This window comes from Oncorhynchus masou, chromosome 10 (genome assembly GCF_036934945.1).
Source record: "Oncorhynchus masou masou isolate Uvic2021 chromosome 10, UVic_Omas_1.1, whole genome shotgun sequence".
Lineage (NCBI taxonomy): Eukaryota > Metazoa > Chordata > Actinopteri > Salmoniformes > Salmonidae > Oncorhynchus > Oncorhynchus masou.
This window is the reverse complement of record NC_088221.1, coordinates 24,641,616-24,755,824: the sequence shown is the minus strand read 5'-3', so window position 1 is coordinate 24,755,824 and position 114,209 is coordinate 24,641,616. Positions and strand designations below refer to the sequence as shown.

General features: G+C 42.1%; 4 protein-coding genes across 10 annotated transcripts; 2 read left to right on the top strand and 2 right to left on the bottom strand.

The window, feature by feature from the left end:
* Positions 1–5,002: 5,002 nt before the first annotated feature.
* LOC135547393 (CD276 antigen-like) lies at positions 5,003–28,470 on the bottom strand. 3 transcript variants are annotated; one of them, XM_064976397.1, is made up of 6 exons: positions 28,215–28,470; positions 27,267–27,325; positions 9,011–9,319; positions 8,559–8,876; positions 7,804–7,937; positions 5,003–7,557 (listed from the first exon to the last, which is right to left on the bottom strand). In XM_064976397.1, exons 1-6 carry the CDS (start codon positions 28,226–28,228, stop codon positions 7,507–7,509), a joined length of 885 nt encoding a protein of 294 aa, XP_064832469.1. In that variant the 5' UTR covers positions 28,229–28,470; the 3' UTR covers positions 5,003–7,506. The 3 variants fall into 3 exon arrangements, with proteins under 3 accessions (XP_064832469.1, XP_064832468.1, XP_064832467.1); XM_064976396.1 differs by having other exon boundaries at positions 5,003–7,550; XM_064976395.1 differs by having other exon boundaries at positions 5,003–7,553; positions 28,215–28,469.
* Positions 28,471–32,115: 3,645 nt separating this feature from the next.
* On the top strand, positions 32,116–65,863 carry LOC135547382 (amyloid-beta A4 protein-like). Of its 2 annotated transcripts, none has more exons than XM_064976367.1 (17): positions 32,116–32,351; positions 43,926–44,093; positions 44,335–44,464; positions 44,530–44,642; positions 53,434–53,618; positions 53,795–53,973; positions 55,759–55,892; positions 56,188–56,262; positions 58,370–58,528; positions 61,915–62,043; positions 62,202–62,301; positions 62,490–62,557; positions 62,787–62,931; positions 63,075–63,128; positions 63,274–63,365; positions 63,599–63,745; positions 63,839–65,863. In XM_064976367.1, exons 1-17 carry the CDS (start codon positions 32,292–32,294, stop codon positions 63,926–63,928), a joined length of 2,028 nt encoding a protein of 675 aa, XP_064832439.1. In that variant the 5' UTR covers positions 32,116–32,291; the 3' UTR covers positions 63,929–65,863. The 2 variants fall into 2 exon arrangements, with proteins under 2 accessions (XP_064832439.1, XP_064832438.1); XM_064976366.1 differs by having other exon boundaries at positions 63,072–63,128.
* Positions 65,864–66,917: 1,054 nt separating this feature from the next.
* On the bottom strand, positions 66,918–76,162 carry LOC135547387 (GA-binding protein alpha chain-like). 2 transcript variants are annotated; one of them, XM_064976379.1, is made up of 10 exons: positions 75,841–76,162; positions 74,156–74,253; positions 73,880–74,024; positions 73,571–73,655; positions 73,190–73,417; positions 72,795–72,989; positions 70,566–70,622; positions 70,023–70,151; positions 69,699–69,891; positions 66,918–67,825 (listed from the first exon to the last, which is right to left on the bottom strand). In XM_064976379.1, exons 2-10 carry the CDS (start codon positions 74,230–74,232, stop codon positions 67,615–67,617), a joined length of 1,320 nt encoding a protein of 439 aa, XP_064832451.1. In that variant the 5' UTR covers positions 74,233–74,253; positions 75,841–76,162; the 3' UTR covers positions 66,918–67,614. The 2 variants fall into 2 exon arrangements, with proteins under 2 accessions (XP_064832451.1, XP_064832450.1); XM_064976378.1 differs by having other exon boundaries at positions 74,156–74,258; positions 75,841–76,160.
* Positions 76,163–81,396: 5,234 nt separating this feature from the next.
* Positions 81,397–94,714, top strand: LOC135547396 (splicing factor U2AF 35 kDa subunit). 3 transcript variants are annotated; one of them, XM_064976400.1, is made up of 8 exons: positions 81,397–81,504; positions 84,353–84,440; positions 91,862–91,928; positions 92,874–92,923; positions 93,174–93,272; positions 93,423–93,556; positions 94,080–94,175; positions 94,337–94,714. In XM_064976400.1, the coding sequence occupies exons 1-8, from the start codon at positions 81,461–81,463 to the stop codon at positions 94,473–94,475; spliced, it is 717 nt and encodes a 238-aa protein (XP_064832472.1). In that variant the 5' UTR covers positions 81,397–81,460; the 3' UTR covers positions 94,476–94,714. The 3 variants fall into 3 exon arrangements, with proteins under 3 accessions (XP_064832472.1, XP_064832473.1, XP_064832474.1); XM_064976401.1 differs by lacking the exon at positions 91,862–91,928 and adding an exon at positions 89,892–89,958; XM_064976402.1 differs by lacking the exons at positions 81,397–81,504; positions 84,353–84,440 and adding an exon at positions 89,922–89,958.
* Positions 94,715–114,209: the final 19,495 nt, after the last annotated feature.

Below are 114,209 nucleotides of genomic sequence, written 5' to 3'. Positions count from 1 at the left end.
CCATCGCTGCAACTCCCATACGGATTCGGGAGAGACGAATGTTGAGAGCCATGCTTCCTCCGAAACGCGACCCGCCAAGCCGCGCTGCTTCTTGACACACTGCTCACTTAACCCGGAAGCCAGCCACACCAATCTTTCAGAGGAAACATAGTCTAACTGGGGAACGTGTCAGCGTGCATGCACCCGGCCCACCACAGAAGTCGCTAGAGCGTGATGGGACAAGGACATATCAAGACCAAACTCGCCCTTAAACCGGACGACGCTGGGCCAATTGTGCGCCGCCTCACGGGTCTCCCAGTCACGGCCGGCTGCAATACAGCCCGGGATCGAACCCAGATATGTAGCCTTAGACCGCTGCGCCACTCAGGAGGCCCAAATGGCTTCTTAACAGCTTCTACCCCCCAAGCCATAAGTTGCTGAACAGCTAATCAAATTCCTACCTGGACTATTTGCATTGCCCCCCCCCCCCCTTTTTTACCCTGCTGCTACTTGATGTTTTATCTATGCATAGTCACTTTACCCCTACCTACATGGACATTTTACCTCAAATACCTCGATTAACCTCTACCCCTGCACATTGACTCGGTACCAGTACCCCCTGTATATAACCTCATTATTGTTATTTTATTATTGCTCTTTTATTTTTTACTTTAGTTTATTTGTAAATATTTTTCTTAAAACTGCATTGTTGGTTAAGGGCCTGTAAGTAAGTATTTCACGGTACAACACCTGTTGTATTCGGCGCAAAATTTGATTTGATCCCTACTGGAGATAAGAGGCACCTTGTGGTCAACTCCTGGTGCTTCATCGTTTTGGTCATCAGCAGCAGGGATGTAATTTCTGTCTTTTCAGATCTTCTTTTAGGCCCTGTGTCACACTAAAGAGGAGGAATGCCTCTTCATTTTCAGAACCTTCAACCTTCATACATTGTTGTTATGCTACTTTACTTTGCCATTGCATTAGCGTTACTTGCCAATGTGGGTATTGAGTGTCTGTAGGCCTATGCAACAGCCCTAATCCATCATTGGTGGTGTCAATGAAAATCACCCACCGGGCAAAAACTGGTTGAATCAACGCTGTATCCACCGTCATTTCAACAAAGAAATTCTATGAGATGACGTTGAATCATGGAAAATGGATTGGATTTGAAAAAAGTCATCAACGTTAAGGAATGTAGTATTTTTTGCACCCAACTTTGAACCTAAATGACGTGGTGACATGCTATGTTCATTTCACATTGAATTCACGTTGGTTGACAACTCAACCAAATGAAAATCAAAACTCGATGTTGAACTGACGTCTGTGCCCAGTAGGCAGTGATTCCCAACTTGTTCTGGGAAGATGGACTTAAAACAGATTTCTTCATGTGAATTAAATGCATAAGTCAAATAACTTTCACTTTGTTACATACTTTTATTATGCCTCTGTAGAGACATTTTCTCTATTATCTTTTTTTATGGCCCTTGTATATCGAACTCCTCAAAGTTGCTGAAGTTGTCCCCAGGACTGCACAAACAGGCTTGTCTGGGCAGAGAGAGGGAATTTTATGTTCTAATGACAGTTCCCTCAACAATACTGGACAAGCAGGGATTTTTCCCATGTCCCACGTCACTGTTCCAACAGATGATCAAACTATACAAACCAGGAAGTGGCTAACACTCTCACATCCACCTTTTCAAATTCGAATCTTGGATAGTATCTTAAACATAGATCATAGTTTCTCAAGAGATGCATTTGATCATGAAACTGCCAGGACATAAACAAATACATCTGCCAAGGATGTATAGATTTTAAGCTATTATTAGTGGAATATTTAGATTTAAAGCACATAGTAGATGTACAGTATGATGATCCAGTTAATACAATCTATGGCCTTTAGCCCATAGAAACGCTTTGAATAACGCATTTATAAATGGCAAAAAAGACAGTCAAAAATTAAATCACAAGGAATAATGTTTTGAAGTGTCTGACTTATATCTAGGAGATAAAATAAATATTTTTGTTTTTTTGGACATATATTTAACTCCTTATTTTTGTTAGCACAAAACTACCGCCACACTTACATTAATTTGTATGGGTTACATTCAGATGAGTCCCGTGACACTTGTGGAATTCATAGAGCAAAACAGATTATTTATTATGTTACTTAGATTGGGTGCGTCAATAGACTTAAGGGCACGCCTTTGATTACTGTAACACGCAGATAACCTATTATCAGTATGGGTGTGCCTGGCGCTCTGTGTACAATATATAGCTACATTGATAGATTAAACAATCAGACACACATGCCCATTAAAATAATAGTAGGCTATAGATACAACTATATCTATAAAAACGTGTGACTAAAATGTATAGAGAGCTCCTTCTTTTGCAGCTTTTAGTCCATAGTATTGCTTAACTTGAAACCTTTACCTTTGTGAACAAGAATACAATATACCCATTTACTCGAGTTGAAACCATGCCCAAAAAAGCTCAGCAAGGTTGATTTGGGACGATGATTAGGCTGAGCAACCCACGGCATGACTGCATACGGATGGAATGCCACAAGTATGTCAATCATTTAATGACATTTTTAATGGTCTCAAAAAAAGTATATATCTAGTGGAAAATATGTATTAACTGAATCGACTCTTGCAAAGAGTAAATCGTTAAGGCCGTCATTGTAAATAAGAATGTTCTGAACGGACTTGCCTAGTTAACCTTTATTTTACTAAGATAAAAAATAACAATATAATCATTGTGACAGAGGTCATCTTAGACAGAGGGATGATTAGAATGTATCATTGAACAAGCATTTGTCATTTAATATAATTTATTATGGCATTTAATATAGTGTTCACTTCCTTAGAGTCTAAGACAATGGGGGGGGGGGGGCTCTGCACGCCTATGTAGATATTCCACCCCAAAATGTTAAAAAAATCTGCCGTTTCCAGCTACATGTCATTTACAACATTAACAATGTCTACACTGTATTTCTGATCAATTTGATGTTGTTTTAAATTGACAAAATATTGCTTTTCTTTCAAAAACAAGGACATTTCTGAATGACCTCAAACCTTTGAACGGTAGTGTCTGTGTGTATATATATATATATATATATATATATATATATACATATATATATACACAGTATATACACTGCTCAAAACAATAAAGGTGCAAATGGAATAGACAACAGGTGGAAATTATAGGCAATTAGCAAGACACTCCCAATAAAGGAGTGGTTCTGCAGGTGGTGACCACAGACCACTTCTCAGTTCCTATGCTTCCTGGCTGATGTTTTGGTCACTTTTGAATGCTACCGGTGCTTTCACTCTAGTGGTAGCATGAGACGGAGTCTACAACCCACCAAGTGGCTCAGGTAGTGCAGCTCATCCAGGATGATACATCAATGTGAGCTGTGGAGGCCACACACACTACTGAGCCTCATTTTGACTTGTTTTAAGGACATTACATAAAGTTGGATCAGCCTCTAATGTGGTTTTCCACTTTCATTTTGAGTGTGACTCCAAATCCAGACCTCCATGGGTTGATAAATTTGATTTCCATTGATAATTTTTTTTTTAATTCAACTATGTAAAGAAAAAAGCATTTAATAAGAATATTTCATTCATTCAGATCTAGGATGTGTTATTTTAGTGTTCCCCTTACTTTTTTGAGCAGTGTGTATATATATATATATATATATATATATATATATATTTATTAAATAAATAAATAAAACACAATACCAGTCAAAAGTTTGGACACTTTGGACTTACTCATTCAAGGATTTTTCTTTATTTGTGCTATTTTCTACATTGTAGAATAACAGCGAATACATCAAAACTATAAAATAACACGTATGGAATCATGTAGTAACCAAAAAAGTGTTAAACAAATCTAAATATATTTGAGATTCTTCAAAGTAGCCACCCTTTGCCTTGATGACAGCTTTGCACGCTCTTGGCATTCAGGAGGTAGTCACCTGGAATGCATTTCAATTAACAGGTGTGCCTTGTTAAACGTTATTTTGTGGAATTTCTTTCCTTCTTAATTTGTTTGAGCCAATCAGTTGTGTTGTGACAAGGAAGGGGTGGTATACAGAAGATTGCCCTATTTGGTAAAAGACCAAGTCCATATTATGACAAGAACAGCTCAAATAAGCAAAGAGAAACATCAGTCCATTATTACTTTAAGACATGAAGTTCAGTCAATCTGGAAAAGTTCAATAACTTTGAGTTTCTTCAAGTGTAGTCGCAAAAACAATCCAGCTCTATGATGAAACTAGCTCTCATGAGGACAGCCACAGGAATGGAAAACCCAGAGTTATCTCTGCTGCAGAGGATACATTCATTAGAGTTACCAGCCTCAGAAATCACAGCCCAAGAGTTCAAGTAACAGACACATTTCAACATCAATTGTTCAGAGGAGACTGGGTGATTCAGGCCTTCATGGTCAAATTGCTGCAAAGAAAACACCACTAAATGACACCAACAAGAAGAAGAGACTTTCTTGGCCCAAGAAACATGAGCAATGAACATTAGACCAGTGGAAATTTGTCCTTTGGTCTGGAGTCCAAATTTCTGGGGTCCAACCGCCATGTCTTTGTGAGACGCGGTGCGAGTGAACAGATGATCTCTGCAGGTGTATTTCCCACTGTAAAGCATGGAGGTGGTGTGGGGTGATTTGCTGGTGACACTGTGATTTATTTAGAATTCAATGCACACTTAACCAGCATGGCTACCACAGCATTCTGCAGCGATACACCATCCCATCTGGTTTGGGCTTAGTGGGACTATCATTAGTTTTTCAACAGGACAATGAACCAACACACCTCCAGGCTGTGTAAGGGCTATTTGACCAAGGAGAGTGATGGAGTGCTGCATCAGATGACCTGGCCTCCATAATCCCCCAACCTCAACCTGCTGGCTTGCCTCCCCACCACAGAAAGCACTGAGCTGGGCTGAAACACCTGCATTTGGGAGCTGCCTTACTCAAGAAAACAAAAAAAGAGACCATGTTTGTATGCAGCTTTATTAACTCAATGATACATATATTTTTTTTTACATTGTTTGCAAACTGATATGTGACCCGTATTAATGCAAGCCCCCCCAAAAATGTTTTTCTAAAAATGTGGGTCTCAAAAGCCCCACCTGCCCTGAATGACGGGTCGGCACTGGCCACTGTTATCATGCAGTTTGGTGTAGTCACTTGGCTGTTGTTGTCAGAACAGAATAATTTATGCCGTGGTCTTCCAACATGACCGCCAGGAGGCATCGTTTACATGAAAACTAATAATTTGGTCTAACATAAAACCAAATGGTTTGAATCCTCAGCATGATTCAAATGGTTCAGCAAAGTAGTCACTTCCTACTGCAGCTTCCTTTGAATGTGACCAGTGACATTATAATGGGTTTTAATAGCACAGTAGGGGCTCCCCCATACCAGCTTGGCATTTACAGAGGGAAATCTTGTTTAGACCAGACAGATCTACATTAGACCAACACCAGGAACATGCAGTATACAGCGACAGATCATGGGCATTTTTACACTATTCTCTTTGTGCATCAAGTCAGAACCGTAGAATAAATAACGGGGCCAAATAAGCAGACAATGAAAGCTCTTATAATATTCTATGATTACATTTCTCTAAAACAGGCTATAGACTACATGTGCATGTAAAAGGGACCAAATTATTAACGTGAGGCACATGGGCTAATAACAGCTTACTACACACCACACACATAGTATTACTTTCTTAGCTACAGTATACATAACTCCCTGGCATATTACATAATTTATGCATCAGTATAAAGTATCACCTGGTTGTGCTCACTTCCTTACAAACCACTCATTGTTGAATTTGCAATTTCCAACTTGTTGTGTAATGTTTATGTCCAATGGCCGACGAGCACCGATACGTTTGATCTATATTGCAACACAGGAGTGATGGTTGCTGATAATGGGCCTCTGTACACCTATGTAGATATTCCATTAAAAATCAGCCTTTTCCAGCTACAATAGTCATTTACAACATTAACAATGTATATACTGTATTTCTTTAAAAACAAGGATATTTATAAGTGACCCCAAACGTTTGAACGGAAGTGTTTTTTTTTTATTATTATTTTTACATTGTTTGCAAACTGATATGTGACACATATTAATGCCAAAATAACATGCAAAACAGGCAAGCCCCGCCAAAAATATTTTTTCTAAAAATGTGGGTCTCAAAAGCCCCACCTGCCCTGAATGACGGGTCGACACTGGCCACTGTTATCATGCAGTTTGGTGTAGTCACTTGGCTGTTGTCAGAACTGAATAATTAATGCCGTGGTCTTCCAACATGACCGCCAGGAGGCAGCGTACGTAAAGCCCTCTATAGGCTATGCAAAGCCTTGGTCGGGTCCATTCGAGTCCACTCAGGTCTATCATCTGTGCTTACTGTACATAGACCTGACACCTGATGACAATCAAACCGGACACGACCCAGACCAGAACGAAAAGATTTCATTTCGGACCCGGTCCCAAGTCAGGTCTGGAGTATTCAGGTGGACCTGTGAAGACCTTTAAACTGGAGTAACCAGATAATTTGCTTGACATTTGTAAATTGAATAATCCTTGACATTCGTCATCCCATGACATGGTCTCTTAGTTCACAGCAAGCTACATAACAATAAGCAATTAACATGTCCAATTCTTCACACATTCAGAGAATTAAATTCACAATTCTAAGTAAAATAACATCATTGACTATTTACATGAAAACTAATAATTTGGTCTAACATAAAACCAAATTGTTTGAATCCTCAGCATGATTCAAATGGTTCAGCAAAGTAGTCACTTCCTACTGCAGCTTCCTTTGAATGTGACCAGTGACATTATAAGGGGTTTTAAAAGCACAGTAGGGACTCCCCCATACCAATTTGACATTTACATAGGGATATCTTGTTTAGAGCAGAGAGATCTACATTAGACCAACACCAGGAACATGCAGTATACAAAATGCATAAAGACAACGATGGCTGTTCAGTCATGTATCAGCTGTTACTCTTCTCAGAAATATGAAAGCACCTGTACTTTAAGAAGTGAGTAAACTCTTCATTCACTGAGTCTAGCTCACATTCGGTCCATTGACCACAGTAATTTCTCCCATCATGCTGTTCTTCTCTTCTCTTTTAGTTCCTAAACCTTGTCTCCATGGCCACATTTTGTACTCTGCTCACGTCATCATATTCGTAACTCAGGGTTCAGTTCAGTGTCACCGAACTAGGGAAAACCATGATTAACCACTTTCAGGCACCGTTTGCCTCTTTGATCAACACCCAAAGAATAGTTCAGACATGACGGCACAACACATTGCTCAATGTTGCTCCAAGTTCTACATTGAACACAGGCCTTATTTTAAGTTTCAGTTCCTCTTATCATCGTCCCTCCATTTTGTTGTCTGCCAGTTGAAGAGAGATTGTTGCATCAGAGGGGGGAGACGCTTCACACATTCAGGCAGAGTCATCTTCATACACATTAAACGACTGGGTCACGCCTCTTTCCTGCCTCTCTGTGTCTCTCTGCTTTCTCAAGGGAAAAACAACAAAACATTTCTCACACACAAAGTCTGAAATGCTTGTTCAATTCACAACTCTATTCAATCACTATTTAAGAACTATTTTATTAGTATGTTTTATTTCTAACTCAAACCCAATGGATTAACTTTCGAACTTTGCTCTCTGGTTTGTTACCAGACACTGCTTTTTTTCTAGATCCAAACAGCATTAAACACTTGGCCAGAAATCCTGGCAAATAATGAGGGGAAAGGCTCACCGTTGACCTTTCATGTCGGCGACATCTAGTTAGTAAGAACACCAGCAGGACTCCCACAATAAAAATCACAATCAGGCTGACAGCCACAACTGCTGCAACCTCTACTTTATAATGACCGCTACCTTCCATGGACACTGGAAAGGAGAGAGGAAACAGAAAACATATGAATAGGGAATATAAACTATGACAAGCTCCAAAAACATGTTTTAGATAAGAGAAGGTGAAGCCAAAAAGCTGTCAGAGGAAGAATTTGAAGTCAGACCTCTTGGTGTAACTTGACCTGTGGTGAAAAGGCTTTCCAACAAAAACACACACTTCCTCCCAACATTCCACAGCAGTGTAACTTTCTTTGTTGACTTACTCGTCAACACATCACTGTGGATTCCAGCTCCTTCATTTTTTATCCAAACATTGGGTTCAGTCAGAGGAAACACTGTTCTCTACTCATTGGTAATGCTAATAGAGATAATACTGTTGTTTCTCTGTAGTTTCACTCTAGCAGAGTTAAGATTTTTCCCTGTTGTGTTTTTATGCCTGGGCTTTCCCTAGCTTTCCCCCACCCTCAAGCACCCACTCCTAGATTTTCATTCTCATGTATTCCCATGCAGATGTTTTAGGACTTTATGTACAAGCCGAGACCCAAGTCAAAATGATTCAATGTATTCACCCTGGTGGTGAAAATCCAGACCCTGAGTACCATGATACACTGCTACTGGTTAGTATATCTACTGGTATAACTCGTCTCCTGTACTCACAAGTCTTTTCATTGCAGATGGAGTTGGAGGTGAGGTTGGAGGCCAAGGCTGTGTTCTCCACCACACATTGCAGTGTTTCACCCTTACTCAGCTTGATGGTCAGGTTGCTGGTCAGGCTGTAGAGTCCTGTAAAGTTGTCCAGGTGGGTCACATCCCTCCTGGAGGGGTTCACCAGAGGATGTCCTTCCAGCTCCCAGTGAATCTGGCCCTCTGGATAGCCCCCAGAGGCTTTACACTGGTACACCCCCGACCCCTCTCCCCCTCCGGAACTCACCGAAGCCTGGTCTGAGACGAGGTCCATACAGACACTGTAGCTTGCTGAAGAGGAGAGAGGAGATAATCAACTACAGCGTGCCTGAAATTGAGTCATTTTTTAAGTAGAAAAGGAAGGGAAGTAAATAATGAAATCATCCGATGACTGAATGACTGAATGAACAAACCAAATGACTTACCAGCCACATGTAGAATTACTTTTTCGTAGACAAAAGCGTTGGCTGTAAAGGAGCATTTGTATGTCCCGTTGTCTGCCACAGTGATGCCTGAGAGGAGCAGCGAACAGTTGTCCTTGTCTTCATTTAGAAAGAGACTGACCCTGTTTTCATATCTCTCCCCTATGGTTGTGTGGTTATTACTTCCATCATGACGGAGCACGATGGTATGCTCTTCTAGCTGCCAGATAATGGTCTTTCTCACATTTCTATTTACGCAGGGGCAATGCAGGAGGACCTTCTGTTTCACAATTCCTTTCACACCTGAGAGGGCTAGAAGACAAAAAAAGGCATTTTTGAATAGTTTCACTTTCCCAAGGTTCATTTCCAATAGTTTTTGCCAAGTTGTACTTGTCTGTAACAAGATATGAAAAAGTTGGAAAATGGCAACAGTGATTAGAAAAACTCCCCTTGGTACCAAGGAATATAGGAAACGAGAAGAGCCAGACTCTTAAACAGCAATGGGCAAGTTTGATGGGGGTGGGGGCCACAAAAAAATCTGAACTCATCATAAGGGGCTAACAGGTCTGCATACCCACATCTATACCAACACATGCAGTCAGAGATGGCCCTAGCCTTTCGGGGCCTGTCATGCCCCCCCCCCATCACAATGGCATTTGATGAGTTCTAGCTTATTTTTCTAGAACTTCTGACTGGATTACGTAATGAACCAAAGCATCTGTTGCTGGATGCTTGGCTCTATTTTACCTCGTAGCGGTCACGAAGGAAGTAGGACGCAGCCTGTATCTCAGAATTGCTTTCCAAGAACGGTGTTTTTAATGATGACAACCTGCTGCTTCAGAAGACCGAAAAGGCTGGAAAGACAACACTCTTTCTTTACCATATATTTGTCTTTATATAAAGAAAATATGAAGAAATAATTTAAGCCGTTTTTAGATTGACGTTGCTAGCTACTGTATTACTTACCTCAGCCTGCCTAGTCAGCTAGCCAGCTACAGTAGCTAGCTAGCCAGACAGTTTTATTTAGTTAACTGTAACTGTTATTGTAGCTTTTCGTTTGTATGTAGCTTGCACTTCAATGGCATCCCTTGAGGAGATTTTCTTTTATCTTTCCAACCAGGTGAAGTACTATGAAGGCACCACTGATCGACAAGAAGCAACACATTCAGAGAAATTCACAATTCAGGGTAACGTTAATCTTCGGGCTAGGCCCCTTTTTTCTCCACTTCCTGTCTGAATGACGTGCCCAAAGTAAACTGCCTGTAGCTCAGGCCCCGAAGCCAGGATATGCATACAATTGGTACCATTGGAAATAAAACACTTTGGAGTTTGTAGAATTCAAAAAAAAATATGTAGGAGAATATAACACAATAGATATGGTAGGAGAAAATCCAAAGAAAAACCCACTGGAATTTTTTTTTGAGAGAGAGAGAAGAGACCATCCTCTTAGATACGCAAGAGAAATATCATATTGAAAATTAGCTCCCTGGATGCTAATCAAATGGCTTCCACAGGGTGTCAGCAGTCTATGTACAAAGGTTTGTAACTTCAAAAACGAATAAGAAATATCAGTTTTAGTAGAGGGACACAATCTTGGAAATTAGTGTTTGAGTGCTCCATGAAGACATTACCACCTGCTAAAATCGGTTTCCTATTGAACATACTTCTTTCCAAAAGAAATATTATAGTTCGATTAATTTTAGGGTATCTGAGGAGTAAATAGAAATGTATTTAAACTTGTTGAAACAAAGGGGAAGATTTTCGGATTCCTTTCTCTGCATGTTGAACGAGTGGATTACTCAAATCGATGGCACCAACTAAACAGACTTTTTGGGATATAAAGAACGATTTTATCTAACAAAACGACACTACATGTTATAGCTGGGACCCTTGGATGACAAATCAGAGGAAGATTTTCAAAAAGTGAATATTTTATCTTTATTTATGAATGTATGAAACCTGTGCCGGTGAAAAAATAGTTTGTGGGGCGCCGTCCTCAAAAAAAAAAAATTGCATGGCATGTTTTCGCTTTAATAGCTACTGCAAATCGGACAGATTAACAAGACTAAGCTTTGAGCCGATATAAGACACATGTACATAAATGTTTAAAATCCATCATTTTTATGATTATTTATTTGAATTGCACACCCTCTAGTTTCCCTGGAAGTTGTCCCGCTAGAGGGACACCGATCATTAAGAAGTTTTAATTAACTGGACCGATTTAACTATGTACAACCATTTTTCAACAACCATTTTCCATCTAGCTAGTTGGTCATCTACATTTGACTAGATATACATATAGTAGTTCAAGTCTGTCATGTTGAGGTATCTAGCGATAAGTGAAACCTAATCAAATGGCTAGGTGTAATGTTACGGTTTTCTTGTGTCGAAGGAGAGGCGGACCAAAATGCAGCGTGGTTATTACGATACATGTTTAATAAAAGATAAACATGAACAATACAAAACAAGAAACGTGAAAACCTAAACAGCCTTATCTGGTACAAACAGAGACAGGAACAATCACCCACGAAACACTCAAAGAATATGGCTGCCTAAATATGGTTCCCAATCAGAGACAACGATAAACACCTGCCTCTGATTGAGAACCACTTCAGGCAACCATAGACTTTTCTAGACAACCCCACTATACCACAATCCCAATACCTACAAAAACCCCAAGACAAAACGCACCACATAATTAACCCATGTCACACCCTGGCCTGACCAAAATAATACAGAAAACACAAAATACTAAGACCAGGGCGTGACATGTAAGCAATTAACGGTAATTCCAAATGCCCTTAACTCATCGCTAAAAAGACAGAGCAAGAGGGAGAGAGGAAGAAAGTGAGAAAGGATGAAAGCGAGAGAGAGGTTGGAAGAGAGTGGAAAACAGACAGAGAGAGAGATGTAGAGAGAAAGACAGCAGTGCAAATGTAATTAGACTTTAGTATTTCAACAACTCTTCCAACTTGTTAGGCAATCATATGTACCTACAGGGAAGAATGGCCAGCCACACTGAGGGTGATTTTTACTAAGGAGAAGGAGGCCGTGCTGACCGAGATGCATGCTGGCCATTTTAAATCAAATCGTATTAGTCACATGCGCCGAATACAACAGGTCACCTTACAGTGAAATGCTTACTTTCCGAGTGAAGTGCAGGATTGCCAAAATCAACCTACGCTTCTTCTGACAGGGAATTGTCAAGGAGGTGCACAGTTGGACAAGTGAAATAACCTTTTGTTTATCAATCACATTCTATTATATCTGAAATTATGATTTCAATGAATGTCATATCAGAGAGCACACAATGTTTCAATTTGTCACTTTTTGCTTAAAAAGGTCAGTACCTGTCTAGTCTGCCAGAGGTTTGAGAGGGTGAAGACTGTGGCGCTGGAGTTGCAGCCCATCAAAGTTGTTTCACCATGTCATATGATCGGTAAGTGTCCCAATTCAAATCTTGCCCTGATAAATTGTTTTGTAATGGTTGCTTTATTTGACCAAAGCAGAGTTCACTATTATAGAACGTGTGTGTGTGTCAGTATCCTTACAAATATGAACATCTGCATACTGTATGACACAGATACGGATAAGATAAAAGCAACCTTCTCCAACACTTTAAATGTTAGGGGTGGACCTCATCGGACTCTTCACCAAAACCAGGAATGGCAACAGCTGGTGTCTGACGTCAACCGATCACTTTACCAAGAGGGTGGAGGCAATACCCATTAAGGTCGGTAAAGGAAGAGACATCCGGGCTAATTACTTGGTTTGGAAGAAGGATGAAAGGAAGGCGAGACCAAGGAAACCTTGCTGCTCTTTCGCTCCTAGCTGGGGTCAACATCTGCTAAGGTGAATATAAAACAATCTCATAACTATTTGCATTTGCACACAAAATAACCTGAAGCTAGTTTTAGTTTCCTTAACACTGATATTTTTATCTGTCTTCCTAGGGTTACCTGGACGGTCGACCACTGAAAGTACTGACGCCCTACACTTCTGTGAAGCCCAATAGACAAAGTATGTTATGCTTTGGTTGACGTTTCAAAAAGCAAGAAGTGGTAGTTATACTGAGCTTATAACAATTTACCTCTCCAAATTACTTTAAAACCATCGATTGTCCGAGCCCCCCAGGAGGTACCCCATCTACCAGAATCAGCGAGTTCGGATCAGTCTGATTCTCTGTGCTCCGAGTTGGGGGACCAGTATGATGTAGTCTTTACCTTCCAAAAGTGTTTGAAAAGTATATACCCTGAAGAAGGCACAGTGATGCCAAAACGTTGGTAAATACCCAATAAATTACTTGAAGTTTATATATGGAGTGTGTGACGCTCTTTATTTTGATAGTGAAAAGTACATACCTCCCATTTATAACACTGGACTAATCCCATAAAATGTTCTTCCAGTAAAGTGTAACCTGTGTGTTTGCTTGTTTACGTCTCTGTCCACTCCCCTGTTCCCTTTAACTCAGCTCCTGTTCTCTAGGACCTAGTGTCCCAAAGAACAGTTTTCTTGCTCTATCAATGTGTGAGATACACAGATTAACTGAAAAACACTAGCACTGCAAACACTCAGAACAAAGGGAGCAGCAGTGCCTGGACTTTGCAGTCTCCCTCTTCAAGTCCCCCTTCTGAGACTGGCTGCCTGTTGAGAACAAGTGACAGGCTGAACCTCTCACCTGCACAGCAACCACCTCCTCTATATTCCACACACCAGAATTCAGTATTTTAGTCTATGATGGCCATGTGAGTGTACTAAAAATCTGTGAAAATACACAACTGTACCAAAAAATATCAAAGTTTATGTATTAAAATCTTAAATATTGCCAGGTTGGTTTTCACAGCTGTTTCACAGGGTGTTCATTATTATAAGTTGCAAGGTTTCCTTTGATGGTATTTATTTGTTCCACATTATTCATTGTTGTATCCTAGGACCTACAATAGATACATATATATTCAACCACAAGGGTGTACTAACAAAAATTAATCATAAGAGGACTACTGCAGTCTTTTTCTTTATGCGGATGACTCTACACTTCTGGTGTCTCACAAAAGTAAAACTGTTGGAGAGCATACCTAGCACAGAGCTTACTAACATTAGCAAACGGTTTAGAGATAAGCTATCTCTGCACTTAGGGAAAACTGAAGCAATTATTTTTGGATCCAGACCTAAATTGTGTAGGTCGTCTGAAATCAGAGTGGAGTTAGGGGGTGAGGTGCTGACTACTAAAACCTCTGTTAGCTACTTGGGATGTATCCTTGATGGAAGCTTGGGAGGTGTGAGCATGGCCAATATGGTGCTAGGACTAATGCCAGGACTACGTTTTTGTCTAGAAAGTCCAAGCTGCTTGATAAGGACTCCATGAAAGTGCTAGCTACTGCCCTCATTCAATGCCATTTTGACTATGCTAGTACTTCCTAGTTTGGGGGCTTATCTAAACTTAATAAGGGGAAGCTCCAGATAGCCCAGAATAACCTGATCAGGGTAGTATTGAAGGTGAGTCCACGTACTCACATAGGCAGGAGCTGCTTTCAGGAACTAAACTGTGTCCCAGATTAGACTAGGTTTGGTTTACCGGAGTATTTATGGTCCTGCGCCCAGATATCTAAGTGATTACTTCCCTGTGTTAGGGATGCACACAATCACAGCACCAGATCAGGTGTTTCTGATGTGTGCTTATACAGGTTCAGGAGTAATGGTGAGAAAGGTACTTTCTTGTATACTGGAGCCTCAGAATGGAAGGAGTTGCCTCTGCCTATAAATACAACGTCCTCTTTGGACAGCTTTAAAAAATAAAGTAAAAATATGTTTGGTGTCCTCTGTGCCCATATGAATAACCCCTATGATGTAACTGGAATGATGAGATAGATGTTCTTTGATGTTTTTGTTTTATTATTTCACTGCCATACTGTGTTCTATCTTGTCTAGCCATCTTGTCTCAAGAGGACCACAATGGAAATAAGTCCCAGACTTTATTGTGTGTTATCCTCCATGATTTTATTCATGTGCATGTATGGCTTTTAAGTTTTATGTGTGCTTTTTTTTAAATGGTCGAATTAATAAACAAAACTGAAATGATATTATTTCAGTGTAGACAAGGGAAGGGCAGGTTGAAATAAAAACATGACAGCCAGACAAGTCAGTGTATGAATCAAACGGATTTTAATGGAGTGGATATTGCTGACTTTGTGATCTGTAAGGTAAGTAAATTTATATATTTTACATGGCACATATTATTCTCTTCTCCAACACTTTGTTTTTGCATTATTTAAACCAAATTGAACATGTTTCATTATTTATTTGAGGCTAAATTGATTTTATTGATGTTTAATATTAAGTTAATTCAGTATTGTTGTAATTGTCATTATTACAAAAAAAATAAATAAATAAAAAATAAAATCGGCAGATTAATCGGTATCGGCTTTTTTGGTCCTCCAATAATCGGTATCAGTGTTGAAAAATCATAATCGGTCGACCTCTAATACGCACACACATACACACATGTCCTGCTACGCACACACTGTCTGTCTCACTACCCAGCCGACAGAGATAGTGACCTTGTCCTTGAGACGTACTCCCCGTTCTCTCCCAAATCTCTAGTCAGGTCGGCACCAAGCTCACACAGTCTGTGTTTAAAATACCATAAATACATATTGTTTAACCCTAATTCTGACCTGGACTACACATTTATTGATTATGATTTAATACATTCTAATCAATTCCATACAATTATATGTTTCAGGTCAGAATATTCTAATCATTCAATTAACAGACAATTCTCACCTATCAACTGTCAGTGGAAGTGTTATAGCAGTTTACAGTAAGTGTTATGACAACGCAAGTAGAGCACCTCGTTTGACACCTCCCAAGTCCATGGCCCACCCCAGACCCGCCTCAGCATCCAGAACCAGCACCGGACTAGCTGCCTGAGGAGGAGATGACGGAATGCAGGCCTTGAGGCGAGTAGAGTACTGCAAAGGCGAGCCTTACTCCCACTACCCTTGACCTGTAGACCTCTTCCCCTGCCTTTATTTATTTATTTTTGACCTCCTCAGGCCACCACCGAGCAGACCAGGACCAGCCAATTGCCAACCACCTGGAGCAGATCAGGCTGCATTGCCACCAGAACCGGAGACACCAACCTACGCCTGGAGCGAGCAGACCACAGGGGAGTGCCTCCATTGACCTATGGGCTTCCAGGTGTCCGCTTGCTCTGAGGTTTGTCCTTCCTCCTCCTGCAGGACAATAGCAGACCAACGTCCAGACCAGACAACACCCAGACCAGAACCAACTGCCCAGCCATTATCTGCAGAATCTGTAAAGGGGACCATCCCACCTCAGACTGCACTTCCACACGACCCTGCAACCTGTGCGGGAATCTAGTGGAATCTAGTATATCCAAGCCTTCTAATTCATTTTTGGTTGGAGAAAGGGTTTTGGCTCGATGTTGTTATCTGGGAGATCCATTTGAAGACTGAAAATTGAAACTACGGAAATTGTGGATGAGTTGGATAAGGTGGCTTCGGTGAGAGTAACGAGAGGTGGGTTTATTTCGTTTTTTTGTGTATCTATGAAACAGAAGTAGGGTGCTCTGCGCCTCATGAAGATATCGGATTGGAATGTGTTGGATGTTTGAAGCAGGGTGCCTATCAAGGGTGTTATTGTGCACACAGACTGACCCACATGGTGGATGTAGTGAAGAAGTCCATTCCATCAATTGCATAGTTCTTTGATGAAGAGTCTCTCCCTTCTCACGTGTATACCAAATTTGCATACAATATTTCATTTATAGCTAGTCACCATGTAATTGTAATACTCCATTTCCTACCAGACCATCGTGTCAGTGAGTGTGATGGATTAGCTACAGTAAGTTACTGTGAATTGTATTATAACCCACTTGTAACTAGTTGCAAGTAAAAAATAGAAAATGAAAGATGCACTATGCAGACACCGCGCCGCCATTTTATGGTTTCTAAAATTCTAATAGTTCACCTAATTTCAATTTGTGACAAAAAAAAGCAAGTATAGCGTAGATAATCATTGTACCATCTATTATGGGAAGAACAGCTCAAATAATCAAAAAGATTAATCATATCAAATTTATTTGTCACATACACATGGTTAGCAGATGTTAATGCGAGCGTAGCGAAATGCTTGTGCTTCTAGTTCCGACAATGCAGTAATAACCAACGAGTAATCTAACCTAACAATTCCAAAACAACTACCTTATACACACAAGTGTAAAGGGATAAAGAATATGTACATAAAGATATATGAATGAGTGATGGTACAGAATGGCATAGGCAAGATGCAGTAGATGGTATCGAGCACAGTATATACATATGAGATGAGTAATGTAGGGTATGTAAACAAAGTGGCATAGTTTAAAGTGGTTAGTGATACATGTATTACATAAAGATGCAGTAGATGATATAGAGTACAGTATATACATATACATATGAGATGACTAATGTAGGGTATGTAAACATTATATTAAGTAGCATTGTTTAAAGTGGCAAGTGATATATTTTACATCAATTTCCATCAATTCCCATTATTAAAGTGGCTGGAGTTGAGTCAGTGTGTTGGCAGCAGCCACTCAATGTTAGTGGTGGCCGTTTAACAGTCGGATGGCCTTGAGATAGAAGCTGTTTTTCAGTTTCTCGGTCCCTGCCTTGATGCGCCTGTACTGACCTCGCCTTCTGGATGATAGCGGGGTGAACAGGCAGTGGCTCGGGTGGTTGTTCTGCATGATGATCTTTATGGCCTTCCTGTGACATCGGGTGGTGTAGGTGTCCTGGAAGGCAGGTAGTTTGCCCGCGGTGATGCGTTGTGCAGACCTCACTACCCTCTGGAGAGCCTTACGGTTGTGGGCGGAGCAGTCGCCGTACCAGGCGGTGATACAGCCTGACAGGATGCTCTCGATTGTGCATCTATGGAAGATTGTGAGTGCTTTTGGTGACAAGCCAAATTTCTTCAGCCTCCTGAGGTTGAAGAGGCACTGCTTTGCCTTCTTCACGACGCTGTCTGTGTAGGTGGACCAATTCAGTTTGTCCGTGATGTGTATGCCGAGAAACTTAAAACTTACTACCATCTCCACTACTGTCCCATCGATGTGGATAGGGGGGTGCTCCCTCTGCTGTTTCCTGAAGTCCACAATCATCTCCTTTGTTTTGTTGACGTTGAGTGTGAGGTTATTTTCCTGACACCACACTCCGAGGGCCCTCACCTCCTCCCTGTAGGCCGTCTCATCGTTGTTGGTAATCAAGCCTACCACTGTAGCGTCGTCCGCAAACTTGATGATTGAGTTGGAGGCGTGCATGGCCACGCAGTCGTGGGTGAACAGAGAGTACAGGAGAGGGCTCAGAACGCACCCTTAAGGGGCCCCAGTGTTGAGAATCAGCGGGGTGGAGATGTTGTTACCTACCCTCACCACCTGGTGGTGGCCCGTCAGGAAGTCCAGTACCCAGTTGCACAGGGCGGGGTCGAGACCCAGGTTCTCGACCTTGATGACGAGTTTGAAGGGTACTATGGTGTTAAATGCAGAGCTGTAGTCGATGACCAGCATTCTCACATAGGTATTCCTCTTGTCCAGATGTTTTAGGGCAGTGTGCAGTGTGGTTGCGATTGCGTCGTCTGTGGACATATTTGGGCGGTAAGCAAATTGGAGTGGGTCTATGGTGTCAGGTAGGGTGGAGGTGATATGGTCCTTGACTAGTCTCTCAAAGCACTTCATGATGACGGAAGTGAGTGCTAAGGGGCGGTAGTTGTTTAGCTCAGTTACCTTAGCTTTCTTGGGAACAGGGACAATGGTGGCCCTCTTGAAGCATGTGGGAACAGCAGACTGGGATAAGGATTGATTGAATATGTCCGTAAACACACCAGCCAGCTGGTCTGCGCATGCTCTGAGGACGCGGCTGGGAATGCCGTCTGGAACTGCAGCCTTGCGAGGGTTAGCACGTTTAAATGTTTTACTCACGTCGGCTGCAGTGAAGGAGAGTCCGCAGGTTTTGGTTGCGGGCCGTGTCAATGGCACTGTATTGTCCTCAAAGCGGGCAAAAAAAGTTATTTAGTTTGTCTGGGAGCAAGACATCCTGGTCCGTGACGGGGCTGGTTTTCTTTTTGTAATCCGTGATTGACTGTAGACCCTGCCACATACCTTGTGTCCGAGCCGTTGAATTGCGACTCTACTTTGTCTCTATACTGACGCTTAGCTTGTTTGATTGCCTTGCGGAGAGAATAGCTACACTGTTTGTATTCGGTCATGTTTCCGGTCACCTTGCCCTGGTTAAAAGCAGTGGTTTCAGTTTCACGCGAATGCTGCCATCAATCTACGGTTTCTGGTTTGGGAATGTTTTAATCGTTGCTATGGGAAAGACATCGTCAATGCACTTTCTAATGAACTCGCTCACCGAATCAGCGTACTTGTCAATGTTGTTGTTGGAAGCAATGTGGAACATATACCAATCCATGTGATCGAAGCAGTCTTGAAGCGTGGAATCAGATTGGTTGGACCAGCGTTGAACAGACCTGAGCTTCTTGTTTTATTTTCTGTCTGTAGGCAGGGAGCAAAAAAATAGAGTCGTGGTCAGCTTTTCCGAAAGGAGGGTGGGGGAGGGCCTTATATGCATCGCGGAAGTTAGTATAGCAATGATCCAGGGTTTTACCAGCCCTGGTTGCGCAATCGATATGCTGATACAATTTAGGGAGTCTTGTTTTCAGATTAGCCGTGTTAAAATCCCCAGCTACAATGAATGCAGCCTCAGGATATGTGGTTTCCAGTTTGAGTCAAATAAAGTTTGTTCAGGGCCATCGATGTGTCTCCTTGGGGGGGAATATATACGACTGTAATTATAATCGAAGAGAATTCCCTTGGTAGATAATGCGGTCGACATTTGATTGTGAGGAATTCTAAGTCAGGTGAACAGAAAGACTTGAGTTCCTGTATGTTGTTATGATCACACCACGTCTCGTTAATCATAAGGCATACCCCCGCCCCTCTTCTTACCAGAAAGATGGTTGTTTCTGTCGGTGCGATGCGTGAAGAAACCAGCTGGCTGCACCGACTCCGTTAGCGTCTCTCGAGTGAGCCATGTTTCCGTGAAGCAAATAACTTCACAGTCTCTGATGTCTCTCTGGAATGCTACTCTTACTTGGATTTCAGTCAACGACAGTCCATCATTACTTTAAGACATGAAGGTCAGTCAATCTGGAAAATTTCAAGAACTTTGAGAGTTTCTTCAAGTGTAGTCGCAAAAAAACATCAAGCGCTATGATGAAACTGTTTCTCATGAGGACCGCCACAAGAAAGGAAGACCCAGAGTTACCTCTGCTGCAGAGGATAAGTTCATTAGAGTTAACTGCACCTCAGATTGCAGCCCAAATAAATGCTTCAGAGTTCAAGTAACATATCTCAACATCAACTGTTCAGAGGAGACTGTGTGAATCAGGCCTTCCTGGTCGATTTGCTGCTAAATAAAAAGACGACGAAAGAAAACCAATAAGAAGAAGAGACTTGCTTGGGCCAAGAAAAGCACAAGCAATATACATTAGACCAGTGGAAATCTGTCCTTTGGTCTGATGAGTCCAAGCATGAGATTTTTGATTCGAAACGCTGTGTCTTTGTGAGACGCAGAGTAGGTGAACGGATGATCTCCACATGTGGTTCCCACAGTGAAGCATGGAGGAGGAGGTGTGATGGTGCTTTGCTGGTGACACGGTCAGTGATTTATTTAGAATTCAAGGCACAGCTAACCAGCATGGCTACCACAGTATTCTGCAGCGAAACGCCATCCATCTGGTTTGCGTTTAGTGGGACCATCATTTGTTATTCAACAGGACAATGACCCAACTCACCTTCAGGCTCTGTAAGGGCTATTTGACCAAGGGGGAGAGTGATGGTGTGCTGCATCAGATGACCTGGCCTCCACAATCACTCAACCTCAACCCAATTGAGATGGTTTGGGATGAGTTAGACCACAGAGTGAAGGAAAAGCAGCCAACAAGTTCTCAGCATATGTGGGAACTTCTTCAAGACTGTTGGAAAAGCATTCCAGGTGAAGCTGGTTGAGAGAATGCCAAGTGTGAGCAAAACTGTCATCAAGGCAAAGGGTGGCTACTTTGAAGAATCTGAAATATTCAAAAGGCACTCGCACGCCTGAGCACTCTTTTTCGCAGGTGCATGGTAACAGTTGAACAAGATGAAGGAAAAAGGAAACCACACACTGCTCTTGATATTATCACTGATCTTTAATAAGCTTACGTGTCGGCCTCACGACCTTCGTCAAAAGCTCTGACGAAGGCTGTGAGGTCGACACGTAAGCTTATTTAAGATCAGTGATACTTTCAAGAGCAGTGCGCGGTTTCCTTTTTCCTTCAAGAATCTAAAATCTAAGATATGTTTTGATTTGTTTTACACTTTTTTGGATCTTTTATAGTTTTGACGTCTTCACAATTATTCTACAGTGTAGAATACAAATAAATAAAAACCCTTGAATGAGTAGGTGTCCAAACTTTTGACTGGTACTGTATATACAGTTGAAGTCCTGAGTTAACATACACCTTAGCCAAATACATTTAAACTCAGTTTTTCACAATTCCTGACATTTAATCCTAGTCAAAATTCCCGGTCTTAGGTCAGTTAGGATCACCACTTTATTTTAAGAATGTGAAATGTCAGAATAATAGTGGAGAGAATTATTTATTTCAGCTTTTATTTCTTTCATCACATTCCCAGTGGGTCAGAGGTTTACATACACTCATTTAGTATTTGGTAGCATTGCCTTTAAATTGTTTAACTTGGGTCAAAAGTTTTGGGTAGTCTTTCACAAGCTTCCCACAATAGGTTGCGTGAATTTTAGCCCATTCCTACTGACAGAGCTGGTGTAATTGAGTCAGGTGTCTATGTCTCCTTGCTTGCACATGCATTTTCAGTTCTGCCCACAAATTTTCTATAGGATTGAGGTCAGGGCTTTGTGGTGGCCACTCCAATACCTTGACTTTGTTGTCCTTAAGCCATTTTGCCACAACTTTGGAAGCAAGCTTGGAGTCATTGTCCATTTGGAAGACCCATTTGCGACCAAGCTTTAACTTCCTGACTCATGTCTTGAGATGTTGCTTCACTATATCCACATAATTTTCCTTCATGATGCCATTTATTTTGTGAAGTGCACCAGTCCCTCCTGCAGCAAAGCACCCCCACAACATTATACTGCCAACCCTGTGCCTCAAGGTTGGGATGGTGTTCTTTGGCTTGCAAGCCTCCCCGTTTCCTCCAAACATAATGATGGTCATTATTGCCAAACAGTTCTATTTTTGTTTCATCAGACCAGAGTAAATTTCTCCAAAAAGTATGATCTTTGTCCCCATGTGCAGTAGCAAACCGAAGTCTGGCTTTTCTATGGCGGTTGTGGAGCAGTGGCTTCTTCCTTACTGAGCAGCCTTTCAGGTTATGTTGATATAGGACTCGTTTTACTGTAGAAATAGATACTTTTGTACCCGTTTCCTCCAGCATCTTCACAATGTCCTTTGCTGTTGTTCTGGGATTGATTTGCACTTTTCGCACCGAGGTACGTTCATCTCTAGCAGACAGAACGCGTCTCCTTCCTGAGAGGTATGACGGCTGCATGATGCCATTGTGTTTATACTTGCGTACTATTGTTTTTACAGATGAACGCGGTATCTTCAGGCGTTTGGAAATTTCTCCCAAGGATGAACCAGACTTGTGGAGGTCTACAATTATTTTTGTAGACTTGTGGAGGTCTACAATTATTTTTGTAGACTTGTGGAGGTCTTGGCTGATTTGTTTTGAATTTCCGATGATGTCAAGCAAAGAGCCACTGAGTTTGAAGGTGGGCCTTGAAATACATCCACAGGTACACCTCCAATTGACTCAAATGATGTCAATTAGCCTATAAGAAGCTTCTAAAGCCATGACAAAATTTTCTGGAATTGTCCAAGCTGTTTAAAGGCACAGTCAACTTAGTGTATGTAAACTTCTGACTCACTGGAATTGCGACACAGTGAATTATAAGTGAAATAATATGTCTGTAAACAATTGTTGGAAAAATTACTTATGTCATGCACAAAGTAGATGTCCTTACCGACTTGCCAAAACTATAGTTTGTTAACAAGAAATTTGTGGAGTGGTTGAAAAACGAGTTAATGACTCCAACCTAAGTATGTCAACTTCTGACTTCAACTGTATATATTGGGTAGAAAATGTTCAATTATACTAGATTATCTGCACATGTATCTTAACAGGTACCAACCAGTACCATGCAAGTTCCTATGTGTACCTCTGAAGGTCAGTACTTCACACTATAGGACCACAAGGTTATAGTCTGAGTAAAGCTACTATAAAAATTAACTAAATTCATTCATGAAATTATTTGTCATAACTATAGGGCCCAGATAACTTAATTTTAGGTCAGGGCCACAGAACAGAAGAGGGTATATATTTCAGTTAATCACAATTGATTGAAGTGTAATAAAGTATAATGCGTGCATGCGGAAAGAAATGGCCAAAGGACCTTGACAACAAGGACAAATTGAAACCAAAAACAATGACCGTCACCTCATACGCACGCACTTCTTTTATATCTCAACAAAGACTGTTAATCAAGCAGAATCTTAACTATAGTTGTTGCCTCTGTCACACCCAGACATATTCAGTTTGCCTTTCTATTCCTCCTCCTGTATGTGTCACACACAGTGTCTATACATTAACATCCCAGTTGTCCATCCAGGAGACTATTTCTGCCCCTTTCACCAAAACAACCCAACAGTCCCATCTATGCAAACACAGCCTCTAACCTCACGTGAACCCCCCTTGTTAAGTCATAAAAAAAACAATATATAGCCATTGATTTCTGCCCAGGATAAGTTTATCCCAAGTGGATGTAGAAAGTGGGACTAAGGTTAAGTAAACGATAGAGGTCGATCGATTATGATTTTTCAACACCGATACCGATTATTGGAGGACCAAAAAAAGCCGATACCAATTGATCAGACTATTTTTTTAAATGTATTTATTTGTAATAATGACAATTACAACAATAGGTTATTATAAGAATTATAGGACTATTTCTCTCTATACCATTTGTATTTCATATACCTTTGACTATTGGATGTTCTTGTAGGCACTTTAGTATTGCCAGTGTAACAGTATAGCTTCCATCCCTCTCCTCGCCCCTACCTGGGCTCGAACCAGGAACACATCGACAACAGCCACCCTTGAAGCATCGTTACCCATCGCTCCACAAAAGCCGCGGAGCAAGGGCAACAACTACTCCCAAGTCTCAGAGCGAGTGACGTTTGAAATGCTATTAGCGCGCACCCCGCTAACTAGCTAGGCATTTCACATCGGTTACACCAGCCTAATCTCGGGAGTTGATAGGCTTGAAGTCATAAACGGCTCAATGCTTGAAGCACAGCGAAGAGCTGCTGGCAAACGCACAAAAGTTCTGTTTGAATGAATGCTTACAAGACTGTTGCTTCCTACCACCGCTCAGTCAGACTGCTCTATCAAATATCAAATCTTAGACTTAATAATAACATAATAACACACAGAAATACGAGCCTTTAGGTCATTAATATGGTCAAATTCAGAAACTATCATTTCAAAAATAAAGCGTTTATTCTTTCAGTGAAATACGGAACCGTTCCGTTTTTATCTAACGGGTGGCATCCATAAGTCTAAATATTGCTGTTACATTGCACAACCTTCAATGTTATGTCATAATTACGTAAAATTCTGGCAAATTAGTTTGCAACGAACCAGGCAGCCCAAACTGTTGCATATACCCTGACTCTGTGTGCAATGAACGCAAGAGAAGTGACAGAATTTCCCTATTTTAATATTGCCTGCTAACATGAATTTCTTTTAACTAAATATGCAGGTTTAAAAATATATACTTCTGTGTATTGATTTTAAGAAAGGCATTGATGTTTATGGTTAGGTACATTCGTGCAACGATTATGCTTTTTTCGCAAATGCGCTTTTGTTAAATCATCCCCCGTTTGGCGAAGTTGGCTGTCTTTGTTAGGAAGAAATAGTCTTCATAGTTCGCAATGAGCCAGGCGGCCCAAATTGCTGCACATACCCTGACTCTGTTGCACAGAACGCAAGAGAAGTGACACAATTCCCCTAGTTAAAATAAATTCATGTTGGCAGGCAATATTAACTAAATATGCAGGTTAAAAAATATATACTTGTATTGATTTTAATAAAGGCGTTGATGTTTATGGTTAGGTACTCATTGGCGCAACGGCAGTGCTTTTTTTGCGAATGAGCTTGTTAAATCACCCGTTTGGTGAAGTAGGCTATGATTCAATGATAAATTAACAGGCACCACATCGATTATATGCAACGCAGGACAAACTAGATAAACTAGTAATATCATCAAACATGTGTAGTTAACTAGTGATTATGTTAAGATTGTTTTTTTTATAAGATACGTTTAATGCTAGCTAGCACCTTATCTTGGCTCCTTGCTGCACTCGCATAACAGGTAGTCAGCCTGCCATGCAGTCTCCTCGTGAAGTGCAATGTCATCGGCCATGATCGGTGTCCAAAAATGGCAATTACCGATTGTTATGAAAACGTGAAATCGGCCCTAATTAATCGGCCATTCTGATTAATCGGTCGACCTCTTGTAAACAATGTGAGGAATGTTGTGTCAGTGGAATAACACACTCAGCCTTGGCTGTTGTTCAATGCCACAGACAGATTGTAAGTGCCATTTGTTATATCTAGCAGTGTCTGGCTCGCATTTAGCCGTCTCCTTAGACTGAAAAATGATGGTCATCATGGCAGCATGTGCACATTTTTTGCATTCATTTGGGACATACAATAGTTAGTGGTATATGTGGTGTTGGGATAATCTTTGACATCTCATGTTGAGAGATTAGATATGATGATAGATTATTACTTTCAACACATACAAAGTAACAAACAGTTCTTCAAATTCAATAGCCCATAAGAGATTGTATTAAGTAAACAGAGTAATTTGAAAGTGGAGCAACACTCCCAGGTGAGCTATTTGAAGCGGAAGTAAATTCAATTGTTGCCAGATCTGTTGTGGATTTAAAATGTAGAGCCAGTTATTAACGCTTATTGTCTTTATGTAGGTCACAAAGGAACGGCTTCTAACAATGAACAACAATATGTTCTGAAAAGGTAGAATTACTTAATCAAAGAACTTTAGAAGGTCTAGTATTAGTGTATTTGATTTCATTACATAAAAATTATGCCAAAGCAACAAAAGACCATATTACAATAGCTCTATCAATCTACAAAACAGACCAGCCTGGATAGGAATTCAAATTTGACTTCATGAACATCATAGCTGTCCAAGAACACTAAGCACAGTATATCCTATATCACTGATAGTTATGCAACTATAGATAAGAGACAGCCAGACAGTTAGAAGTCAACCTATCATCTCCGGATCATAAATCGTCTACAGATATCTAAGGAATAGTTGTGTTTTCCATGGGTTTGCCCAAATGCTACTGGCTTGCTGATTCCCCCATAGCCCTTCAACAGGGACAGTTTAGCACATTTTAGAGTTGATCTTGGACTCAACTCAAGTCTCTTACTGCCCTGAAACTGACAATGCAGCTATAATGAGACATTTTGACCTGAATAGAATTCATGGAATAATACATATTTGTTGGCTCAGATGAGGAGGATATGTAGTGACACATTAAAATCAGAATATTCCAAGTTGATATGGCAAGTTACTTCATCCCCATGCCAAATTATACTGACACTAACTGTCTCGCTCTCATAAAATGCTGGACATTGCACTCATCACGGTCACACATCCTATTCATCTGCCAAATTCTTACCTCCTAATAATGTGTTTCCTATCTCTCTCCACACACACGCACACATACGAGGAGTAGATAAACAGTCTTCATTGAGATATAAAGTGTGTGTGTGTACATGTACATGCGCACACGCGCGTGTGCGTGTACATGCGCACACGCGCGTGTGTGTGCGCGTGTGCATGTGTGTGGGGGAAAAAGGTCTAAAGGACTCAGAAAAAGGACACATAAATGAGGATGTGAAAACAGAAATAACAACCTTCACCTCAGAGCCATGTCACACTTGAAATTCCAGAGGACGAAGATGTTACAACATGAAACAGTTTGTCCATAACTCTACAAGCAATTGTGATTTATTGCTGTCCACCAACCCTCCTACACTTTGACTACGTCTATGCCGTCTACTGAGGCTATGAGAAATATTTACCCGAGGCAGAGATGAAGACTGCTGCTAATCCCAGGACAGTCCACATGACAAAGTATGTTCTGCAGGAGAAAATGTATAAATATGTCAGGGGGCTTGCTGATCAGAATGTGAAGGACCATAACTAATTAAATCCCAGATTGCATTACAGGACAGGTGGTGGGTTGATATTATTGACTGATAATGGATAATGCTTAATTTTCACAATATTGATTGGAACATAAATGTATAAAGAAGACATTGTCCAATCCAAGCAACGCAACCCCATTTGTTCAGTGGTCTGTCTAATCACATTCTTGACTGATGTGTCAGTTCACCGCCCACCAGTCTACAATCCATACACTGTAGTTAATAATGGTGCTTGCTACCTATTGCAACTTCTAATCCATTTGACATTTGCAATATATTTCAATAAATGTATTAACATTTATTTTATGGACTTCAAATTGTTTTATTTATGGGTAAATCTATTTGAAAATCAATCACTTTTTAACAGCAACCCTGCTTGATTTAAACAAAACTTTCCAGACACGTTTTCCCATGGAAGAAGTTGTCAGAAAATGCCTTTTTGGAGAATGGTGGTCAAAAGGTATCCAGCACACCATGAGACGTCCATGTCTTCATCAATGGGAAATATACATAGTTGGAGTTTGATATAATTTAAAAGCTTATCAAATTGATTGACAACCATGTTTGTAATTTCTTGAAAAATATGTTATTTTTTATTTAACGTTTACGCGTTTTTCGATAATTAACGTTAAACTCCGATGTGTTTTTCTTAAAATGTCGATGTCGTTTTTACTTCATCTGAAGTTGTGTTGTGCCCGCTATCGGTTGAGACACAATCAGCGTAATTGAATTTCTTCCCACACAGACGAAATTACATTCACTTTCATTTTCTGACTACGGATCATAAAGTATGTTTTATACAATTATCATTATTAAATTTACCTGTATGTTTCCATTTTCTCCAGGCGAGATCAAAGGTGTGTGTATCCCAGTTGAACGACACACGTGGAATGCATAAAAGTCACGAGTGTCGGTTGTCGGTTATTTTTTATATATTTATATATAGATTGACGTCAAGCTTCCGCAAAGAAAGATTGCGACAACAGCATTAAAGTAGCCTACACAATATTGACTTGCAAGGTCACTGGTGGGAAAGCCAAATGTGTGTTCACAGGACAGTTAACGCTCGTGCGAGCCTGAGTTCAAGGCAATGGGATTATTGGGATTTCAAATCAAATCAATTGTATTGGTCACATGCATGCGGATGTTGCAAAATGTTTGTTTGAATGAATTTGCTCGGGAAATGTAACGTTATGAACCCTAGGCATAGACCCTATCGACTGGTAAAACGGTGTAATAGCCTACATCAGCTTCAACGACCACACCAACACCATTGTCTTCTTCTCATAATGAGCCTAATAACTTAGTACAGTAATTACTTGCACAGGCATACATTAACTGTGGCATTACAGCACCTGCCACCAGAGAGGAGTAGATCTGCATTTTACCCAGAGAGGTATTTAAAGTTAAAATAATTGACAAACACAATGTAATTAGACCTAATGAAATTGATATGATTGTGGTGCGTTCTCAGCCCCCTCCTGTACTCCCTGTTCACCCATGACTGCTTGGCCATGCACGCCTCCAACTCAATCATCAAGTTTGCAGATGACACAACAGTGGTAGGCTTGATTACCAAAAATGATGAGACAGCCTACAGAGAGAAGTTTATTTATTTATTTAACCAGGTAGACCAGTTGAGAACAAGATCTCATTTACAACTGCGACCTGGCCAAGGCAAAGCAGTGCGACAAAAACAACCTCACAGAGTTACATATGGGATAAACAAAACAAATCAAAGTTTATTTGTCACATGCGCTGAATAAAACAGATGTAGACCATACAGTTGAAATGCTTACTTACAGGCTCTAACCAATAGTGCAAAAAAGGTATTAGGTGAACAATAGGTAAGTAAAGTCAAGAAATAAAAACAACAGTAAAAAGACAGTGAAAAATACCAGTTGCGAGGCAATATACAGTAGCGTGGATATATACAGTAGCGAGGCTATATACAGTAGCGAGGCTACATACAGACACCGGTTAGTCGGGCTGATTGAGGTAGTATGTACATCTAGATATGGTTAAAGTGACTATGCATATAAGATGAACAGAGAGTAGTAGTAGCGTAAAAGAGGGGTTGGCGGGTGGTGGATGGCGGGACACAATGCAGACAGCCCGGTTAGCCAATGTGCGGGAGCACTGGTTGGTCAGACCAATTGAGGTAGTATGTACATGAATGTATAGTTAAAGTGACTATGCATATATGATAAACAGAGAGTAGCAGCAGCGTAAAATAGGGGTTGGGACACACACACAATGCAAATAGTCCAGGTAGCCACAAACATACAGTCAATAACACAATAGAAAAAATCTATGTACAGTGTTTGCAAATGTAGTAAGATCAGGGAGGTAAGGCAATAAATAGAGACAAAATAATTACAATTTAGCATTAACATTGGAGTGATAGATGTGCAGATGATGATGTGCCAGTATAGATACTGGGGTGCAAAAGGGCAAAAAAAATGAATAACAATATGGGGATGAGGTAGTTGGGTCTACTATTTACAGATGGGCTGTGTACATGTACAGTGATTGGTAAGCTGCTCTGACAGCTGATGCTTAAAGTTAGAGAGGGAGATATAAGTCTCCAGCTTCAGTGATTTTTGCAATTCGTTCCAGTCATTGGCACCAGAGAACTGGAAGGAAAGGCGGCCAAATAAGGTGTTGGCGTTGGGGATGACCCGTGAAATAAACCTGCTGGAGCGCAAGCTACGGGTGGGTGTTGCTACGGTGACCAGTGAACTGCGATAAGGTGTGGCTTTACATAGCAAAGACTTATAAATGACCTGGAGCCAGTGGGTTTGGTGATGAATATGTAGCGAGGGCCAGCCAAGGAGAGCATACAGGTCGCAGTGGTGGGTAGTATATGGGGCTTTGGTGACAAAGGGCGAGGGAAGGCAGGTGTGCGAAATTGATGATGGCAGGAGTGCGTGATGCAGGGCAGCCAGGCGCCGTCGAGCGCCAGGGGGAAGAGCAGGAGCAGACATTACTTTTCTCTACAAAACAAAAGAGATGATCGTGGACTTCAGGAAACAGCAAAGTGAGCACTGGGTTGTGCGGTCTGCACGACACATCACCGGGGCAAACTATCTACCCTCCAGGACACCTACAACACCCGATGTCACAGGAAGGCAAAAAGATTGTCAAGGACAATAACCACCGAGCCACTGCCTGTTCACCTTGCTTCCATCCAGAAGGCGAGGTCAGTACAGGTGCATCAAGCTGGGACCGAGAGATTGAAAAACAGCTTCTATCTCAAGGCCATCAGATTGTTAAACAGCCATTACTAGCACAGAGAGGCTGCTGCCTACTTACAGACATTGGCCACTATAATAAATGGAACACTAGTCACTTTAATAACGCCACTTTAGGAATGTTACATAGCTCGCATTACTCATCTCATATGTATATACTGTATACTGTATCCTGCCCTGCTAGAGCTGCCCTGGTCAACTGTAAATGCTGTTATTGTGAAGTGGAAACCTCTCGGAGCAACAACGGCTCAGCCGCGAAGTGGTAGGCCACACAAGCTCACAGAAAAGGACCGCTGAGTGCTAATAAGTTCCAAATAGCCTTTGGAAGCACGGTCAGCACAATAACTGTTCGTCTGGAGCACACAAGCCTAAGATCACCATGCGCAATGCCAAGTGTTGGCTGCATTGGTGTAAAGCTCTGGAGCAGGGGAAACGCATTCTCTGGAGTGATGAATCACGCGTTACCATCTGGCAGTCTGACAGACGAATCTGGGTTTGGCGGATGCCAGGAGAAACGCTACCAACCTCAATGTATAGTACCAACTGTAAAGTTTGATGGAGGAAGAATAACAGTCTGGGGCTGAATTTCATGGTTCGGGCTAGGCTCCTTAGTTCCAGCGAAGGGAAATCTTAATGCTACTGCATACAATGACATTATAGGCGATTCTGTGCTTCCAACATCGTGGCAACAGTTTCCTGTTTCAGCATGACAAATCCCCCGTGCACAAAAGCGAGGTCTATACAGAAATGGTATGTTGAGATCTTGTGGAAGAATTTGACTAGCCTGCATATTGGCCATATACCACACCCCCTAGAGCCTTATTGCTTAATTATACATCTCAACCCTCACCTATTACCCTACATTACTTCCAAATAGGAGATGCCATATACCACACCCCTCGGGCCTTACTGCTTAATTACACATCTCAATCAAAGCTCACAGATTACTGCACCTGTACATAGCCCACCTATAATTTAGCCCAAACAACTACCTCTTTCCCTACTGTATTTATTTTATTTATTTATTTATTTTGCTCCTTTGCACCCCATTATTTTTATTTCTACTTTGCACATTCTTCCACTGCAAATCTACCATTCCAGTGTTTAACTTGCTATATTTTATTTACTTTGCCACCATGGCCTTTTTTTTTTGCCTTTACCTCCCTTATCTCACCTCATTTGCTCACATCATATATAGACTTGTTTATACTGTATTATTGACTGTGTGTTTGTTTTACTCCATGTGTAACTCTGTGTCGTTGTATGTGTCGAACTGTTTTGCTTTATCTTGGCCAGGTCGCAATTGTAAATGAGAACTTGTTCTCAACTTGCCTACCTGGGTAAATAAAGGTGAAATAAAAAAAATAAAAAATCCTCACCTATTACCCTACAGTACTTCCCAATAGGAGCTGCCACCCTCCCACCTCTTCCCCCACACTAGTTTCTTCACATAGTGCTTTCTCGCGGCCCGGTCAGGTGACAGGCTTTGGAGCAGCTGGCCAGCCTCGTCGCTCTCCATCATCCTATGCTCGTAACAGGCACCGTCGCCAAGCGGGAGTGCACGGGAACGGGATAGAGGCTCATACTAACGGATTGATCTGAATATTTTCAAGATATTGGACGGAACTGATTTAGGGTCAACGGCATGGTTGAGCGAACAGCATGTCTGTTGTTATGGGTGGCGACCTTGACGCTGACATCGGAGGTAAGTAAAAGGGAGAAAACTGGTGCCTTTTGGATGATGCACGAGCTTTCATAAGGTATTTCCCCTCACTGTAGGAGCGGAGGATACGGGTGAGGCTAAAATCAGGAGTGAAAATAACGGAATTCAGACCAAGGGTGAATCAAGATTGCATTTGTTTGGATACATACAAAAATGTTAGAAATTACGTTGATAGCCGACAATGTTTTTAAGACACCATATGTGTCAACGTCATAGATGTTATTGCGATTAGGCTACATTCCTTTTCCAATTTCGTAGTGGCGAGAAGAAGCTTTTTTAAATTTATTTTTATCTCTATCAGCCTAATTGTGGAGTAGAATATCATAATGCGTAAAGCAAAAGACCTGACTAAGCCTATTACTTTTTAGGCCTACCCTTATAGTTGTCAACGACACTGGATTGACAGTTTGGCACTGTTAACAGAATTACACAAGCATGTTTGTTCAGTTTTTCTTCTGACAGACCACTATATTTTATCCTTCCAAATATCTAAACGAAGGTGATAGGGCCTTTCTTGTGCGATTGCTTTTGTTTCACTGGTGTAACCTACGTGCATGCTGATCTGGTATTTTACAAGGGTGTGTGAGCATTCTGTAGAATATTGAGCAGATTTTCGTTTAGACCTGATAAACAAACCAGATAATTAGGTTTACCCCCCTTCAGATCATTGTCTAATTGAACACACAAAAAACCATAGGTTTTCACAGAAGTGTCCCTTCTTTTTCTTTTTTTTACCTCATCTGCACATCATTATCTGTCTTCTTTGATCTTTTCCTTACACTCCATTATGTACAGTTAAACTAAACTCATTATTATTTGAATAAAGCAATATTTTAAATCCCAGCAACCTTTAAAATAAAGTTCAAGAGCAAACGGTTTTCAATAGTTTGTAATGATTAAAAAAATAAATAATTCATTGGACTTTAAGAAATGACAATCATTTAACACAATGGCATTTTCTCAAAAATGTTTATTGACACAGAGGTTTCAAATGAATCCCACCCCATTTAAATTTGAGCATAGCTCATGAGCCCACCTCTGATACTGTTCACGCCGTATCCAGACCCCACCTGTTATGAACTTGAGTGAAGACCCAAAAGCGGTTTTAACAGAAAACAGAGTTCTTTAATGAAAATACAGGAATGGCATAAATCCTCTTCCAACGTTGTCAGCGGAACAAAAAGAACGTTAGTATAGTGCAGGATGCTCCTGCCAGGCAGACTCCGACAGGACAGGACAAGGTGGAAGCAAACGAGACGACAGCTTGCTTCTGGCATCAAAAAACACAAACAAGAATCAGACACTGAAAGTAGCAGGAACAGAGAAAGAAATAGAGACCTAATCAGAGGGGGAAGAGAGAACAGGTGTGAAAGAGTGAATGAGCTAGTTAGAGGAGATGTAGAACAGCTGAAGAATGAGAGACAGAGAAGGTAACCTAAAAAGACCAGCAGAGAGAGAGAATGAAGAGAAAGGACAGGAACAGACATAACAAGACATGACAGTACCCCCCCCCCCCACTCACCGAGCGCCTCCTGGCGCACTCGAGGAGGAAACCTGGCGGCAACGGAGGAAATCATCGATCAGCGAACGGTCCAGCACGTCCCGAGAGGGAACCCAACTCCTCTCCTCAGGACCGTACCCCTCCCAATCCACTAGGTACTGATGACCACGGCCCCGAGGGCGCATGTCCAAAATCTTACGAACCCTGTAGATGGGTGCGCCCTCGACAAGGATGGGGGGAGGGACGAGCGGGGGCGCGAAGAACGGGCTTAACACAGGAGACATGGAAGACCGGGTGAACGCGACGAAGATAGCGCGGGAGAAGAAGTCGCACTGCGACAGGATTAATGACCTGGGAAATACGGAACGGACCAATGAACCGCGGGGCCAACTTGCGAGAAGCTGTCTTAAGGGGAAGGTTCTGAGTGGAGAGCCATACTCTCTGACCGCAACAATATCTAGGACTCTTGGTCCTACGCTATTAGCGGCCCTCACAGTCTGCGCCCTATTACGGCAAAGTGCCGACCTGACCCCTTCCAGGTGCGCTCGCAACGCTGGACAAAAGCCTGAGCGGAGGGGACGCAGGACTCGGCGAGCTGAGATGAGAACAGCGGAGGCTGGTACCCGAGGCTACACTGAAAAGGGGATAGACCGGTAGCAGACGAGGGAAGCGAGTTGTGGGCGTACTCTGCCCAGGGAGCTGTTCTGACCAAGACGCAGGGTTACGAAAAGAAAGACTGCGTAAAATGCGACCAACAGTCTGATTGGCCCGTTCGGCTTGACCGTTAGACTGGGGATGAAAGCCGGACGAGAGACTGACGGAAGCCCCAATCAAACGGCAAAACTCCCTCCAAAATTGAGACGTGAACTGCGGGCCTCTGTCGGAAACGACGTCAGACGGAAGGCCATGAATTCGGAAAACATTCTCGATAATGATCTGAGCCGTCTCCTTAGCAGAAGGGAGCTTATCGAGAGGAATGAAATGAGCCGCCTTAGAGAATCTATCGACAACCGTAAGAATAACTGTCTTCCCCGCTGATGAAGGCAGTCCGGTGATAAAATCTAAAGCGATGTGAGACCACGGTCGAGAGGGAATGGGAAGCGGTCTGAGACGGCCGGCAGGAGGAGAGTTCCCAGATTTAGTCTGCGCGCAGACCGAACAAGCGGCGACAAATCGACGCGCGTCACGTTCCCGAGTGGGCCACCAGAAACGCTGGCGAATGGAAGCGAGCGTACCCCGAACGCCGGGGTGGCCGGCTAACTTGGCAGAGTGGGCCCACTGAAGAACGGCCGGACGAGTAGGAACGGGAACGAACAGAAGGTTCCTAGGACAAGCTCGCGGCGACGGAGTGTGAGCGAGTGCTTGCTTTACCTGCCTCTCAATTCCCCAGACAGTCAACCCGACAACGCGCCCCTCAGGGAGAATCCCATCGGGGTCGGTGGAGACCTCAGAAGAACTGAAGAGACGAGATAAAGCATCAGGTTTGGTGTTTTTTGAGCCCGGACGATAAGAAATAACAAACTCGAAACGAGCGAAAAACAGAGCCCAACGAGCCTGACGCGCATTAAGTCGTTTGGCTGAACGGATGTACTCAAGGTTCCTATGGTCAGTCCAAACGACAAAGGAACGGTCGCCCCTCCAACCACTGTCGCCATTCGCCTAGGGCTAAGCGGATGGCGAGCAGTTCGCGATTACCAACATCATAGTTACGTTCTGACGGCGATAAGCGATGAGAGAAAAACGCGCAAGGATGGACCTTGCCGTCAGAGAGAGAGCGCTGAGAAAGAATGGCTCCCACGCCCACCTCTGACGCGTCAACCTCAACAACAAACTGTCTAGAGATGTCAGGTGTAACAAGAATAGGTGCGGATGTAAAACGATTCTTAAGAAGATCAAAAGCTCCCTGGGCGGAAACGGACCACTTAAAGCACGTCTTAACAGAAGTAAGGGCTGTGAGAGGAGCTGCCACCTGACCGAAATTACGGATGAAACGACGGTAGAAATTAGCGAAGCCCAGAAAGCGCTGCAGCTCGACGCGTGACTTAGGAACGGGCCAATCAATGACAGCCTGGACCTTAGCGGGATCCATCTTAATGCCCTCAGCGGAAATAACGGAACCGAGAAAAGGGACAGAGGCGGCATGAAAAATGCACTTCTCAGCCTTCACATAAAGACAGTTCTCCAAAAGGCGCTGGAGGACGCGTCGCACGTGCTGAACATGAATCGAGAGAGACGGAGAAAAAATCAGGATATCATCCATGTAAACGAAAACAAAAATGTTCAGCATGTCTCTCAGGACGTCGTTAACTAGTGCCTGAAAGACAGCTGGAGCGTTAACGAGGCCGAAAGGAAGAACCCGGTATTCAAAGTGCCCTAACGGAGTGTTAAACGCCGTCTTCCACTCGTCCCCCTCCCTGATGCGCACGAGATGGTAGGCGTTACGAAGGTCCAATTTGGTGAAAAACCTGGCCCCTGCAGGATCTCGAAGGCTGAAGACATAAGAGGAAGCGGATAACGATTCTTAACAGTTATGTCATTCAGCCCTCGATAATCCACGCATGGGCGCAGGGACCCGTCCTTCTTCTGAACAAAAAAAAACCCCGCTCCGGCGGGAGAGGAGGAGGAGACAATGGTACCGGCGTTGAGCGAAACCGACAAATAATCCTCGAGAGCCTTACGTTCGGGAGCCGACAGAGAGTATAATCTACCCCGGGGGAGTAGTTCCCGGAAGGAGATCAATACTACAGTCATACGACCGGTGTGGAGGGAGAGAAGTGGCCTTGGAACGACTGAACACCGTGCGCAGATCGTGATACTCCTCCGGCACCCCTGTCAAATCGCCAGGCTCCTCCTGTGAAGTAGAGACAGAGGAAACAGGAGGGATAGCAGACATTAAACAGGTTACATGACAAGAAACATTCCAGGATAGGATAGTATTACTAGACCAATTAATAGAAGGGTTATGGCGCACTAGCCAGGGATGACCCAAAACAACAGGTGTAAAAGGTGAACGAAAAATTAAAAAAGAAATGGTTTCGCTATGATTACCAGAGACAGTGAGGGTTAAAGGCAGCGTCTCACGCTGAATCTTGGGGAGAGAACTACCATCTAAAGCGAACAAGGCCCTGGGCTCCCATAACTGTCTGAGAGGAATGTCATGTTCCCGAGCCCAGGTCTCGTCCATAAAACAGCCCTCCGCCGCAGAGTCTATCAAGGCACTGCAGGAAGCAGATGAACCGGGCCAGCGGAGATGGACCGGAAAGGTAGTGCGTGATCCAGAAGGAGAGGCCTGAGTAGTTGCGCTCACCAGTAGCCCTCCTCTTACTGATGAGCTCTGGCTTTTACTGGACATGAGGTGACAAAATGACCAGCGGAGCCGCAGTAGAGACAGAGGCGATTGGTGATTCTCCGTTCCCTCTCCTTGGCCGAGATGCGAATACCCCCAGCTGCATAGGCTCAGCATCCGAGCCGGCGGAGGAGGGTGGCAGTGATGCGGCAGGTGGCAGTGATGTGGAGAGGGGAGCAACGGAGAACGTGAGCTCCTTTCCACGAGCTCGGCGACGAAGATCAAACCGTCGCTCTATGCGAATAGCGAGAGCTATTAAGGAGTCCAGACTGGAAGGAACCTCCCGGGAGAGGATCTCATCCTTAACCTCGACGTGGAGACCCTCCAGAAAACGAGCGAGCAAAGCCGGCTCGTTCCAGTCACTAGAGGCAGCGAGAGTGCGAAACTCAATAGAATAATCCGTTATGGATCTATTCCCTGACATAGGGAAGACAGGGCCCTGGAAGCCTCCTCGCCAAAAACAGAACGGTCAAAACCCGTATCATCTCCTCCTTAAAGTCCTGATACTGGTTAATACACTCAGCCCTCGCCTCCCAGACTGCCGTGCCCCACTCACGCGCCCGTCCGGTAAGGAGAGAAATGACGTAGGCGATGCGGGCTGCGCTCCTGGAGTAAGTGTTGGGCTGGAGAGAGAACACCACATCACACTGAGTGAGGAATGAGCGGCACTCAGTGGGCTCCCCAGAGTAACACGGCGGGTTGTTGATCCTGGGCTCCGGAGACTCGGAAACCCTGGAAGTGGGCGGTGGATCGAGGTGGAGTTGGTGAACCTGTCTTGTGAGGTCGGAGACTTGGACGGCCAGGGTCTCAACGGCATGTTGAGCAGCAGACAATTCCTCCTCGTGTCTGCCTAGCATCGCTCCCTGGATCTCGACGGCGGAGTGAAAAGGGTCCGGAGCCGCTGGGTCCATTCTTGGTCTGATTCTTCTGTTATGAACTTGAGTGAAGACCCAAAAGCGGTTTTAACAGAAAACAGAGTTCTTTAATGAAAATACAGGAATGGCATAAATCCTCTTCCAACGTTGTCAGCGGAACAAAAAGAACGTTAGTATAGTGCAGGATGCTCCTGCCAGGCAGACTCCGACAGGACAGGACAAGGTGGAAGCAAACGAGACGACAGCTTGCTTCTGGCATCAAAAAACACAAACAAGAATCAGACACTGAAAGTAGCAGGAACAGAGAAAGAAATAGAGACCTAATCAGAGGGGGAAGAGAGAACAGGTGTGAAAGAGTGAATGAGCTAGTTAGAGGAGATGTAGAACAGCTGAAGAATGAGAGACAGAGAAGGTAACCTAAAAGACCAGCAGAGAGAGAATGAAGAGAAAGGACAGGAACAGACATAACAAGACATGACACCACCGGTAACAGAGAAGAGCTTGTTACAGAACAAGCCTTCGGCATCCCCTTCTTTTAGAGTGTTTGTTGTGGTTGTGGAACCTGGAACAACCTTTTTCAGTGGTGCCACAGCTTTCTTCAGTGTCACTGGTTTCTTTCTCCCTTTGCTTTCTTCCTTCTCTCTTAGTTTTTATTGCCTTGTCCTCTTGGAAACTTGTGAATTGAGTCTGTCAGGACTGTAGCCGACTCAGCCTTTCTTTTCCCAGACCTTGCATCCTGTATCCTTGGCATGAATATTCCAATATGACCTCTGCTGCTGTTTGTTGTACAACTGGTACTTTTAATAAAAACAAACAAACAAATTAACAACAAGAACTCATGAGTATTGGTTCAAAAAACAATTATTTCCTATCACTCTATATGCTACTATATATTTCCTTAAATTAGTGCTGATGTTTTTTCTGACCAACATTCGGAGCAAGGTCACTGGAGGCATGTGGGTGCTGGGGGTGGAGGATGTGGCGGCATTTGATGTTGTGGCAAGGTTAGAGGTCATAATTGGGGTGAAGCCAACAGTTTGAGCCAGACTGGTTGCTTGTGGGATATGGATGGAGAATTCTGGGTGTTGCTTAATAAAACCGTAAAACTAGCCTATGCCTGCCAACCCCCTTTCTTTATTGAATCTGTTTTGCATTACCATGCTGGCCTTCTAGGCAGAGCTGCAAAGAAAAAGCCATATCTCAGACTGGCCAATAAAAAGAAAAGATTAAGATGGGCAAAAGAACACAGACACTGGACAGAGGAACTCTGCCTAGAAGGCCAGCATCCTGGAGTCGCCTCTTCACTGTTGACGTTGAGACGGGTGTTTTTGCGGATACTATTTAATGAAGCTGCCAGTTGAGGACTTGTGAGGCCTTGAGGAGTCTGTTTCTCAAACTAGACACTCTAATGTATTTGTCCTCTTGCTCACTTGTGCACCGGGGCCTCCCACTCCTCTTTCTATTCTGGTTAGAGCCAGTTTGAGCTGTTCTGTGAAGGGAGTAGTACACAGCGTTGTACGAGATCTTCAGTTTCTTGGCAATTTCTCGCATGGAATAGCCCTAATTTCTCAGAACAATAATAGACTGACGAGTTTCAGAAGAAAGGTCTTTGTTTCTCACCATTTTGAGCCTGTAATCGAACCCATAAATGCTGATGCTTCAGATACTCAACTAGTCTAAAGAAGGCCAGTTGTATTGCTTCTTTAATGAGAACAACAGTTTTCAGAACTGCTAACATAATTGCAAAAGGGTTTTCTAATGATCAAATAGCCTTTTAAAATGATAAACTTGGATTAGCTAACACAACGTGCCATTGGAACACAGGAGTGATGGTTGCTGATAATGGGCCTCTGTACGCCTATGTAGATATTCCATAAAACATCTGCTGTTTCCAGCTTGAATAGTAATTTACAACATTAACAATGTCTACACTGTATTTCTGATCAATTTGATATTATTTTTATGGACAAACAAAATGTGCTTTTCTTTCGAAAACAAGGACATTTCTAAATGACCCCAAACTTTTGAACGGCAGTGTGTGTATGTATGTACAGTGCCGTGCGAAAGTATTCGGCCTCCTTGAACTTTGCGACCTTTTGCCACATTTCAGGCTTCAAACATAAAGATATAAAACTGTATTTTTTGTGAAGAATCAACAACAAGTGGGACACAATCATGAAGTGGAACGACATTTATTGGATATTTCAAACTTTTTTAACAAATCAAAAACTGAAATTGGGCGTGCAAAATTATTCAGCCCCCTTAAGTTAATACTTTGTAGCGCCACCTTTTGCTGCGATTACAGCTGTAAGTCGCTTGGGGTATGTCTCTATCAGTTTTGCACATCGAGAGACTGACATTTTTTCCCATTCCTCCTTGCAAAACAGCTCAAGCTCAGTGAGGTTGGATGGAGAGCATTTGTGAACAGCAGTTTTCAGTTCTTTCCACAGATTCTCGATTGGATTCAGGTCTGGACTTTGACTTGGCCATTCTAACACCTGGATATGTTTATTTTTGAACCATTCCATTGTAGATTTTGCTTTATGTTTTGGATCATTGTCTTGTTGGAAGACAAATCTCCGTCCCAGTCTCAGGTCTTTTGCAGACTCCATCAGGTTTTCTTCCAGAATGGTCCTGTATTTGGCTCCATCCATCTTCCCATCAATTTTAACCATCTTCCCTGTCCCTGCGGAAGAAAAGCAGGCCCAAACCATGATGCTGCCACCACCATGTTTGACAGTGGGTATGGTGTGTTCAGGGTGATGAGCTGTGTTGCTTTTACGCCAAACATAACGTTTTGCATTGTTGCCAAAAAGTTCAGTTTTGGTTTCATCTGACCAGAGCACCTTCTTCCACATGTTTGGTGTGTCTCCCAGGTGGCTTGTGGCAAACTTTAAACTACACTTTTTATGGATATCTTTAAGAAATGGCTTTCTTCTTGCCACTCTTCCATAAAGGCTGTAGATCTCTGCAGTTCATCCAGAGTGATCATGGGCCTCTTGGCTGCATCTCTGATCAGTCTTCTCCTTGTATGAGCTGAAAGTTTAGAGGGACGGCCAGGTCTTGGTAGATTTGCAGTGGTCTGATACTCCTTCCATTTCAATATTATCGCTTGCACAGTTCAATTACTAACAATTGAATACCACGAAATTGGAGAGAGAAAAAAGAGGTAAAATAAAAAAATTCATAGACTTAATAATAACATAATAACACAGAGAAATACGAGCCACAGGTCATTAATATGGTCGTATCCGGAAACGATCATATTCTTTCAGTGAAATACGGAACTGTTCCGTATTTTATCTAACGGTGACATCCATAAGTCTAAATATTCCTGTTACATTACACAACCTTCAATGTTATGTCATAATTACGTAAAATTCTGGCAAATTAGTTCGCAACGAGCCAGGCAGCCCAAACTGTTGCATATGCGTGCAATGAACGCAAGAGAAGTGACACAAGTTACCTAGTTTAATATTGCCTGCTAACCTGGATTTTTTAAAGCTAAATATGCAGGTTAAAAAATATATACTTCTGTGTATTGATTTTAAGAAAGGCATTGATGTTTATGGTTAGGTACAGTCGTGCAACGATTATGCTTTTTTTCCTCAAATGCGCTTTTGTTAAATCATCCCCCATTTGGCAAAGTTGGCTGTCTTTGTTAGGAGAAATAGTCTTCACACAGTTCGCAACGAGCCAGGTGGCCCAAACTGCTGCATATACCCTGACTCTGTTGCAAGAAAAGTGACACCATTTTCCTAGTTAAAAGAAATTCATGTTAGCAGGCAATATTAACTAAATATATAGGTTTAAAAATATATACTTGTGTATTGATTTTAAGAAAGGCATTGATGTTTATGTTTAGGTACACGTTGGAGCAACAACAGTCCTTTTTCGCGAATGCGCACCACATCGATTATATGCAACGCAGGACACGCTAGATAAACTAGTAATATCATCAACCATGAGTAGTTAACTAGTGATTATGATTGATTGATTGATTATTTTTTTAGAAGATAAGTTTAATGCTAGCTAGCAACTTCCCTTGGCTTCTTACATCATTTGCGTAACAGGCAGGATCCTCGTGGAGTGCAATGTAAAGCAGGTGGTTGGAGCGTTGGACTAGTTAACTGGAAGGTTGCAAGATTGAATCCCCGAGCTGACAAGGTAAAAATCTGTCGTTTTGCCCCTGTACAAGGCAGTTAACCCACCGTTCCTAGGCCGTTATTGAAAATAAGAATGTGTTCTTAATTGACTTGCCTATCGCATCAGTTGTTTCTGGCATCCCACCACCTCCTCATAATATCAACTTCCATTCAGGCTCATTGGAAGATGATAGCTATGATTTATGATTGTGTTCCTCGTGTCGGCCATGTTCCACCAGGGTCCCTTACAATTAAACGCACACACTCACGGACACACCCAAGACATTAAAAAAAGAGGAAAAGACGCAATTAACCAGCAGTGTGAAAGAGCTTCCCTGCAGGTAACATGCAACAAGCACAGAGTGAGAGAAAAGCACACTCCCTGAACTCCACAGGGTGTTAGCTCATAAATAAAGGTAAAAATAAAAAAATACACCAACAACAGCATCTACTGAGAACTGTTTGTTAACTGCTGCATAAAAGGACAACGTGTGCTTCTATAACACATGTATTGCATACAAAATGGCAACAATGAATATGGGGAGAAAAGCTGTAGCAGATTTTCTCAAGTTTATGTGGTTAATATTAATCATAATCTGCTACACTACAGGCTGCTGAAATAACTAAGGCAAACACAGCACCATCTTTGCTTTGGTAATTTACCAGCAGAATGGCAGCAGGATCCTGTTTGGTAGTTTGCAGCATCTGTATATTCGGATGTGCGCAAGACGAAAAGGAGAGCTAGACAGCCAGCTACAATGAAACTTCCTCCGATTGCATCACGGAATGAAAAACGATCCCAGAATGCTTTGTGTTTAGCTCAGGGGGAGGTAAAAATGTACAAACTAAACAATAAGTGATAGACAAAGTGGATCTATTTTTATACAGTTCTCTGTTTCCACCTCCCTCTCTGACACACACACACATTTTCTAGCGCTATCTGTCTGTGTCTGACGTTCCCTCTTGCACACATTCTATATTTCTTTATTTCTCTCTTTCTCTCTTTCTCACCTAATGCTTCTGAGCTCGTCCTTTCCTATATGAACAACACTCCCAATTCCCTCAAGACACCAACACAAGAGCTCATACAAGCACAGTCACATACACACACACACACACACACACACACTGTATGCACAGTTCTCAGCGCTGTTGCCTGTTTGCCTGTGTGTGTGTGTGTGTGTGTGTGTGTGTGTGTGTGTGTGTGTGTGTGTGTGTGTGTGTGTGTGTGTGTGTGTGTGTGTGTGTGTGTGTGTGTGTGTGTGTGTGTGTGTGTGTGTCTGTGTGTGTGTCTGTGTGAGAGAGAGAGAGAGAGAGAGAGAGAGAGGGTAACATTAACTCAAGTAGTGTGTGACCTCTGTCATGGTGGTGTCTGTTCTAAGAGCAAATTATGAAAGCTACAGCCAGATTGACCTGATCTCGGCTGCAATGTGGGAATGAATACATTTGTGTTTTGAGTCACTTTAGCTTTTGAGTGCACTTCAACTGCAACTAAAGTTTTTAAACCGTAATTACAGTAATTTCACTCTCCAACCTCCCTCTCCTCCCCGGTCATTCCTATGTCCTCCCTCTATTCCTTCATCTACCATCCTTCTCTCCCTCTCCTTACTCCCTCTGTCCCCTCTAACTTCGCTCGCTCCTCCCACCATCTACCACCTCTCTTGGCCCCTCTCTCCTACATCCCTCCAGGTGCCATCTGATGACTCAGTGGCTCTGCTAGCGGAGCCCCAGGTAGCCATGTTCTGTGGGAAGCTCAACATGCACGTCAACATCCTGAGTGGCAAGTGGGAGCCAGACCCCTCCGGCACCAAGAGCTGCATCGGAACCAAGGAGGGCATCCTGCAGTACTGCCAGGAGGTTGGAGGAGAGGGAGGGAGGGGGGAGGGAAAGATGGCAGAGAGAGGAAAGGGTGAGCAGTAGTAAAAAGAGAAATAAAGAAAGGTATAAGGAGAGTGGAAGATATAGGGGTGGAACCGGAATGAAATTAGGGCAATAAAGATAAACAAGGGAGATCTGAGGTAAATGTTGTGAATATTACACCAATACAAAACAACTGTGTGAAGTCTTGGACATTCATAGAACCCTGCTCCTTCCGCAGGTGTACCCTGAGCTCCAGAGCACAAACGTGGTGGAGGCCAATCAGCCAGTCAGCATCCAGAACTGGTGCAAGAAGGGACTCAAGCAGTGTCGCAGTCACACACACATCGTGGTGCCCTACCGCTGCCTGGGTAAGCGGTGTATGTGTGTGTACTTGAGTGTGTGTGAGAGACTGTAATCTGTGCGTGTTTTGCAGTTGGGGAGTTTGTGAGTGATGCGTTGCTGGTTCCTGATAAGTGCAAGTTCCTGCACCAGGAGAGAATGGACATGTGTGAGAGGTACCTGCACTGGCACACCATGGCTAAAGAGGTGAGGACATGCTTTTCACTTAATTTTCATGCCATTCTGTTGTGTTCAGGTATGTTCTTCCCCAGTCTCCCCTCTCTTGCTATCTCTCCTATATCTATCTACTATTATCTCCTCCTATCTTTCTCGTTCTCTATCTAGCTATCTCTCTCTCAATTCAAAGAGCTTTATTGGCATGGAAAACATGTTTACATTGCCAAAGCAAGTGAAATAGATAATAAACAAAAGTGGAATAAACAACATAAAATGAACAGTAAACATTACACTCACAAAAGTTCCAAAGGAATAGAGACATTTCAAATGTCATGTTATGGCTATACTGTATACAGTGTTGTATCGATGTGCAAATAGTTCAAGTACAAAGCGAAAATAAATCAACATCAATGTGTTGTATTTACAATGGTGTTTGTTCTTCACTGGTTGGCTTTTTCTTGTGGCAACAAGTCTGTGTAATCTGGGGGAAATATGTCTCTAATAGGGTCATACATTTGGTAGGAGGTTAGGAAGTGCAGCTCAGTTTCTCATTTTGTGGGCAGTGTGCACATAGCCTGTCTTCTCTTGAGAGCCAGATCTGCCTACGATAGCCTTTCTCAATGGCAAGGCTGTGCTCACTGAGTCTGTACATAGTTAACGCTTTCATTCATTTTGGGTCAGTCACAGGGGTCAGGTTTTCTGCCACTGTGTACCCTCTTTAGGGCCAAATACCATTCTAGTTTGCTCAGATTTTTTGGTTAATTCTTTCCAATGTGTCAAGTAATTATCTTTTTGTTTTCTCATGATTTGGTTGGGTCTAATTGTGTTGCTTTCCTGGGTCTCTGTGGGGTCTGTTTGTGTTTGTTGACAGAGCCCCAAGACCAGCTTGCTTAGGGGACTCTTCTCCAGGTTCATCTCTCTATAGGTGGTGGCTTTGTTATGGAAGGTTTGGGAATCGCTTCCTTAAGGTGGTTGTAGAATTTAGATAATTAGTGGGTATCGGCCTAATTCTGCTCTGCATGCATTATTTGGTGTTTTGCGTTGTACATGAGGATATTTTTGCAGAATTCTGAATGCAGTCTCAATTTGGTGTTTGTCCCATTTGTTTTATAGTTTTTTTACATTTTTGGTTGGTGAGTGGACCCCAGACCTCACAATCATAACTGATTCAAGTATTTTTTAGCTAGATCATAATTGGTATGTCGAATTTGATGTTCATTTTGATGACGTAGAAGGCCCCTCTTGCCTTCTCTCTGATTGTTCACAGCTTTGTGGAAGTTACCGGTCACGCTGATGTTTAGGCCAAGGTATTTATAGTTTTTTTTGTGCTCTGGGGCAACGGTGTCTAGATGGAATTTGTATTTGTGGTCCTGGCAACTGGACTTTTTTTTTGGAACACCACTATTTTTGTCTTAAGATTTACTGTCTGGGCCCAGGTCTGACAGAATCTGTGCAGAAGATGTAGGTGCTGCTATAGGCCCTCCTTGGTTGGGGACAAAAGCACCAGATTATCAGCAAACAGTAGACATTTGACTTCAGATTCTAGTAGGGTGAGGCTGGTGCTGCAGACTGTTCTAGTGCCCTTGCCAATTCGTTGATATGTATGTTGAAGAGGGTGGGGCTTAAGCTTCATCCCTGTCTCAGCCCATGGCTGTGTGGAAAGGAATGTGTGTTTTTTTGCTAATTTTAACCACACACTTGTTGTTTGTGTACATGGATTTCATAACACGTTTCCATCCATTTGTATAACAGACCCTCATGCCAAATTGAGTCTCAAGCTTTTTTGAAATCAACAAAGCATGAGAAGACTGTTTGACTGTCAGTTAGAGTTTACAGGGCGAATATGACCGACCGGCAGAAATCGGTTTTATATAGTAGAGACTCAGAGCTACAAAATTGTATATCATATACTACAGTTGAGGAACAATAGGAAAGTTATTTTTCTTTCAAAGTAGATCAAGTTGTAAACTCACTTTTGAGAAAATGGTCTTTGAATGTTTTGGTACTACTATTGGAGAGCCCTTCATTGTCTACACCCTTTCAGCACTGTCCACACCCTCTTAAGCTTTAGCCCCACCCATTTCTTTAAGGGTTGATCCAAGCATTCTGTACAAACAGCAGGCAAGCACCCAAGCTAACTTGCTAGCCACTTCCAGACATCTAAGTGAGCGGTAACAGCTCACTGCACATTACTCGCCCAAGCAGAGCTGGTTCGACCACAACAGCAGTCAAACACCCAAGCTAACTGGCTAACATTGGCCAGCTTGCTAGCTACTTCCAGACGCGTAATGAGAGAACACCCCACTCTGACCATTTTCTCACCCTACTAGAGCTGGTTAGACTGTTTTCATGTTATCCAGAGCGTTGATGACTGTAACTGTGCTGCTGGCTACAATTTAATTACGCTTTTTTGACACTGACACTTTACTGACACTGGCCATATTCAATGGGTGTTGAGCGTTCGTAAATGCTGGCACACTAAGATAAGTATTTTGTTAAGACAAAACAATGAATGTAAACAATGAACCATAAACCCAACTCATGACATTACTACCCTGCATGAATCTGTAGGTAGCTAACCAACCAGGTTCAATGTTAGCTAGCCAACATTAGGCTATAACTAGTCAAGCAAATATGTCTGAGATATGAAGACTAAGAGCATACACATAACATTAGCTAGTGGGCCAGCCAGCTAACGCTAGCAAACAAAACATTAAATTGTAATGAAACCACTTTTTCAAAATTAGAATCATGTCATATCTGAAAATGTAGCTAGCTAGACTATCTTACCTGTATACATCATGGTTGGACACGTCTCCTGTCAGATGCCATGTTTGCCCTTAGTTTGAAGATGTAATCCAGAGACAGGTGTTTTCTCCTTAGCTATCATACTGAAATTCCACTGATTTCAAAACTCTGTCCTCCAGAAAGTGGAGAGCATACACATAACGTTAGCTAGTGAGCCTGCCAGCTAACGTTAGCTAGTTAACAGTATACTTTAACTTGATATTAAGTTTATGCAGTTTTACTACGCCATTTAAAAAATAAACTGTGTTAGACAGGATTACCTAGACATACTGACCAGCTCAAATAGACAGAAGTGTGCTATATGGCAGACCAATCCAAACTAATCTCTCGGCATGTCCAGCCCACTCATTATCTTAGCCAATCATGGTTAGTGGGAAGGTTGCTGACTTTTTCTGTGGCTAAACCAACTAGGCTTGTAATTTAACAATTGCATTTGTATTTACAGATGGCTTACAATTTTGTTATTAAGGCACATGAAGTTCACATGATCGAGAAGGTATTTCTGCCAAAAAAAAACACATTTTGTTAAAAAAACAAAAGGCTCTGCTGTGAAGTAGTGACCTGCAACATGCGCCTAGTTTCCTTAAACGGGTCACATGCGTGGTCTGTCGTATGGTAATTTAGTAAAAAGCCAATTTAACATTTGCTCAGTACATTGTTTTCACTGAGGAAATGTATGGGTCTGCTGTTAATGATAATGTAGAGGATTTTCCCAATATTGCTGTTGACGAATATCCAACGGTAGTTATTGAGGTCAAATTTGTCTCTACTTTTGTGGATTGGGGTGATCAGTCCCTGGTTCCAAGTATTGTCAATTATTGGATGCAGTCTATCACAATGCCATCCGTTTTGTCACCAAAGCCCCATATACTACCCACCACTGCGACCTGTACGCTCTCGTTGGCTGGCCCTCGCTTCATACTCATCGCCAAACCCACTGGCTCCAGGTCAACTACAAGACCCTGCTAGGTAAAGTCCCCCCTTGTCTCAGCTCGCAGGTGATCATAGCAGCACCCACCTGTAGCACGTGCTCCAGCAGGTACATCTCTCTGGTCACCCCCAAAACCAATTCTTCCTTTGGTCGCCTCTCCTTCCAGGTCTCTGCTGCCAATAACTGGAACGAACTACAAAAATCTCTGAAACTGCAAACACTTATCTCCCTCACTAGCTTTAAGCACCAGCTGTCAGAGCAGCTCAGATTATTGCACCTGTACATAGCCCACCTATATTTTAGCCCAAACAACTACCTCTCCCCCTATTGTATTTATTTATTCAGCTCCTTTGCACCCCATTATTTCTATCTCTACTTTGCACATTCTTCCATTGCAAATCTACCATTCCAGTGTTTTACTTGCTATGTTGTATTTACTTCGCCACCATGGCCTTTTTTATTTTTTTCCTTTACCTCCCTTCTCACCTCATTTGCTCACATTGTATATAGACTTATTTTTCTACTGTATTATTGACTGTATGTTTGTTTTACTCCATGTGTAACTCTGTGTTGTTGTATGTGTCGAACTGCTTTGCTTTATCTTGGCCAGGTCGCATTTGTAAATGAGAACATGTTCTCAACTTGCCTACCTGGTTAAATAAAGGTGATAGATAGATAGATTTTTTTAAATCATTTAGGATACCATCAACACTACAGGCCTTTTTGGGTTGGAGTGTTTGAATGAACTACTGGACAAAATACAATGTAATTGGAGAATCCAGTGGGTTCTGGTAGTCTTTAATAGTTGATTCTTTGATTTGAATTTGATCATGTATGTTTTTGCTGTTTGTTCTTTGTTATAGAGGCAAAAAGATTGGAGAAGTGGTTTATCCATCTCCGTTTTGAATAGGTTGTTCATTGTTTAGTGTGTTCCTTTTTTCCCAGAAGTGGATGGATTCTTCAATTACAGATTTCTGACGTGCTGTCTACTTTTTCCGCTGTGTATTTCTATATTGTTTTAGTGATTCACCATAGTGAAGGCGTAGGCTCAGGTTTTCTGGGTATCCATGTTTGTGGTTGATAGGTTTCTCAATTTCTTTTTTAGGTTTTTGCATTCTTCAACAAACCATGTCATTGTTGTTCATTTTCTTAGGTTGTCTGATTGATATGTTTTGATTTCATAGGAGAGCGGAGACATCAAATATACTGTTTAGGTTTTTTACTGCCAAGTTTACACCTTCACGTTTTTTCCAGAAAGTTGTCTGACGGGGATTTAATATGTTGTTGCCTAATTGCTTTTTGGTAGGTTTCTACACTACATTCCTTCCATCTATAGCATTTCTTAATATTTTTCTGTTTCTTTGGCTTTGATGCCAAATGATTGAATATTGCTCTGTTCAAGTAGAATGTGATTTTGCTGTGATCTGGGCTGACTGAATGCTCTGAGAGACTGTGTTGAGGTCAGTGATAAAGTAATCAACAGTATTACTGCCAAGGGATGACTTGAAGGTGTACCTACCATAAGAGTCCCCTCGAAACCTACCATTGACTATGTATAGACCCAGTGTTCGACATAGCTGCAGGAGTTGTGACCTGTTTTTGTTGGTTGTTTTGTCATAGTTGTGTCTAGGGGGGCATATTTGGGAGGGAATGCTGTCAGCTCCAGGTAGGTGTCTGCTCCCCTGTGTACTAAGAGTGTCAGGTTCTTGTCCTGTTCTGATATTTAGGTTGCCACAGACTAATACATGTCCCTGGGGCTGGAAATGGTTGATCTCCCCCACTGGGAGGGTTATGGGTTAGAGGTCGACCGATTAATCGGAATGGACGATTTAATTAGGGCCGATTTCAAGTTTTCATAACAATCGGAAATCGGTATTTTTGGACGCCGATTATGCCGGTTTTTCCCCACAACTTTATTTAACTAGGAAAGTCAGTTAGGAACACATTCTTACTTTCAATGATGGCCTAGGAACGGTGGGTTAACTGCCTTGTTCAGGGGCAGAACGACAGATTTTTACCGTGTCAGCTCAGGGAATCAATCTTGCAACCTTCCAGTTAACTAGTCCAACGCTCTAACCACCTGCCTCACGAGGAGCCCTGCTGTTACGCGAATGCAGTAAGAAGCCAAGGTAAGTTGCTTGCTAGCATTAAACTTATCTTATAAGAAACAATCAATCAATCATAATCACTAGTTATAACTACACATGGTTGATGATATTACTAGTTTATTTATCTAGCGTGTCCTGCGTTGCATATAATCGATGCGGTGCGCTTTCGCGAAAAAGGACTGTCGTTGCTCCAATGTGTACCTAACCATAAACATCAATGCCTTTCTTAAAATCAATACACAAGTATATATTTTTAAACCTGCATATTTAGCTAAAAGAAAGTTTGCAGGCAATATTAACCAGGTGAAATTGTGTCACTTCTCTTGCGACCATTGCACGCAGAGTCAGGGTATATGCAACAGTTTGGGCCGCCTGGCTAATTGCGAACTAATTTGACAAAATTTTATGGAATTATGACATAACATTGAAGGTTGGGCAATGTAACAGGAATATTTAGATTTATGGATGCCAGCCGTTAGATAAAATACAGAACCGTTCCGTATTTCACTGAAAGAATAAACGTTTTGTTTTCTAAATGATAGTTTCCGGATTCGACCATATTAATGACCTAAGGCTCGTATTTCTGTGTGTTATTATGTTATAATTAAGTCTATGAATGTTTTATTTATTTTTATTTTACCTCTTTTTTTTTACTCCCCAATTTCGTGGTATCCAATTGTTAGTAGTTACTAGCTTGTCTCATTGCTACAACTCCCATACGGGCTCGGGAGAAATGAAGGTCGAAAGCCATGCGTCCTCCGAAACAACCCAACCAAGCCGCACTGCTTCTTAACACAGCGCGCATCCAACCCGGAAGCCAGCCGCACCAATGTGTCGGAGGAAACACCGTGCACCTGGCGACCTGGTTAGCGTGCACTGCGCCTGGCCCGCCACAAGAGTCGCTAGTGTGCGATTTTATGGAGCAGTCTGACTGAGCAGTGGTAGGCACCAGCAGGCTCGTAAGCATTCATTCAAAGAGCACTTTCGTGCGTTTTGCCAGCAGCTCTTCGCAATGCTTAAAGCATTGCGCTGTTTATGACTTAAAGCCTATCTACTCCTGAGATTAGGCTGGTGTAACCGATGTGAAATGGCTAGCTAGTTAGCGGGATGCGCGCTACTAGCTTTTCAATCATCACTCGCTCTGAGACTTGGAGTAGTTGTTCCCCTTGCTCTGCATGGGTAACGCTGCTTCGAGGGTGGCTGTTGTCGATGTGTTCCTGGTTTGAGCCCAGGTAGCGGCGAGGAGAGGGATGGAAGCTATACTGTTACACTGGCAATACTAAAGTGCCTATAAGAACATCCAATAGTCAAAGGTATATGAAATACAAATAGTATAGAGAAATAGTCTTATAAATACTATAATAACCTCAACCTACAACTTCTTACCTGGGAATATTGAAGACTCATGTTAAAAGGAACCACCAGCTTTCATATGTTCTCATGTTCTGAGCAAGGAACTTAAACGTTAGCTTTCTTACATGGCACATATTGCACTTTTACTTTCTTCTCCAACACTTTGTTTTTGCATTATTTAAACCAAATTGAACATGTTTCATTATTTATTTGAGGCTAAATGGATTTTATTGGTGTATTATGTTAAGTTAAAATAAGTGTTCATTCAGTATTGTTGTAATTGTCATTATTACAAATTAATTTAAAAAAAAAACGTCCGATTGAATCGGTATCGTTTTTTTTTGGTCCTCCAATAATCTCAATAATGTTGAGATAATTTCCTTATTAATTTCTAGCCAGATGTAAAATGTTCCCTTTTTGACTCATTTAGTAGAGTGGGTTAGGTCTGCTCTATACCAAATTAGCATATCCCCTGAGTCTCTTCCCTTTTTCACACCTGGTAGTTTGGTGGATGGGACTACCAGCTCTCTGTAACCTAGAGGGAAACCAGTGGGTCCATCTCCTCTGTACCATGTTTCTTGTAAGATGACAATGTCTGTATTTCCAATTTTATGAGGTATGGATTCCTGCTCTTTAGGCCGATGACCTCAGACCTTGTATGTTCCAGGATGAGATATTAAAAGCTTTGTGTTCCATATTGTCTAGTGTTTTCGTGTGATTTAGGACCGGACCATTACAGTAGGTGTGAGCAGAGCATGTTGAGCATCTGATACATACCTCTTAGGTTGCAGGATGTGGCTTGGGTGGGTTATTAGTGGGGGTTGGGCCTGTTGCTCTGCTCACAGCCTGGGAATATGTGCAGCTGTCATGTTGCGAGTCTTCTCCTGCCGTGCTCTCACTTTGATACTGTGGAATTCCTTTTGGAAATATATGAAGTTGCCCTGCACCACCACTGTTCCATTGTTGTACAGGTTGACAGAGGGTGTCTCGGTCTCAATGTCCTTGTTTTCCACTATTCTGATTTTCCTCCCTTCACCAGTACCCTCTATTAAAAGAGGGGTAGTGTGCTGTTATCACTGTGTGCCATGCCCAGGGATGGTCTGTGTTGAAGATTAGGTTGCTTACGTTTCCATTTTTGTAGCAGTCAGCAAAAAGTGTCTCTGGATTGTCCATGAGGAGCTTCTCTTTGTACTCTTTCCGTGCCTTGTCATTTTAATATCTTTCTTTATCTCTGTATCTCTCTCTAGTATTCTCTCCTCCTCTCGCTCTCTCTCTCTCTCTCGTATTCTCTACTCCTCTCCGCTTTCTATCTACCTAGTGTTCTTTCATCTATCTAGTGTTCTTTCTCCTCTCTTTCCTTTCTCTAGCATTCTGGGAGAGTGTGTGCTGTGGTGACTCAGCAATTTTTTTGTCTCCATCCATCCATTCCTGCATTCCTCCCTCCAATTATTTCACAGAAATAATCAACCAGAGTTATAATTGTAAGAAGGTTATTTTTTGCTTCATATGATTGTTTTTTCCTGACCATGTGACCTGACCCGGAAACCGTCTAGAGATATGTCATTGCGTGTAAAGACCTGTGTCTCAAAAAGAGATTCTTTCAAATTACTATTATTATCAGTCCTGTGGAGACCGCACCATGAATCTCCATGACTACGGCATGCTGTTGCCATGTGGCATCGACTGTTTCCGAGGGGTGGAGTTTGTGTGTTGCCCGGCAGACACTCATCGCGAGTCAGAGAGCGTCGAGCTGACTGAATCTGACGTGTGGTGGGGCGGAGCCGAGACTGAATACACAGATAACGGGTATACACACATGCGTACACACACAGGTGCATACAGTCGGACACAAACACACAGACAATTAAGCACACATATAATCTTAAATTCTTACTCAAGTTCATAAACCAGTGGTTAAACACTTTTGACAGATAACCTTCACTACCAGACTACACACTCACAAACACCCACCGTCCCTACAGCATGATTCACCAGGCGGATCAGGGGGCTGCCACCCCTGAGGATGATGAGGATGCCTTTGATAGGGACGAGGATGGTGATGAGGATGAAGATGATGTGACTGACAAACGGGACAGTGGTGAACGCACCTCCAACATCGCCATGACAACTACCACCGAGTCGGTTGAGGAAGTTGTCAGAGGTAAAAACATGCCATGGATGGAAAGAGAGGAATAATTGTTGGTTGGTTTGTGGAGATCGATAAGATGGAGTGTGTATGTTTGAACGTGTTATGTGTAAACACACACCCAAGCAGTGTGTGTGTTTAAGAGTGTGTGTGTAAACCTCCCGGGTGGCACAGTGGTTAAGGGCGCTGTACTGCAGCGCCAGCTGTGCCACCAGAGACTCTGGGTTCGCGCATAGGCTCTGTCGTAACCGGCCGCGACCGGGAGGTCCGTGGGGCGATGCACAATTGGCATAGCGTCGTCCGGGTTAGGGAGGGTTTGGCCGGTAGGGATATCCTGGTCTCATCGCACACCAGCGACTCCTGTGGCGGGCCGGGCGCAGTACGCGCTAACCAAGGTTGCCTTGTGCACAGTGTTTCCTCCGACACATTGGTGCAGCTGGCTTCCGGGTTGGATGCGCACCGTGTTAAGAAGCAGCGTGGCTCGATTGGGTTGTGTATTGGGGACGCATGACTTTCAACCTTTGTCTTTCCCGAGCCCGTACGGGAGTTGTAGCGATGAGACAAGATGGTACTAACAATTGGATACCATGAAATTGGGGAGAAAAAGGGGGTAAAAAAAGTGTGTGTCTCTCTGAGGTATGTAGAACACGTGCTGAGTCGGCCCTCTGTGCCGCTTACCTTGGGCCATGGGGACTGTCCACCATGCCGTCTGTCTGTCTAACACCGTCTACCTGTCTGTCTGATTGCACTTAGACACGTGGAGCATAAGTGATTCAGTGGGGTTGGGTTAAATGCAGAAGACACATTTTGCTTGAATGCATTCAGTTTTTCAACTGACGAGCTATCCCTCTTCCCTTATGTACTACCAGCTCTGAAAGGGGAAGATGTTTCTGTTCGAGATTAAGCAACATGTTGGTCAATTAAGGAAAATGGAAGGTCAATAAAAAACACAGCATTCAGACCTTTTATTGATCTTTCATTGGTCTGAGTCTGGGGCCTGAGTCCATCTCAGCTATTGAATCCTGTGGGAACGTTCCTATCAATATAGTCTGATCTAGTGGGTGTACAGACAGAGGTTAACCTTTCGATTAGGTCATTCTGGTTTAAAAAAGAAATATAGAGACTTTTAAGAAACACCTGAGAAATTAGGAACTATCTAAGCAGGAAAATAGCCATCACACTCCCTCCCTCACTTACTCACTTAACCTTTTACTGCTTTCACAACAATTCTCTTACTCACTCCATCACTTACTAATCAGCTCAATAACATTGGAGCTTATGAGTCTTGTGTGTGCGACAATATTTATGTCTAGTGATTTATGCTCATCTGACTGTGTGTGTGTGTTAATGAGTTCATGTCCTAACTGGCTTAACCTAACAACAACAGTCTCTCTTCATATGACTATCAGTGTGGGTATGTGGGTTGAGTCTGTTTTTCCTGTTCCTCTCTTTTCTGGTACTTTCCGCCCAGTTAAGCACAACACTCCTCAGCGGGAGAGGATGACTTAGCACCTGCCCTGATTCACAAATCTTATCTCCAGTCTCCCACATCACACACACACACACACATCAAGGCAAACAGATATATGACCGGTCGCTCACTGGCTGACAGGCTTAGCTGCTGTAATCTGTCTGTGCCGCCAGACAGGACTCGAACGTCTTAGTACAGTTTTAGATTACAGTGGCAGATAATGTAGACTTGTGGAGGAGGCTATGTCACTTTTTAACAGTTAACTTCTCTCTCTGGACCCTTTGGTGGACATCCACTTTCCGCTCTACCTCTCCTCCCCTCTCCCCCAGTGCCCACCATGGCTCCTGCCCCCCCTGACGCAGTCGACCATTACTTGGAGTCTACTGGAGACAACAACGAACACGCCGACTTCCAGAAGGCCAAGGAGAGTCTGGAGGCCAAGCACCGCGAGAGGATGTCCCAGGTGTGTGTGTTTGAGCGAGAGAGAGTCAGTCAGTCAGTTTTGGCATGTCACCACATGAACAGCGTTACATTCTGCCCATAACACAGCATATCAACACACACACAGGGTGACGATAACTGACCTTGGGTTTATGATGTGATGATGCAAAGATTCCAAGTGAACAATGTTATACATTACCAGTTACCTAATCATGTTATATTAGGGGCATTAACGTGTGTGCGTGTGCGTGTGTGTGTGTGAGATCCCTTCTCTGATGTGAACTGAAAGGTGTGTTTTCTGATGTTTCTCTCTCCAGGTGATGAGAGAGTGGGAGGAGGCAGAGAGGCAGGCCAAGAGTCTCCCTCACGCTGACAAGAAGGCTGTCATTCAGGTACCTGGGCTGTGTGTGCGCGCGCAGTATATATAGGTTTTATTTAACCTGTTATGACTGCAATCCCGATACCGGGATCGATATGACAACTACCAGTGAAAATAGAGGGCGCCAAAATTCAAACTTCAAACCACAGAAATCTCATAATTACAATTCCTAAAACATACGTGTCTATCGTTTTAAAGTGTCCGATTTCAAATAGGCTTTTCAGCAAAAGCACTGCAAACGATTATGTTCGGTCTCCACCAAACCACAATAAGCACAGCCATTTCCCAGCAAAATATAGCCTTCACAAAAACCAGAAATAAAGATAAAATTAATCACGAACCTTGAATTATCTTCATCAGATGACACTCATAGGACTCCATGTTATCTGAGTTTACATTGGCGCGTTAGATTCACTAGTTCCAAAAACATCAAGTGATTTTGCATAGCCACATCATTCAACAGAAATACTCATCATAAATGTAGATGATAATATAGTTATACACGTGGAATTATAGATATACCTCTCCTTAATGCAACCGCTGTGTCAGATTTCAAAAAAACTTTACGAGGGAAAAAAATGCAATAATCTGAGACGGCGCTCAATTTAAAAACACCACAGCCGCAAAGATGGCGTCAACATGTTGAAGGAATATAATTCCTCTGTTTTAATTCCCAATTAAAATTAAACACTGTCAATTCATAAGGATTTGTAAGACCCTTATTTTATAGGAATGGACAGAGTCCTGGTCTTAAAGTCAAGTAACAGCCTTTAATCAAGAGAGTACTGAGTTCATACACATTTTACCACAGGTTATAAACTGAAAATGACGTCAGCGTTTTCTAAATGTTCAGTCTCTTCTTGACACTGGTAGAAAGGCCCTATAGCTCTCAAGCCTTCCCTCCTCGCCTAGAGCCAAGGTCAGTCAGTGTAGATAAGCATTCTAGACAGTCTGGAGATAGTTCATTCATTTGTACCAAGGAACAGACCGTCATTGTTCTAACTTTTGCCCACGTTCACACACACACACATTGTTTTCAGTACTGGGATCAAGAATGAAAACTCATTATACAAACATTTAGTATTCTGATTAAATGTATAGTAACATAATAGTATTCGGATTAGTCAGTCTGATTGAAATGTATACATAATTAGTCATCATTGATAAAAATCCCAACAACATAAACATAAGAAATTACATGATAAATTTTTATTGATGATCTACATCAGAAAGCACTCCAGGAATCCCAGGACCACAATAAATGTTTGTTTTGTTCAAAATCATTATTTATGTCCAAATACCTTCTTTGTTAGAGCATTTGGTATTCATATCAAACGCTCAATTTCTGACTTCGGACTATTTTGATTTCAAGAAACATTTCAAACTAAGTACAGAATCAATCATTAGGATGTTTTTAACATATAGCTTCAATAAAGTTACAACCAGAGTATTCTTTCTTGTCTTCGTGAGCAATGGAACACAAGTGACTACCATTAGGAAAAAGTGGGATCACAAAATGGCTGCTTGATGGACAGCTGATATATTCTGCTCTCATTCACTCCCACAACAACATAGCTTCATGATCATTTTTATTGATGGTTGACATCTAGCGGAACCCCTAGGCAGTGCAACATCATTAATATCTCAAGAAAATTTCATTGGGGACTCTGGTGAATTTATACAAGCTCAGATTTCTGACTTCCTATTTTGATTTCAACTCAAGATTTTGCCTGCCAATATGAGTTATGCTATCATTCAAACAGTTTTAGAAACTTCAGAGTGTTTTCTATCCAATACTAATAATAATAAGCAAATATTAGCAGCTATGACTGAGGAGCAGGCCGTTTGATATGGGCACCTTTTCATCCAAGCTACTCAATACTTCCCCTGCAGCCATAAAAAGTTAACCTTAATTATGACATAGAGTCATGCTGAAACCAAGGTCTCTTTTACAGATGAGCCCTTACAGATGAGCCCATCAATACACGTGCGTGCCTATGTGCGTATCAGTAATGTGTGTGTGTGTGTGTGTGTGTGTGTGTGTGTGTGTGTGTGTGTGTGTGTGTGTGTGTGTGTGTATACTAGTGTGTATTAATGTTTCTGTGTGCTCTTGTGTGCAGCACTTCCAGGAGAAGGTGGAGGCCCTGGAGCAGGAGGCAGCAGGAGAGAGACAGCAGCTGGTTGAGACCCACATTGCCCGGGTGGAGGCCCTGCTCAACAGCTGCCGTCGCATGGCCCTGGATAACTACCTTAGCGCCCTGCAGGCCAACCCACCCAGGGTATATACAGTATATACTGAACAAAAATAAAATATAAACTCAACATGTAAAGTGTTGGTTTCATGAGCTGAAATAAAAAATCGCAGAAATGTTCCATACGAACAAAAATATAATTTCTCTCAAATTATTTTACATATCTGTTAGTGATCATTTCTCCTTTGCCAAGATAATCCATCCACCTGACAGGTGTGGCATAGTAAGAAGCTGATTAAACAGCGTGATCATTACACAGGTGCACTCTGTGCTGGGGACAAAAAAAAATACCTCTCAAAAATGTGCAGTTTAGTCACAGATGTCTCAAGTTTTGAGGGAGCATGCAATTGGCATGCTGACTGCAGAAATGTCCAACAGAGCTGTTGCCAGATAATTTAATGTTAATTTCTCTACCATAAGCCACCTCCAATGTTGTTTTAGAGAATTTGGCAATACATCCAACCGGCTTCACAACTGCAGACCACGTATATGGTGTTGTGTGGGTGAGCTGTTTTCTGATGTCAACATTGTGAATAGTGTCCCATGGTGGCACGGGGTTATGGTATGGACAGGCATAACCTACAGATAATGAACACAATTGGATTTTATCAAGATAGTGTCAAGATCCATTGTCATGCCATCCGCCGCCATCACCTCATGTTTTTAATTTAATTTTTTTAATTTTACCTTTATTTTACTAGGCAAGTCAGTTAAGAACAAATTCTTATTTTCAATGACGGCCTAGGAACAGTGGGTTATAACTGCCTGTCCAGGGGCAGAACGACAGATTTGTACCTTGTCAGCTCGGGGATTCGAACTTGCAACCTTTCGGTTATGTGTCCAACACTCTAACCACTAGGCTACCCTGCCACCCTGCCGCCGTTTCAGCATGATAATGCACGTCCCCATGTCGCAAGGATCTGTACACAATTCCTGGAAGCTGAAAATGTCCCAGCACCTGTTGCTGACAGGTGTATAAAATCGAGCACACAACTATGCAATCTCCGTAGACAAACATTGTCAGTGGAATGGCCCGTACTGAATAGCTCAGTGCCTTTCAACGTGGCGCCGTCATAGGATGCCACCTTTCCAACAAGTCAGTTCGTCAAATTTCTGCCCTGCTAGAGCTGCCCCGGTCAACTGTAAGTGTCATTTTTGTGAAGTGGAAGCGTCTAGGTGCAACAACGGCTCAGCCACGAAGTGATAGGCCACACAAGCTCACAGAACAGGAGCACCAAGTGCTGAAGCGAGTAAAAAGGGTCCTCGGTTGCAACACTCATTACTGAGTTCAAAACTACCTCTGGAAGCAATCTCAGCACAATAACGGTTTGTCTGGAGCTTCATGAAATTGGGTTTCCATGGCAGAGTAGCCGCACACAAACCTAAGATCACCATACGTAATGTCAAGCGTTGACTGGTGTGGTGTAAAGCCTGCCTCCATTGGTCTCTGGAGCAGTGGAAACGTGTTCTCTGGAGTGATGAATCACGCTTCACCATCTGGCAGTCTAACGGGTTAATCTGGGTTTGGCGGATGCCAGGAGAATATTATCTGACACAAAGCAAAGAGCCAACTGTAAAGTTTGGTGGATGAGGAATAATGGTCTGGGCCTGTTTTTCATGGTTCGCTATAGGCCCCTAAGTTCCAGTGAAGGGTAATCTTAACTACAGAATTCAATGACATTCTAGGCAATTCTGTGCTTCCAACTTTGTGGAAACAGTTTGGGGAAGGCCCTTACCTCACCAGTCCTCAACTGGAAACTTCATTAAGTAGTACTCGCAAAACACCAGTCTCAACATCAACAGTGAAGAGGCGACTCTGGGATGCTGGCCTTCTAGGCAGAGTTGCAAAGAAAAAGCCATATCTCAGACTGGCCCAAAAAAAATGTAATATTAAGATGGGCTAAAGAACATAGACACTGGACAGAAAAACTCTGCCTAGGCTAGCATCCCGGAGTCGCCTCTTCACTGTTGACGTTGAGTGTAACGGTTTTCTTGCGGTGAAGGAGAGGCGGACCAAAACGCAACGTGGTTTCTATTCATGGTTCTTTAATGAAGAAAAATATACATGAACAGACTAACAAAAACAAGAAACGTGAAAACCTAAAACAGCCCTATCTGGTGCAAACACAGGGACAGGAACAATCACCCACGAACACACAGTGAAACCCAGGCTACCTAAGTATGATACTCAATCAGAGACAACTAATGACACCTGCCTCTGATTGAGAACCATACTAGGCCGAAACATAGAAATACCCAAATCATAGAAAAACAAACATAGGCTGCCCACCCCAACTCACGCCCTGACCATACTAAATAATGACAAAACAAAGGAAATAAAGGTCAGAACGTGACATTGAGACTAGTGTTTTGCGGGTACTAGTTAATGAAGCTGCCAGTTGAGGACTTGTGAGGCGTCTGTTTCTCAAATTAGACACTCTAATGTACTTGTCCTCTTGCTCACTTGTGCTCCGGGGCCTCCCACTACTCTTTCTATTCTGGTTAGAGCCAGTTTGAGCTGTTCTGTGAAGGGAGTAGTACAGAGCGTTGTACGAGATCTTCAGTTTCTTGGCAATTTCTCGCATGGAATAGTCTTAATTTCCCAGTACAAGAATAGACGAGTTTCAAAAGAAAGTTCTTTGTTTCTGGCCATTTTGAGCCTGTAATCGAACCCATAAATGCTGATGCTCCAGATACTCAACTAGTCTAAAGAAGGCCAGTTTTATTGCTTCTTTAATCAGAACAAACATTTTCAACTGTTAAAATAATTGCAAATGGGTTGTCTAATGATCAATTAGCCTTTTAAAATTATAAACGTGGATTAGCTAACACAATGTGCCATTGGAACACATGAGTGATGGTTGCTGATAATGGGCCTCTGTACGCCGATGTAGATATTCCACAAAGAATCAGCCGTTTCCAGCTACAATACTCATTTACAACATTAACAATGTCTACACTATTTCTGATCCATTTGATGTTATTTTAATGGACAAAAATTGTACTTTTCTTTCAAAAACAAGGACATTTCTAAGTGATCCCAAACCTAAATATATGACATATTATACACACACTACCATAGATATACTTATTGTCTATATATATATACATATATATATACATATATATATATATATATATATATATATATATATATATATATATATCCCTAACCATGTATAATGTACACAGATACTCACTCATTACATACTGTACATATACTCTGACTGTGGATACCCACTGACCAGTCATTCTCACTATAATCAAACACATCCTCACTTGTACACACACGTAGTCCACATCAATACCTCTTATTTCTCTCTTTTAGTTTTTCTGTCTCTCTGTCCCCCTTCTCTCACTTCCTCTCTCCCTAATTTCACTTTCTTCTCCTCCATCCCCTCCCCCCCCCCCAGCCTCGTCAGGTGCTGGGCCTTTTGAAGAAGTATGTCCGTACAGAGCAGAAGGACAGACAACACACCCTGAAACATTACGAACACGTCCGCATGGTGGACCCCAAGAGGGCTGCTCAGATCCGACCCCAGGTACACCCCCCCACCCCCCCCACCACCACTATAACACACTACACTACCCATAAGCCCCTATGCTCACCCTTCAACCTACTATCATACACTACATTTAGCCCATTCATTCACTCTGTGTCCCGTGTAACTCCTTTGACCTCAGCACTTCTGACTTCCAGGTGATGACCCACCTGCGTGTGATTGACGAGAGGATGAACCAATCCCTTGGGCTGCTCTTCAAAGTGCCCAGCATGGCCAACAAAATCCAAGACCAAGTTTGTGAGTGTCCACCCTACTCCTACCCATATACTGCAGTTTCATGTTATTATTCGGTCCATACAAAGTGTAATACTATATTGTGTTATTACAGAGTTTATGTACCGACTATACCTTTTCCTTTCTGGCTTGTTCATTCTGTCTCCTTTTCCTTCTATTTTCCCCTTCTGTCTCTGTCTCTGTGTGTATAGCAATCCTGATGCAGAGGGTTCAGTCAGAGCTGTCTCAGCAAGTCTCATCTCTGCAGAGTGATGAGAGGGTGAGTTTTACACACAGGCATGCACACTCTCATTCATAAAAAATGTTACAATCTCCCACACACCAGGGCTGGGACCAATTCAAATGGAAGGCAGTCAATTCAGGAAGTGATTTAATAAAAATAAAAATAAAAAAAAATATATATATATATATATATATATATATAACTGTTATTGAAGTTTACTTGATACACACATTGAAAGTCAGTCATGTGTATCCTGTGTTTGCAGACTGATGTCAGGGTGAGCTATGGGAACGATGCCCTGATGCCTGACCAGGCCTACAGCTCTGCCCCTCTGGACCCTGGCATGAGCCTGGACAGACTCGGCTTCATCCACCCAGAGAGTTTCAACCAACCCAACACCGACAACCATGGTAACACACTAACACAACCAGCCTAACACACAGCCTAGAAAACCACGGAAATACACACACAGAACAGCTGTTTCGTGCATTATTTATTAAATTGGTCATGCTCTAAAGCTTTTTGTCAGTAAGTGTTTCCTCTGTTAAAGCAGTTGAGCCTGTTGACGCTCGTCCACTTCCAGATAGAGGTCTGCCCACTCGGCCTGGTAAGTGTGTGTGTTCTTATAGTATGTGTATGATTGTGTTTACGCTGCATGGGTATGTTTGTGGTTTCGGTTGTGTTTGTCTCTTTGATTATGTGTGTATGTTTGGATGGTGTATGATGTTCTCTCTCTCTCTGTGTGTGTTGAGTCTCTGCTCTGAGGCCTGAGGAGTTCCATGAGGTGCGGATGGAGAAAGGAGAGCGGCAAAGCGCCAGCTATGGAGTGCATCATCAAAAATTGGTATGGAAACATTCAGTACCTATACACTGGTACATGTTCGTACATGTATACATCACAAACTGGCTCAGTAGTTCACATGTTTATCATAGAAACGGGAACATTTCTATAATGGCTTATCTGTGCATTGGAGACTTGTAAGCACAGTTCTCATCACAGTCTATACCTGTAGAAACACTCAACAAATACTCACCATATCCAGTTTGATTGACAGGTGTTGTGTTGATTATTACCAGGTGTTCTTTGCTGAAGATGTTGGCTCCAACAAAGGTGCCATCATTGGGCTGATGGTGGGTGGGGTTGTCATAGCGACAGTCATCGTCATCACTCTGATCATGCTGAGGAAGAAGCAGTACACCTCCATCCATCACGGGGTCATCGAGGTAAGGCAGAGTGTGTGTGTTTGCGTGCGTGCTTGTGTTTGTCTGTGCGTGTGTATTCTGTACCTGTGTGTTAACCTGGTGTGTGTGTTGCAGGTGGATGCTGCAGTGACCCCAGAGGAGCGACACCTGTCCAATATGCAGCAGAATGGTTATGAAAACCCCACCTACAAGTTCTTTGAATAGATGCAGAACTAAGGAGCTACCCTTTGATCCCTCACTGACCCTGAACCCTCCTTAACCCCTCACACCTAGGCCCCGTTGCATTTTGGTCCCTAAACCCTTCTCCTCGCTCTTACTCTTAATTTCAATGGATCTTAAAGGACTGGATTGGTGAAACCAGTATGACTGAAACTCCACGTAAATCTATTGGGTTAGAAAGAGCCGTGGTCATATTAGTTATAGCTACCCAGGGGTGGTGAAGGCAAAATGGAACCAAGCCACACACTCACCATCTCTTCCTCGTAGAGTGCAGCACATCAACATCCATAGCTGCCATTAGTCAGACAAGGGTATCCTTCTTCACCTACACATGTTTAGCCAATCACAGGTGAGATCCCATAGCGTTTGTACAGAGTAGAGAAACACATTGATTTATCTGTCCATGTATCTGTGGGTTGGCCCTCCCCCACAGTACAGCACTCACATCTCTAAGTGGGCTAAACAGAGGCCTCATATACACCTGTAATCCTCCTCCCTCGGAAGTACTCTCCTCTCCCCCTCCTCCTCCCTCCATCTCTCCCACTGCCCCTCTCAGATGACGGCTGTGCTGTTTTTGGTGATGATATAACAGCTCTTAGTGCTAGTGAAGGGAGGATGGGCTCAGTCTACCTTGAGCTCCTCTCTGCAGGGTTATATCCCAAGAGTTTCAGGTTTGTTTTTCAGGTAAAACATATATACAAATATATATATATATATGTCCTCAGAAATATGTAAATGAAGAAATATTGAATGTTTTTATTTTGTGCAAAATGTATTGAAACAAGGCAGAAAAAATCTGTAACTATATGTAGTGCATGGTGATATTGATGACGGATATACATAGAGAACCTGGCTCCTGTCGTGGGGACTGGGCCTCACATGTACACTTAGCAGGATCAAACATTTTAGTGTCTTCTTTTTATCTTGTGATATGAAGAGAAAAAAAGTTTTTCAAATCTGTTTTTTTGTTGTCACGGAGACATGCTTTAAACAGAATCTGTGCTCTCCTTTGTTTTCTCCCCCCCCATGCCTCATTCTGTCTTAGCTGCATGGGCTGAATGCTCTATATGTAATATAATATGAAGTGTAATAGTATCTGAAAGGAAGTCGAATGTGTTACTGTTTGCGTTCTATGCACTCATTTAGAGTCAGATGATTTACTGGTATTACTGCTCTGTTTATCAGCACTCCCTGTCTGTTAACTGATATTCCATGTCCATAGAATTGTGTTTCAGCTCCATTCCTCATTTTATTCCAGAAATCTTTCCAATTGCTATATCATCTGTGAATATCTATGAATATAATTTATGGAACAGAAATAATGTATATTTTTCTCAGGCTTTCACTCATTTTCTCTCTTTCCCACCCTCTGTCCCATAGACCCCCCCCCCCATCCCTTCTCTATCACTCCTTCTCTGTCCCATAGACCCCCCCTTCCCTGCTCCCCATTCCTTCTCTATCACTCCCTCTCTCTGTCCCATAGACCCCCCCCAACAGCCCTGCTCCCCATCCCTTCTCTATCACTCCCTCTGTCCTATAGACCCCCCCCCCAACAGCCCTGCTCCCCACCCCTTCTCTACCACTCCTTCTCTCTTTGTGCTGTGTCGGCTTGGTGTGTGTGCAGCGCTTTGGAGTTGGTGTGTAAGAGAATTAGATAAAGTTGATAGAGATGGGCAGGGATTGAGTGTGATAAAAATTAGAATGTACAAATCTAACATTCCCTGTCACCTTTCGTATCATCACTCTTCACACACACATTCCCTCCAGTGTTTGATACATGTACCTATGTGTTTCATGGTGGATATCCCCCTTCTTGCTTGTCTTGTCAAATCTCGAAGTCTCAGACCTCCTGATTTTAGGAGGCTAAAGAAATACTGACCTCAGACCAGTTTGTTGGTAAAATTGATCTCGGACCAATGTGTGCGAGGCGAAAAACGGACCTGAGCCCAGATTCACAAAACACGTATTGTGCAAAAACCTAAGAAAAATAAGCTCCTAAGTGCAATTCCTCAACAATCTTATTTTCTTACGAACATCTCATATCTTCTTGCCATCCAATTTGTAAGTCGCTCTGGATAAGAGCGTCTGCTAAATGACTTAAATGTAAATGTAAATGTAAGGAATATGCTAACACATTTGCCATGGCTAGCTAGACACCTTATTTTTTTGAATTACATTTACATTTAAGTCATTTAGCAGACGCTCTTATCCAGAGCGACTTACAGACTTACAAATTGGTATGAAAATACTGTTGTAAAACATGTTCTTGGATTTAAAATAATCAATACTGAAACTTTCAGATGAAGGTTGAGTGAATTAACTATGTTCAATTGCTTTCATGAGCTTTTCCTCTCACTGCCCTGAGTTTAGCTATATCTTGGAATTAAGGACATTATTTTCAACATTTACATTTAAGGTTTTGTGAATCTGGGTCTTGATATGGAGGGCACAACGTCAATGTTTACATCAGATGGCATTGTCTATTAAGTAGTGTTTGTTACATTTCTATCTGCACCATTCAGAATGTTTCACCTCACTGAACACACCCCAGATCTGGGATCAGTATTTAGAGGCAGTAGTAGAGACCAGACATAGCCCCTCCCAAAATTAAGTCAAACTACAGCCTCCAATAGACATGAATGTGACATTCATATTGTGCAATTATTCCACAGATCTACACACACAAACTGAATAAGGTAAATGTGTTGTCAAGGATACTCGTGCCATCTTTCATTTGTTAATTCTGACTTTCGTTGTACCTTTACAAAGCTTTCTACACACATCCCATCAATAAAAAAAAAATGTTATGTACATACAGATCTCTGTTCTATTCATGACAGAGCTTGAGTACTGTGTGAATGACAAGTGTTTTATATAGGAGGAACTATAAAACATTTGAAAGCGTTATCATGGCGCAAAAGAGTGTGTTTGTGTATGTATACACATTACACTGGAGCAATGTTACACTGAGTCCTTAGGAAAAAACTTGAAACTTTAATCCCCCTGGAGGACAGAAAATGTCCAGCTCATCAGGGAAAAAGACACTCAAAATAAAATACAAAACAGATCATTTATAAATGGAAAATATGAAAATACACTGTCCTTGTGGCTATCAAAAACATGGAGAACCGGTATATACAATGGAAAGGATACTAAGCTACAGATAAAGGAACAAAAAAAAATGCAAAGCTCATATTTCAAACACAGACACTCCTTCACTCAAACGCTCATGCACACACACTGAGGCACACACACAATATCCAGACACTCCTTCACTCAAACGCTCATGCACACACACTGAGGCACACACACAATATCCAGACACTCCTTCACTCAAACGCTCATGCACACACACTGAGGCACACACACAATATCCAGACACTCCTTCACTCAAACGCTCATGCACACACACTGAGGCACACACACAATATCCACAGACACTCTCCCGCCCTGGTTAAAATAAAATGAGAAAACAACCTCCCCATCCTGCCTCAGCCCCGTCTCCAATCAAACCCAAAGGAGTAGGATGAAGTTGCCCATAGACAGCTACGGTCAGTTTATTATTTCCACCTTCTAATGGTTAAGCTTAGTGCTGGTCATAGTAGTCTGATCCTAGATCTGTGCCTATGGGCAACTTCTACCCTTATCAAAGAGTTCCAGGCTCCTCCCCCTCAGCTGTCCTGTGCGGAGGCGTACACAGTGGTGATGGGCTGGCCAATTCCGTGCAACTGAATGCGGGCCAGCTTCTTCTGCTCACACTCAGTCACCAGGTTGTTGAGCTCAGCAGCGCTGTAGCCAATCAGAGTCCTCAGGTCACACACAAACTTGTAGACAAAGCGCTTGCCCTGCACCTTGCTGATCATGTCCCCGTCATAGTAATACCTGAGAAAATAATCAGATTAGGTATCCGTTTACACTCATACCTGTATAGGGGTTGAAAATGGCAGATTTGTGCACTGATAAGCACCTACATTGGAATGCAGTGGCTGTACATTAACATGCTATGAAATGGCCAGAACCCAGGCCCTACGTTTCGCAGCACTGTATGGGTTTCGACTGACAGCTGTTCTGAACTTGAGCACTGAACGCGACAAGAAGTTGCCCACATCCCTCCCGCTAATTGGGCAACTTTTGCAAACGTTTTGTTATCGGAGTGAGAGAAATGATGTAAAGAGGACTCAATGTATTTTGAAAGATGAGATGTTGAGGATTATAATAAATACCGCTGTGATGCCATACAAGCAATCCAAACCATTCAAATGTGCACTACACATTTCCATATCATAATTCAAAAGGCACTTGCACATCTGAGCTATGTTTTTTGCAGGTGCGTGGTAACAGTTGAATAAGATGAGAGAGAAAAGAAACCCGCACACTGCTCTCGATAGTAATCACTGATCTTTAATACGTCTTACGTATCGGCCTCACGGCCTTCGTCAGAGCTTGAGACTTATTTATTACCACCCTTATGTAGATATAGCTCCACCCACATCTGTTCCACGCATCGAATGGGGTTGAGTCGAGAGGAAATACAGGTTACCAAATATAACAATGTGCATTTCAGAAATATTCTAATAGTGTTAACATAAAACATATTTGTAAAACCACGTTGTCCTCATTGTGGTTTTACAGACATGTTTACGTAAACACTTTATTAGAATATTTCTGAAATGCACATGGTTATATTTGGTGTATGGAACAGATGTGGGTGGAGCTATGTCTACATAAGGGTGCTCAGTCGTGGTTTTTCTTCTCACATTTCCATAAAACACTCAAGTCATTTACAGTGTCAACGTTTATGGCCAGTATATTCGAGGTACAAGATGACATGGCGTCATAACCTGGGCTGTTCTGAACAGAATATATCAGTCTATTTTTAAGATAATTTGTTGTGGAACACACACCTGAATCTTTCTATGCACACCAAAACATCTCTGAATTGCCTTCTGAAACTAACAGAGATTGGATTTTATAACTTAGCTTGTCATGTTGGTAAAAGAACAAGCTTTCAAATGATGGCCTCCTGACCCAGATTGTGATTTATAAATGGGCCGTTTTTGGATTTTGTAAACAACAATAATTGTGTGATGGGGATACAGGGTTGTGTTCCAAACAAAATGACTACAAGTGTGCTTGCTCTAGTTCCTCAACGGCACAGCTAGTAGAGCTCAAAGAAAGCATATTATAGTTCAATACATTTTTTCATAAAAGTGCATTGAAATTACTTAGGAACTGTGCACTTTGGAGAAGTGTGTGGCCACTTGGAGACACCAGTTAGTCCTCTCACTCAAACCTTTGTCATTTGTTTTCTTCTTATGTTGCACCTACCACACATTTTACAGGAATATCCTAATCATGTGACTGAATATATTCACAGTATGTTCATATTTAGCTGTCAACAAATGCGGCAAAAAGTACAGTATATGTAAAATGCACAAAACGTTTACAGTATAATGTTTGAATTCAGTCTTGTGTCAGGATAACTGTTGTTTACGCACATTTGGGCTTTTCCCATAATTTTCCCCCATAATTTTCCCATAACCTCCAAACTGTTCCCTTTCAATTGCTACCATGCTTATGCATATGAATTTCATATTTCTTCTGTAAGAAACCTTTCAATTTAGCCCTATCATAGGCCAAAGGGCTCAAATGAAACAAGACAAGAAAGTTCAAGACATAAGATAAGAGATTGAATTTATGCAAAGGAAATTTAAGAGAGGAAATGGGGGGAGGGGAAACAGGCCGATTGACATACCTGAGTGCTCGGCTGAGTTTCTCGTAGTTCATGGTCGGCTTGTTCTTGCGGTGGCCCCATTTCTGGGCCACCAGTTCAGGCTGGTTGAGTTTGAACTCTCCCTCCTCTCCCACCCAGGATATACAGTCTCTAGCATCCTTATCAGTCAACAGCTCCAACAGGAACTGCCACAGTTGGATCTGACCGTTGTTACCTGCAAGGACAGGCGAGAGGACGTTTGTGTTTGTGTTTGTGTGTGTGTGTGTACATCCACATCAGATTTGAGCACATACACTTAGACCATTAAGACACTCTCTTCAGGTGTACCCACACATGTATGCATACCTGTGCGGTTGCCAGGTGAGCTGCGTTCCTCTCCTCCGGAGATGCGGGGTGTTTTGGGGCCGCGGCTCTGCTTCAGCACCTTAATGGTGGTGTGCGAGGTCGGCACAGCGGCCGGGATGATCTGGACCTCTGGTGGCGGAGACAGAAGGTTCAAACACTCAAAAACATACATGATTAAGTTAGACACTGATCTATGGTCAGTTTGGTGTTCCTAATTAAAAGCGCACACCCAGAGAAAATTATTTTAATGTGGAGGTGCTGACTAACGGGAAATAAACTGTAAGCTATAAAAAGAAACATCAATGTTTCGGCATCACCGTGCCTTCTCACGACCCCGAAGAAGGCACAGTGATGCTGAAACAATTTTATTTTTATAGCTTACAGTTTATTTCCCGTTTAGTCAGCACCTCCACATTAAAATAATTTTCTCTGGGTGTGCACCAGCTCATGCTTTTTATTACAGGCAACAACTCACAGAGGAAAAATAGTGTGGTAGGTGCATTCAGGGTGACAGTGAGTCAGAGAGAGAGGAAATAAACATACGTTGGTCAATGGTGACTGTGGCCTCTTGGCCAGACTGGTCCTGACTGGCCAACACATCTGTAAAGAACAGGGATGGATACAGTATGAGCTAAAACCAACTTCAATTAACATGCTTGCCCAGGCTCTCAATCCCCTTTCATAGCCTCTATCCATTCAGAATATTCAGATCTGAACGCACTAGGAACAAACTGGTTGAATCAATGTTTCCACATCATTTCAATGAAATCAACGTGGAATAGACTCCCTGTAGCCAATGTGAGTAAGACTAGACGGATTAACAATACGAACACTCAAGAGCATGCGCTGACCAGTTGGCTAGTGTCTTGACTGACATTTTCAACCTCTCCCTAACCCAGTCTGTAATACCTATGTTTCAAGCAGACAACCATAGTCCCTGTGCCCAAGATCGCGAAAGTAACCTGCCTAAATGACTACTGCCCCGTAGCACTCACATCTGTAGACATGAAATGCTTTGAAAGGCTGGCCATGGCTCACATTAACAACATCATGCCAGACACCCTCGACCCACTCCAATTCGCATACCGCCCCGACAGATCCACAGATGATGCAATCTCTATTGCACTCCACACTGCCCTTTCCCACCTGGACAAAAGGAACACCTATGTGAGAATGCCGTGTCCTCAAAGCTCATCACTAAGCTACAGACCCTAGGACTGAACACCTCCCTCTGCAACTGGATCCTGGACTTCCTGACAGGCCGCCCCCAGGTCGTGAGTGTAGGCAACAACACATCCGCCACGCTGACCCTCAATGCGGGGGCCCCTCAACGGTGCGTGCTAAGTCCCTTCTTGTACTCTCTGATCACCCACAAATGCGTGGCCGCACACAACTCCAACACAACCATTACATTTGCCGACGACACGACGGTGGTATGCCTGATTACCGACAATGATGAGACAGCCTATAGGGAGGTCAGAAAACTGGCATTGTGATGCCAGGACAACAACCTCTCCCTCAACGTGATCAAGACAAATTAGCTGATTGTGAACTACATGAAACAGAGGGCCAAGCATGCCCCCATTTACATCGACGGGGCTGTAGTGGAGCGATTGAGAGCTTCAAGTTCCTCTGTGTCAACATCACTAAGGCCCTACCATGATCCAAACACACCATAACAGTTGTGAAGAGGGCATGACAATGCATCTTCCCCCTCAGGAGGCTGAAAAGATTTGGCATGGGTCCTCAAAAGGTTATACAGCTGCCCCATCGAGATCATCTTAATTGGCTGCATCCCCTGCCTGGTTTGGCAACTGCTTGGCACCTGACCAGAAGGTGCTACAGACGGTAGTGTGTACGGCCCAGTACATCACTGGGGCCAATCTCCCTGCCATCTAGGACCTCTATACCAGGCGGTTTCAGAGGAAGGCCCTAAAAAATGTTGTAAGACTCCAGCCACCCAACTCATAGACTGTTCTCTCTGCTACCTGCACGGCAAGCGGTACCGGAGCGCCAAGTCTGGGACCAAAAGGCCCCGGAACAGCTTCCATCCCCAAGCCATAGGACTGCTGAAAAGTTCATTAAATGGATACCCTGACTATTTGCATTGATACCCTTTTTGGGGGGCCATTGACTCTACCCACACACTACACTTACACTCAAACACACACTACATATGCATATTGACAATACACACACACTGCTGTTATGTTTATTATCTATCCTGATAGCCTAGTCACTTTTACCCCTACCTACAGTACATGTACCTCAATGACCTTGTACTCCTGCACATTGACTCTGTACTGGTACTCCTTGTATATAGCCTTGTTATTTTATTATTATTTTATTACCATTTCCTTTTTTGATTGTGCTATTTTTTTGGTCATTTTTAACTCTGCATTTTTGGGAAAGGGCTCGTAAGTAAGCATTTCACAGTAAAGTCTACACCTGTTGCATTTGGTGCATGTGACGGCAGGTAGCCAAGCGGTTACAGCGTTGGGCCAGTAACCGAAAGGATGCTAGATCGAATCCCCGAGCTGACAAGGTGCCTGAACAAGGCAGTTTACCCACTGTTCCTAGGCCGTCACTGTAAATAAGAATTTGTTATTAACTGACTTGCCTAGTTCAATAAAAAATAAAAACATGTGACGAATACAATTTTATTTGATGTCTGTTCTCAGTGGGAAGGGACAAAGCATGTGTAAACAATATGGTTATTATGGCTCTACTTAGGCTAACCCTTAACCCTAACACACTAACTCAGTGACTCACACTTGCGAAGCAGCTCCAGGTGGCTCCAGAGGATCTCTCCGCTGGGGACCCTCTGCAGGAACTCGTCCTGGGTGAAAGTGCAGAGGTCGCAACCCAGGATGTGAATCCCACCCACCTCCATCTCGTCAATGCTGAACTCCTTCATCACCCACACTGCCCAGTGGATCACCTGGTCTGCCGTCCATTGTACTGGGTCTGAGAGGAGAGACACATTACAAGACTGTTAGGATGCGGACTACAGCTTTTTTGTCTGTTAAAAATGTCAAGGCAACTGCAGCAAAATGGCCTCACTTTGTACAATGGTGTGTAACTGCCTGATTATGTTTTTGTGTTTCAGAGTGTGCGTGTATCTGTGTTGTGTCTTATTCATGCGTTTCAGTGTGTGTACTCATCACCGTAGGGTATCCCCAGGCGGACCTGCTCCTTGCGGTAGCCCTCCAGTGCGGCGGCCCAGCGGGTCACCTGCTCCGATGTGTCGTCTGACAGGGAAGAGCGCTCCACTGAGATCAGCTGGCCCTCCTCCTCCATCAGGGTGCCCTCTTCCCCCGCTGCATCTGGGTCGATCACCACCTCCACCGTCTCCACCGGCTTCACAATCTCCAGGATGTTCAGCTTCTCCTCGCCTGGATGAAAGGAGGCGGGGGGGTGAGTGGAGGTTAGAGTGTGATTCAATAGTATCGACAGTCTAATTGTTATGGTGCAACATTTGTGTGCGTCTATAGTTTGGGTGCCTGGGTTTTGATAAAAAGTCTTAGTGCAGAGTCTTATGTGTGTACCTGGCTTGGTGATGATCTGTAGGCTGAGTTGCACTGTGCCATCGGTCTTCACTCCCTGATCAAAGAGGCTGTGGTCTGGATGTAGCTGGAAAGACAGAAAGAAAGTGGACGGGAGAGGGAGAGAGAAAAGGGCAGAATAATAAGAGAGGAGGGAGCAAATGGGAGGGTCAGAAAGGGAGATCAAAATAAATTAGATAATGCTAAACACATTTCTCCATCAAATGATAAACTCTAAAACACATGAGACTCTCCATTAGTATCAGGTCGGACAGATATTTCAACCCCTTAAATACAGGCCTCTATCAATACCTGGATGTCCTGTAGACAGATCTCATATCCGTCCAATGGCATCTGGATACGGGGCTCCAGGAGCTTCTTCAGGTTACCGATTGGCTCATTGATGTCGATGTCCTGTTGGATCAGATCGGCTGATGTGATGGTCTGCTCCTCAACCCTGAAAATGACACAACCACACAAACAAAAACACACAAATAGTAATGTTAAGTCATCAGTAGTAGGGAGGGAGCTGGGTTTGAATTGATGGGCTTATGGGTGCCTTTTCACATTGTAAAATATATCACACACCCCTCCTCCAGACACTCCTGTTTCTCCTGTCCATCGATCTCGATCTCTATCATCTCCTCTGTCTCGCTTTTAGACATCACTGTACACCAAGGTTAAACCTATTCTGAGGAAAAGACAGGCAGGGGGTAAGTATCAATCAACATTTAGATTACATCAATTATTTTCTGATGTTATGTTAAAAACACATATAATGACTTCACATCAGATATCATCAATTATAAACCAGGAAATTTGAGCCCTGGATGCTGATTGGTATATTTAAGCAATAAGGCCCTTGGGGTTGTGGTATATGGCCAGTATACCATGTGGCCAATATACCACAGCTAAGGGCTGTTAATGGACACAACACAACATGGAGTGCCTACAGCCCTTAGCTGTGGTATATTGGACATATATCACAAACCGGGAGGTGCCTTATTGCTATTATGAAACATGTTACCAACGTAATTAGAAGAGTACAATTTTTTTGGTGCATACACGTGGTATATTGTTTCATATACAATTAAAATCAATCATATACATTGAGGAATAGCAACAAAATTGTCACTTCAGTAAAACATTTATTAAATTACCATGTATGCATTTAATGAAAAGTGGCATTTTACCAAATAAAATATTTAAAAAAATAAAATCTACAAGGTTCATGACCAGTGACTGACAGTTTTGATGAATAGAGTTCATCGGTTTCTCATTGGGCGGCAGAGAGTTGTGTGCGCTTAAGTACTAACTCCAGGGCGAGGCCTCTCCAACGCATAGGCCTTGCGGTGGGCCATTAGTTTATAAATCATGACATAAACTTGATCAATTTAACGCCGTTGAAAGCAAACACTTCGTGTATATATATATCGGTACGAATACTCATTATACGCGTAGCATAGCTCTACAATGTTGTAGCAATACAAAGCTCGCTAGCCAGCGATGTTACGTGGAGGGGTGAGGCAAGCGCCAAACGGGGGTTGGTTCTCATGTGAAATACACAATTGATACTGACTGTAAAAAAAGTATTCACTAAAATAACTGATTTAAATGTCGATGAAAATATACTATGAAACTTATAATCTGGAAAACTTTGAAACGGAAATGGAAGAAACGGAAACAAAACAGCAGAGGGGCAAATGCAAAGGAGCCGGAAATCCTGGCTAAGTTTACAGTGTTGTCGAGACTTCCGAGAGCGGTGAGGGGAAAATTCCGGAGTAATTTGCTCGATTATAAAATTATATTTAGCTAGCTATGACATTAAGAAAGCTTATTTATATTTGGCTAACCGTATAACGTATCAACACGGCGAACAACTGGACCGCGCAAGCTGTCGTTGGCATTAGCTAGCACTATACCTAGCTAGCTTACGTTAATAGCAAACGTGTCGAAAGTTGGATTTGAGGTACATCGAAGGCAACTCATTTTAGAAAGCTATTTTGTAGTTGTAAAGTCGTCTGAAAACTATTCATTTCAGTAGTATTTAGGATTTGATGTTATTGTTTTTAGTTAGGTTAATGCATCCACCATGGCATGTGGCATAACGTTAGCGGATCAACAAGCTAACGTTAGTTAGCTAGCAGCTAACTTGCAAACATAGTTTGATACAAAAAGCGGGAAGACCGATGAGGCATAGTAAAATGAGATACACTTCCTGTCATATATTATGGATTTCATATATATGAATTAAAAATAGTTAATACTCATACCTCTTCAAATGTACACTCCACGATTGTGGACTTGCTATGAGTCGATGTAGGATAACAAGCTAGCTAGCCTTCACTCAAATCGAATTCATGCAAGTTTTTGGTCAACGAGGGGGCGGGGACAAGCTTGCCTTTTAGACAGACCAGCGTTTACTCTTGTAAACAAATACATAATGATATTTGGTTGTAATGAATTATGTATATGTATGTGATGTTTGATTCAAGCATAATTATAGATTTTTAGCATTTAACCCACTTGGAACAACAGGCTGTTGTAGATAGTCGCTGTATACTTGCACTTATGTATTGAAATAAACCAGCCATCAGTAGTCCTTATTCCACAATGTCCCTCCCATAGATATCCTAGTAAATTCTACATTTGAATATGTTATTAATAAAATCCCTAAACAAACATGTAAAGTGAATGAGTTCTTATTACAGAAGGATGTGTTATTAATTTCAAAGTGTTATCTAGTATACACTTGCACTTGACCCCCACCCCTTTCTAGATCGGACTTTGCTGATACATGTAACTACTTTATTGAGTAAAAGTGTACTTACTATGCCTGGGATATGTTTTCTTAAGATGAATGCACTAACTGTAAGTCGCTCTGGATAAGAGCATCTGCTAAATTACTAAAATGTAATTATCTAAATAGTATCCTATTGCTGCAATGCCAGTTCATAATGAATACATATTGTATGTAATGTTGATATATCTAGTCACCAAGAATACTAATCTTGTACCAGTAAGTGACATATGCATAATGCTCAGACACCTCAAACATTCCCACTCCAAAAATAATTTCCCAAGGGAAGAAATCATTTGATGGGGTGTACAGTAAGCAATGAGTGGGTGGTAGGCAATAGACTGATTTCAGACTGGGCAACACATTTAGTAGCCATGATCAAATCAAATTGTATTTGTCACATGTGGTGAATACAACAGGTGTAGTAGACCTTACAGTGAAATGCTTACTTACAAGCCCAATCTCTTAAGGATCTGCCCCTTTTTTTAAATCAATTTTTGCCTAAAATGACTCAAATCTAACTCTGTAGCTCAGACCCTGAAGCAAGGATTTGCATATTATTTGAAAGGAAAAACTCTTGGAAGTTTGTGGAAATGTGAAAGGAATGGAGGAGAATATAACACAATAAATCTGGTAAAAAATAATTCAAGGAAAAACCAACCGTTCGTTTGAATTTTTTTGTGCCATCTTTGAAATGCAAGAGAAAGGCCGTAATGTATTATTCCAGCCCAGTTGCAATTTAGATTTTGGCCACTAGATGTGCAAAGTTTTAGACTTATCCAATGAACCATTGCATTTCTGTTCAATATTTTGTATCAAGACTGCCCAAATATGCCTAATTTGTTTATTAATAACTTTTCATGTTCAAAAGCATGGTATTATTTCACTGTAACAGCTACTGTAAATTGGACACTGCAGTTACATTAACAAGAATTTAAGCTTTCTGCCAATATCAGATATGTATATGTCCTGGGAAATGTTCTTGTTACTTACAACCTCATGCTAATCGCATTAGCCTACGTTAGCTCAACCGTCCTGTGGAAGGGACACCGACCCTGAAGAAACAATACAGTTTTAAGAAAATACAAAAAAAAAGTAAAATATAGGAAAAACTAATAATTAAAGAGCAGCAGTAAATCACAATAGCGGGGCTATATACAGGGGGTACCGGTACAGAGTCAATGTGTCAATGTGCCGGGACACTGGTGTCGAGGTAATTGTGATAAATAGGTACATGCAGGTAGGATTATTAAAGTGGCTATGCATAGATAATAACAGAGTAGCGGCAGTGTATGGGGGGGAGGGGTGTAGTGGAGCGGTTGAGAGCTTCAAGTTCCTCTGTGTCAACATCACTAAGGCCCTATCATGATCCAAACACACCGTAACAGTTGTGAAGAGGGCATGACAACGCATCTTCCCCCTTAGCTGTTCAGGAGTCTTATGGCTTGGGGGCAGAAGCTGTGAAACTGTTTAGAAGCCTCTTGGACCTAGACTTGGCGCTCCGGTACCGCTTGCTGTGCGGTAGCAGAGAGAACGGTCTATGACTAGGGTGGCTGGAGTCTTTGAGAATTTTTAGGGCCTTCCTCTGACACCGCCTGGTATAGAGGTCCTGGATGGCAGAAAGCTTGGCCCCAGTGATATACTGGGCCGTACTCACTCCCCTCTGTATTTCCTTGCGGTCGGAGGCCAAGCAGTTGCCATTCCAGGCAGTGATACAACCCGTCAGGATGCTCTCGATGGTGCAGCTGTAAAACCTTTTGAGGATCTCAGGACCCATGCCAAATCTTTTTAGTTTCCTGAGGGGGAAAGACTTTGTTGTGCCCTCTTCACGTACATCAATCAATCAATCTCACAATATATTACAGTTATAAGCCAACTTCAGTGTTTGTATGTTATCAAGTTAAAGGGCCAGTCAAGTTATGGGGCATATCAAGATTACCTACAAAGTTTAACGATAGCCTTGATTTCTATGCGCAACAGAGCTCCCCTGATAATTTCTGATAAGATGGGCCAACTATTCCACTTCTTTACATTTACATTTAAGTCATTTAGCAGACGCTCTTATCCAGAGCGACTTACAAATTGGTGAATTCACCTTCTGACATCCAGTGGAACAGCCACTTTACAATAGTGCATCTAAATCATTTAAGGGGGGGGTGAGAAGGATTACTTATCCTATCCTAGGTATTCCTTGAAGAGGTGGGGTTTCAGGTGTCTCCGGAAGGTGGTGATTGACTCCGCTGTCCTGGCGTCGTGAGGGAGTTTGTTCCACCATTGGGGGGCCAGAGCAGCGAACAGTTTTGACTGGGCTGAGCGGGAACTGTACTTCCTCAGTGGTAGGGAGGCGAGCAGGCCAGAGGTGGATGAACGCAGTGCCCTTGTTTGGGTGTAGGGCCTGATCAGAGCCTGGAGGTACTGCGGTGCCGTTCCCCTCACAGCTCCGTAGGCAAGCACCATGGTCTTTTAGCGGATGCGAGCTTCAACTGGAAGCCAGTGGAGAGAGCGGAGGAGCGGGGTGACGTGAGAGAACTTGGGAAGGTTGAACACCAGACGGGCTGCGGCGTTCTGGATGAGTTGTAGGGGTTTAATGGCACAGGCAGGGAGCCCAGCCAACAGCGAGTTACAGTAATCCAGACGGGAGATGACAAGTGCCTGGATTAGGACCTGCGCCACTTCCTGTGTGAGGCAGGGTCGTACTCTGCGGATGTTGTAGAGCATGAACCTACAGGAACGGGCCACCGCCTTGATGTTAGTTGAGAACGACAGGGTGTTGTCCAGGATCACGCCAAGGTTCTTAGCGCTCTGGGAGGAGGACACAATGGAGTTGTCAACCGTGATGGCGAGATCATGGAACGGGCAGTCCTTCCCCGGGAGGAAGAGCAGCTCCGTCTTGCCGAGGTTCAGCTTGAGGTGGTGATCCGTCATCCACACTGATATGTCTGCCAGACATGCAGAGATGCGATTCGCCACCTGGTCATCAGAAGGGGGAAAGGAGAAGATTAATTGTGTGTCGTCTGCATAGCAATGATAGGAGAGACCATGTGAGGTTATGACAGAGCCAAGTGACTTGGTGTATAGCGAGAATAGGAGAGGGCCTAGAACAGAGCCCTGGGGGACACCAGTGGTGAGAGCGCGTGGAGAGGAGACAGATTCTCGCCACGCCACCTGGTAGGAGCGACCTGTCAGGTAGGACGCAATCCAAGCGTGGGCCGCGCCGGAGATGCCCAAGTCGGAGAGGGTGGAGAGGAGGATCTGATGGTTCACAGTATCGAAGGCAGCCGATAGGTCTAGAAGGATGAGAGCAGAGGAGAGAGAGTTAGCTTTAGCAGTGCGGAGCGCCTCCGTGATACAGAGAAGAGCAGTCTCAGTTGAATGACTAGTCTTGAAACCTGACTGATTTGGATCAAGAAGGTCATTCTGAGAGAGATAGTGGGAGAGCTGGCCAAGGACGGCACGTTCAAGAGTTTAGGAGAGAAAAGAAAGAAGGGATACTGGTCTGTAGTTGTTGACATCGGAGGGATCGAGTGTAGGTTTTTTCAGAAGGGGTGCAACTCTCGCTCTCTTGAAGACGGAAGGGACGTAGCCAGCGGTCAGGGATGAGTTGATGAGCGAGGTGAGGTAAGGGAGAAGGTCTCCGGAAATGGTCTGGAGAAGAGAGGAGGGGATAGGGTCAAGCGGGCAGGTTGTTGGGCGGCCGGCCGTCACAAGAAGCGAGATTTCATCTGGAGAGAGAGGGGAGAAAGAGGTCAGAGCACAGGGTAGGGCAGTGTGAGCAGAACCAGCGGTGTCGTTTGACTTAGCAAACAAGGATCGGATGTCGTCGACCTTCTTTTCAAAATGGTTGACGAAGTCATCTGCAGAGAGGGAGGAGGGGGGGGAGGGGGAGGAGGATTCAGGAGGGAGGAGAAGGTGGCAAAGAACTTCCTAGGGTTAGAGGCAGATGCTTGGAATTTAGAGTGGTAGAAAGTGGCTTTAGCAGCAGAGACAGAGGAGGAAAATGTAGAGAGGAGGTAGTGAAAGGATGCCAGGTCCGCAGGGAGGCGAGTTTTCCTCCATTTCCGCTCGGCTGCCCGGAGCACTGTTCTGATAGCTCGCAATGAGTCGTCGAGCCACGGAGCGGGAGGGGAGGACCGAGCCGGCCTGGAGGATAGGGGACATAGAGAGTCAAAGGATGCAGAAAGGGAAGAGAGGAGGGTTGAGGAGGCAGAATCAGGAGATAGGTTGGAGAAGGTATGAGCAGAGGGAAGAGATGATAGGATGGAAGAGGAGAGAGTAGCGGGGGAGAGAGAGCGAAGGTTGGGACGGCGCGATACCATCCGAGTAGGGGCAGTGTGGGAAGTGTTGGATGAGAGCGAGAGGGAAAAGGATACAAGGTAGTGGTCGGAGACTTGGAGGGGAGTTGCAATGAGGTTAGTGGAAGAACAGCATCTAGATTTATTAAAGCTTTTGATACCTAATTTAAGTTCATCAAAAATATTCATGATTGATTGATGCATTGCTTGCTGTTTGGGGTTTTAGGCTGGGTTTCTGTACAGCACTTTGTGACATCGGCTGATGTAAAAAGGGCTTTATAAATACATTTGATTGATGTACGTTGTAAACTGTCAGTGTTTGGTACAGGGTGTAGTGTTTGCAGAACAAGCAAGGAGTTGGGCAAAGCCAAGTACGAACTAGCGAGATCCTATTGGCGCCCTGTAGCATATATTTGCATGTTGCCGTTATGAAAAAAAAGCGCGGATGTGCACAAACTCCATTCGACTTTGCAATCCTAGACAACGCAATTTAAAAAATAAAATAAAAACTTTGGCGAAGCTTCAAGTCCATAAAACTTGCACTGTGTTCGTAGTATATTATAGTTTTGGGAACAGACAAATGTATTGAGATCAGATGTTTAATTTATGAGGAAATTGGCAGAATATTGGCCTTGTTCCATCCACTACCCGCTACTGGACTTCCTCTCACTACCATATTTGGGGGTGAGAAAACGCTCTAAACGGATGCTTCAGCTTTATAGCCCATTTGACGTGTCTGGGTTACCCTTTCTGTCGGTGGTCCACATTTTACACTCTTTGGTTTAGTCGACATAATCGAAAATGGCGGAATACCTGGCGTCCATTTTCGGTACAGAGAAAGATAAGTGAGTAAAATGTTCTTATAGGCTTGCTTATTTGGTCAAACAATCATACGATTTCGGCCTACGATAACTTTCGCATTGCATTGCATTTGGCTGTCGTGGCTACTTACCTATGATATATCATGCAGCATTAGAAGTTGTGAAACGTCAATGTGTTAGCGTCTAGTGTAGCTAGCTAACATTAGCATGGGGTAATATGTTGTTTGAAGGTATGCACAGACCGTTCGTTCTTTTATAGCTCAATAATGTGCATAGATGGATAAGGGATCTTTGTTTGTGTGTGTGTGTGTGTGTGTGTGTGTGTGTGTGTGTGTGTGTGTGTGTGTGTGTGTGTGTGTGTGTGTGTGTGTGTGTGCGCGCTGAGCAGTTTGTCAGTCCCACCTCTCTAAAATGTGCATTAGCTATATTACTGAAGTTAGCTAGTTAACCTGTTAAGACAATTTAGGCTTGTCTTGGGGCATTATTTCGTGTGAGACCTGGGCAACTTTCTCTATTTGCCAAATTAGCCAGCTAGGCTAGCTGTACCAATTATTTATTTAATCTGTGGCTATACATTCAGTAACTAGCTAACGATAACTAGTTCGCTAGCTCCAAGTCCCAAATTCCTCCACTGATGCCCATGTTGTGTATCCAAGTTAAATAAATTGAGACAATAAGGTAACTAGGCCGTTCACAATTTATTAACGTTAGTTGATATGGGCCCTAGTTATACCAAGGTAAAGTTGGTTTTATATTCACACATTCGGACATTCAGCAGACAGGAGCCAAAAGCCATTTAAAATGGTTAAAAACGAATTGTCATCTAAAAAATAGATATACTTTATTCTATTAATCTCTAGTATACTTTCACAAACTTCTGTTTTGAATAAAAAATCCAGTTTTGATGGAAATGCATACAATATTTAAAATGCCTTTTTTAAGCTGTATAAATCATTAACCCATTTGTCACAGTCATCAAACTATGTATGATTTATTCTATAAACGTCTAGCATACTTTTACAACCTTTGTTTTGAGGAAAAATTCCAGTTTTGACTTGATAGAAATGCTTAACATCTATAAAATGCCATTTTAAAGCTATATAAATCAATAACATTTTCACTGACTATGACATTCAAACTATGTATGATTTATTCTATGAATGTCCAGTATACTTTTACAACCTTTGCATTTCCAGTTTGGATAGAAATGCATAACATCTATCAGGGTTATCCTTGTATTATTTCTCTGTTCTAAGATCATTACTCTTATTTTATTGTTCTACTATGAGAGACACTAGATGCATACTATGATGGTTATTCACTTTAATAGGTACACACCTATCTGTCACAAGTCATGATTTAATCTGATTTGGATTTCAAAGACTGACATTATTTTTGACCTTTTTTAAAAATTGACCTTTATTTTACTAGGCAAGTCAGTTAAGAACAAATTCTTATTTACAATGATGGCCTACTGGGGAACAGTGGGTTAACTACCTTATTCGGGGGCAGGAGGATAGATTTTTACCTTGTCAGCTCAGGGATTTGATCCACAACCTTTCAAATAAATGATGAAACATGCTCAATTTGGTTTAAATAATACAAAAACACAGTGTTGGAGAAGAAAGTAAAAGTGCATTGTCAAGGTGGTCAAATGCATGTCAATTTAGCAATTGAACAAAAATCCAATTCAATTTGAAAATGTTCCTTATTACAAAAGCATGTAACAGAATTTGGGTATTCCAGAACTGTAATTTACATGTAAATAAAGATAACCCTGTTTTATGTTTATAATACTGCAGATATAATGCTGTGTGCCAGAGATGGTACCATTCAGCTTGTCTAGGGATGACAAAGGACTTCAACAAAACCAAAATAGATAATGATTGGATGGGAGCTCTTTGCTGTTTAAATTAGACACATAAAGGACTGTTGTGCCTTGTAACTACTTTAAAATGTGGAACTGTTGCACTAAAAATGCAGACATTGATTTGGCATACACTTTAAGATTGTAAACATTGTACAACTTTATGTGAACATTGTCTAACTTCATATAGAACAAATGGCACTTGAAATTAACATTTAAAGTTATTGCAAGTGATTTTTTTTCTTACTGAGACAATCACTGAATTAGTTATTGATTTCTTCATTTTTGTATGTCTATCAAATCAAAACCGCAATTTCTACTCAAAGCCAAGTTTGTAAATGTATGCGGGACATTTTATAGAATAAATCATACCTAGTTTGATGTTTCTGTGACAAATGGTGAATTAGTTATTGATTTATACCGCTTTAAATGGCATTTTATGTATTTCTATAAAATCAAAACTGGAATTTCTTCTCAAAGCAAAGGTTGTAAAAGTATACTAGACATTTATAATGTAAATCATACCTAGTTTGATTCTGTCATCATTGAAAACATTGATTTATGTTGCTTTAAATGGCATTTTATAGATATGTATTTCTATCAAATCAAAACTGGAATTTTTCCTCAAAACAAAGGTTTTAAAAGTATGCTAGACATTTATAGAATAAACCATATCTAGTTTTATGTTTCTGTGACGATCAATTTATTAGTTATTGATTTTTAAATGGCGTTTGGCAAATGTCTGATTGTCAATGTCCGAATGTGTGCATATAAAACCAACTTTACCTCGGTCCTAGTTATACTATCTGCTCTAGCTAGCTAATGTGACTTTGATAAATCCAATGCAATTTGACTTTGAACATGCTGCTGTTTTCCAAACTTGATCACTTAATGGAAAGTTGCACATTTAATTTATTTTGCATCTGGGTACATGAGTGTGAACTTATGTACCTAGCTAGGTTATGCATTTCAGGACTGTTTAGCTAGCTATTTTTTGTCCTTCAGGGTGAACTGTTCTTTCTACTTTAAAATTGGTGCCTGCCGCCATGGTGACCGATGCTCCAGATTACATAATAAACCAACTTTCAGCCAGGTAAGTCAATTCAGTAAAGCAAACTTGTTTAAAATATTTGCTTCTACCAGATGTGCTGCATGAAATGGAATAGCATGTATTAAACTTCTCCTGCCAAGATGAAGTGGTTGTCATGCTCTAGGCTGGTTTGACAAATGGTAACCTCTCGTGGAACTATGCTGCATGACCAAATTATGTGAGATTTTAGTTCTGGTTTAACCAAGATTATTAAAATGGCCATTATCTTTGGTTTATCTTTGATCCAGTGATTGATGTTTTGTTTACATTGTTCTTCTAATCAGAGATTGGAAAGGTTTATCAGCACTGGTTTTCCAGATAGTGAAACAAAATAGTGGAATTGATTAACATTGAATTGGAGTGTTATTCAATGTTGTGTGAATAACCCTTTCTCCCACCATTAACATCTTTTGATTCATTCTAGCAGAGAGATGGATGTGTGCTTGTGAATGTGGGCTTGATTGTGCATCAGCTGATTACCTTTGATGAAAACAGATGGGATTGTCAATAATCCTCTTGAATAATAACACTACTAAAAGATGAAAGTTATGAGTTTGAATGTAGATCACTAAATACTGTTCAAGTTAGTCTCCTAAATATATGAAACAGGAAGTGTGTTTTATGCAGCTATACTACTGACACAAGCACAGCGATATACACACTTCCTCCATTTTTGGTGGTCCAAGCCTGTTCAGCGACCTCTCCGAATATCCAAAGCATTTCTTGCATTCTGCGTCTCAGTATAAGAGACAAAAACATCTCAAATGACAGTGTCTCCCTGCTTTACCGTTTTTCTCTAGCTAGTCCATCATAAATTAACAGGTACGGTTTCTAATGCCAATAGGACAAATAATTCCTAATCTTAGTAGGGCCAGGATGATACCAGTATTGCGATACTCGCTAGTGTCGTGGCAAGGAAACAAAGCTGATTTTAACTTCTTCAGGAAAACAGCCCTAAGGTTGGAAACTAACATCATTATGGTGTCATCCAGAGTCACACAAAACATTTCCCCCAAGCTATAGCACACCATATTTTACATACAGCAGGTTTTTAAAGGACCAAAGAGGTTGGTCTGCTTTTGTTTTCATTTTTTGCCAAGGATAACATATTGCGATACTGGCATTGTCACAACCCTCATTTTTAGGGAAATATCTGCTCTGACTCTAGGTCATCCTCTCCTCCATCCCTTTCACTCGGTCACATTTTAAATATCTAAAGAGCTGGAGAGCTTGACTTGAGAGCTAGATTCACCCGGGGGTCCCATGAGTTGCTCTCTTACACTCCCAGTTTTCTGTTTCTGTACATTTGTCTCTACTCTAGCATTTTGGATGTTGAGGGAATTTTCATACATATCTGACCCCCCCCCATTTGAAGATGACGTAAGTGTTTGGTGGCATTTCACTTAGTGTACCAAAGTAGTCAAAAGTTCAGTATATGGTTCCCGTATTCCTAGCACACAATGTCTAGCTACATCAAGCTTGTGACTTTACAAACTCTGGATGCATTTGCAGATTGTTTGGGGTTGTTTTTCCCAATATGAACTGAATGATGACTGGAGTAATTTATCATTCTAAGTGATTTAGAAGTGTTCAGAAACATTGAGTAAATAATCTTGATAATGCCACGATGAAGAAAAATCATGAACTATGACGAGTGAGAAAGTTGGAGGCTACAACAAAGCATGCTAACCTCTCACCATTACCAATAATTGGGTAGATCAGCATTGTTTGGGAGGTATGATCTTTGTCCCTCTAACTTTCTCACTCATCACCATTCACAATTTAATTCATGATTATCTGTAATTGTGGTAGCATTCACATTCATGTTGAGGTGTTAACATCTATTTTTACTTACTATAAGTGACTCCAAAATGACAATACATACAATATTCATCATTCACTTCCCGTTGGACACAATATCATCTGAAACGCAACCAAAAAATGCATCCAACCAGTGTTGCCAACTCTTCAGTAAGGAAAGTAGCTATTGGCTGTCCTAAAAGTCACCAAATGACGTCATCGCCTAATTTTCATAATTGGCCATGTGCATGTAATTGTGCTGGACGCTGTAGGATAGAGGAATAACGTCGTGGGAGAGACAAAAAGTGAGTAAAAACACCCTAAATGTGTTTACAACTACAAATTAAATTTCTTCTGTCAATTCTTTTTTTTCATATATCTATATATATATATGGCACAATTTCAACCCTCCTTTATCTGGGCTTGGGACTGGCAAAAGTGACCCAAAAGAGAGAGACTGGTGGAGTTACTTAGTTTTTTTATTAAACATTTTTGGTTTTTAGCTTAAGTTTTCTTAATTTTGTTTGGTTTTTAATCTAATGGTCCACTTAAGAGCCTACAACAAGTCACAGTAAAAACATGAACATTTTTAACCATAACATTTAAAAAAAAAAAATGTATATAATCTACATTAACAATCTAAATGGACCAAAAAGAGACAATAGAAAAAACTGTCAATGGCAATGTGAAAGCATTATGGTAACTAGTCTTGCCCTAATTCAGTTTTTATTTTATTTTAATGTAAGCCAGGGCGGGATCAGCCAGCAGCGGCTTCCCACATGCGCGATTCATTTGCGGTGTGGACGAGGAGGGGTGAACATCTCCTGCTCTGACTGCAGCACTAGGACCGCCTGTGAGTGCTTTGGACAGGGGTGGGCCCCACGGCAGCACCCTCTGCTTTTTGAGAAGAGTAAGAACGATACGCAAGCACTAAGTCTCAAAGTCTCCAATAACACCAGAAATATGTGCTAAATTTGTCGCTAGTCGCTTTCTTGAAAATATGTCACTAGAGGGGTCTGAATACTCGATAAGTTGGCAACACTGCATCCAACAATTCACAAGCTTGATGTCATTGTGTGCAAGGAATACCGACCAAATACTAAACTTTTGACTACTTTAATACGGTGACATTTGGTACGTCTTCAAATGGGGGGGACTAGATCTATAAAGAGCTTTCATTTCTAAACAGTAAAGCCGATGTGTATAAAAATACCCTCAAATAAAAGGTGATTCTATACTGTCACCTCATATGAAACATTTCAAATCCAACATGCTGGAATATAGAGCCAAATTAAAAATGTTAGCATCACTATCCACACAAGTGTATGTAGTGGAGTATAATTCAGAAACAAATCTTTCTCTACACATAACATTGGATGAAAGGTGACATGCCCTCTGCATCTCCATTGAAATTGCTGGCCATGTCTTTTGCAAGAGATTCCATGCAGAAAGTTGCCTGCTTGAACAGACTGCAAATTACTCTGGCCAGCCTCTGTTAGATCTGACCCTACCCTAGACTGTTTCACTATTCTCTCCAGGTTGTTGGCAATCCTTCTTAGTTTTTTGGACAGAGCTCAAACCATTTGGCTGGATTATTGACATAGTCATGCACCTGATGTCCCTCGTTGTAGGGATGCTTTTTTTTTTTTACCTTTATTTTACTAGGCAAGTCAGTTAAGAACAATGACGGCCTAGGAACAGTGGGTTAACTGCCTGTTCAGGGGCAGAACGACATATTGTACCTTGTCAGCTCGGGGATTTGAACTTGCAACCTTTCGGTTACTTGTCCAATGCTCTAACCACTAGTCTACACTGCCGCCCCTAAAACAACAACAACAAAAAATCTGAAGATTCCATGTGAATTCACAATGCAGCTTTGCTGCTGCCAGCAACTGTTTGGGTCTCACGGTGCGTTCCTTTAAGATGGTTAAGCATGGCACCTCTACTACCTCGGGGTTAAATTTGGACGGCACATTTTGGTTGAATCCATTCAGTTGTGCAACCCCACTTGGTATCCCCAACTATTAACAATGATGGTGTAGTAGTGGACAGTTGACTCAAATAATTGATTCCTTGTTTCCTTGCATGTGAACGCCTATTTCTGAGTGTCAAGCAGAATCAACTCTTTTAAGATTCAGTATTTTTGGAACAGATGAGACTTTTCTTTTTTTTGATGCACATTCAACAACACAAACATTTTCATTTTGGTCATTTAGCAGACGCACTGATACAGAGCGACTTACTGGAGCAATTAGGGTTAAGTGGCCTGTACACGGGCACATCAACATTTTTTATTTTTACCTAATCTGCTCAGGAATACAAACCAGTGACCTTTCAGATACTGGCCCAATGTTCTTAACTGCTAGGTGGAGAGAGAGGAGAGGGGTACCGTATAGGCAGGTCGGACACCAGGCAGACAAGTCAGAACAGTGCACTAGGCTTATCTATTGGCAATCGAATGCTGTATCTCGCAATTTCTTGGCTTGCAATGTCTCGCAACTTCAGTAAAGCAGGGCCTATCATCAATGAATAGGCTAGGGTATTCTATACACAACAGACCGAAGACTAAACACACATATGTCTTGGTAATCTCTTGCACGCCAAATTCACCAAAATCGACTCAAGTTTGCCTCTTTCTCTCTAGTTTTATTTAAATTGCGCAACGTTCCCCATGTCATTAGGCGATACAATGGAAAATGTTTTGTGATAACTACACTGCAATTTTTATTGGACATTTGGTTTAAACTTTCACACCCCTACGTCGTTCCCTCCTATTAATACATATTGTGACTGCGTTTGACTAAATATGACTGAGTCACTGAACATAATTTCAGTCCTCTTTATCAACAGTAATCTCAAGCTTTTGCAATAGCTAGCACTTTTCCACCAGTTGGCCTACTCTCTGCAATGGGTTGTCTGAAGTGGTAGGATTTATCTGTGGCCCGTTCCCATCTCAAAGTCAGATGTATATCTCTCACTGAACAGATTATTAGAACATAGCACATCTATACTCTAGGCTTCCTCTAGGTTTCCCTACAGCTCGCCTTGCCTGCATGGGACAGAGAAAAGACACAAACTCCCCAGCGTGTCCACCGGTCAAGCACGGACCCCTGCTTTATTTTGCCCTTACCCCTCCTACAGACTCAAGGTTCCTCTACATCCAGGGATTTTGTCTGCCCACCCTCTATAGGTTCTAGGTCTCGGGATTTGGTTTGACCCCCTTCTATAGGTTCTAGGTATCGGGATTTGGTCCGCCCCCCTCCTATAGGTTCTAGGTATCGGGATTTGGTCCGCCCCCCTCCTATAGGTTCTAGGTATCGGGATTTGGTCCGCCCCCCTCCTATAGGTTCTAGGTATCGGGATTTGGTCCGCCCCCCTCCTATAGGTTCTAGGTATCGGGATTTGGTCCGCCCCCCTCCTATAGGTTCTAGGTATCGGGATTTGGTCCGCCCCCCTCCTATAGGTTCTAGGTATCGGGATTTCTTATTTTATTGATTAAACCTTTTCACATTTTAGCAAGAGGGGCCAAACAGTCCTCTACCTTCAGCACCACCTGTGGGTTAAAAATAAAGTCTGTTTTAGTTAGCCTATTTTTGGGGGGGGGGTTTAGTTTTTGTATTTTTATAAACCATTTTTTGATTTTTCCCTCTGCAGACCATCGTGATTCAAAACATCTACCGTAACCCCCAAAACAGTGCGCAGACGGCAGACGGCTCCCACTGTAAGTGCCTCCGGTCCAGTCCTCTCAGCCCACCAGGTCATTCTAGCTCTCTCCCCCTCCTCAGATTTTAGGTCTGCGTCTCCACTGGCTTCCTGCAGGGCTTCGGAGGGTCTGTCTCAGCACTGGTAGCAGGGGGTACCACAACACTACCTCAACACTTTAGTATATCGCCAATCTAATCTTTTTTTTTGAAATATATTTTTTTAATCCGTTGCCATTCAGAGGTCTAAGCCTAGGTGTAGAATGACATGCTCTGATAGTGACATTAAAAAGGACTCAAAAAAATAATGCCTTGATCCCCACAATTCACATTGGATCTTTAAAGTTATTATCCACAGGAAATCTCCACATAGAAAACAGGTACTAACAGTTATAATGCACAGATGACAGACTTTAGGTATTTTTCAGGTGCTTTCAGAGATGACTGACAATACACCTGCACTAGTGCCCAACATGCGTTTGTGAATAGCTAGGTTTCCATCCAATTGGCAACATTTTATGGGAATATTTGAAAATCTGCATAAAACGATGTGCACATTTTCCCCCTTGAGAAATGTTTCTGTTGCAGATAAAAGGCTGTGCGTGATGAGAGTGAACATAAAAAAAACAGTTTGCTGTTTAATTGGAGTCCAATGCATTTTCAACTCTACTGATGGTTTTCTCACAAGAGAACGTGGGTTATCGCCAGTGTGCCCACTCTGGTATTGGCACGTTCTCTCTAGCAGCGCTATCTGCGCACTATTGGCTAGAGTGCGTGTATAGCCTACATGATTACATTTATTATTATTATGGACAAAAGAGCAAGATTATTTTTGTCAGACGGCAGCCAAATATCGATAATCATGTCACCAGAACAAGACCCTCAATATTTATTGGAAAGGAGCGGCAAGCTCATCACCTTGCACTTTCACCACCCTGTGAAGTTCATCGTAACTTTCTTCTGTAGTCTAATAAACTGCATGCCGACGAGTCATAGTGGGAGGAACACATGTCATATATCAATATTTGCACTTAAAAGCGTTTCCACCAACATTTCTCGCATTTATTTTACCAACTCAAAAAGATCTCACCTTGTCTAGCGTATTTTGTTTTGTCGACATTTGGAAAGTTGAATGAAAAATGTTTCCATCAGGCCTGTCATGGCTTTTTTTTTATCCGACATGTTTCTACTCGCATGAAAAAGTTGGATAAGAACCTGGTTATAGACAGCAAAAAAAATCTACATGAGTAACTGTCTCGACACAGAACAGTTTGGGATTTTAGTTTCTGCTCTTGCAACACTGCCGCCCCTATATGTTAGACTGATTCAGACGTCATCAGCCATACTGTAAATGTGTAAATGGTACCCTGATGTTGAGCCCCGGCTAGCAGAGCTGATTCATTGCCACTCGCTTCCTCTAAGGTAAGTCGTGGGTTTGTGGTCTTGTTGCTGTCATGTGTAACTGTTCTGTTTCTCAGCTGAGAAACTCAGAATGACTAGCAAAAAGTTACTTTTAAAAATGTATTAAAAGGAAGAAATGATAACTAGTAATAGAAACATCTTGGCATCCAATCACCTATGATTGAGCAAGTCCTCGAGGTCATTTCAAGCCTCAATGACCTGGTATGTAATGTTTGGGTAGGCTAAATTTTTGGTTGTATTGGATTTTCCACCATAATTTTCCATAGTCAAATATTGTCATGCTGAGACTTTCACTTCTTCCAGCTCCATCTCTTTCAGCGTGGACCAGTCCCATGGATCATCTTAACCTCTTTCAGTCTTCCCTTCCAACCCTGTTCTGGGCCGGGTTGGGGCACAAGTACACAGTTTTGAGGGAGGGGGATGGGAGTAAATGCACCTATTTAACTACCATTTTAGAGATCTGCCTGAAACTATCTCAAAAATGTACATTTTGTATTTCAGACCATTGCCCTCTTGAACATTTACCGTAACCCTCAAAACACTGCCCAGTCTGCCGATGGTTTGCGCTGTAAGTTTCCCACTTGTTAACAGGGACCTGTGGCACAAAATGTTATCATTTTCTCTTTCTCTTCATTTGCCCACACTTCCCTTTGGGGGTGCCATCTGACCTCTTTATCTGACATGCTAAGATATATCCCTTTAACATGATCAGTGATATACATTCTCTGCCCTTTAGTGCTGTAATATACATGTAATACAACGGGTGCTAATGTTCAGTAAAACAGACCATGTATACTACCGTTCTGGTGCCATGTAGTCAGTGGAACTGAAATAGTCCAAATTGTGTTTTGATGCATACAGTATGTTTCTATTTATTCAAAACCTAACACGTATTCTAGGAAAACATTTTATTCATCATTGTTTCAACTACAGCTTCACACACAAAACACTTAATTATATTCTAGAGGTTAACCCTGCTCTAGTCTCAGGTGGTCAAACTAATTTAGGATACATTTTTAGTTTTTATTGTACAGAATGTGATATGACACATGGGGTGTGATTTTGGTGAGTTGAGTATGACTGACATTGTGTTTAGGCCCCAGTGAGTCCCATTCCTTAGCATCAATTGATGGCTGTATTGTCTATGCAAGACCGTACCATTACTACTTAACACTCACTGAATGTAACTAAAATTCGTCTCAAAAGACTCTGTCCTCTCATAAAGGTCAAATGTCCAGTCTTACTGTCGTCCTTGGTGTACAGAGGCACAATGAGCGTATTTTTCGCATTGACCCTTTGCCTCCGGACAGTATTGTCTTTGCTGTCGTCCTTATTTCATATGTACTGGACTGTGTGCTTTTAGCTTGAATACATTTGTAATAGTTGTCCGGACTCCTAGGCGTTAGAAATATTTATCCTGTGCATGTAGTTTATGAAACCACAATGCTGATGTCACCTACTGTAACACGTTGACTGGTCCCTGATGTGTGAGTTTCTCCCCTGTGGCCACTAGGTGCTGTCAGTGATGTGGAGATGCAGGAGCACTATGACGAGTTCTTTGAGGTTAGTCAGTGATGCGGTAGTACGCCCATTTTGAATGGTGTGGATGATGCAATTCAGGTCTACCTTGCTTCTCTTCCCCCTCCACACAGCCCATGTGGGAATCATTGTACTAAATACTGAAATAGAATAGAAATGTCTTTTGAGCATGTGTGGGGAAATGCACTTTGAATTTAAATCCATTTAAAACGGTCTGTATTCGCCCTTCTGTCTGTCAATCCCATTCTCTCTCCCTCGGTTTCTCTTGCTTTAGGAGGTCTTCACAGAGATGGAGGAGAAGTATGGAGAGGTGGAGGAGATGAACGTGTGCGATAACCTGGGAGACCATCTGGTCGGAAATGTATATGTGAAGGTGTGTCACTGACTGTGTGTGTAATGGTGGGTTTTGTGTACATTTTTTGACGAAAACACGTTCTTCCTCTTATTCAATCACACTGTCATTCTCAGCCTCATTAGAACCTACATTTGCACACACACTAACTCGGTGATGGTCTCTGTGTAGTTCCGTCGTGAAGAAGACGCGGAGAAGGCAGTGATGGATCTGAATAACCGCTGGTTCAACGGTCAGCCCATCCACGCCGAGCTCTCTCCCGTTACCGACTTCAGAGAAGCCTGCTGCCGCCAGTACGAGATGGGGTCAGTTCTCCACCGCTGGACCACACACACCATTTTCACTTCAACATTGCATTAATGGTGACACCTACAGAAATGCATTGTATTAAGAAATGCATTGTATCAGTTAGTGCACTGACTGAATTCTCGCTCTCTCTACAGGGAGTGCACTGACTGAATTCTCGCTCTCTCTGCAGGGAGTGCTCTGACTGAATTCTCGCTCTCTCTGCAGGGAGTGCATTGACTGAATTCTCGCTCTCTCTGCAGGGAGTGCACTGACTGAATTCTCGCTCTCTCTGCAGGGAGTGCACTGACTGAATTCTCGCTCTCTCTACAGGGAGTGCACTGACTGAATTCTCGCTCTCTCTGCAGGGAGTGCACTGACTGAATTCTCGCTCTCTCTGCAGGGAGTGCACTGACTGAATTCTCGCTCTCTCTGCAGGGAGTGCACTGACTGAATTCTCGCTCTCTCTGCAGGGAGTGCACTGACTGAATTCTCGCTCTCTCTGCAGGGAGTGCACTGACTGAATTCTCGCTCTCTCTACAGGGAGTGCACTCGAGGAGGCTTCTGTAACTTCATGCACCTGAAGCCCATCTCTAGGGAGCTGAGGAGGGAGCTGTATGGACGCCGCAGGAAGAGGGGGTAAGCTCAAGCTCTAAGAGTCAACGCTAATCATAAAACTTATGTTTCTTTCAAGTGTTCTCCGGAATGCACCTTTCTGCCGTGATTGTTTTCACGTATGTTTGAGGGGGAAAGTTTTCATTTTGAGTTTAACTAGCTCCTTTTTTCCCCCTCTTCCCCAGAGGGGGGCATCATTCTCGCTCCCGTTCCAGGGAACGTCGTTCTCGCTCGAGGGACAGAGGAAGGGGAGGTGGAGGTGGAGGTGGACGCGACCGCGAGAGAAGGCGCTCCAGAGACCGAGAACGCTCTGGAAGATTCTAAACAGAGCATCTACCAAACAGCCATCCCTCCCATCTCCATTATCGCTCTCCATCCATCCCCACATGCCTCTATCCTTGCCTCCATTGCGGCCTATCAATTCACCCGTGGCCCTTTCATATAATTGCGTCCCAATGACAAATGAATTGGAAGATGTTGGACTTGTTTGTTTTTCTTATCATTTTTTTTTCAAGAAATGGAATGCTTTTCTTTTCAATAAAAAAAACTATGATTTGTACAAATTTCTTCGAAATAGTTACTCTGGAAAACAAAGTAATGTTTTTATAGTGAACAGCAATGAGTAACTGTTACTTTTGCCTTGAGTCATCATGCTCTAGACTGAGCTTACTGTACGTGAGGGAATTTAAATACTTCCCATAGACTCCTCCCTGACTTCCTCAGCTAATTTCTCACACAGAACATGCTCAGCTGTGAACTGAGTGTTCACTTGGCTCAAAAAGACAGTTGCCATAGATAAGAAGGATTATCTCCTAAACCATATCATACCTCTTTTTTTCCCGGATCCCATGCCAACACTTGCCTGTTTGGATTATGTCTACAAGTACATATTATTGACTGTGTTAACCTATAATTTTGGATAAATAGACTTGGCTGGAGAGGGAGGAGTCAAGGCCATAGTGTGGTTGAAGTAACACATTTAATACAGAATTCTTCTGGGTACTTACATTCAATATGAGAATGACAAGTGCAAAGCTGTCAAGGCAAAGGGTGTTTACTTTGAAGAATCTAAAATATATTTTGATTTGTTTAATACTTTTTTGGTTACGACATGATTCCATATGTGTTATTTCATAGTTTTGATGTCTTCACTATTATGCTACAATGTAGATAGTAAAAATAAAGGAAAACCCTTGAATGAGTAAGTGTGTCCAAACTTGACTGGTACTGTAAGTTTCCATTCAGAATTGACAGAAGCACAGTGCCAGAGACAAGAATACTGCCCCAGATGCAGAATTTCACATGGAAAGTGAACATGAGGTGGATGTCTGAAAGTCTCAACTTGATTTCAAACTGAAACCAAGGCTTTGTTCAGTGAGTGTTGGACTACAGGCTTGATCATTTACAAAGCACTCCACCTATCAATGACACAATATCCCATTAGTTTAACACTGTCTCTTCACCTCTGTACAGAGAACCCTAGACTGTAATTGCCAGTACATCATGGTTGTTAAGTTTGATAACAGGAAGGCGGCCTACGTAATGGTTGTCTTTTTGTGCTGGAAAAACAAATGTTATCGCTTGTTGAGAACCTGTACGTACCATCACTCTTTAAACGGCATGCAGAAATGTCAGTCTGGCTGTACCTACTCATCGGTACACAGTGTTCTACAGCACCATAAAAAGGGAACACACCATTTAGAAAGAACCGCACGAGTGGGAAGAATAGAGAAATCTTGAGATAAAAACAATGTATGTCTGTAGGGAAATTGTACACACGTTGATGTTCGATCTTGTTTGAGATGTTGGAAGTGCGACATCTGGTCGTGAGTGGTTGTTAAAGTCACTGTAAAAGTGCTTTGACTTGGCCTCCCAGATCAGACTGGAAGGGTGAGCTGGAACAGGGTGGGCTGTCTCCAATGATGTATACAGTGCATTCGGGAATGTATTCAGACCCCTTTACTTTTTCCACATTTTGTTACGTTACAGCCTTATTCTAATATGGATTCAATTGTTTTTTCACCTAATCAATCTACACACAATACCCCATAATGACAAAGTAAAAACGGTTTTTTAGACATTTTTGCAAAAAAACTGAAATATCACATTTACATAAGGATTCAGTCCATTTACTCTACTTTGTTAAAGCACCTTTGGCAGAGATTACAGGCTAAGTCTTCTTGGGTATGACACTACAAGCTTGGCACACCTGTATTTGGGGAGTTTCTCCTATTCTCTCCAGATCCTCTCAAGTTCTGTCAGGTTGGATGGGGTGCATTGCATAGCCACTGCATAGCTATTTTCAGGTCCCTCTAGAGATGTTCGATCAGGTTCAAGTCCGGGTTCTGGCTGGGCCACTCAAGGACATTGAGACTTGTCCCGAAGCCACTCCTGCGTTGTCTTTGCTGTGTGCTTAGGGTTGTTGTCCTGTTAGAAGGTGAACCTTCACCCCATTCTGAGGTCCTGAGTACTCAAGGATCTCTCTGTACTTTGCTCTGTTCATCTTTCACTCAATCCTGACTAGTCTCCCAGTCCCTGCCACTGAAAAACATCCCCACAGCATGATGCTGCCACCACTATGCTTCACGTAGGGATGGTGCCAGGTTTCCTCCAGACATGGCACTTGGCATTCAGGCCAAAGAGTTCAATCTTGGTTTCATCAGACCAGAGAATCTTGTTTCTCATGTCTTTAGGTGCCTTTTGGCAAACTCCAAGCAGGCTGTCATGTGCCTTTTACTGAGAAGTGGCTTCCGTCTGGCCACTCTACCATAAAAGGCCTGATTGGTGGAGTGCTGCAGAGATGGTTGTCCTTCTGCAGAGATGGTTGTCCTTCTGGAAGGTTCTCCCATCTCCACAGAGGAACTCTGGAGCTCTGTCAGAGTGATCATTCGGGTTGTTGGTCACCTCCCTGACCAAGGCCCTTCTTCCCCGACTGCTCAGTTTGGCCGAGCGGCCAGCTCTCGGAAGAGTCTTGGTGGTTCCAAACTTCTTCATTTAAGAATGATGGTTGCCAGTGTGTTCTTCGGGACCTTCAATGCAGCAGAAATCTTTTAGCACCCTTCCCCAAGATCTGTGCCTCTTTTCAAATCATGTCTCAAGGATGAACAATGGAAACAGGATGCAGCTAAACTCAATTTCGAGTCTCATAACAAAAGATCTGAATACTTATGTAAATAATATATTTCAGTTGTTTTTTATTTTATATAAATTTGCAAACATTTCTATAAACCTGTTTTCACTTTGTCATTATGAGGTATTGTGGGTAGATTGAGGGAAAAATGTAATTTAATGAATTTTAGAATTGGGCAGTAAAATAACAAAATCTGGAAAAAGTAAAGTACTCTGAATAGTTTCCAAATGCACTGTATAAACCCTGGATTTCTGATGCTATGCATTGGCTGTTGAGAGGCGTTAAAGCCACAGGTCGGACGTGTTGACACTCCCGAGTAGAAGCAGTCCATAGAGATAAATAGAGGACTCATCTTTATATCTGTGCTATTATTGCATTGGTCACAACTGGTCTCCAAGGCATAAACACCCAACAATAAAGCCTTGCGTTCCTATTTATTATATTTGTTTTGCGCTGTTGGAGGAAGGTGCACATTATTCAGCAGTAGTGCCGGGAAGGCAGTGTTCCCATTTTTAACCATTTCATGTGTCTGAAGGTAGAACTCTGCCTTCCTGGCAGTCCCAGAGAGCAAATCAAGTGCACCTATAGGTCTACCACTGGTCAGATAGATAAGATCACCTTGTCTTTACAGTTTCCTCACGTCATAGACTTTACGCACAGCAAAGCTGATAATGTGAGGTTTTAAAACTTTTAAAACCATGACTTGAGAGACTCAACGAATACATCAAAGATCTGCAGTTTTCATGAGTAAGTTCAAGTTTAAGTTGTCATTCAGCACTGTCAACGCTAACTTCCACTCACGCTACAACCAGTACTGCAGCTGCAAATGATCTATTACCAGTGTGATCATATACAGTGCCTTCAAGTATTCATACCCTTTGACATATTCCACAGGTTGTTGTGTGACAGCCTGAATTCAAAATTGATTAAATTGATCTAAACACGATACCCAATAGTAAAAACCAATGTTTTGACAATTTTGCACATTTATTGAAAATTAAATTAAGAAATATATTATTTACATAAGTATTACTTACACCCCTGAGTCAATGTTAGAATCACCTTTGGCAGCGATTACAGCTGTGAGTCGTTCTGGGCAAGTCTCTAAGAGCTTTGCATGCCTGGATTGTACAATATTTGCACATTCTTCTCTTAAAGCTCTGTCAAGTTGGTTGTTGATCATTGCGAGACAGCCATTTTCAAGTCTTGCTGTAGATTTTTTACATCAAGTTTTTATTATTTCAATTCATAGGATTCATACAATACATTTATAGATAAACTCAATTGAATCCCCACCCCACGCCCCACCAGCGATCTGATAGCATGCAAAATAAATCATTAGATAAAAACAAATACATTTATATTACATACTAAATCTACTGAACAATACATCTCAGAAATAGTATTAAATTATTTATACACATTCATGGATGTAAAGGTCCTGCTTTTTCTATGTGTCTAGAGTGGACACCTTGGCCCTGTGGATCCTGGCCGTGGAGAGCTCCATAAGTACAATTTCCTTAAATGTGAGCAGCCATTGTCGCAATTGTAACTGATGAGGTGGATTCCGCAAACAGCTGTGGTTTCTGCCAACCACACTCTCCATTGGCGTTCTGACAAGTGCAAATCAGAGTCATCACAAAGCAGCGTCACTATTGGATCTAATGGCAGAATTGTATCTATAAGTACAGAGATGACATCGTTAACTTTCCCCCAGAATTCAACCAGATGCTGAAAGGTACCAAGGTCCCCTGTGGTGCAGAACACACGTAATGGCGATGGACTGATACCCATGTGATGTCTTTTTTGAGGTGTTAGATAGGTTCTATGGCAAAAGTAAAAAATTAATTAATTGGTGATTGGGGTTTCTAGGTGATAAAATGTTATATTTGGAACTGCAAGTCCACCTAATGCTTTTGTCCTCTGTAGTGTTGCATATTTAAAATATATATAAATAGTCTCTTTCTCCCCCAAATGAACTTCTTTATGACAGAGTCAAGTTTAGACCAATAGTCTACAGGAGGAGGCAGTGGTAATATGGAACTCATCAAATTGATACGAGAGAGGACAATCATTTGAATCATTGAGATTCTAGCATGCAAAGAAGTGGCCATAGCGGACCGTCTTTTTGTGTATTTTTTGATATTTTGAAAGGTTTCCAAGTAGTTCTTCATGCAAGTTGTGTGAATAGAGGGGGTTATGGTAATGCCTAGGTACAGTAGGTGATTTGTTTCTTCACTAGGATCATGGGTGGTAGTTGAACACTTCCCATAGCTGAGTTAAGAGGTAGTAGACCTGATGTAGACCAGTTGATCTTGTAACCAGACCATAATTGGCTGGAGGGTTTTCTGAACATTTGCGACGTAGAGCAGTATGTCATCTGCATACAGAGAAATTGCTTGTTGAGTTTGTTTGATTTTGATATGTGACGAAGCCTAATTTTTACGTATGCTTTGTGCCAGCGGTTCAAGAGCGAGAGCAAATAGCACAAGGGAGTCAGGACAACCTTGCTTACATCCTCGTTGTATGGTAAATGGATTAGATTGGGTAGTGCCAGTATATATAATAGATGGATTCACATACATGCTGCGAATCATACGTATAAGTCTAGCCCCAAAACCAAAATGTTTAAGAACAACCCATAAATATTCTCACTCTAAGCTTTCAAAAGCTTTCTCTACATCTAATGATAACACAGCACATGGGGAATCCAGATTGGAAGCCTTAGCAACCACATGAACAGATGGCATGGGGCCTCCAGAGTGGTGCAGTGGTCTGGTTCGTGTCCAGGCTCTGTTGCAACCGGCCGCGACCAGGAGACCCATGGGGTGGCGCACAATTGCCCCAACGCCGTCCAGGTTAGGGGAGGGTTTGGCTGGCCGGGATGTCTTTGTCTCATCACGCTCTAGCGACTCCTGTGGCGGGCCGGGCGCAAGCACGCTGACAAGGTCGCCAGGTGTACGGTGTTTCCTCTGACACATTGGTGCAGCTGGCTTCCGGGTTAAGCGGGCATTGTGTCAAGAAGCAGTGTGGCTTCTTGACACAATGCTGAGTTACGTTTCTGAGGATGCACGGCTCTTGACCTTCACCTCTCCTGAGTCCATATGAGAATTGCAGTGATGGGACAATTGGATATCACAACGTTGGGGAGAAAAAGGGGTAAAAATATATATAAAAAAAGAAGCAGCTGTTGTCAGCTGCCTGACGAGCAGCTGACCTCAATAAACCCTGTATGGTCAGGATGTATGAGCTTGTTAATAACTTTCTCTAGTCACATGGCTAGAACTTTGTCATCTTAATTTATGTTCCGATTAAACTGATTGGCCAAAAATTATCACAATTTGTGAGGTCTTTTCCTTTCTTAGGGATAAGGGATATAATAGCGTATTGATGTCTCTGTGAAATTGTCCTTTTTCAATAGCAATGTTAAGCGATTGAAGAATAACTGGTCCTCGGTCATCCCAAAAGTTGAGAATGAGTTCAGGAGGTATTCCATCAATACCAGGCGCTTTATCTTTCTTCATATTTAAAAGATCTGCTTTCAGTTGAGATGAAGTGACAGGTTCCTCTAAAAAACTGTTTCTTTTCTGAGAAAGTTTGGGCAACGTCAGGTTCTCCAGGAACTGCCGACAAGCAGAAGTTTTAAAGTTATGTGAGGAACTGTATAAATTTGAATAATATGCTCTAAAAGTTGTATTTATTTCTGCAGAATCAGATATCAGTCCCTCAGTATGGGATCTGATCAGCTGTATTGATCTTGTTTCAAGATATAAACAGCAGCAACAGTAAGTGGCTCAGCCTACTCCCTTGAAAAAAAATATTTTTTCCCCCTCTGCATAGTGAATTCTGCTCTACGTGGCAACAGATCATTAAGTTCCAGTCTACTTGTTTTTTAGCTCAAAACGCCTTCCAGCATTTTACAATGATATTCCAATTCACTGATCTTCTGAAGTCTTAATTTCTGCCAATTAGAGGAAAAAATGTGTTGTGTTTCCTCTTATGAAACCTTTTACAGCTAACCATACCATAGTTGAGTCCTCCACTGAGTGGTCATTTATTTCAAAAACATATTTCAAATTGGATCTAAACTGAAAGATGAAATCAGACTTGTGTAGTAAAGTATCATTAAACCTCCCTCTCAGTGCTTTTTCATTGGGAACATTGGACATTTACAAAGAATGGGATTATGATCACAGAGAATGGCCGGTAATGTTTTTATGAATTCCATGTTACCTGTAATATCAGTAGATGTTAAAACATAGTCAGTTTTCGAGACAGTCATTGATCTTTCTATGGGGCGGCAGGTCTCCTAGTGGTTAGAGCGTTGGCCTAGTAACCGGAAGTTTGCAAGATCGAATCCCCGAGCTGACGAGGTAAAAATCTGTTTTTTATTTCTTATCTGACTTGCCTAGTTAAATAAAAACAAAATAAATACCAGGGATATAATAGCTGTCATTAGTTGTGAGATTATAACATCTCCAACAGTCAATAAAATTAAGATCTTGAAAAAAGAAAATGGTTTTAAGTGTATTGGAAGCATTCACTTGTGATGAGCTATGAGAAGGTCAAGATCAACAGTGGGGCAAAAAAGTATTTAGTCAGCCACCAATTGTGCAAGTTCTCCCACTTAAAAAGATGAGAGAGGCTTGTAATTTTCATCATAGGTACACTTCAACTATGACAGACAAAATGAGAAGAAAACAAATCCAGAAAATCACATTGTAGGATTTTTAATGAATTTATTTGCAAATTATGGTGGAAAATACGTATTTGGTCAACTACAAACAAGCAAGATTTCTGGCTTTCACAGATCTGTAACTTCTTCTTTAAGAGGCTCCTCTGTCCTCCACTCGTTACCTGTATTAATGGCACCTGTTTGAACTAGTTATCAGTATAAAATACACCTGTCCACAACCTCAAACAGTCACACTCCAAACTCCACTATGGCCAAGACCAAAGAGCTGTCAAAGGACACCAGAAACAAAATTGTAGACCTGCACCAGGCTGGGAAGACTGAATCTGCAATAGGTAAGCAGCTTGGTTTGAAGAAATCAACTGTGGGAGCAATTATTAGGAAATGGAAGACATACAAGACCACTGATAATCTCCCTCAATCTGGGGCTCCACGCAAGATCTCACCCCGTGGGGTCAAAATGATCACAAGAACAGTGAGCAAAAATCCCAGAACCACACGGGGGGACCTAGTGAATGACCTGCAGAGAGCTGGGACCAAAGTAACAAAGCCTACCATCAGTAACACACTACGCCGCCAGCGACTCAAATCCTGCAGTGCCAGACGTGTCCCCCTTCTTAAGCCAGTACATGTCCAGGCCCGTCTGAAGTTTGCTAGAGAGCATTTGGATGATTCAGAAGAAGATTGGGAGAATGTCATATGGTCAGATGTAACCAAAATAGAACTTTTCGGTAAAAACTCAACTCGTCATGTTTGGAGGACAAATAATGCTGAGTTGCATCCAAAGAACACCATACCTACTGTGAAGCATAGGGGTGGAAACATCATGCTTTGGGGCTGTTTTTCTGCAATGGGACCAGGTCGACTGATCCGTGTAAAGGAAAGAATGCATGGGGCCATGTATCGTGAGATTTTGAGTGAAAACCTCCTTCCATCAGCAAGGGCATTGAAGATGAAACGTGGCTGGGTCTTTCAGCATGACAATGATCCCAAACACACAGTCCGGGCAATGAAGGAGTGGCTTCATAAGAAGCATTTCAAGGTCCTAGAGTGGCCTAGCCAGTCTCCAGATCTCAACTCCATAGAAAATCTTTGGAGGGAGTTGAAAGTCTGTGTTGCCCAGCAACAGCCCCAAAACATCACTGCTCTAAAGAAGATCTGCATGGAGGAATGGGCCAAAATACCAGCAACAGTGTGTGAAACCCTTGTGAAGACTTACAGAAAATGTTTGACCTCTGTCATTGCCAACAAAGGGAATATAACAAAGTATTGAGATAAACTTTTGTTATTGACCAAATACTTATTTTCCACCATAATTTTCAAATAAATTCATTAAAGATACAATGTGATTTTCTGCATTTTTTTTTTACCTATGATGAAAATTACAGGCCTCTCTCATCTTTTTAAGTGAGAGAACTTGCACAATTGGTGGCTGATTAAATACTTTTTTGCCCCACTGTATCTAGCATAGAATCAGTAATGACATTCATGTCAGTTCCAATAACAAGTGTATAATCTGATAAATTGAGCAGGCTTCTGGTTACAGAAGGGAGACCATCTTTGTCATATGAGTGAGGAGCATGAATAGATTCAAATGCTATTTTCCTTCCATACAGAGTGGAGCATATGTATGTTTTTTATTTTATTTATTTAACCTTTATTTAACTAGGCAAGTCATTTAAGAACAAGTTCTTATTTACAATGACAGCCTACCGGGGAACAGTGGGTTAACTGCCTTGTTCAGGGGCAGAACGACAGATTTTTACCTTGTCAGCTCGGGGATTCAATCCAGCAACCTTTTGGTTACTAGTCCAACACTCTAACCACTAGGCTACGTAAGTAAATCTGCCCAGTTTATAATTTCCACTTTTTTCAATTGTAAGGGGTAGATTGCATTTATGTAGAATAAGCACCCATTTAGATTTAGATGTAAAGCAGGAAGCAGCTGCCAGTTTGTAGTATTTGTTTTGAAGTCCGGACATCACCCTATAAACGATGTGTCTCTTGCAATAGAGCAATGTCAACTTTATTCTTAAATCAAGACATTTAATTCACTTATTTGGCTCATTATAACCCCTCAGATTACAGGAAATTATCACAAATTTAGTCATGATTTAGCCATGATCCATCTGTGGTGATGTGAATACCAGCTGATGCATAAAAGGGGAGAGAAGTAACTTACGATAGCCATAAAATGACTATTCAGTTGCCAACTAAATAAAACCAGATATATGTAGAATTACAAATCCCTTCAGATTGCCATTCTACCCCAATAACCCTGCAAAATGTATCAAAACAAATGAAACAAAGAATCCCTCCCCTCCCTGGCAGGTTAGGACACAACAGTCCTCCCTCTCCACTCAATGTTAGACCCGCAGCGGTGTTTATCACTAAAATCCTCCCAATACACTTGAATGTCTCACTCCATTTCCTAAATATCTTGCATTAACTGACACATTGGAGATATGAGAACTGCAAGAAATGCTCAATTGGCTGAATGATTCAGCCTTAACATAGCACAAACATGGAGAACTGAAAATAATTCAGTGGTGATTGTGATAGTTGACTTCTCTAGCTATGCATTTGTTGTCATAGCAACACGAGACAAGTTAGCTAGCCAGCTACCACCAGACAAGGTTATCACACAAGCGTTGTAAACGTAACTTACTTTAAAATGACAATTTTAGTTTATAGAAGCTAGATAAACTTTCAACAATATGTATAGACGTTAACATTATATAAAGTAACATTATATTCCTTCATCTCTCTCTTTGAACAGAATCACATCCATCCCCTCTGAAAATAAAGTTCCCTACTTTGTGTAACTTGTATATTTAACGCTATTTATTTATCAAGAAATGATCACTGGTGAGTGTAAAGTTAATTACTTTTGAGTTCATCAATAGTTAATTCAATCAATCGTTACTGTTTTTTGTGTCATCACTGCGAGCCATCATGACTCTCAAAACCCGTGACAGCCGCAATTTACTTGTGAAGATAACTTTAGCGCCTCCCTAAAACCCCTATTCAAATTTGACACAAACCTTCTAATATGTATGTAATGAGACATTATATTCACTCTTTATAGTCTTTCATTTACATTTTAGAGGTGATGAGTTGGGCAAATCGGGTGAAAAAAGCCAACACAACATACTGTATCTTCCCCTTTCACTATCACTCAGTAGCCTCCCCCTGTGCCAAATTTAAAAAGACCCGGCGGAGCTCCATTGCCTTCAACGCAATCAAGCCAAATGTCAGTATTGGGACAAAGTGGAGTCGCAATTCAACGGCTCAGACACGAGACGTATGTGGCAGGGTCTACAGACAAATACGGACTTCAAAAAGAAAACCAGCCATGTCACGGACATCTTGCTTCCAGATTAACTAAACACCAACTTTGCCCGCTTTGAGGATAATACAGTGCCACCGCTACCAAGGACTGTGGGCTCTCCTTCTCCGTGGCCGACGTGAGTAAGACATTTAAATGTGTCAACCCTCGCAAGGCTGTTATCCCTAGCCGCGTCCTCAGAGCATGTCCAAACCAGCTGACTGGAGTGTTTAAGGACATATTCAATCTCTACCTATCCCAGTCTGCTGTCCCCACATGCTTAAAATGGCCACCAGTGTTCTTGTACCCAAGAAGGCAAAGCTAACTGAACTAAATGACTATAGCACTCACTTCTGTCATCATGAAGTGCTTTGAGAGACAAATCAAGGATCATAACACCACCACATTACCTGTCACCCTAGACGCACTGAAATTTGCATACCGCCCCAATAAGTCCACAGACGATGCAATCGCCATCACACTGCACACTGCCCTATACCATCTGGACAAGAGGAATGCTGTTCATTGACTACAGCTCAGCATTTAACACCATAGTACCCTCCAAGCTCATCATGAAGCTTGAGTCTCTGGGTCTCAACCCCACCCTGTGCAATTGGGTCCTGGACTTCTTGTCGGGCCGCTCCCAGGTGGTGAAGGTAGGAAACAACATCTCCACTTCGCTGATCCTCAACACTGGGGCCCCGCAAGGGTGCGTGCTCAGCTCCCTCCTGTCCTCCCTGTTCACCCATGACTGCGTGGCCATGCACGCCTCCAAGTCAATCATCAAGTTTGCAGACGACACAACAGCAGTGGGCTTGATCACCAACAACTACGAGACGGCCTACAGGGAGGAGGGCCCTCGGAGTGTGGTGTCAGGAAAACAACCTCACACTCAACGTCAACAAAACAAAGGAGATGATTGTGGACTTCAGGAAACAGCAGACGGAGCACCCCCCTATCCACATTGACGGGACAGCAGGAAGAAGGTGGAAAGTTTTAAGTTCCTCGGCGTACACATCATGGACAAACTGAAATGGTCCATCCACACAGACAGACAGTGTGGTGAAGATGGCGCAACAGTGCCTCTTAAACCTCAGGAGGCTGAAGATATTTTTCTTGACACCTAAAACCCTCACAAACTTTTAAAGATACACAATTGAGAGCTTCCCGATGTCACAGGAAGGCCAAAAAGATCATCAAGGACAACAAACACCCTGTTCACCCCACTACCATCCAAAAGTCGAGGTCAGTACAGGTGCATCAAAGCTTGGACCGAGAGACTAAAAAATATCTTCTATCTCAAGGCGATCAGACTGTTAACTTCTCTGGGATATGTGGGACACTCGCCAACAGCCAGTGAAATTGCAGGGCGCCAAATTCAAACAACATAAATGTCATAATTAAAATTCCTCAAACATACAAGTATTACACACCATTTTAAAGATAAACTTCTTGTTAATCCAGCCACAGTGTCTGATTTCAAAAAGGCTTTACGGCAAAAGCACACCTTGCGATTATGTTAGGTCAGCGCCTTGCCACAGAAAACCACACAGCCATTTTCCAAAGAAGGAGAGGTGTCACCAAAGACAGAAATAGCTTTAACATGAATCACTAACCTTTGATGATCTTCACCAGATGGCACTCCCAGGACTCCATGTTAGACAATAAATGTGTGTTTTGTTCGATAAAGTTCATCTTTATGTCCAAAAACCTCATTTGAAATTGGTGCGTATCTCTGTATTGACTGGCTGTATTTATACACCATATTTATACACCATCCAATATGTAATTAATAACTTCACCATGCTCAAAGGAATATTCAATATCTGCTTTTCACATTTTGACCCATCTAGGTGCCCTTCTTTGTGAGGCATTGGACAATCTTATTGGTCTTTGTGGTTGAATCTGTGTTTGAAATTCACTGCTCGACTGAGGGACCTTACAGATAATTGCATGTTTTGGATACAAAGATGAGGCAGTCATTCAAAAATCATGTTAACTACTGTTATTGCACACAGAGTGAGTCCAAGCAACTTTTTATGTGCCTTGTTAAGCCCATTTTGACTCCTGAACATATTTAAGCTTGCCATAGCAAAGGAGTTGAATGCTTATTGACTCAAGACATTTCGGCTTTTCATGTTTAAATAATTTGTAAAAAATTCTAAAAACATAATTCCACTTTGACATTATGGGGTATTGTGTGTAGGCCAGTGACACACAATCTAAATTCAAACTGTAACACAGAACATTTAGGAAAAAGTCAACGTGTGTGAATAGTTTCAAAATAGTCTGAGAAGAACAACATTGGCAGGGCAATATAAGCATAGCCAATATGCAGTGATAATGTATTGGGCCTATAGCCTACTGCACAAACCTCATTGCTACAGAACTGTTTTTAATTGGTTCATGTTGTATAGGCTTACATTTTTTAAGTAATGTTTAAAATAAATGTGAGCAGTAGATCTCGGCTTGCATTTTAACTCAGAAGTTGATCTTGACTCAGAAAAGGTTGGTGACCAGTGCATTATAGCGTCTGTGACAGCAAAGGCATCAGCGTTGAGGCTACAACCCATAGGGATCTCCACCCAGTTGACTACTTTAAAATGGAGTAAGCATGGTGGAAGCCCTCAATGGCGCTGCCCATGCTAAAACTGATTTTTGGCCACTAGAGGCCTCTATCATTCTCTATGGAGCAGTCCTCCATAGGAACTAATGGAATTGGACAGTATTTCAATTAAATGTTAAGGACAAAACTACATGTATTTAAATATTTTTTAATTGTAGTTGGGACAGTAACATTAGTAATCCCTAACAAGTATACTTTAAAGAAATATTTTTTATGGATTTAAAAAAAAGTATTTGTATGTTTAGCTCACATAATATAATTTAAAGTATGCATTAAGGTGTCTGTAATAGAATAAATGTGGCAAAAACAAATGTAGATAAATGAATTTCTATAGCTTCCAAAAAATTCTAACGGTGGGGGAGTGCCAAGATGAATGCACAGTGGTTTCAACAAGGTGCCCCTTTTAGTCATCTTGTATAAGTCATTGGCTGGATCTAGAAAAAAGGAGAGCTTAACCAAAGACTTTTATAACTAACCCAAAATAGACCACAGCTTTTTGTTTCCAAAAGGAACAAATGAGTCATAGTGGGCAGAACATATTTCAGTTAGGGAACTCCTACTCTGTGAAATGCGCTTCTGCAATGAATCAATTCAACCTTGCACTCCTTTTAAAACTTTGGCAAAGGGTAAAATCTACAAAACTTAGTCCACTCTGTTTGTAACAAGTTTTAGTTTTGGGAACAGAAAACTGTACTAAGATCAAACTTTTAATCAATGAGAAATTAGCATAATGTACAATGAGAAATTAGCATCATGTCGGCCAAAATCCATTGAGGAGTCAGCGAGGTAACTTTGGGCCAACTCTGAGTTCATCTCTGGTCACACGAAAGTGGCTCACCTTTTAGTCAAGTAAATTTCTATGGTCACGAATCCTTCAGAACTAATCTGCTCTAGGGCACAGCTAACTCCACTTGTCCTGAATGAAATGACTGAGCCACAAGTCAGATTCCCTGCCTCTTACAAAGATTGTGTTTCTGTATAAGCACTTTGTGACATCTGCTGATGTAAAATTTGATTGAACAACCCCTTAGTTTGAGGAAGATAACAGATTAAAGGCAGAGAGGAAGAGGATGATAGGCTTTTAGTTGTTTCGCCCCCCAATCAAGGAGTTTTTGTATGGCGACCAATGAGAGAGTCGAATTTGGTCAACAAAAAAATAAATGGCTTATTTGCTATGTGATGTTTATTTGATCGAATAGAAGTTTTGTAATTATTAAATTGTTAGGAGTGTACAGATATACAGTTGAAGTTGGAAGTTTACATACACCTAAGCCAAATACATATAAACTCAGTTTTTCACAATTCCTCAGCATTTAACACCATAGTACCCTTCAAACTCGTCATCAAGCTCAAGACCCTGGGTCTCGACCCCGCCCTGTGCAACTGGGTCCTGGACTTCCTGACGGGCCGCCCCTAGGTGGTGAGGGTAGGTAACAACATCTCCACCCCGCTGATCCTCAACACTGGGTCCCCACAAGGGTTCATTCTCAGGCCTCTCCTGTACTCCCTGTTTACCCACGACTGCGTGGCCATGCACGCCTCCAACTCAATCATCAAGTTTGCAGACGAGACTACAGTGATAGGCTTGATTATCAACAACAACGAAATGTGTGGTGTCAGGAAAACAACCTCACACTCAACGTCAACAAAACAAAGGAGATGATCGTGGACTTCAGGAAACAGCAGAGGAAGCACCCCCCTATCCACATCGATGGGACAGTAGTGGAGAGGGTAGAAAGTTTTAAGTACCTCCACGACCACCACAGACAGTGTGGTGAAGATGGCGCAGCAACGCCTCTTCAACCGCAGGAGGCTGAAGAAATTTGGCTTGTCACCAAAAACACTCACAAACTTTTACAGATGCACAATCGAGAGCATCCTGTCGGGCTGTATCACCGCCTGGTACTGCAACTGCTCCGCCCATAACCGTAAGGCTCTCCAGAGGGTAGTGAGGTCTGCACAACGCATCACTGGGGGCAAACTACCTGCCCTCCAGGACACCTACACCACCCAGGAAAAAAAAGATCATTAAGGACAACAACCACCCGAGCCACTGCCTGTTCACCCCGCTATCATCCAGAAGGTGAGGTCAGTACAGGTGCATCAAAGCAGGGACCGAGAGACTGAAAAACAGCTTCTAATTCAAGGCCATCAGACTGTTAAACAGCCATCACTAACATTGAGTGGCTGCTGCCAACTTACTGACTCAGCTCCAGCCACTTTAATAATGGATAAATGGAAAAGTGGATGTAATAAATGTATCACTAGCCACTTTAAACAATGCCACTTCATATAATGTTTACATAGCCTACATTACTCATCTCATATGTATATACTATACTCTATACCATTTACTGCATCTTGCCTATGCCGTTCTATACCATCACTCATTCAAGTATTTTTTTATGTACATATTCTTTATCCCTTTACACTTGTGTGTATAAGGTAGTTGTTGTGAAATTGTTAGGTTAGATTACTCGTTGTATATTACTGCATTGTCGGAACTAGAAGCACAAACATTTCGCTACACTCGCATTAACATCTGCTAACCATGTGTATGTGACAAATAACATTTGATTTGATTAGATTTTTTAAATCAGAGTAAAAACCCTGTTTTAGGTCAGTTACCAGATCACCACTTTATTTTAAGAATGTGAAATGTCAGAATAATAGGAGAGAAAATGATTTATTTAAGCCTTTATTTCTTTCATCACATTCCCAGGGGACCAGAAGTTTACATACACTCAATTAGTATTTGGTAGCATTGCCTTTCAATTGTTTAACTTGGCTCAAACGTTTCAGGTAGCCTTCCACAAGCTTCCCACAATAAGTTGCGTGAATTTTGGCCCATTCCTCCTGACAGAGCTGGTGTAACTGAGTCAGGTTTGTAAGGCTCCTTGCTCGCACACACTTTTTCAGTTCTGCCCACAAATGTTCTATAGGGTTGAGGTCAGGGCTTTGTGATGGCCACTCCAATACCTTGACTTTGTTGTCCTTAAGCCATTTTGCCACAACTTTGGAAGTTTGCTTGGGGTCATTGTCCATTTGGAAGACCCATTTGCGACCAAGCTTTAACTTCCTGACTGATGTCTTGAGATGTTGCTTCAATATAGCCACATAATTTTCCTTCCTCATGACGCCATCTATTTTGTGAAGTGCACCAGTCCCTCCTGCAGCACAGCACCCCCACAACATGATGCTGCCACCCCCGTGCTTCACGGTTGGGATGGTGTTCTTCGGCTCCTCCAAACATAACGATGGTCGTTATGGCCAAATAGTTCTATTTTTGTTTCATCAGAAACTCCATTGGAAGGAGTGAATGGGAGTCAATTGGGCACTAGCTTGAAATCTCAACATTAACATGAATAACGTAAAGCTAAAACGTTACAAATATTTTCCAGAGATGTCATATAATTAACATGTTCTCTGTAATATGATATAGCTTTGAAATCGTGACATAAATACTTAAGAGGAAAATAATAGGCAGGTTTCTCAACTCACGGTGCCTTTAATTATTATTATTTTAATATAACCTTTATTTAACTAGGCAAGTCAGTTAAGAACAAATTCTAATTTACAATGACCGCCTACACATCTGGGACATCTGGGAATTCTGAAAAAAAAACAAAGTCAAATTCTGTATGACCGTTTAAAATGATTTTCCCAGTTGGGGATAGTTTTTCCACGAGTTCACAGTTGATTTGAATGCACTGAAGTTGGAAGTCAAAGATTTCCGAGTAGATGTGAACAAGGCAACTTTTTTTTCTTTTAAATGTTTTTGTTAATGTTTTTTTTATCCATAATACAAAAATCAACTTACATTGCTACATCAAACGTGTCTAGCAAAACAAAACACAGGTATTAACAAGAAAATACTCAACCATACAAAAAATATAAAATAAAATAATACAAAAATAATCCATTTTAGTGCAATTGTATTCACTCTGAAAATATCTTATTATAATGATTCAGGAAGATGTTATTCTTGTTGTTATTCACTAGGGTTAATGTTTTAATAAGATAATTAAATTCAATCAGAAAAAATGTATAATTTTGGTATAGAATTTTTGTTTGTGTATGAAGTATTTGGCAACAAGAATAAATAAAAATAACAATAATTTCAGTGGTCTTGTTATCATTGCAATAGTAACATATTATATCTTTCATGTCAAAAACATAGGCAGTGTTCATAATGGTAAATAAGTATTTTGCAAGGTTTTTCCAAAATTCTGACACAAATTTACATTCTAAGAACAAGTGAGACAGATTCTCACCTTCTTCACAGAAAACGCAGATATCATCAATAGCCATAGAATTACATGGATATATCTTATGTAACATTTTGAATTACACTTCCTTAACTTTGTTTGGTATACAGTATTTGTAAGGCATTAACCATGCATTTTTCCAGACAATTTCAGGAATAAGCATGTTCCAGAAAAACTTTCATCTCGGTGTAAGTTGGTTTTGTGAATGAAGAATTTATCTTATTTATTATATTATATTTATTACCCAAACTGCTACAGACTTATATCTATCCTACCATGCCTTTCTAAGGTCTTCGAAAGCCAATTCAACAAACAGATTAGAATCTCACCATACCTTCTCTGCTATGCAATCTGGTTTCAGAGCTGGTCATGGGTGCACCTCAGCCACGCTCAAGGTCCTAAACGATATCTTAACCGCCATCGATAAGAAACATTACTGTGCAGCCGTGTTCATTGATCTGGCCAAGGCTTTCGACTCTGTCAATCACCACGTCCTCATCGGCAGACTCGACAGCCTTGGTTTCTCAAATGATTGCCTCGCCTGGTTCACCAACTACTTCTCTGATAGAGTTCAGTGTGTCAAATTGGAGGGTCTGCTGTCCGGACCTCTGGCAGTCTCTATGGGGGTGCCACAGGGTTCAATTCTTGGACCGACTCTCTTCTCTGTATACATCAATGAGGTCGCTCTTGCTGCTGGTGAGTCTCTGATCCACCTCTACGCAGACGACACCATTCTGTATACTTCTGGCCCTTCTTTGGACACTGTGTTAACAACCCTCCAGGCAAGCTTCAATGCCATACAACTCTCCTTCCGTGGCCTCCAATTGCTCTTAAATACAAGTAAAACTAAATGCATGCTCTTCAACCGATCGCTACCCGCACCTGCCCGCCTGTCCAACATCACTACTCTGGACGGCTCTGATTTAGAATATGTGGACAACTACATATACTTAGGTGTCTGGTTAGACTGTAAACTCTCCTTCCAGACCCATATCAAATATCTCCAATCCAAAGTTAAATCTAGAATTGGCTTCCTATTTAGCAACAAAGCATCCTTCACTCATGCTGCCAAACATACCCTTGTAAAACTGACCATCCTACCAATCCTCAACTTTGGCGATGTCATTTACAAAATAGCCTCCAATACCCTACTCAACAAATTGGATGCAGTCTATCACAGTGCAAACCGTTTTGTCACCAAAGCCCCATATACTACCCACCATTGCGACCTGTACGCTCTCGATGGCTGGCCCTCACTTCATACACGTCGCCAAACCCACTGGCTCCATGTCATCTACAAGACCCTGCTAGGTAAAGTCCCCCCTTATCTCAGCTCGCTGGTCACCATAGCATCTCCCACCTGTAGCACACCCTCCAGCAGGTATATCTCTCTAGTCACCCCCAAAACCAATTCTTTCTTTGGCCGCCTCTCCTTCCAGTTCTCTGCTGCCAATGACTGGAACGAACTACAAAAAGCACTGAAACTGGAAACACTTATCTCCCTCACTAGCTTTAAGCACCAACTGTCAGAGCAGCTCACAGATTACTGCACCTTTACATAGCCCACCTATATTTTAGCCCAAACAACTACCTCTTTCCCTACTGTATTTAATTAATTTATTTATTTTGCTCCTTTGCACCCCATTATTTTTATTTCTACTTTGCACATTCTTCCATTGCAAATCTACCATTCCAGTGTTTTACTTGCTATATTGTATTTACTTTGCCACCATGGCCTTTTTTTGCCTTTACCTCCCTTATCTCACCTCATTTGCTCACATCGTATATAGACTTGTTTATACTGTATAATTGACTGTATGTTTGTTTTACTCCATGTGTAACTCTGTGTCGTTGTATGTGTCAAACTGCTTTGCTTTATCCTGGCCAGGTCGCAATTGTAAATGAGAACTTGTTCTCAACTTGCCTACCTGGTTAAATAAAGGTGAAATAAAATAAATACAAATAAAATTACAACAAGATCTCTCAAGTAAGCCCATGCCTTCCAATCTGAGT

Coding starts and splice junctions, on each gene's coding strand:
- LOC135547382 (XM_064976366.1), top strand. CDS start 32,292: ATGGTTGAGCGAACAGCATGTCTGTTGTTATGGGTGGCGACCTTGACG. Junction 56,263..58,369: donor ACAAGAAGGCTGTCATTCAG/GTACCTGGGCTG, acceptor TCTTGTGTGCAG/CACTTCCAGGAGAAGGTGGA. Junction 62,302..62,489: donor CAAAATCCAAGACCAAGTTT/GTGAGTGTCCAC, acceptor CTGTGTGTATAG/CAATCCTGATGCAGAGGGTT.
- LOC135547396 (XM_064976400.1), top strand. CDS start 81,461: ATGGCGGAATACCTGGCGTCCATTTTCGGTACAGAGAAAGATAA. Junction 92,924..93,173: donor ACTATGACGAGTTCTTTGAG/GTTAGTCAGTGA, acceptor CTCTTGCTTTAG/GAGGTCTTCACAGAGATGGA. Junction 94,176..94,336: donor GGACGCCGCAGGAAGAGGGG/GTAAGCTCAAGC, acceptor CCTCTTCCCCAG/AGGGGGGCATCATTCTCGCT.
- LOC135547393 (XM_064976395.1), bottom strand. Junction 8,877..9,010: donor AGTAATTCTACATGTGGCTG/GTAAGTCATTTG, acceptor TCTCCTCTTCAG/CAAGCTACAGTGTCTGTATG. Junction 7,938..8,558: donor CATCTGCAATGAAAAGACTT/GTGAGTACAGGA, acceptor TCTCCTTTCCAG/TGTCCATGGAAGGTAGCGGT.
- LOC135547387 (XM_064976379.1), bottom strand. CDS start 74,232: ATGTCTAAAAGCGAGACAGAGGAGATGATAGAGATCGAGATCGATGGA. Junction 73,418..73,570: donor ACAGATCATCACCAAGCCAG/GTACACACATAA, acceptor CCTTTCATCCAG/GCGAGGAGAAGCTGAACATC. Junction 72,990..73,189: donor CCGCCTGGGGATACCCTACG/GTGATGAGTACA, acceptor CTCTCCTCTCAG/ACCCAGTACAATGGACGGCA.